General features: G+C 35.7%; 5 protein-coding genes across 5 annotated transcripts; 1 reads left to right on the top strand and 4 right to left on the bottom strand.

Moving 5' to 3' along the window:
* The first annotated feature begins 21,252 nt into the window (after positions 1 to 21,252).
* Positions 21,253 to 40,992, top strand: LOC132287202 (uncharacterized). The gene is made up of 8 exons (XM_059789736.1): positions 21,253 to 21,395; positions 22,641 to 22,937; positions 27,478 to 27,549; positions 28,379 to 28,446; positions 36,595 to 36,751; positions 38,383 to 38,466; positions 38,582 to 38,671; positions 40,474 to 40,992. Exons 2-8 carry the CDS (start codon positions 22,662 to 22,664, stop codon positions 40,675 to 40,677), a joined length of 951 nt encoding a protein of 316 aa, XP_059645719.1. The 5' UTR covers positions 21,253 to 21,395; positions 22,641 to 22,661; the 3' UTR covers positions 40,678 to 40,992.
* Positions 30,632 to 32,395, bottom strand: LOC132287201 (uncharacterized). Its single transcript, XM_059789735.1, has 3 exons — positions 31,591 to 32,395; positions 31,354 to 31,472; positions 30,632 to 31,254 (listed from the first exon to the last, which is right to left on the bottom strand). Exons 1-3 carry the CDS (start codon positions 32,393 to 32,395, stop codon positions 30,799 to 30,801), a joined length of 1,380 nt encoding a protein of 459 aa, XP_059645718.1. The 3' UTR covers positions 30,632 to 30,798.
* Positions 40,993 to 45,103: 4,111 nt separating the features above from the next.
* On the bottom strand, positions 45,104 to 47,802 carry LOC132284902 (probable arabinosyltransferase ARAD1). The gene is made up of 2 exons (XM_059787046.1): positions 46,345 to 47,802; positions 45,104 to 45,921 (listed from the first exon to the last, which is right to left on the bottom strand). Exons 1-2 carry the CDS (start codon positions 47,350 to 47,352, stop codon positions 45,400 to 45,402), a joined length of 1,530 nt encoding a protein of 509 aa, XP_059643029.1. The 5' UTR covers positions 47,353 to 47,802; the 3' UTR covers positions 45,104 to 45,399.
* A 12,272-nt stretch (positions 47,803 to 60,074) lies between these two features.
* LOC132286170 (probable serine/threonine-protein kinase PBL3) lies at positions 60,075 to 72,519 on the bottom strand. The gene is made up of 6 exons (XM_059788442.1): positions 71,579 to 72,519; positions 64,097 to 64,437; positions 63,880 to 64,015; positions 63,518 to 63,654; positions 63,172 to 63,295; positions 60,075 to 60,642 (listed from the first exon to the last, which is right to left on the bottom strand). The coding sequence occupies exons 1-6, from the start codon at positions 71,718 to 71,720 to the stop codon at positions 60,188 to 60,190; spliced, it is 1,335 nt and encodes a 444-aa protein (XP_059644425.1). The 5' UTR covers positions 71,721 to 72,519; the 3' UTR covers positions 60,075 to 60,187.
* A 7,723-nt stretch (positions 72,520 to 80,242) lies between these two features.
* Positions 80,243 to 81,199, bottom strand: LOC132286124 (transcription factor PRE6-like). Its single transcript, XM_059788388.1, has 2 exons — positions 81,071 to 81,199; positions 80,243 to 80,509 (listed from the first exon to the last, which is right to left on the bottom strand). The coding sequence occupies exons 1-2, from the start codon at positions 81,197 to 81,199 to the stop codon at positions 80,354 to 80,356; spliced, it is 285 nt and encodes a 94-aa protein (XP_059644371.1). The 3' UTR covers positions 80,243 to 80,353.
* Positions 81,200 to 144,179: the final 62,980 nt, after the last annotated feature.

Genomic DNA, 144,179 nt, shown 5'->3' on the forward strand with positions numbered 1-144,179 from the left:
ACACACAATAAAACACAATAAACTCCTACGTAAAACATCGTTCCTCCTAGCAAAGAAAATCTCTTTTAGAAATCAACTTTACCCGATTGGTTCACAATCTCCTTTCTACAGTTTCGGAGGTAATCACCCAACCCCAAAACATAGCTCAAAACCAACTCCATTTGCCTCAGTAAATGCCAAAGGCTTAACCTTCATCCTCCTTATACACAGGATACAAACCGTCTAATGTAGCTGTATAAAGCAACTTAGATCGTCAAAACCTAATCGCCATACTCCCTGAAACGTGCTATATAATCTTTGCTTCGTTCTGAGAAGAACTTCATCCGATTCCCAAACCCCTGAAGAGTTCCCTATCTACCTCATTTAAAGGTAATACATAAGGTTAACTATCCACCTCAACTCTATGAGTGTCGTTCACTATACTATTAGCGAACAAGATCACTTTCACGTGATCCTTGATTTTCAACATTTAATACCCTCTTTCTTGGGTTTGTTGAAATCTCCTCCAATAGAATCCTCTTTGGACTCCTATTCCTCGGTTGTCTCCTTTATAAGAAAAACTAAACTCGTGTTAGTCCCTTTATACGGGGACCTAAAACACACTCTTATATCCCTCATTGGCTTATACTTCTAAAAGAAGTGCCAACCGGAAATAAACCTTAAATCCCAAATTCTGCTTCTGATAGAGAACTCGATAACGTACTCCTCTACTCCTTCGGTTTGATTTGCTGTCACCGCAGACCCCATCCTCCTTTTAGTGTTAACCATTCCATAATTATGGAATATAATTGACATCAGGAGCTCCTCTTAATGAACCGTAAAAGAGTACAATGAATCCTAATATGGCTCTAAGTTTTTAAGAGACGTAACGCGGAAGACTTCTAACAAAAGACACTCCTAAGGACACTAGAACCTGGAGTGCTCTAATACCAACTGTGATACCCTTCGATTCTAGAGCCACGGGTGATCAAGTCCGAGCACAGATCCGAGGGATACCAGAAAATTAATATGTAAATAAGCAGGAATAAAATAGAAAAAAAAAAAACTGAATTACTAATAAAGAATAATGCGCTGAAAGAAACTAAAATAAAAATGCCCAAACTTTGAATAATAAATTAATATTATTTAAATCCTCCAAATCCGTACAACTCGGGAATTCACCTAGTGGACTCCTAATTCCAAAACTTTAAATAAATTTACAGAATTAAAATCCAAAACCAAAATAGAAAGGAAATCTTATGTAACCGGAAGAGTGAGTGTCTGTATCTGCATCAACACGATCAAACTCTAAGCCTGGTACTCGCGAATAGCTGAAAAATAGAAGTGGGTCAGGCCCACATGCAAGTTCCAATCTATTACAATCCGTACATAAACCCGATACGCAGATACATCCTTAATAGCTCGGTAATTTTTACCATAGTCCATATATATATATACACACTATAGGATGCTCACTAGCCTATAACATAGTTCAGCCTGGGTAGAAGGTGACATATAAAACACGCTTTTCAGCGGTCAAGTACCTAGACCTACCAGGGAACATTAGCTATATCTAACTACTCAACCTTTGCAATATACGCACCCTAACCGTGATCAGGAGACTCAAGCTCGTATCACGGTACCATAAATATATATATAAATTCTTTCCTAATGCAGAAAAATAAAACAAACATCCGTTATGTCGTTCAACTGTTTTAGTTGACAGGACATACATCCATGTAGGATTTAACTATTTTAGTTAATCCATTCCGTATGTATGAAGGGGTAGGACTTAGCTTTTTTATCTAATCCATCCCTGATATGTCACCGTCCCATACCGGTACATATAATACAAATGATCCACAAACGATGCACATTCATTAGAAGATCAAATATATCCAGAAACCAGCATAATAGAAATCAGATATTTTTATACGATCTTATCATGCATCCAATATATGATTAGAATCATAAATCCTCTAAATAAACTGTTAAAGTACTGATAAACAATTTATATTATTCACATCCATACAGTTAATAAACAGCAATTGAAATAGTTCATCAATTAACATCCATAACACGGTATAATGATTGTCAGAAGTAAAACCTGAGCACATTATGCTAGCACTCCCAAACCATCCTTTTCCATACTAGTTCATTACTATAACAAAGGTTAGTAACTAACTTCTCCTTAATCCTTGACGGCGTGTAAATTAGTAACTACATCATATGATGTCTATTTAATCCTCCATCTTTAAACCTGTGCATGATCTTATGACACGCAGAAGTCCAATCTGCACCGTAAATAAAACCTTAATGGTGTTTCATATTACTCCAATTTAAATGGTAAAGCACAATCGGCACGTAACACCTCCTCATCTTCTGACACCATGTGACTTAGGATTTAAAGCTCAAGCTATCTATAACCAGATCCTAGACCAACCTTTCCAGCCTTCATTAAGTTGTATATATAATTGATACACCATTCCACACATAATTCCTTAGCAGTCCGTTTAAGTTCGCTAACATAAACTAGCAAATTAAACTCTTTTCCACAGCATGCCAATACAAAGTTTATGTTTCATGAATCCTCCAAAGATGATTACACTATTATATATTAATTATTTTTAGAGGCTTATAGGTTAATTCTAATTATTTAGAACTCCCCTTCATTTTCCAGAAATTTCCTTTGGCCCCCTTAAGTCAGAAAGTCACTCGAAAACACCCGTAGGTGTTTTCCTTCAAGAGAGGCGGCTCCCCCATCATGGGAGTCGTCTCTAAAGCACCTAGAGCCGGCTCCCCTACATGGAGAGCCAGCTCTCTCTCCTTGGGAGCCGGCTCCCTTCATTAAGGAGCCGGCTCTCTCCCTGAGAGCCTCCTCCCTCCTCCTCTAATCTTCCTCTCTGCTACTGGTGAACTCTAACCTTCAGTTCTGAATTTTTTTAAAGTTTCTTGGTTCAATCAGAGTCTAAACAACCCTAGGAACCCCTCATATTCAAGTGTAAACCAATTGACAAAAAACGAAACCAAACACAACATAGTTTATGCAAGAAACAGGTTTCAGTTTTTTTTAGACACAACAAAATTTACAGTCTGATAATCTGGTATCAAATTTCCGTTTTTAAGTTTCCAGTGTTCAATTATAGTCCAAACCATCCTAGAAACTCCTTGGATTCCTTACGAATTAATTTATAGAAGTTTAAAACCCTAATCAACATAGTTTTATACAAGAACCAATTTTAGTGTTTTAAACCATAAACAAATTCTGATACGTTATGCGTCAACCATTAATTTTAAAAGTTGAATTAGTCCCTGGAGACTAAAAAGAATGCACAGAACACAAGTTTACAGGAAAGAGAGAATGAAACTTGCCTCACGATTCCAATTTGAAACCTTAAGCGTCGTCTCTAAGTTTCAAAATTCTCCAAGTCTGTTTCCCCTCTGCTCTGCTCACAGTTCCCTTCCTCTATTGCTTCTTGGTTCCATCCAGAAGCAACCCCTCTGTTCTTCCTCCAGTCTTCCTCCTTTAGCCTCATAGAAAATCACCCGAGACCCTCTATGTTTCTCTCAAGACCAGTCTAGAGCCTCTGTTTTCCTTCTCATAAATATTACGTGAGTAGGATTGTTCCCAACCCTAGTAGACTTAAAAGAAAAATATATATAGACGTCCCAAACCCTAATCTACGTAACTCTATATTTACCGGGTTTAATTTAAAACTTAATATAAGTCTGCGTCCATACTATATAAAAAAATAAAACCCTAGTCCTATATTATATACAAGACCAAATAAAACAATTAATTTAGACAACTAAATAATTAAAATTAAACCATTACTTTAAAAAAAATACACTATTAAAATTAAACAATTACTTTAAAATAAAACAATTAAACAAGTAATTTAGAATCAAGAACAAATACACAATTAATTTAAAATAAAGAAACAATTAAACAATTACGCAAATGAGCACATAAATCACACAATGAAATAAAAATGCAATAAAATCAATTTTAAATTCCCATTGTATCCTTTTGAAAACTAGGGGTATTACAGTGATGTGTGTTCAACTAGAGCTAATGGTTTAGAGAGAACAACAGGCACTGAGTGAGGCCACTCATAGACATCATCCTTATCTAGGCCTTGTGCAAGAATCACCTCGTGCGCAGATCCTTCACAGAAAAATAAGAGGGGTAAAATTTAATAGTGGTTGCGTTACTTTTACAAAACTTAAAAACAAAGATAACATTTTTTTTTTCATGGAACACAAAGAACATTAAACAAAGCAAAGTTATTAGAAGAGGAAAAAAGATGTGTAGAGCCAATTTGAGTGATACCCAAACCTGTACCATCACCAATAACAATTTCTTCGGGCCTAGTATAATCGGATTGGAGGGAAAAGTTATTGAAATAAGAGATGACATGATGTGAGCACTGGAATAATCCACCATCCAATTTAGAGAGGAGGAACCGACCATGGTGGTGTGATGAGGGGTGGGTGCACAGTTTGGTGACAACGTGCAAGATAACAACGTTTGGTAGAACGACCTTGTTGGTCACAAAATTGGCAAAAACCCCGATAGCCACAACCAGAATTTTGTTGTCCGATGCGACGAGGAGAATTGAAGTTATGCCTATAAGAAGAGGAACCATGTGGAGAGTATATCCTTGTTGGCGAGAAGGATTGAAGATTTGGCCATGATTGGTATAGCCAGACTGGGCAAAAGAGGGGGTGGCGTGAAGAAGAATGACCACGGTTTGATTGGCGTGCATGAGAGGAACGTTAGGCAGGATTAGCCATGAGGATCACATAATCACATGGGTTTCTGAACACTTGAAGCTTTGCTCATACTCAATAAGCTTGTCATGAAGTTCTTTAAATGTGATTGAAGTCTCCCAGCCATGAAGAACAACAATAATTTATTTGAATTCAGGACTTATGCCATTTAAAATGTAGATCACAAGATCATCATCTCTGACGGGTGTATCAATGAGATCCAACTCATCAGAGATAGCTTTGATAGTTTGCAATTAGTCAGAGATTGGTTTGGATTCACAATAAGTGAGGGTGAGATGTTCCTTGAGACTCATAACTCGAGAACGGGCTCGACTGGCATAAAGCTTGGTAAGCTTGTTCCAAGCTTCACGAGACATCTTAACAGAGGCAATGCAATTAATAACTTGTTCAGAGACAGACGTAAGGATAGCGTGCAAGAGGAATTGGTCATGTCGCACCCATGAGGCATAGGCAGGATTTGGAGCATTGTCAACAAGGGAAGAGGGTTGGTAATAGTGCCATTAATACAACTCATAAGGTCATAACCAAGGAGCAAGGAATTGATCGAACTGAGCACGCCATGAAGGATAATTTTGGGGTATGAGTTTGAGAAAGAGCTAGGTTGCATCGTTGATAGTAATGAGACTTGTGGTGGAACTGGTGGTGGTTGGAGTTACTATGATGGAAGAGGAGGAAAGGCTTTCTGAAAATATGGGAGTCACGAAGGAAAAAATATATGGATTTTTCTCATTAGAGCTTTAAGTCTTTGATACCATAAAAGAGTCAACAAAATAGTTCAATGATATGAATAATTGACTCAGTTTTATTCATTAGAAGAATCGCTCAATATATATACGTTACAATCAGCCTTGTAAGGAAGGAACAGTCGATCAATCTAATTACTATCAGCTTTGTATGGAAATGACAATTAATCAATCTATGGAACTAAGGAATTCCAGGATTAGAATCAATCTATGACAATTGAGGAGAATGATTATTGGATCCGGTCTATTTTGAATTTTGATCAGAAGTAATTTGGAAAGGAAGAGATGTAGGTGGCTTGACAGATGACATGACTGGTGCAGCAGATGGAGTAGCTTCAACGCTAACAAAACAGCTTACTTGTCTAGCTTATGGAAGAGACCCAACCTTTGCGAGCAATTTTTTACACTTAGTTTGATAGTCCTTCAAAAATGTATTTATGTTGTAATTAGGTGAGTTGTTTGAAAAATCATAGAACTAATTTGGAACATAACGAGAAAATAACTTTCTAAGTAATGACATCCATCTCTTGTTTCAATAATTAGTACCATAATTAAGCATCACCCTCAATGTAAAAAGATGTTATTGACATGCACTCGACTTCTGACGTCTCATAAAATTGAAGGAACTATTGATATATGCTCGACTTCCAACGTCTCATGAAATAGAAGGAATTGTTGGGTCCTACATAACCAATTGGTTGGATCTTACGTATCATCAAAACATGAAAAAATTCAATTTAACAAAAAGAAAATAGTTTTTAAACTGATTTCTTAAAGCATATTTTTCTAACCAAAGGGTTTCTATTCCTTTAATGTAGTGGATTGATCCATACTTAAGCTTATCCACTAAAAAAATAATAATAATAAAATAAAAAAAATAAAAAAAAATAAACCAGTAGAGCCAGCATGTTGGAACCCGCCATTGCTATTATTCTACACTCAAATTTTTTGATTAGGAGCTTATGAAGTTTTACCACTTAAGTAGATCGATTTGGAGTTGATCAACTCGAGCAGTGACTTTATCAATAATTCAGCCATCTGATTCATCAAGGCTTGTTAGTCGATTGAGAGCAATGCCATAACTTGCTCTAGTTGCTCTACTCGTTGATCCATACCTAAGCTTCGATACCACTTTGATACTGACATGCCTCTCTTGCTCTAGCATATATTCAATTTGGGAATTTATTTATTTATTTATTTATTTTTTTTTCAACTACCTAAAACACAACTGGGGTTACTTTGAGGAACCCAAAGACCTCCAATTTTTACACATTAGTGTAAATATCATGGATCAAATATCTTTCTTTATTATTTTACATTCTTAAATAAAGACTTAGTTAAAATTAAAAAATAATAAAAGACCCCTAATAACATAGAAAGATGAACTGAAAAAATAAAGAAAGACTCTAAAAAAAGACTCCAAGAATGTAAGAGAATGGAAGACTAATTCCATTTGAGATAATACTCTTACACCATACTACCTAATTTTTGCTTTCATTTTGTTATATAATTAACAATAAAGCGACCCAACCTACCAACCCAATCACCCATGACTCCATGATACTACTATTTGTTAAGCATTTTACTCACCCTTATTTGGAATGAGAAATAGGAGGATTTTCAAATTCTACGGGGCTAAGTATCTAAAACACCCCTAAGGTTTACTTTTTGAACAAATAATACCCATCTCTTTTACTTTGGATATATAACTCCCTCAAGAATTTAAAAATGTTGTAAAGAAGGATTTTTTGACTGTTACCGTTAAAAAAAAAATATGTGCTTGGCACATGACTGATTAAATTTAATAAATCTTCAAAATTATCCTTTATTGATTCCCAAAATGCCCTTCTCTTTTGTATATAAATCTCAAAAATAAAGGATATAATAGTAATTTTACATTAACTGAATTTTTATTTTTATTTTATTTTAATTGTAGGAATGTCATTTCAGTATTTTTATTACCATATCAACGGCCAATTGATGGGAGGTCCTTATTTGCCCCTACAATAAATGTTTGGGGGTTTTCAAGACTCATTAGAGGTTGTAAAAGATATGTGCATACTATAAGGGTGTTAAATGCTCGTGAATCAATTTTAGGCTAAATTGTACTCAACACCCCATGTACTTGTACAAAGTTGCAAAATACCCCATTCACTATTTTTGTGACAATAAACACCATCAATTAATCAAAAGTTGCAAATTACCCCCCTGGTGGACAAAAATTGAAAATTTCAATGTTAAAGTGAAAGGGTTAGAGATTAAATTTTTTTTTGTTAAAGTGGTAAGATGCAATGCATATGATACATGCTGAACATAAATACACATATATACATGTAACAAAGACCATCAACTTCTCATTTGTAATATCAATTGTAAAAAGTGAAATGGACTTGTGTCATACGTGTTGAATTGAATCACTTTATGAGGATGCGGCAAGCGGCATGAGCCTGATATGGATCGCGGAAACAATATCGGGTCGAATTATTGAAGTAGGATCCATGCCAAAGCACCCTGGAATGGGCCGAACGTGGGGGGTCCACTGAGGAAAGTCAAGCCCATTCCAAGACCTAGCCCAGAAAGAAGAGAGCTTTCGGATATAAGCCCAATGTAATTGGTTAACTGCAAAAAAGGTCATGGCCTATAAATAGACCATGACGAGTGGAAAGTAAAAGAGAAGGCTAGGGAGAGAGAGAGAGGGAGATGAAACAAAATCTTGTAACTTCAATTGGCGCCGTCTGTGGGAATCGAGGACGAAGATCAATTCGAGCCCGATCAGTACCATATTAGTTCAATCGAGTTTGTGAATACGCAGTGTGACTTCTGGAAGTTGAATCCAGATCAGTGAGATTGTAGTTTGTTCCGAGAGAATTCTTGCTTATTGTGGATTCTGAGGCATTTGCTTTGGAAGGACGCAATTGTGATTTGCTCAGTTGCAGTCAGATCCGACGAGTTTGAAGCTAGAAAAGTTCAGATCTAGCAAACAGCGATCACGATTCGGTAAAGTTAAAAGCCCAGATCTAGTGGAGTTTGCATCGGTAACGCTTAGATCTATTTTGAAGCTCGTAATTCATGCCTTTTCTTCGATCCGGAATCATGATAAGGGGTGACAACTCTAATACGGTAGAGAACGTCCAGCAAGTGAAACTTGATGAGTTGATGAACATGATCGAAGCTCTCCGGAGAGAAAATGCAGATCTAAGGAATGAAATACAGTGTCAAGAAGCTCCAGTAATTCCACGACCACTTCCGGTAGGAGAAGAAGGTGCACGTACCGATGCAGCACATCACGGTGAAGAGGTTGAAAACAATCTAGTAGATCCACACCGCGAGGAAATCCGGCGAGACGGTTTACCGCCAAATCTTCGTCGTATGGATAATCGTGAAGGATCGATTCACATGGATCCACGGTGTGAGCAGATCAGGCGAAACGAAGCAATGACTTTTGATCCATATCAAGAAACGCTCAGCCGAGGTGAAGCAACAGAGTTGATTCGTCAGAAAGCTATGCCTCCATGGCGCAAGGACTTCGTTGAGGATAGATCATTTGATCCGACCTATCGGCCTTCCATGACGACGTTCGACTATCACAGCTTAGAGAGGAGATCAGTAGACCAGAGAGCAGCCGCGGGGTTCTAGAGGGAAAATGAAGCACTCCGTTCAGCAGCTCGAACGGTGGATTCATCGTTCACCGATGAGATTCTGAATGCTCCGAGTCCGAGGAAATTTTCCATGCCCGTTTTCATTCTATTCGACGGAACGACTGATCCGATCAATCATGTGTATCACATCCAGCTGAAAATGGCTCTAAACACTGAGAATGATTCTTTGATGTGCAAGTGCTTCCCTACGAGTCTGGCCGGACCAGCTCTGAATTGGTTCAAGAACCTGCCGAGGGGTTCGGTGGATAGTTTCCGAAGCCTGTGCGATCGGTTCATAAGCCAATACTATAGAAACAAGCGTCCAGCGAAAGATATTTCGAGCTTATTCACAATGAAGCAACACGCTGAAGAGCGTCTCCAGGCTTTCCTAACCAGGTTTAACCTTACCAAGAGCATGGTTATTGAATGTCACCCTTCAACGGCAGTTCAAGCATTCATTCTGGCTATGAATCGTGGCACCCCGTTCCACACAAGCTTGGTGGTCAACACGCCGAGGACTATGGATGAACTTAACGAAAGAGCCGATGGATTTATGCGCTTGGAAGAAGAAGAGGCGGCAAACGCTCGGAAGACATCCGTTATATCCACGGAAGAAAAGACCAAAGCAAAGATCAGGCAAAAACAGGTCCAACCGCAACGCTCCTCGTGGAAATCCGAGAAGAGGCCCAGAGAGGAAGAGCTGATTACTCCATTGAAAGTTACCCTAGCAAGACTGTACCAAGAAAATAAAGATAAGTTCCGACCTCCTTTACCAATCAGACAACCTCTCGAACAGAGGGATCAGTCTAAACACTGTGCATTTCATTCTGATTTTGGCCACCAGACTAACGAATGCAGGAACCTAAGGAGACAGGTAGAGATGCTGATAGCCAGAGGGGAGTTCGCAAGTTATATTCAAGGACCAGCGGTGGAGCAGAACCGGCCAATGGAGCATGTGAAGAAGAATCAGAAGTCGAATTCTCACAACACGCAACCAGTTCGAGTAATTAATGCAATTCACGGTCGGCCAGAACCTGCTGAGGAATCAGATGAATTGCTTCGAACACGCCTTCGTCAGGCATGGATAAAGAAAAGGATAGCTAGTGTAAACACTCTGCACCAGCAGAGCGCATCAACGCAGATAAAGTTTGACGCAGCAGACTTGTTGCGTGTTCAGATCCCTCATGAGGACCCGCTGGTCGTAAGTTTGACAGTGGCCAAATGCTTGGTGCGCAGAGTTCTAATTGACCCTGGAAGTAGTGCGAACATTATGCCAAGAGATACATTCGATCGGCTCGAGATCAAACAGGATCAGCTGAAATCCACCGAGAATCCACTAGTAGGGTTTGATGGGAAGCGAGTGGAGCCCGTCGGCACGGTGGAGGTAGCGGTACATGCTGCCGAGAGGGTTTTGATGGAAACCTTTGTAGTTATTGAAATTCATCCCTCTTACAATCTTCTGATGGGCAGAGGGTGGATCCACAGAGTTCGAGGTGTTCCTTCCACTCTGCATCAGGTAATGAAATGCCTGGCACCAGACAGAACCAAAGTGATTGACATTCATGGAGACCAAGTTGCAGCTAAAGAATGTTATTCTGTAACGCTGAAACATGCAGGAAAGGGGAAAGCTCCCATTCGTTCAGAAAGTCCGAGATAGCAATTACAGGAGCCTCCCTCCAGGCAGAATGGAGAGGAGGAACCAGAGGGCTTGACTGAAGAACCCCAGCTTGATGTGCAGATCGATCAGTTCCGACCGGAACGGATAACCAGAGTAGGGGAACGACTCGTTGAGGAGGAATAGCAGGAATTAGTTGATTTTTTGTCTCAAAACGCAGATGTGTTCGCATGGAGTCACCTGGACATGCCCGGGATCGATCCTTCGGTATCCTGTCATTCCTTGAACGTTAATCCCAATGCAAAATCTGTAAAGCAGAAGCAGCGACGGTTTGCCCCCGAGCGCAACCGAATTATTGCCGAGGAAGTTGATAGGCTGCTTGATGCGGGGTTCGTAAGAGAAGTGCACTACCCCGACTGGCTATCGAATGTGGTCGTTGTGCAAAAGAAAAATGAGAAATAGCGCGTATGCATTGATTTTACCAATTTAAACAAAGCTTGTCTGAAGGATAGCTTCCCGCTGCCAAAGATTGATCAGATGGTGGATGCAACAACTGGATATGAACGCTTGACCTTTTTAGATGCTTATTCGGGTTATAATCAGATCCCCATAGACCCTGCTGATGAAGAAAAAACTTCTTTCGTTACTGAACGCGGGACGTATTGCTACAAAGTTATGCCGTTCGGACTGAAGAACGCTGGGGCAACTTACCAAAGACTTATTAGCAAGATTTTTAAGGAACAAATAGGGAAGACAATGGAGGCTTACATTGATGATATGGTGGTCAAAAGTAAGAAGAAAGCTGATCATGTGCAGCATCTTCGAGGCGTGTTTGATGTTTTGCGGCGATATGAAATGAAGCTTAATCCGACTAAGTGCTCGTTCGGTGTAAGTTCAGGCCAATTCCTAGGGCACGTGGTTAATCTCAGAGGCATCGAGGCAAGCCCTGCCCAAGCGGATGCTCTGACTAAGAATGCCGAGCCGACGACAATCAAAGAGGTGCAAACATTTACGGGACGGATTGCTGCACTGAGCTGTTTCATTTCCAAATTGTCAGATCGATGCAAACCATTTTTTGACACAATCCAGAGCCACGACAGGCAGGTTTGGGGAGATGAACAACGCCTAGCGTTAACTGCTCTGAAAAAATATATGCAGAACCTTCCGGTACTGTCAGCTCCAGAGTCAGGCGAAAAGCTGTTTTTGTATCTCGGAGTATCCAGCATCGTGACAAGTGGCGTTCTGATCCGCTACGCAGAAGGGAAGCAATATCCAGTGTTCTATGTTAGCAAAACAATGACTAAGGCCGAAAGACGTTATTCAAAGGCAGAGCGGGTGATACTCTCACTAGTGCATGCGAAAAAAAGGCTCAGGCATTATTTTGAATCCCATCCTATTATCGTTCTAACCACTTTCCCTATCAGAATAATCCTGCACAAACCAGATCTCTCCGAAAGAATGACGAAGTGGGACATAGAGTTAAGCTCATTTGATATCACATACGAACCTAGAACAGCAGTCAAAGGGCAGGCGGTGGTAGATTTTTTACTCGAATGTGATTCAGAAAACGTGGAGGAGGATCTTTGTAAGTGCTTATGGAAACTCTTCGTTGATGGATCCTCAAATCAGATGGGTGCAGGCATTGGGATCAAACTGCAGACGCCAGAAGGTACAGCCTTAAGCCAAGCGCTTCAGCTTGAATTCGCAGCCACGAACAATGAGGCAGAATATGAAGCGTTGCTGGCAGGAATAAAGCTTGCCAAAGAACTTAAGGTCAGGAATTTGAATGTTTTCAGTGACTCACAGTTAGTCGTTCGGCAGGTGAGGGGTGAGTATGAAACCAAGGATGAAACGATGGAAGCATATCGTTCTGTTGTTATGCGGGAGGCACAGAACTTTGAAAAAATTGAATTCATTCAAATTCCGAGGGAGTATAACGAAGATGCCGACAGGCTAGCATGTAGCGCCTCGGGTTCTGGAGAAACATTGGCAAGGGTGGTTCCAGTGGGAATATTAAACCAGCCATCCATTTTCGAAGAACTTTCGGGCTCGGATCCTTGGCAAGTGAATGTTATTCCATATGAGCTAAGTTGGATTGATTCGATCATAACTTACATTCGAGATGGTACTATGCCTGAACAAAGAAATGAGGCTAGGAAAATCAAAGCGAATGCTGCAAAGTACGCCGTAGTGCATAACCAGTTATATAGAAGATCCTTTTCCGGACCGTACTTAAAGTGCGTTACCCCCACAGAGGCTCGGCAAATATTACGAGCTATTCATGAAGGTGTATGTGGAAACCACTCAGGGGGGAGATCATTAGCACACAAAGCAATGGCTCAAGGGTACTTCTGGCCAAACATGTCGCAAGATTCTGAAGAATTGTACAGAAGGTGCGATAAGTGCCAAAGGTTCGGACCACTGATTCACCAACCGCCTGAAGACTTGCATGTAATGGCCACACCATGGCCTTTCGCACAATGGGGGATGGATGTAGTTGGTCATCTACCAACTGCTAGAGCTTAGAACAAGTATGTGTTACTGGCTACAGACTACTTTACTAAGTGGGTGGAAGCAGAGTCGTACCCGAGCGTTACTCAAACTCATGTGAGACAATTCATTTGGAGTAATATTATTTGCCGGTTTGGTGTTCCGAGGTCAATCGTCATGGATAATGGTACCAACCTTGACAGTAAGCAAGTAAGAGAGCTGTTGGAGGAGTATGGAATTAACCAAAAGCTGGCAGCAGTAAGTCACCCACAGGCCAATGGACAAGCGGAAATTACAAACAGAACAATCTTTACTTGTATCAAGAAGAAACTAGAAGAAAGGAAAGGAAGGTGGTTAGATGAACTGCCGAACGTCCTATGGGCCTACAGAACGACCCCTAGAAGACTGACCGGAGAAAGTCCATTCACCATGGCGTATGGAACCGAGGCAGTTATACCAGTCGAGCACTTAGTTCCGACTGTTCGAAGCATGGCATGGAACCGTGAGCATAATGACAATATGCTAAGGTTTAACCTCGATTTGCTGGAAGAAAAAAGAGACGCGGCAGCGGTGAGACTTGCCTCTTATCAGCAGACGCTTGCGAACAGCCATAACAGGAAAGTAAAGCACAGAGACTTTAGGCCAGGTGACCTGGTTCTGAAAAAGAAGGTGGGGATAGTCAAAAAGATGATGCCACCATGGGAAGGCCCATACAGAATTGCAGAGGCCATAGGAAAAGGCGCATATAGCTTAGAAACCATGGCTGGAAGGCTAGTTAACAAGCCTTGGAATGCTACTTCTCTAAAGAGGTATTATCAATAAAAAGTTGAGATTCAGCATTGAATTTTGTTTATTTTAAATTAAAAACAGTTGAATGTATAAGTTTCTGAGATTTATAAAGATTGCACTCCTCTTTAAAATCCTAAGCAAAGTAAGTGGCAGCTGGCACTATGAGCCGAACGCCAAACACTTGCTAAGAAAAATAAAAGGCCAAGTGGCAAGAGGCATTCCAGCCGAGCGCCAGGCACCTAAGCAAAGTAAGTGGCAGCTGGCACTGTTAGCCGAATGCCAAACACTTGCTAAAATAATAATAATAATAATAAAATAAAAGGCCAAGTGGCAAGAGGCATTCCAGCCGAGCGCCAGGCACCTAAGCAAAGTAAGTGACAGCTGGCACTATGGGCCGAACGCCAAACACTTGCTAAAGAAAATTAGAGGGCCAAGTGGCAAGTGGCATTCTAGCCGAACGCCAGGCACCTGAGCAAAGTAAGTGACAGTTGGCACAATGAGCCAAACGCCAAACACTTGCCAAAAAAAAAAAAAAAGAGTTGACACAAAAAATTTGATCAAGAGTCGGCCATCTCATTAATAAGCTTCAAAAGGTTACAAAAAATGAGGTGTAAAGATGGCACATATGCCAAAGTCAGTACATTTAAAAAAAAAAAAAAAGGGGGGGGGGGGGTTCTAACTAAGAGGCGTTTGCCTCGTCGGCCTCTTGATGATGTTGGGCTACCTCCTCATTTGTTGGTGGTGTCGCCATCCTCACAAGGTGGAGAGTCGAGGTGAATGACAGAATCATTCTGTTGAATCCTACCCTCAACAGCGTTGGAAGAATCATTCTACTGAGGGTTATCTTTAGCAGTAACGGTAGATGGAGTCAAAGTAGACACAGGAAGAATGTCCAAAGTCAGAGCGGCAGGAGGAGTAGGAGTGATCCAAGAAAACGCAATCTCCTGACATTCATCAAATATCCCCTCGGCAGCGGTGGAGTCTGGATCGATATAAACACCAGGAGGGTCAATATCCAGATCCTTATCAACATCATCAGGGGTAGAGCCAGTCTGACCCTCATCCGGGACGCGATCGGCGTAACCCTCTCGAAACCCCTGAGCATATCTGAGGGCTCCAACTCTAGAGAATCGAGCATGCAGAGCTAGCATACCACCATTTACCCTGCTGATGGTATCAAGTAAAGCGTTGCGCTCGTCCAGGGCCCTTTTCTCAAAGGCCATCCGAGCGGATTGCTCGTCATTCAGAAGGCGTAGCAGTTCTTCCTTCTCGGCCCTAAGGGATTCCCGTTCGGTCTGCCAGACACTCTTTTCAAGTTGCAGAGCATTCCTCTCATCCTGAAGAGAGTCAATCTCCCTCCTCAGCGAATCCCTCTCTTTTTCAGTTTTATCAAGTTGAACCATCAACTCGGTCTTCTGAGCAGCTAAGTTATCATTTTCCTTGTTCGCTGCGCTAAGGCTGTCAAAAAGCGCGCAGACCTTGGCATTCACCTGCTCAACTTGCTTTTGCATAGCCATCATCCCGTACAAGGTCTGTAGAGATATACAGGACAACTGGTTAAGCCGAGCAGATGGTTAGAAGAAAATAAGTGGCAAGAGTATGTAAAAATTTATTGACTAAGGGGTAGAAGTTACCTCCATGGCGGACAAGGGGAATTGGCTGAACACCTCCCTCTGAGATAGACCTTTGGCGACCTCGATGTCCTTGGGAGTCCACATACTCCTGTAGTAGGCCATTGCGGTTAGACCATCTTTGAACATGGTCTCGGTCGGTTTCACAGACGATCCGTCTGTTCGGACGAAGCAAGGGCTCCATGGCGCCGCTACTGAAGCGGAGGCATTCCCAGAAGGGGTGGGGGGCCTAGCTTGAGGTCTCGCCAGGGAAATCACATTCGGCCCAGAGGGGTTAACCCTCTGAGACAAGGGAACGTCATCCATGCTGAGAGCACTGTCAGGTTGATGCCTTTTTCCTCTGGCCTTTTCTCGTGCGAAAGCAGCAGTAGAGCCAGTAGGATTGTTGACAGAGGGGACAACGTTCGGGCTGGCAGTCGCCGTGTTAGCGACCGGGTCAGCAGCCATCGCGGATGGATCGGGGGAAGGAGTGGTGTCAGAAAGGGTAGCGGAGGAAGATGCTGAAGCCGGTAAGGAATTTGATGCAGGGGTGATAGCAGGCCTGGGGGCAGTTTTCAGCCTACCGAAGGAAGGGATCTGGAGTTGGCTTATTGTCTTGCCGAGGACTGAGATATCGAGGAGATTATCTGAGGTAAGAAGGTCTGAGCAAGAAGGAACGTTGGTCAGAACGTACCGCTTCAAGTAGTTATCCCTATCCCTGCACACACTGTAGCTCAAGTCATCACAAGGAATGCCTAAGGAATGGCACAAGAAAGAACAAAAATGAGGAATGCAAATCTCGCAAGGACAGTCACTCTTATGGTTTTTATATTTCTTGTAAAAAGAGACAGAGCACTCCCCGAAAGCGCTCGGGATAGGGAAATCCTCCGCAGCTGGAGAGAACCAGGCTCCCCTAACCCCAATAATGTTTTTCCTCCAACCCTTCTCAGATTTGATCTTATCCGTGCAGATAGACCTCTTCTCAATGGGGAAAAAGTGGTAAAACGGTTCGTCAGTTCTGATCTTGCTGACCTTGTAACAGAGGAGGAGATCTACGAGGTCCAGATCCAGACCTCTGTCACGAATCAGGAGTAGCATAACGGATAAAATCCTAAGGAACTTGGGGTTTACTTGTAAAGGGAAAAGATTAAGCTTGTTAAAAATATAGCAAAAGAAAGGATGTAAAGGAAATCTAAGGAGATTGAGGTGGAAGAAGGAAAACAAGGCCTCGCCGGGAAGAAGGCCAGCACCGGTTCTAATATTCACTTCCTGGGGGCAGTTTCTAATTTCTACATCGTCAGGAAGTTGAAGTTTCATGCGAAGAACGTCTAGATCTACTGTCATGGTGAGAGTGGATGAGGATTCCGGGGAGAAGAAAGAAGTCTTCCAAAAGAAAAATGCAAATGAAACTAACCTTAGAGAGTGAAAACGGCAGAGAGTATTGCAAAGCCACTGGAAGGAAGATCTTTCGCAAGAGATTGCCGGAGAGGATTCAAGCAGCAAAAGATGAGATGGAGACGGTAAAGAGGATCGATAGAGAATCAACGGAGCTTATAAAGACGAGATGAGCCCAAGAGCTGAGGAGTCAGGAAAGCGATGTGTTGTCTTTTTGAATCTTGAAGCGTCAACCCATAGATCTAACCGTCCATTCTCCCACACGATCTCCTCGAGCCGTCAGGTCATCATTAGCAGCCTCTAATAATTACCCCCTAATCAATAAGGGGTAATTATGGGGGCAGTTGAGGATGCGGCAAGTGGCATGGGCCGGATATGGATTGCGGAAGCAAGATCGGGTCGAATTATTGAAGTAGGATCCATGCCAAAGCACCCTGTAATGGGCCGAACGTGGGGGGTCCACTGAGGAAGGTCAAGCCCATTGCAAGACCTAGCCTAGAAGGAAGAGAGCTTTCGGATATAAGCCCAATGTAATTGGTTAACTGCAAAAAAGGTCATGGCCTATAAATAGACCATGACGAGTGGAAAGTAAAAGAGAAGGCTAGGGAGAGAGAGAGGGGAAGATGAAACAAAATCTTGTATCTTCACTTTAATTTAGAAGTGATAATTTGTAACCTTTGGTAAATTAAAAATGTTTTTTTGCCACAAAAATAATAAAAGAAATATTTTTCAACTTTTTGATAGCATAAGGAAGATTAGTGCAATTTCACCAAATCCTATAAACCGCAATCATCACCATTAAACTGTTTGTGATTTTGAGTGGGAAGTGGGGACCCAATCATTTTTTTTTCCTTTCTCCTCTGTCGAATTGCCGCTCTTCCAACATTAGCGATACATTCAACTTTATCAGTCATACTCATTCTTTTACTTAGTATAGAGGTTTCTCCAATAATTATATATATATATATTAGTAAAAGCTGTGTAAAAATAAAGTGCACTCAATATAAATAAAAAGATAAATTAAATCATTAAAAAAAGTAAATTTAGAATTGAGAAAAAACAACTTAAATAACTAAATATAAATAAAAAAATTTAATTATTGCTATTATGTTTTGATTATTATAACTTATAAGTTTTTAAAGAATCCAAAATTTACAGTAACTCTTTTACAAAAATAATAAATAAACCTAAAGAGTCCAAAATATAACTTAAGAATAATAATAATAAAAAGAATAGAAACAAATAATAAATAGGAACGTAAATAACTATTTATTTATAATTATTAGTATTACGTTTTGATTGTTATAGGTTTCTAAAGTTTCCAAAATTTATAAAAACTCTTTTGAAAAAGAGTCCAAAAATTATAGAAACTCTTTTGAAAAAAAATTATGTTCTTTTTTTTTTTTTTTTTTTTAATTTGGTAACTTATGTTTTAGTAATGGAAAAGAGTAGTATAACTTTATGTTTGTATTTTAATTGGTAACTTATGATTAACTTATTTTATTATTTATTTATTTTTAATTATTTATTTATAGATAAGAATGATTTGAAATTCTTGACACTCTTTATACTTTTAATAATAGTATAGTATAGATATATAGATAGAGATATCATTAAATAAATAAATAAAGCCTGAGAGTTTAGGTTTGGATTTTTTTTTCCACCAAAAGTAATGAAATAAAAACAAAAGAGTCAATGCATTCGTCGGATTTATTAGAGATCATTCAAAAAATATATGGAATTCAGAACTCTATTTCGATTTTCAGTTCTACCTCTGAATGTGCAAGTCCTTTTTGAAAGTTTGTTTGGGTTGATTTTTTTTAATTTATTTTTCAATAAAGAAAAGTATTGTTAAATAACATATATCACATTTAATTGCTCTGGTTGAAGTTTTTCTTTCAAAATCATATTTTTTATTTCAATCTAACCCCGAAAATAAATGACCAAAGGTGAGGCATTTCAAAAGGTGATGATGCGGCTTTTTGGAATGGGTCCAAAACGACGGTGTGGGTGTTCATTTTTTCGTGTTTAAGTTTTTTTCTTTTAATTTGTCACGATAATAATAATAATAAAAATATCATGAATGCCACAAAATCCCCTGTGATTTATTGTCGGATATATATAATCTCGCGTCTCACGTCAAATTATCGTTAATATTTTTAATGACTTACATTTCAAAAGATTATATTTTGATTTGATAATCGTAATTCATTTTTATACTTTGAATTGATATTTTTAATTGTAAAAGTACTTTTTAGGACAATTGTGGAGTGTGGTTGCTCTTTTTTCTTTTATTTTCTTTCTTCTTTTTTTGAAAAAAAAAAAAAAAAAAACAGAGTACAAAAATAAATTTTTTTTTTTATTATATTTTCAGACATAAATTTCTTCAAATATTTTGAAATTGAGAATTACAATCTTAAAGTTATTTCATTTGAGGTGGAGGACATCTAATGATAGATGTGGGTGGTTTTCGCCATTGGCATTGAAGAAAGATCAAATGATTTATAACTAATAAGAAATGAAAATTTGAGCAGTTGCTTTGATAATTAAGTGATTTAGTGTTTTTTTGTAAATTTTGGAGTTGCAAATTTTGAATCTCTAAGTTCTCTTAAAAATGAGTTAAAATTTTCTTGATTTTCAATACTCTGGTGCAATCCTAAATTAATATATCTATTTATTTTATACTACTCAAAAAATTATGATTTTATTTATACACTCGCTTGCTACTTATAAGCATTTAAACCTTTTAACTTTTAACATATTTTCAAGGCAAAAAATTCTTGTTAAAATCAATTTAAGTATTGCCAATAACCAAATCCTACTAAACAAGAAAAAAAGTCGTATAAACATATTTTTATTATAAAATTTCTTATTCAAAACTATATAATGTTAATTTATTGAAATTTAAAGTATATATTTTCTTCAAAACGCACAATCATATATATATATATATATATATATATATATATATAATCAACAATAAAACAATAATTTATTGAGATTTAAAGCATTCCTTTTGTTCAACCAGTAGAAGTTAGAGGAGACACATTATTTCACACTATTTTTAATTATTTATTTATGTTAGTCAATAATTCTTAATCGCATTCTATTTTGGATGTTATATGTCAAGTTATTTCATTCCAGGATATTCGAACCCGCTATCTTTCACATAAAAATGAAAAAAAATATCACTATACCACGAGTCTTGGGATTATTTATATATTTTATTGACTATAGTAAAGCGATAACAATATTCACACTGTATTTTTACTAAAATATTTAAGTCTTCCAAGTGCATTATAGGAGTTAATTGCTAAAAAAAAAAAAAAAAACAATTTTATTGAGTTTAGCAGGTTTAACATTACCAATGTTGTGACATATGTCTAAATAACCTTGGTACTATTTAGAAGGAAAAATATAATTACAGAGTGAAAGTAATAGAAAGTGGAATAAAAGAAAGAAAAATAAATTATTTATTTCTTTATTTTATGTATTTGATTAGAATGAAAAATCTTTAAGTTGTAGAGAATTTCCATTTAATTATTTGGATAGTTTGAAAGGTAAAAAAAAATATATAAAAAATCATTATCACCTAAATTGTCCTTATTTATCAATTTGTTTTGTATCAATATTTTTTTCTTTTTCTTTTCTAAAATAAAAGAAATATAAAAAAATAAAAGTAAATAAGTTTTTAGGACATTCTCCAATAGAATTTTATTATATTTAAATATATATTTTAAAAAAAATAAATATATGCCTAAATCCAATTTATATAAGAGAGAGATATAAAAGGTGCCGTTGTAAATTCAATGATTAAATATAATTTTTTCAAAAGTATAAAATTTTCTTATGCTTTTTGCAAATACAATTTTTATCATAATTAAGTTGTTATGAAAAACTAATTTTCTTTTAAAAAAAAATTCTTATCATACTATTCAAACATTTTATTTTAAAGTTTTTTTTCCTTCACAAAACTACATTGTCTCGATAACCCAGTCTTCTAATTTAATACTACGTGCCTAACAATGAAAAAAAAAAAAAAAAAAAAAATTCTCACTTACATTGTAAATGATAATAAAAATAAAAAAAAAGTAAAAGGAGCACGTGACTCGTAAACGGAGAAGTTAATGTAAACGGACGTTACCGAGCCTATACACCGAACCTCAAAATCAGACATACCTTATCTCCATGTCTCTATCTATATCTACAATATAGTACTAGATATCGATATATCTATCAATATATATATACACAAACCTCAATTTTGTCGTCAATTTTAAAGAAGACTTCACGACATTTCTGAAGACTCATTCAAGAGCGCGATCAGAGACTGCATTTTCAGGTTCTTTCAATTTGATTTTCATACATGTTATACTTCGAATCTGTTCTTGTAGTACTAGATTTTGCCTTGAAATCTCGTTGTGCTCGTGGATTTCGAAGTTTTCGATATCGTTGATTGAAAATCTAATGGTCAACATTTTGGTCTGAACTGTTTTTCTCATCTCCACCACAAAAGGGATACTTTTTAAGCTCTGGAATTGATTTTGGTGGCTTTTCCCCTGAAAATTTCTGATTCCTATGTTGTTTCGCGTCTGTTTGGTTGCTCAGAAAAAAGCTGAGGAGAAAAAAAAAAAAATTGGCCTGTATTTTTTGTTGTTTCGTTTCGAACTGTAATTCCCCCAATTTTCTTAGCAATTAAAGAAAGTAAACGGAAATCTGGGATATTATAATAGAATATTTAACATCAGCCTTGATAAGATCCCAATTCTTCAATCTGCAAATCAGTGGTACATTAGTTTAGCTGCTAAGAGAAGATAGAGTGAAAAGAAGGAATTAATGGGTACCAAAATCCTTTTTGTTCAGGTTTTTTTTTTTTTTTTTTTTTTTTTTTTTTTTTTTTTAACAAGTGTTCAGTTTTTCTGTTTTATGAGAATTCAAAATCAGAGAACTGTACAAAAATTTGTTTGGTTGACAAAATCCTTTTGGTTCAGTTTTCTTAGAATTGAAAATCAGAAAACTGTATAACAATATGTTTGGTTAGTTTTTGAAACCCAAAGAACTTTAGTTATCTGAAAACAGTTTATGTTTTCTGAATTATTGAGAACTGTTTTTAGATTATTGAACCAAACAGCCCGTAATTATCAGTCTGAGTCTACTATTATTCCGCATAATGTAAGCAACTGTATGTCATCTTCCTTAAACCAAAAGGACCAAAATAATAGAACACACAAGATTTAAAGTTTACATATTTCTTTTGATTGTCAGTTTCTTCAGAAAATAAATGACTGCTTATTTTTTTTATGCCCTTCTTTTTGAATGCGATTAAAGTAAAATTGTCCATCTTGTATGTTATCTTAAAATGATGTTCATGTCCATGAGATTTAAAGTTTACATTCTTTCTTTTGATTGTCAGTTTCTTCAGAAAATAAACGAGTCTACTTATTTTTTTTTTTATCTCTTTCTTTTTGGATGTGATTAAAGTAAAATTGTCCATCTTGTATGTTATCTTAAAATGCTGTTCATGTCCATGAACAGTCGAATCTTTTGGTTTTTAACTGGGTAATGAATGATATTTGCGGTGAACCAGGAACATTTTCCAAGGATAATAATGGCAGACCACCTTGTTTTGTGTGTTGATCGTCTTATCACACCTGAATCATTGCAATCACTGCAAGGGGCTGAGGGCACTGGATCGTCTGGAGTGGGTACTTGCACTCACATGGCTGATCCGTCCACTTCTGGCATTGCCATTAAGGAGGTGAGGGAACGTGATGTAGCTGACGAAGAGGAACCACTAATCGAGTCAGTGGAATGCCGCATTTGCCAGGAGGAAGACAGCATGAGAAACATGGAGATCCCTTGTGCTTGTAGTGGCAGCTTGAAGGTATCTTCTCAACAAGTTTTTTGATGTCAATGTTGTGGGTTCAGTCACTTTTTTTCCTGAAAAGAATTTCTTTTTTTGATAATATATCACTTCTTGTATATATATATATGGACTGTATGTGTATGTATATAAATGTTTTTACGTTCTTAACTTATATAAATTTTGCTTCCATCTGATTTTGTATTTCTTAATTTTCATAGTTGTGCTTTTTGTGAACTTTTTCTTTGGGCATGAGTGACTGTTAGCTCATTTGTGTGAGAAAATGATGTTGGGTCCTTCTCTTTGAGTCATAAGGGGTTTGAATGCATATTCAAATGCTTGTATAATTTTACATTTCCTGTTTGGTATTTTTGGTTTATTGGTCACCTCAGTCTCAGTGATCTCAAGCACACTTCAGCTAAAGAATCATGTGGCAAGGAATCTTTCTTTTGCCTTTGGTTCCTAGGGGAGTCCAGATGATCAGGGCAAGTGGCACCTAAGGTGCATCAAAGAGGAAAACACCAATGGTTGCACCTAAGGTTCACCAAAAACCAATTTCATATTCTTTGCACTTTAAAGATTTGATAATTTATTTATGTAGTGTAATATAGCTTCTTCGTTGTGTTGTATCAATATTCCAGTTAATCATAGTACCTGGATGAACTGTGGGAACATTTAACTTAAGTTGATCAATGAACTCCAACCTAAGGAGGAACAAAATCAGGTTACTGATGTATAGGTTTCGGGGCGGAAGAGAAAAAAGGTTCATTTCTATGGCTTCAGTTGGTTGGATGGAAATAGCAAGAAAGGAAAAGAAATGAGATTTTTTTTAACATTTTAAGATTTTGGAAAGCAGGAAAAGGAAAATTTTGTGGGAAAGTAACTTTCCATAGCCACCAAACTTTCCCATATTTTTTTCTTACAAAAATCACATGAAAATTTTAATTTCTTGAGAAAGTTATGTGAACTTTACAATTATACCTTTTTTATCTCTCTAAAATAAAATGTGTTTGTGCATAACTTATTATGCATGACTTTTGATAAGAATAGTATAATAGTCTATATCTCTCTCTAGATGTTCTACAAAATTATTTATTTAGATTCTTATATTGCTTAATTTTTTTTTTTTTTTTTTTTTTAAATACCAAAAATATTTATCCAATACAAAGTTATTTAGGCCTTATATCATATTTAATAAAAATAAAGACAATTTAGATATACTGTTATATTTTGTTGTAACTTTCATGCTATCCACAGCATGACATGGTAAATTTTCACAACTCTCTTGAAATATTTTCATGCTAACCAACTTCATGTTAGAAAATTGATTTTCCTTTCACTTCACTTTCGCTTTCCATTATTAATTTCCATCTAACCAAACAGACCCTAAATGTTTGTAGCAGAACATACACAGATTGAAATTTTGTAATGGAAGCTTATTAATTTTTTTTTTTCCTAGTTGGGTACTCACACACACATGCCTCCATGGAGGCTCGAACCCCTGACCTCTCTTTGAAAAGTAAGGGCTTGGTACCGCTAGGCCACTGGCCTGTTGGTGTAATGGAAACTTATTCTTGATCCATGGTTTGTAAATAGTTATATTTGACCTTGTAACATATGTTATTTGCACTATGCTGTAAGCTGTTAGGTTTTTTCAAACATTGCACTGTCCACAGCCTTGCACATCTATTAGTATACTTTTTTCTGGATACAAGCACATTTGCATGTATATTCCGAATTATGTGTATGGATATCTATTAGTTATATAAAGCTTCTTTCAAGTACCTCATGAAATGGAGTGAGTCCATGTAAATCTGAGTTCAGGTCCATGTCTTTATTTCTGGATTTGTATCTGAATCTGTGTCGGATCTTATGGACATAATCCATAGCCAACCCATATAATCCATTGATAATCTAAATAAATCCTTTAAAAATAGGACTCGGATTAGATATAGGGTTAAACCCAATCCATTTCATACCTATATATACTTGAATCAGACTTGGGTCCAAGACGGATCTTACAAAGAACATCTATATCCAACTCATTTTGTCTTCGAATTCAAACTTAATAGTACAAGTCTGATAAATGGATTTTGGATCGGTTTGGATCTCAGGTTAAAGTTATACCATATACATTTTATGCCCTACTTTGAGGTCACGAGGACGGAGCCTTGTGGCTTCTAGTGGGGTCAACTGATTCAACTAAAATTTGATAAAATAAAATAGGGGTCAAATCAACATAACAAGAAACTGTGGATATATATATATATATATATATATATATATTTGACTGCTCTGGAACCTTTTTAGGAAAATAAGGATGGGTCAATTTGTAATATTGAAAGCAATGGGCAGATGTCATAGAGATAATAAAGTAGTTTTTTTCTTCTTGTTTTCTTTATTCATTTATTTTGGGCATGGTTAGAGGTTGTAACTTCCCCATCCAAAAACCACGTTGTGCCATGTTGTGAGTGGTAGATAACTTGTTAGAGATAAAAACCTTTTGATATTATTTGATTTTTTCCCCCTTCGATTGTAGGTAGAATATGCACTACTATGAATAATAAAATTTTGGTTGAAAGGGTAGCTGGAAGGAATTAGATGTTTTCTCTGGGAAAAGGAAGGGATATTTGCATCTTTTGGTTATTGAGCAGAGTGAATAGACGAAGCAAGAAAAATGGTATTTCACGAGTTTGCTTTTGTAATCTTAATAAATAGTTTTGCTTGAAGGGTGAAAGTGTAGAGAATAAGTGAGGAACTCTTTTTCTCCTCACAGGAATGTGGTGGCTGTGAATACATCAACTGGAGCATGGCCAAGCTAGAAACTGTTCAGTCTTACTCGTTCATTTTGTTGTACCAGGTCAGGCTTTCAACGAGCTTAAAAACCTGAGCTCGAGCTTGGTTCAACTTGCCTTTGGTGGCAAGCTAATTGGGCTTGGCCCTAATCCCATGGAACATATTATTTTAATATATTTTAATTATATTTTAATACTTTGTTTATCAATAAATGGATATGAAACTTTTTAGAATTACGAAAAACCTATTAGGCATGCCTTCATGAGTCCACTGAGCCGAGTCTACCATTCTTCAAGCTCATTTCATTTAATAAACAACTCATAAAGGCTGTTCAAGCTTGGTTCATTTATTCAATGAACGGGCATGATATGTATCTTTTTAATGAGGCTAGCCTGGATTGTTCATCAGCAGATCAGTTTATTTGCAGTCCTACTATTCTCCTCCCTTCCCTTTTCTGTTATACCAAACAGTGAGAAGGTTATCAATTCTGTCCATCTTCCTTCACCCTTTTTATTTCCTTTCACACTTCTACTATTCTCTTCCCTTTCCTTCCCTTTTCTGTTATACCAAGGTGACTTCCTCCTATCTATATATGAAAAAGCCTTTCACCTTTGGAAGTATTTATGCCGTCTTTTCTGTTATACCAAATAGTGAGAAGGTTATCAATTCCATCCATCTTCCTTCATCCTCTTTATTTCCTTTCACACATCTCCAACCAAGCAAATTATATTATTATTATTATTATTTGGTTTTTATCTACTTACAGGTTGAAAGAAATGGATTGTGTGCCTATTTTATAGAAGATGGATGCAATGATAATATGTCTAAAAAAGATGATTTTTGTAGATATCATAGAATTAATATATATATATATACACACACACACACACACATATATATATTGTTTTGCTGTTGAATTATCTCATGACTTAGCAGTGACTTTAATCTTGATTTACCCTACTACTTTGCTGCTTCTGATTTTGTTGTGGTTTTAATTTCCATTAGTTTAATTATTGGTCTGGAATAGATCATTATTCTTTTTGGAAGTGGCTTAGGTCATATACTCTATTTATTTATTTATTTTATTTTTTATAAGTTTTAGGTCATATACTTTTGACTTGCAGTCATAGAAATTTGGTATCCAGGATGCAGGATATGACAGCTCATTTGATTCGGACTAGCTGATAAGTTTAAACATGATTGTGTTGGTGTATGTATTAATCATGTGCACTAATGTATGCTCAGTTGTGTATATACATTATGAAGAACCACAGAGAGTAAAATGACAATGGCAATGATGGTTAGATATTAACTTCCATGTCCATGACAAGAATAGAGAATGCCACTGTACTTCTGTCCATTTATATTTAAATAACGTATTACTTTTTCTGTAAGTATCCAAATCAATAAGGCAAATGGGGTAGTTTTGACAGGTATCGGACATTATGAATTTCAAAAGAATTGCCCTGTATTTTATTTCTCTATACTGACTACTTTATGTTTGTATGCTGTCCTACCATATGCCATTGTGTATCTCTTTCGTTCCTATGATTAATTAACTTATCACTTATCTAGTCTTAAGGCGTGGGTCAATTCAAAGTATTCTATTTCTGGAGACATGTATTTTTGGGGATTTTTTCTCAATCAACTCTTGCCTTTCCAAACTCATTTTTGGGAGATTATGTGCTGTGTCTTTTCCTTTTTATGTCATTTTGAAATTATCTGCCATTTGTTGAATGAACAGCTGACACTTTATTTTATCCAGTATGCTCATAGGAAATGTGTTCAGCGCTGGTGCAATGAGAAAGGAGATATAACTTGTGAGATCTGTCACCAGGTATGTCTGCTTCTTTGTTTGTGGCCTTTGTTTTCTCTCTCTTTTGAGTAGTCAAACTGAATATATGGTTTCTATACTTATATTTTGATGGGGTATTCTCAGATGAAACTATTCAGTTTGTTTTGTTTCAAGACATAGACATAATAATATACTTCTCTTGATGACTCTAAAGCTAAATTATGGTATGATGGACACTCGCTATAGGTGTTACACATATAAATTATAGTTGGATGATGTCTTGTACTGTGTAAAATAATAAATATCAAATTGTTGTCTCTCTCTCTCTCTTCTTTTGTCTTTTTCTTTTTCTGGCTTTGAGTGGGAGGAGCAGTAAGGATTGGACCCAAAACCAGCTCATCCCTATGAATGCTTTACCACCATGCTTGGACGGTTTTGGTCATACAATTGTAGAAACCATATGATTTGAATACCTTTTATTTTATTTTATTTTATTTTTCTCTCTTGGCCACATAAGGTCATTTAAGTTGATTAGGATTCAGGTTTCTGTTGCATTAACAATTGTAAGATAGTCCACAGCTAGATTATACACACACACACACACACTATTTCTTTGAGTTGTTGTTCAATTTACTTGTTACATATAATGTAAAGACAGTTTGTTTCTTTTAATAGATCAGTTGTCTATGTACACATATATGAGTTTCTCAATTCCAAAATATGTAATACATGTTTCTCGGTCTATGTAACATATTAAATGAGGATGTTTTAGTGCATTTGCTTGTGCCTGTACTTTTATTTTATTGATTATCATAATTGAAATTATCAAAATAGTTTTATTAACTTCTTCCTTAAAATTTCCCTGATGTAGCCTTATCAACCTGGTTATACTGCCCCACCACCTGCCCCTCACTCTGAAGATACTACAATTGATATCAGGCAAGTTTGAACTCATGTTTTTGATTGATAATTGGGTAACTCATGTTCTAGGCTTCTTTCTATCATGTTTTTGATTGATAATTGGGTAAATTACACTGACCTCCCCTGAAAATGGGCTAAAATACAGTGAGCACCACCCCTTAGTTTTTAAATATCACAGTGACCACCCTTGACAGTGTTGTTAATACTGTCCTCCCTGGTCATAACGGCTGTCAGTGGTGATGGATGGAATATGATGATTTCATGGTATTTAAAATTTGAAAATCCAATTTTACCCTTGAATTGTTTAAAGATACGTTAATATCCTTATGCACTTGCATGAAATGACTTGAATACTCGCATTTGCACATTCTAGCTGAACGGAAGTGTCCTTATCTCAATAGATATATTTATTCATATATATTCACACAAGTAGATATATATTGCATACCCACACACATAGGCTTTTACTTTTTAGTTCTCTCTGCAACTCTGAATTATATTTAAGGTGAAATTCTTTAGATATGTATAGCATATAATAATAACTGATGAGCCTTTCTGAAGAAAAAAAAAAATGATCGACGCCAGAGTTCTTTTGACGATGGGATTGGGGTTGATGGTGTTGGCAGCGAGGAGGGTGATGAGGTGGATTTGGAAGAGGGTTGCAACTTCGGAGACTTTAAGGTCGGTGTAGAGTGTAACCAATAGAGCGTTGCAGGCCACATTGGCTAAAATTAAGAAGAAAGTATTATACAAATAGAGTGAGATGGGTATTTGAATCGGCATTTGTTTAGATTTTAGAGTCGTTAGTGGATGTGTGTTTGATGGTTCGTGACACTAGAGATATATGGTAGACAGTGAGAGAGTCCTTGGAAGATCCTGGATCTGTGGGTGGGGATGGGTTACTTTATAGTACCCAATCCAACTTCTAACTTGAAAGATTAATAGATTTGTTTTTTATTTGTTGTTTTAACAGAAAATGTTACATTTTGCCTTTGAGGTAAAGATTGAAATATGGTATATGATCCAAAAAAGCCTATAAAACTACTTAACTACTACCCAGATGAATGGCAACGGTGTGGCTTTAAGTATTCCGGAATAGTACCCATTTGCAATAGAGCTGAAATTGGTAATAAAGAAGAGTACCGATTTGCAAAAACCAAACAGCTACTTCAATTCACAGCAAACCCACTACTTCTAATCAATTTTTCGAACGCTACAGGGACAGATGTGGTTGTAAAGGATCTCCGTGCAACTCCATTAAAGTGTCAGAGAGAGAAAACTGCTGCTAAGGGTGGAATTTGATTATATATTATCTCTCTATATGCAGGGGATTGATGAGAGAGAAAGGGGAGAAGGGTTGTTTTCTGTTTGGAATAGATGAAGAATAAGTTGTAGAGAGAGAGAAGTCTGTGAAGAGGGCAATGTTGTATATTTGCTGGATAAGATTATTTAGTTTAAAAAATACATAAAAGTACATCGACATTTTTTTCATTTTACAAGTTCCATTAACCATGTTACTCTGACATAACTGACAGGGGAGGTCAGTTTTATATTTAAAATCTAGGGGATGCTCACTGTATTTTAGCCTATCTTCAGATGAGGTCAGTGTAATTTACCCTTGATTTTTTTTTTTTGATAAGTGTAATTTACCCTTGATAATTTGATATAACTAATAATAGAACAATAAATTATCTCCAATATTTATTAAACAATTTAAGCTTATAAAAAATAAATAGCTATAATAATATTTCTTAAAACCAATTTGGTTCTTTTGTGAGTAATTAGTTATTTTGTAGTATAATGAATAATTTTATTAAAGATTATATTGCATTATTAGTCTTTAGATAAAAATGTAGTCTGAGATATTACAAGGCATGTAACATAACACATTTATAGAAGAACCTATTATTTTATAGTGGTTATTTGATTATTAACCAAATAAGTGCTCCATCTGTGGTGATTCTCGTTGGCATTTGTTTATTTTTTTTTTCCTGAATCATAGTTGTTAAAGGCTCAAGGCGCACAAAAGCGCAAATGCCTCCTGGAGCCTGAGGCGCAAGGCGCAAGGCGAGGCGCGCGCCCGACTGAAGCAAGGCGCACGTTGGAAAAAAAAAAAAAACAAAACTCACCCAATAAGTATTAAAGATGCAATAGTATATACAAAGATATAAAAGTCAACTAAATGAATTATTTAAGTTAAATATTCAACATAAAGATGCCAAAACTAATTAAATCAAGTACTTGAGTTCAAAACAGTGAATAATCAAACATATTAACATAAAGATGCGAAAGTCAACTAAGGAGAAGTATAAAATAAAACTAAAACAAACATAAACATCATTTCTTCCTAAGAAGACAACACCAATGAATCTAAATATCATCCTCGTCATCAATAAGCATAACATCATTTTGATCGTCACTAAATGATTCATAATTCTCAGGATCCTCTTCTATCTCATCTGAATCATCCTCATCCTCATCCACAAGTCGAACTGAAGAACTTCCTGCTCCCTTTGTTGGTAACCGTGAACTAGAACTAGATTTTGATCTAGTAGACCGTTGCGGCCTGCTAGCCTCTCCAATACCAGCAAAATTAGCAACATCACCCCATGTCAAGGAATCATCTTCATAGACTAGATCATGTTCTGCATCAGAATCATCCATCCTCCCCGTTAACCACTCGTTGCTCTCATCAATGTCATCGAGTAAAATGGGATCAAGAGTATCACGCATATTATATCGACGCTTCAATGCTCTATTATATTTGATGAACACTAAATCATTCAAAGTTGTTTGAGCGAGCCTATTTCTTTTCTTGTTATGAAGCTGCAATAAATTCAACCTTAACTAGTAAGTATAAAAAATTAAAATTTTAACTTTCAACAATTAAATTACAAACCTAGTTAGTAGATAGTATATACTTACATGCTCAAACACGCTCCAATTTCGTTCACAACCAGAAGAACTGCAAGTAAGGCTTAAAACCTTTATAGCAAACTTTTGGAGAAGTTTTGTTGACTTGCCATAAGCTTCCCACCAATTAGCTATTAAAAAAAATTAATAATGATGTTTAGCAACTTTAGCTTCATCTTTCTATCGACTCTATTGTCAAAATAATTTTAACACTTAGCTATACTAACTTAATATACTTTACCACTTTACCTGGTCCTCGTGTATTTCTCTGTCTAATAGCAAAGGGATTACCAAAGAGGCCCTCAGCTTTAGAATATAAGGACAGCTCCTCAGTAATTTTGTCTTGGTCTTTGATATCTGGGATTAACCTTGCAATGCATGCATACAAACCCTTTGCAATCTCTTCATCTTCTTCAATTTTCGGATTTGAATAAAAGTATTCTGGGTTCAAATAATAACCTGCTGCATGCAAAGGGCGATGAAGTTGAACATTCCACCTCTTATCAATTATTTCAAAGATATCCTTGTATTTGTCTTCTACTTCCCCAAATGATTTTGCAATGGCTTCTTTAGCCCTATCCATAGCCGCATAAATGTATCCCATGGGAGGCTTTTTCTCGCCATCAACTAATCTCAAAACCGGAATAAGAGGACCGGAAACCTTAAGGCTAAAGACAATGTTGTTCCAAAAGGAAGGCATCAAAACATAAGAAGCAACTCTTTTACCAGCTTCCTCTTTCGCCCATTTACTACGATTCCATTCTTCTGAAGTAAACATCTTTCTCAAGTTATTCTTTTGCTTGTGAATACTTGATAATGTGATGAAACATGTAGCAAATCGAGTCTTAGCGGGCCTAAGCAACTCCTTTTTAGAAGTAAAGTTCCTCATAATGTTCAACAACTTTGGACGCATATAGATATAACTATTCAACTCCACCGCCCTCTGCATTGTTCTGGAGATGGACGGTATTTTCCCAATGTCTTCTAACATCAAGTCTAAGCAATGAGCAGCACATGGTGTCCAATACAAATGTGGGTGTTCTTTCTCTAACATCCTCCCTATTTGAAACCAAACGGAAAAAAGAAAAAATGATATAAATTATATATTAATCAAAAAAGATTTAAATTATATATGTAAAGAATTTACATACTCTTGAAGTTATAAACATTGAACATTCTTACTGGCAGACTTATTGCTTGATTCACTATCTGTGACGACTTGAACGACATTTGCTACTCCAATGCGGTTCACAAATTTATTAAGTAAGTCAAACATCTTTGCACCATCCTTTGAAAAAGAAGAAGTATCTATCGATTCAATAAACATGGTTCCCCTTGGACTATTTACTAGGAAATTAAGCAATGTTCTCCCTCTCTTGTCTGTCCATCCATCTGCCATTAATGAGCATCCAAATTTTGACCACTCCTCTCTGTGGTCATTCATCAAAGCATTGGTATTATCCAATTCCTTCCTAAGCAAAGGAACTCTCACCTCGTGATAACTAGGTGGTTTCATGCCGGGACCATATTGTCCAATAGCTTCAACAACCTTGGCAAAGCTATCATACTTAACAGCATTGAATGCAATTCCTGCATCATACATCCACCTTGCAAAAGCAGCACACGCTCTTCCTCTCAACTCTTTCTTGCATGCATCATTAATGGTTGTCTGTTTTCCCCCCTCCTTTCTTTTTTGTACCACAATTTCTGGTCTGGGAATGAAATATAAATCAATCGGTCCTTTTTGCTTTTGCATCTTTGAGGAATTGACACTAGCACTGCCACTACCCGCACTAGCTACCCTTTTTCCCCGATTGTTAGCTTCCATAACATCATCCTCATCCTCTCCATCAAGGAAATTAATTTCATCACTAGGTAATAAATTCATTTGCTCTTTTTCTTCCTTTTTCTTACTCATGTACTCTTTGATTTCTTCTCTAACACTAGATGGGCATCTTGTGCATGCACTCACATTTCTATACCCTCCAGCTATGTGTTGCTTAGCCCGATAAATACCTCCTTTTGTAACTTTTGCACAAAAGTTACAAGTGACGGCATTTGTATCTTTCGGATTCTCCAAATGTGAGTAATTCCATGCCGGATCCTTTCTTGAACCATCACTAGGCATCTTTTAAAGTACAAACTACAATCAAATTCAAGATAACAAAATAATAACATGATTAGCATCATGTAATCAGTGTCTACAACAAATCTGACAAAAAAAAAAAAAATTACAGAGCTTCAAAGAATCAAAGGCATATATGGACACTGCATGATAAATTCTATATGAGATTTATCAACTATATGAGATGTAATATATATGCATATATGGACTGCATGATACCATATAGGCATATACCAACTGATATGTATACTACAATTTATTCCAGCAGCACAGAATTGTAAAGTTGTAAACTACAATTTATTCCAGCTCAGAATTGTAAAGTTGTGAACTACAATTTATTCTAGCAGCAGAGAATTGTAAAGTTGTAAACTACAATTTATTCCAGCACAAAATTGTAAAGTTGTAAACTACAATTTATTCCAGCAACTCAGATTATAAAAAAATAAAAAACAAAAATAAAAGAACAGGTTGAAGAGCAGAAGGCTAGAAGCAGAGAGAGCCGAGAAGAAGAATAGAAAGAAAAAAAAAAATTTTTAAAAAAGGTCAGAGAGAGCCGAGAAGAAGAATAGAAAGAAAAAAAAAATTAAAAAAAAAATAAGAAAAAAAAATCAGAGAGAGGGTGAGAGCCGAGAGAAGAAGAATAGAGGGCAAAAAAAAAAAAAAAGCTGAAAAAAAAATAATTAAAAAAAAAAAAAAAAGAAAAAGAAAAGGAAAGGAAAAAAAAAATAAAAAGAGCCGAGAAGAAAAAAAAAAAAAAAAGAAAAAAAAGAAAAAAGAGCCGAGACTCGGCTCAAAGAAAAGAAATAAAATAAAAAAATAAAAAATAAAAAAGCAAGACTCTAGACTTCTAGAGTCTAGGAGAGCCGAGAGAAGAGACGAGAGAAGAGAACTGAAGAAAAGAAGAAGAAGAAAAAAAAAAAGAAAAAAGAAAAAAAAAAAAACAGAGGAGAAGAAGAAGCAAGAAGGAGAGAAGAAGAAGCAAGGAGAAGAACTTACAGGCGCTTTGCAGATCCGGGCTTCGCAGACAGCAGATCCGATCATCCGACGAGCTTCCGGCTTGTACTTCTCTCTCTCTTCTCGGTCTCTTACTCTCTTCTTCCCTTTTCCTTCTGCTTTTTGCTTCCGGCTTTTTTTTTTTTTTTTTGACAACTGATAAAAGCTTAAAGTGACTGTAACATATCTGAGATTCTGAATATATCACGTGGCTCTGTTACAATTCACAAGACTTGCAACCAAAATAATAAAAAAAAAATAAAAAAAAAAAACTTTTCAAACAGGCGCGCCTGTGCCGCGCCTGTAGCCCTGCGCCTAAGCCCCAAAAGCGCACGCCTATTACAAGGCCCTCGCCCTAAGCCTTTCAAGGCGCCAAGGTGGCGCCTCAGGCGCGCACCTTCGGCGCCTTTAACAACTATGTCCTGAATGGTTAATTTCATTAAAAATAAAAAATAATGATACAATAGAAACAGAGGGCATAACCCCTAGAACAGCTCAAAACAAATGATAGAAAATGCCCATTTCCAATAGAAGCCAAAACACCAACACCAAAGACAATGAAACACAGTATCATAAGACCAGTTCAGAAGATAGCAATAAGATCCTGAAAGGAGCACTTCATGGAGTGCATCATGTCCCAAATCACCTCCATTGCAAGAGCATCAGCAGAAGTGTAACAGTCATGGTGAAGAACAGCATTAAGCTGTTAACTACTTGATTGAAAGACATTAAGAACTTCTTAATGCCCTAAAAGTGTCAATTGATCCATTTCTTTTTGTGAAAAATCAATTACGTTATTAAAACAAAGCTTATGAGCTCTACTTTTTGCCATGATTTATAGATCTTATACTTCAAGTACTTACGAATTTGCGCCCTAGCTCAATCATTATGAGAGGGTTAATATATAAAAATGATGAATGGATGCACAGAGGAAAGGTAGGAGAGAAACTTAATCTTTAGCATTATTTTGCAAAAAGTGATGACGACTCAAACTTTTGTTGTCATGCTTGCCAAGTCAATCTTTTACCATTGCACCAAGCAATTAACCTGATACATTATTTGTTATTTTTATTTTAGTTTCTTATATTTCCTTTGTTGGACACTTCATTCCATTCTTGTGTTGGACACTTCATTTCCTCATCAGATTAAGTTTTTAAAGACTGTAGCTCATTCTGCCAATATATTTGTCAAGATCCATTTCTTATCCAATCCAAAATATTTAGCCAATTTGTAGAAGCTTAAATACCTGAAGATAGTTGTAAGAATGAAACTTCAACCTTTCCTTTGTTTATTTAGTTGAGAAATGAAAATTCACGTTTACTTTGTTCATGCACAATTCAAAATTGAAAACTCAAGTTTCCTTTATTTATGTACAATTCAGACAATGTGCACTTTACAATTTGCTTCAACAAAAGTGTTGAACGTCTTCCATCTTCAATCTTCATCTGCTATTTTTACAGTTTATTTAAAAAAAATAATATTACATCAGAAACCTGAAATTTGTTGGAGATCACCATGTCAAGACATCTTTTATACATGCCAAGAATGTGGCATCTCTTTATCCTTACAAAAAGGATAAGAAAACTTTACACGCAACTACTTGGAGTTGTCTATGCAAATCCTTCTCTCCATTATGCTTATCTGGGACCATATAATTTTTAAACTGCAGGCTCTATTGTCTCTTCCTCTCACTTTTTTTTTTTAAAAAAAATAAAATAAAATTTCCCAGTTGTCTTTTTGTCCAGGGCTAAAGAAGTCCTCCTTACTAGGTATTCATTGCGTTCATTACCCATAGATAAATCATATTAGACAGCTTTGTCTCATCTATTCTTTAAATGGTACTACCATCTTTTGCTTATCATTCATCTAAACACTCATTTAATCCACATTCATACTCTACATGCTGTATTGGCAATTCGACATTTTGCACCATTAATGGTTGTTGGTTTTACAATTGTCTTATAAAAGTTGGCCTCATATCCGTTTCTGACAGTTAAGAGTACACTTCAAGGATATTCATTTCCACTGTTACATCTTTATATGGATCCTTATCATGAATTCACTCTGCTAGATTGACATTGCATAATTGTGTTACGTCAATATTGATTCCATTGTTTCTTGGCATTGTCTCACAGTGGAGGTTGGACAATCTCTGGTACTCCTCTGGACTTGCATGATCCTCGACTTTTGGCTATGGCAGCGGCAGAGCGCCGTCTTTTGGAAGCTGAGTATGATGAATATGCTGATACGAATGCCAGTGGAGCTGCATTTTGCCGCTCTGCAGTCCTAATTGTAAGCTGTTGTAATCTTGTCTTGTGTGGATAGTTTTGATTTGCATTATCTGGAAAGATGGATAATAATCGACTTTCTGAACATTAAATTACAGTAAAGCAAAATTATTTAAAAAGGATTGCCAAGTTGAAGCAAAATTATTAAAAAAGAATCGCCAAGTTTTCTGGAACCCCCCAACTTGCCCAACCCAACACCAATCAATGGAACAGACATGTTTCAGACATGGATGGCAATTCAACACAATTTGCTGGTCCTCACCCTACCCCAACCCTAACGGGATGCTTTTGGGGAGTAAATAAATGTAGGAATGAATTCGGGGAAAAAAATTTATTTTGACCAGGTTTTGGGGTGAGTTTGGATTGGGAGAACCCATAGTACTCCGCTTGCAATCTACTTGTTTTTTCTTAAAAATGAAATGACATAATTGCCTTCAAATCACATTTTAGCTCCACAATTTTACAAGAAAATACCCTTACACTTCACTTTTGAGGGATAATTTGTCTTTGTATGTTATAAAAAATTCAAGTGGATTGTCATTATCATCTCTCTGTTGAAAAAATCATATAGTAGTATAAATTATGGTCCACATGGGAATAAAATGAAAAAGAAAGGATTTTATGTTTCTATAAAAGAAGGTGGCCTGTCCAAATCTGTTGGATATCCATGAAATCAGTATTGACTGGCGAGGGAGCACGCCATATGGGAAAAAGAATTAAATAGAAAAATAGAAAAGAAAAGAGGTAGATAGATGCTACTGGATTTTGGAATGATTCCTCTTTGGCTAATGGGTACTGTAACAGGTATTCTTGTAATATGTTTAGTAGGTGTTTTTTTTTTTTTTTTTTTAAATGGTATCTTGAATTTATTCCAAAATAGGTTATAACAAAAAGAAAAATAAAAAAAATTTGTCAAACCACTGGGTCCCATACTCCCACCCCTACCCAGTTTCAGATTTGGGAAGCTGCGGCGCAGTGTTGAGAAAGGGGTCCCCGTGCCAAGTGCCCTTTTGTTATACCTAGCCAGGCATGTTTGGAACTACATAAATTTCTGGCTGGCTACCATCATAAATTTTCTTTGTGAATTTCTCTCATATATCTATCATAAAATGAGGCCCAATGATGCATTTCCTCTCAAAACTAACATTTGGTAGGTGCACATATATGGAACTTCTGTATTCCCATCTCTAGGTGCTTGTTTATGAAACTTCTTAGTATCACTCTTTCATTTATTTGATCTTCCAAGTCCATTTCTTTTTTCTTCTTTAAAACTGGTGTTGCATAAGTTAGTAATATGGAGATGGATGCAGGTTAAAAATCATGGGTCCTTTGACTTAGATGCTATAAGTAGTCATTCCCCCGTTCCTTTAGTGTTTTCACCGTTACATGAATCTTGAGTCATGGTCATGTCTCAAACACCCGCCCACCCCACCAAAAAAACGTATGGTGACTGGTTCCATGTTTTCCCTGAATTTCATCAGTTCCAAAGATCAAGTGCCTGCTACACTGTTGATGACAAAGTCTAGGACACAATAACTGCTTATATATATATATATATTTCTTATTAATTAAATTCTTCAACCCATTAACTTTCCATGTTATATCATTGTGTCTTATTATTTTGTTTATTGGCAGTTAATGGCTCTTCTACTATTGAGGCATGCTCTAACCATCGATAATGGTGATGGAGATGATGATGATGCTTCCACTTTCTTCTCTGTAAGTTGGATTTATATGTCTAATTCTTTGCATGGTTATATGAATGCTTTTATATATTGAATAAGTACATGGTTTTGGTTGCATCTCTTGATTAAACGTTTTGGCGTTTGACCAGCTATTCTTGCTACGGGCTGCTGGTTTTCTTCTTCCATGCTACATTATGGCTTGGGCTATCAGTATATTGCAGCGCCGAAGGCAAAGACAGGTTAGACACTTCTTTCTGGTAGCCATTTTGCTGTTTTTTTTTTTAATTTTTTTCTTTATTTCTTCTTCTGAGAAATATGGTAAAACATTTTTCCATATTACAATGGCGGGTTAATAAAAACTAGTTGGTTGGACATGTCGAATAAACATATCTGTTTTATATGGTAAACTGGTTACATTTATATTTGAACTTGTAATGGGAAGTTGCGATGGAACAGTTGTTGCTTACAAAATTAAGTGAACATGCTGCTGGTATCTTTTGTGGGGGGAGGAGAGTTCATACCACCTGGGCTAATGACAGCGTATTTTGTTTATATATAAATATACATATATAAGGGTTTCTACTATCCTAGTTTTTAAGGTCTGCAGTTAGGTGTATCAGAGAATTGGATCTTTCCCCACCTTTTGTCAGGGTTGTGGTGGTTTATGGTAAGGGGAGAGTCACCTCGTTGTTGTGTAGCCAACAGTCCCCTTTGGACCGAAATATTAAACACAGTTATTTGTGTATATATGTTTAAGCCCATGTTGAGGATTGCTTGTCAAGTATTTTAAAATATTCATTGATTGGACCAATTTGCACATGTTGTAAGATTAACTATTCTTACACCCTTTGGTATTTTTTTTTGGTATCATATTTTGCCATACTTTGGTTAGATGCATTTTATTGTTCTTGTCATGCACTTCAAATATCAATTTGGTTGGATATGGGTTGGTTTCGGGGCCATGAATGCTTTCTCTTTACAAAGCTTTACAATAACCTTGTAATTTAGATTGTGATGTTGATGGAAAAGGTTTAATAATCTTTACTAGTACGATTCTTGGAAATCATGGCAAGCATACATTTCGTTTAACAATTGGCTTGGAAAAAATATGAACCCCTATCAAAGTGTCCAGTCTTTTATTCTCTCATTATTCACGTCATCACAAGTCCATCATCATGCAATGTGAAAAATATATAAGCATAATAAAAAAATAGGAGCGTAGTGGTTTATATAGTGTAATAATTTTACAATATTTGCGTAGTTTTATCTTCTAAATTATGTAACTCTTATAAAAATAAAATAAAATATAAAAAAAAAAAAAATTATTAAATTTCAACATTTGTCATAGGTTTGTAGGTAAAAATTTGTATTTAATATTTATATATAGATGTGTCCGCATGGCGTCAATGTCCTACATTTTTAGGATTCAATGTGTCGGCCTCTTTGTGTCGTATCGTGACCGTGTGTGTGCTACTTAGTTGAGATTTGTAAGAATAAAATTTTTTATGGCAGTTGTAATTTATTGTCTTTTTACACATTGCATATCAGTGTAGGCGTCCATACATTTATTTCTCGTAGTTGTTTATACCATATGTAATGAAGTTCTTAATAGTACCAAAAGCTCTTGTTACATGGACTCTTCAAAAGTAATGAAGTACCCGTATCGGACACGTATCCCTTGGACATGGGTACGGGATATGTGTCCGACACTTTTGATTGGACATGTACTTAAAAAACATATCCTATCATTTAATTACATTATATTATTGCTTTAAAATGAGTTAAATGTCCATATTGAACATTATATTAGATAAAAACACTACTTTACTCTAGAAAATAAAATAAAATAATTAATAAAATGAATATTTAGCCGTATCTGTGTGTCCTTCTGTTTGGAGATTTGACACGTCCGACGCATGGATACATACCCGTATCCGATACCTGTACCTGAGTTTATGTAACATAGTCCAAAAGAATACGGTCTTAGTTTTCAGTATTCTCTTCTTTCTTATTCAATTATTCATTTATTTTGCTGAATCAGGAGGCAGCAGCGTTGGCAGCAACTGAAGTTGCATTTATGCTACAGGCAGGGCAACATAGGGGCTTGCAGTTCACAATAGCACCAGGACCCGCCTTAGTACCAGTACCCGTAGAAGCACCACAACCTTCTGTAGCACCAGCACCAGGACCTGTAGTAGTACCCGTACCTGCAATGACCCCCCATCAGGAGCCACCGCGTCAATAGTATATGGTTTTTCTCTACTCTGGTAAGTGTCGCGATATGTGAACAGAATAAATTACATTTGGATCTTCGAATGTATTGTTAAAACTCATACAACAAGCAATGAGAAAATTGAAAAGCTGTGTAATTGTATGTCAACTTGTATCTTTGCTCGGCCTCGTCTTTGAAAACCCTAGAGGCTCACATTCTCTTTCTTAATTCTCCCATGTTTGTACATAAATGTATTGGAACCATATTATTACTGCTGCAGAAACTTGTGTTTATGTTATTGATTATGATGAGATATGAAAATCACTGACAAGCGACGAGATTTGTGTATTGGTATATCTACCCATTTTTATTATTGACTGCTACGACCTATTATTATTGTTCTTGAGAACTTCAGCTGAAAAAAATAATAAATAAATAAGTCATGAACATTCTGAGCCCTTGTCATGCTGATTTTCTATTTGCAGGTTCATTAGCGTTGGCTTGAATTTGAATATGAATATTGGAGTTTAATTGGATAGAACTGACTTGGGATCTGATTTAAGATCTCAATTCCATTGAGGGTGGATTTGCCTGAGCAGAAGTTGAATAGATTTATGGTTCCAATAATGAGAAAATGTAATTTTATTCAATCATAATTGGAAAAATTATACTTCTTCTCATAATAAATGTCATGTTTTGGAAATCATGACTCACATTTGTTGACTCACGATTCTTACGGATGTCAAAACATAATATGGTTTTCAAAACATGATACTTATTATGGGACGGGGAGTAAAAAAGTGGACTTTGGGAGGTTTAGAGATGGAGTTAAAGTCTACACTTTTCAAATTCATGAACTTTGACCAAATCTGATGTGGACATAAAGGACACTGTTCATTTGCCCAAACTACACTTAGTATTTTCGGGTGCTACTTTTGTACATGTAAGTATTACTTTTTGTACAGAGGTATCATTTATGTGCATATAAGTATCACTTCTGTGATCAAAGGTACCACTCTTATGATTAGAGGTACTACTTTTGTGCACAGATGTATCACTTTTGTTTAGGCAAGTAACACTTTGTAAAGAGGTATCATGTTTGTGCATGTAAGTACCACTTTTGTGCACAAATATACCACTTTTTGTGCAGAACATTTTGATCATTTGGTTTGCACAAAAATAATATCTATGTGCACAAAAATAGTGCCGAGGAAACTAAAGGTAGTTTGGGCAAATAAACAGTATTTTTTTATATCCACATTAAATTTTTATCAAAGTTTATGAATTTGAAAAGTGTTGACTTTGACTCCATTTCTGTGTAATAAAACCTTTCATAGTCCATTTTTTTAAAAAAAAAATAATTTTCCATCATAATTCCATGTACTTGGAATAATTTATTCTAGATCAAACATGGAATTCATTCAGAATTGAATTTATAATTTCAATTTCATGTCTAGGTAGCTATTTGAAATTGGACTTCAAATTATTGCTCAAGAGTTGAGAGAATAATTCAAAATTTGAGGGATATTTGCACAACAAGCTTTTAGCACATTAACAAACATGTATTAAAGAAATGGATACAGATGTATGTATAGCGTAGAATTCTATTTCATAACGGAATCGATATATCGATGAGAATCAAAATTACATGAGATTGACTCTGTCCTTAGGATAGACTGCACAATCTGCAGATATGGAAGAAAAAGCATAAAGGAAACACATTAAGCACAAGAAAAGAGCTTGCAACTCCAAACAAGCATAAAGTGAGAGGTTGGATCTGTTATTATATATATATATTGTTTTTCTTTTTTATTATCATCCCATGCTAAATTACAAGCATAGCAGAGTAGATATTGAAACTCACTCACTCACTTTCTTCTACAAGAATTTGAACTTTTCATCTTTTCAATGACGGACATATTGGAAGATGTGTTAGTGGAAATGTGGGCCGCACTACATGATATCATGGTGATGTCATGTGGTGGAGTCCATGCCTCCACTCATATAACATTCCGTCAACATCCTTCAAATTTAGAGGATGTATCATTTTTTTTATACTACGCGGACAACAAAAAAGGGAACGAGGGAATATTATATACCTAAAATTTTGCTAAAATTATAATAATGGCCTACTAGATTTTTGATAAACACCCAATGCATTATGGTTGTCCACACTAAAATTTTCTTTATTTATATAACAAATCTTAAATTTTATGACGTTAATTTCTCTCCAATTTCAATTCCTAAACACAGATTGTATACTTCCAAACAAAAAAAATATTATGTAATCCAGCAAAGGTTTTGATAACCACCACTGAGATATATGCACAAATAACAAATACTATATGAAAACATTATGCTATGTTTGGAACACTGAATTGGCGCTTTAAATTTGGTATGGGAAGAAATTTAGTACAACGTTTACACTAATATGTTTTAAATTTTAAATTCAAAATACTAATTCGATACCCTCAAACGCAACATTAGAAGCTTTGCAAATAGACATTATGAGTATTGACACTGATGGTCATTGTTTGGTCCAAAGGAGCAATGAAATTGATATATATGTAGGCAACCGATATATAGATTATTGGCCTCCCTGGATGGGTGAGGTAATATGAATCTTCTCAAGATATTTTGGGGCCCTATCTTGCTTTATGCCTTTAATTGTTCTAATCCACAAAGAATATGAAATATACAATCTAAGATCCTCTCCTCCGCACCAAAACAACGTCGTTTTGATACATACGCAACATTTTACATCGAGACGTAACATCCATTATATCAAGAAGCAACACATGTAAAATCATTATATCAAAAACACTACACCGTTGCATCGAGAATGAAACACATGCAACATTCTCGATACAATGGTGTTGCATTCTCGATGTAATACTATTGCGTCTTGCATGTGGTGCGTTCTATTGTGTTCTCAATATAATAGTGTTGCGTGTGGTGCATTCTTGTTCTTGATGTAAGTTGCGTGTGTGTCGAGACGATGTTGTTTTGATGCACACGCAACACTTCACGTTGAGACGCAATGTCTATTACATCAAGATACAACACGCGCAATATCATTACATCAAAAACACAACACCGTTACATCGATAATGAAACACATGCAACATTCTTGATGCAGTAGTGTTGCATTCTCGATGTAATAATGTTGCGTCCTCAATATCATGGTGTTGCGTGTGTTGCATTCTCGATGTTTGTTGTGTGTGCATTAAGACGACGTCGTTTTGATGCACCGGAAAGTACCAGACCTCTCCTTATACTAGACAGGATACATCCAGGTCACAAAGTATATAAACCACATACCTATTTCTCAGGATTTACCCATAAGACTTAAAAAGAGAGCACAATCTCAGACAAACCACTTATTCTCTCATCATTGCTTCAAACAAGAGACCACTATTCCTTTTGTATAGGGTTTCTATATATTCAACCAGATAAGGCCTCTGGCCTGAGAAGCATAGATCTTGCTCTCAGATGGGACAAAAGGCAGTTACTATTTCTAAGAAATTCAAGTTTTCTAAAAGCTGTTGCTGTGAAAAACATTCAAACACATTCGAATACAGCATCTGCGACTTCTACGGTTTTTTATTCTAATCAATCAAATTAAAGAAGAGTTAGAAGAGGATCAGATCCTTTTCACAACAAATGCTGATATGCTGAAGTAATTTCTTCCACTATATATGAACCAGAAAGGCTTTGGTTTATGGCCAAAGGGAAATTTCTTACGGCTAAGATCGATGCAGAGGGAAACTCGAGGATGGTAGGCAATTTCTGCTTCCTCAGCTTTTCCTCAATGTGGATTGATTAGTTTTCTAAAGTATTTATTTTTTCGGTTTGGAACTTTTTTTTGCTTAAAACTTAAATTTAAGAATGGCAGCTAAAGTTCATCTGTGAGCTAGGATCATCCCTATATTGTATAAACTTAAATCCTAATCAAGGGATGAAAATTTTAGGATGCCGATAATGGTTCTCACGCACAAAAAAAAAAAGTTTGTTTTTATATTTTTCTCTTCGAAACATTGACAATTAATTTGTTCTAGCATATTATGATGTAACAAGGAATTACATTTTATTTTCAGCTTTTAACTCTCCTATATGCATTGAGTATATTATATTTTAACTCCTATAAAGACTGAACTCTCTCTCTCTTCACTATATAGACATGTATATACGGATGTATAACTGTATGAATCCACCTCCTCTCACACACATCCGCATTGCATACATAATTCAGAACTAATATTATGAATTCGTAAGTCACATTCGATTGTTCGAACCATGCTCATACTTGTATAATGTTAGGTTCACCGTTATTTTTCCTGTTGGAAAATAATGGAGAAAAGTATATGCCAAACAACTAAGAAAAAGAAAAGTATATGCCAAACTACATTTTGATAAAAAAAAATAATAATAATAATAATAGAAACTATAATTAATCCTGTATGAACTGCACTAAGAACTTTTAATCATAATATGTGTGGAAAAGAAGTAAGAGAAACAAAAGGTTCACAGATCATCAAAAAACTCTGACGGCAAGAAATATATTGATCTTTCAATTGGGTGTTTGTGGAGTCATTGCTTGGTGTAATGTTAAATGCTTGGACTACCGTGTAAGAATGCCGGTTATGAAAATGTTTAAAGGTTAGGATTGTACCTCGGCAATCCTTGGCATCGTCGATTATCTGAGACTAGCTCTACGGAATGACCTCCTTCTTTTCCAAGTGGGTGTTTGTGGATTCAGCTGGTTTTTCCGATAAGCTGTAACCTGTGGTATCTGTTCTTCGTGTGAATTTCAAATTGTTTTGAAGATATTTTACGTGCAATTGCCTCCCAAATCATATCTACAGCATCACCAGGCCGAGATGGATACTGATATTCAAAATGTTGGACTATCTGCTTCAGTCTTTCCCACATTTTGGTCCATTTGTCTTGCCCGATTCCCCTAAGAAGATTCAGTAGGAACCCCTTCTGTAGAGCAGAATAAGCACCGACAAATATGCAGAACTCTGAGTAGTCTAAGACATCTTCGAATGGCAGTTCAATTTCATCGCTTATTATTACAGGAACACAATGGCTAGCAATGGCATCAAAGAGGCGATTTGAAGAGGGAGTGTCTCCAGCAAGATTTAGGCAGAATTTGGAAGAGGCCATCCCTTGTCCAGCTTGGTTGATCCCATTTGCTCGAACGCTTCCAAATGCAAAGTGGACTTCTTTCTCGTCCTTGAGAAGGTAGTATAGTTCTTGACGAATCTGTCCACCCTGAAGATGAACCAAAACATGATAATTAGAATGATTAACATGAAGCATAGATATCATTGGACAAATTTAAAAATTTCCATAAAAGTTTAATTGGATTTTTATTTTTATTTTTTTGTCGGAAACACTTAGTAAAGAAGAAAAAGTACATTGAGCTATTTCCATTGTTTCAATTTAAAAAATTGAACTGTTTGTTTCACAAGAGATTTACGCAAACATCAAATCATTATGAAATGAGCTACTTGATATCAAAGTTACTGTATAATCTCAATTTTGGTGAATCAAATTCAAAAAGATAAACATAAGAATTCCAAAATCAGAGCATCGAAGAAATGAATGTTTCAAAAGGACACATTAGCAACGGCATGTCACATAACAAAAACTTCAATGCTTCATAATAAGAGGCAAAAGGGGAGATACACTTACATCTTTCCTATAAATAGCTCCTTGGAAATATATCAATATAGGACGCCTTTCAAAAGGGGCTGAGTCGCTACTGGCAATGGTCTTAACAATATGCTTGTAAGGCGCAATCACATCCTTTTCAAGGTTTGCTATTTTATGCGGATATCTCCCAAAATCCGAAAGCACAAGCATTGCAGAGCCCAGCTTCCTTCTTGCATTCAACATGCTATTTGGGTGATGAGCTACAATTAAATGATCCTTCCCGCCTAAACGTTTCCATTCATCCCGACCCTCCAAGAAATGTACCAATTTATCCTGCAGCATCCTGTTGACACCACCTTTCTTCCTACGAAGCTTAGAATCCCTATTGTAACTCAGAGATGAGAAGAAGGGAACAAAAATTATATCCGCTTCACTAGAGTTCTGCACTCTGATTGCCTTGCACAGTCTAGTTACACTTGGTGTATTCGATGATAGAAGATCAAGGGTGATCCAGTACTCCACACTGTGCTGTAGATGTAGCCCACCCGGGTAATGAGGAATCCCACTTGGGTTACCGACATCTGGCCAGATTTGATTTCCATTTCCCTTCCAACCCAAAAACCCGAAGTGAAATTCAGGAGGCAAGTCATACATATACACCCTAAGGAGAGCCTCGTTAGGGACACATCCCTTCCTTCTATCTTTTCCTAAGGCACCAAATTTCTTGCTGGAATTGGAAACTTGCCAAGCCACCTCTCGGCTTCTTATAGGCCGCGGAGTATGATTTGGTGAAGCCACAGAGGAGAGGGAAGGGGAAGCCACAGAGGAGAGGGAAGGGGGCTCAATTCGTTCACTTATGACATTGGGTTTGAAGTTAGCTGATGTGGTATTAACAAGAATTAACTTAAAAACTGATCTGGATATGAAAGAATTGTCGCCAAAACGAATAAGGGACAATGAAGAAAGGATCAAAATAGACAATGAAACTATCATTAAGCAGGAGAGAAACTTTGAAGGTAGGATGCTCTTTTCCGACATCAAAGACATCTGAAGAATCTATATAACCTATATTTCTCTCAGAAAATTTATCAAACAGCATATATACTACTCTTGAAGGAAAAAGTATTCAAAGCATTTGGCATTTATTGCTTCAATTCAGTAAATGATCACTGAAAGAAGAGGTTAATTTTCAACTCCTAACCATGAACAAGAACAGTTGGACATCCACAAAATTTTATTTCTAAGGGAAAACCAATTAATCCCCAAAATGAAAGGTGATTTCAATTTTTTGCCTTTAAACCCTGAAGGGTTTTAAAAATATTGGTTGCTTATGATAACATGTTCTCTTAAAAACACCAACAAACAACCTCTGACAATCAAAACCCATCAATTAAAAATAAAAAATTCCCTTTTTAAGAAGACATTAATGAACTGAAGTTTTGCATACTAAAAAATCAACCCAAAGCTTCAGTCCTTGTACATATTCAAAAACCTATATTAATCAACCTGCATACAAAAGAAAAGAAAACACTCATATATCAATTTATACAACTCATATATATAAACCATTTCCTATTGTATCTGCTACTAAGCTTCAAGATTAATTCAGGAGGGTTTTTGAAATTATATATATATATATATATATATATATATATATAACATGAATATATATACACACACACACAAACAGAGACAAAATATCACCTTGAGGGTTTTGAAGATTTGTGAGTTTTGTAAAGTGGGTAGGATGAATAAATGCAAGAAGAGACCTTGTCAGCTAGGTTCTCTGAGATCCCAAAATGCTTTGCTCCTTCTGAGGCTTAAGAGGACTGAATTTGAGGCATGTCTGGTACAGGTGGTCTCTCATCAAACAATATTTTTTACTGTTTCCACAGTTACTAATTTGAAATCTTCTTGGCATTTAAGTATCATTATTATATTACTGTAATTATATATATATATATATATATATATTCGTTGGGCTTGCCACGAAGTGGAGTGTAGATTCAGATTAATTGACTTTCTCGTGTCCAATGGCTTAATTTGTGGAGGGTAATTTACATTTTCCCATACGCATTACAATAAGTCCAAGAAGCAAAATCACAAGTATAGAAAGTCATGCAATAATTATTTTTTAAGGGAAAATCTTTGTTTGTGTTTAAGATACACTATAATTGTGTGTCACACTAACCTTGGCAGTTTACAAGTAGTTGATCTATCAAAGAGTCTGACCCATTCTTGAGTTTGGTGGGCCATATATAGACATTGACCAAAATTTTGGTTGATTTCGAATGCCTATTATTTTGAGAATGTTGAGTTTTTATTATATTTTATTTTATTATTGTTATTGTTATTGTTATTTTCTGTTGAGAATGTTAAGTTAGTTCACACGATTGGTTCAACAGATCATAACAAAGATACTGTGAGATGGTTGGCTCATGCAGAAGGGTGGATGTATCACGTGTAGTGTAGTAGTACCATTTAGTTGTGCTCGTTGCAACCACAATGTGATATTTTCGTTTTATTAAATATTGACAAGTAGAGTGATATGACTCACTGAAATAAAGTATTTTTTATTTATGTGATAAAATATAATTGATCGATGACATAAATAACAAAGTATTAAATGTACAGAGAAATTTTTTTTGCATCGAACATATTTTACTATACAAAAGGTGAAAATAACCTGCTAAAATTGTACATTTTAATTGGTTTGGCATGCCACCCACCCTAAATCTAATCCTTTTTTTTTATTTTTATTTTTATTTTTTATTTTACTTTAGAGGCCCAACTCACTCCGGTGAGAGCATATATCTTTATGTGACGAATATTAATTATAATATCAACTAAAAAAAAAATTTGTGGTACATCACTTTTCATTTCTTTTTTTTTTTGAAAGAATTCTTACAATATTTTCTTGAGAGATTTAAACTTTTTATTTTTCACTTTTCAGGAAAATAAAATATATCACTTGACCATAAGCCTTGATAGTACTTAGATAGTACTTAGATCACTCTTGTGAAAGTCAAGATATATCTTTATTAATCATATACTTGGAATCAGATTCTTTTAATTTAGATATTCCCTTTGTTTCATATTAATTGTTCTTTTTTCTATTTTATGTTGTCTTAAAATACTTGTCCCTATTGAAAAGTGAAAGTAGAATAAATGTAATTTTATCATAATTATCCTGTAAGATTTTAAAAATCTCACAACTTGATAATGTACCTATTTAAACTTGAAATGATATTTTGATAATTTTAAAAGAGAACAATGCATTAAAATCACATCTATGATCTTAAAGTTGGTCTTTTTATTGAAAAAATTCGAAATTCTTGTAGTAGTGGTGCAAGTTAAGACACATGAAGGCATTAAGAGATCAAAAAATCACAATATTCTTAACAAAAGCACCTGAAATGTTGCCAAGTTGGGACAAAAAGAGATCGTCATGCTCACAATTTACTTAAAACTCAAGAATATGAAATATTCATAGAAAATTTAAAATTTTCATTTTGCCCATATATTGAACTAATAAAAGAATAATGAGTATTAGTACAATGTGTACTAATAATACTCCATTCATTCCAAAAATTTTAACCGGTGATAGTATTGTCCAAATGGTAAAAGGTCAGGTTTGTAGAGTTCCCCACCCAATGAATCCGAGGTTTAATTCCCTTCCCCTGCCCCTCTAACTATCACTAACTATATTAAAATAAATAAAAGGCCAGGTAAAAAAAATTCCAAAATTCTTAGCCATCTTTCTATTTTGAAAACTTTCAAAATACATTTCTCATTCAAAAAATGGATGCACTATTTTTAATAATATTTCCAAACTACCCTTTTGACATGAACTTGATTAAAGTAAGTGCACTAATTACAGAGTACTCCTTTGTCTTAAAGCAATAATAAATTTGACAGCAAAGGACTTTTGGCTTAATGATATAACCTCTTCATCTTCAAAGAAGAGGGGAGAGGTGAAAAAAAAAAAAACAATAAATTGACAATTCATTTTTATCAATACAATAAATAAATATTAAAAACTCACTACCATAAAAAGTTATTTTCCTTAAAAAGCTCATGAATTTTGGGACAGAGTGCGACTGTGAGTAGTTATTTAACACATTTGTTAGTATTATTTTTGAAACTGTAAGAAAAAGGACATGTTATTTAGGTAATCTACAATAAAGATAAAGTGTAAAATTATTCCTTTAAAATTCCGTTGTCTAGACTCTAGGCCTCCATTTTTGCCTTTTTTTTTTTTTTTTTTTCCTCATGTCAGCACAGTTTCCTATTTTCTAAGTCTCAGTTCGATTCCAATTGTGCTGATTTTTTAGGGGTCCTTCAGTTTAGTGATTTAGAGTTTATCCCTTCTATTCATGATTTTTAGAAGTTGTTTTCTAGCAGAAGTTGATCCATAATTTTAGGGCAAATTGTATAAAATTCCCTCCACTTTTAATTTTTGACACAATACCTCCCTACGTAAAAATATTTGGCCTAAAACACCATTTGACCATTCAATTGTTGCAACAGACCTAGTTAGCCATCAGAATTATATTATAATTGTGAAGTTTGTGTACATAATTGTGTGTGTGTGTGTGGTGTGTGATTTAAATGAAAAAAAAAAAAGAGAAAAGAAATATAAAATAAAGTGAGACCCACGTCACTTTTTAAGTGATTTGTGAGACCAAAATTGGTCTCTGCTGCTCTCTCTCTCTCCCGACTGCTCTCGGCTTCTCTTTTTTTCTTTTTTCTTTTTTTTTTTCACTTCAACTTCCATTGTTGATTGTTCCTTCATCTTTTATCGGATTGAGGTGCCGTTTGAGGCAAAACGAAGCTTGTAGCGAGCTCTACGCATCCATACTATCAGTTTTCAATTTTGAGTCTTCCTTGGAGCTCGAATTTGGAGGACCTATTCTAGGGATTTCGGCTTGAATTGTGAGGTAGGGACATCTTAAGCCATGGAATCTTGCTCTATAATGAATCATGCTCTTCTATGTGTGTTATAGCATGTTTAATTGTTGTTGATTTTGATTAAAATGATTTAATTGACAACATGCTAGTTATGTAAATGTGTATAACATGGTTGAATGAAAAGTATGTCTATGTGATGGTTGTTTACATTTTTTTTTGAGGTTATTAACATGCTATAATGATGCCATGAGAACATGCTTATTTATTATTGTGCTAAGTTCCCATTTGTCATTATATTGAGATCATGAAATGAGCCTACATCTCATTGGGTTGCATGAAAAATGGAAGTGGTTGTCTTGAAATGAAAATGGGGATTTGGGAATGAATGTTTTGGAAAAAAATTGGTTTTGACAAACCCGGTCGCTGCGGGGTTACCAACGGGCCGAAGGTTAATGTAGCCTAGGGAGGACTAGGGAGAGTACCCTAGCGTGGTTGAGCTATTTGGGCCCCTCGACGGCGCCACGGGGTCACCAAGGGCCTAGGGATAGTAGCCAATCCTCCTCTCGTCGCGGCGGGGTTACCAAAGGGGGTTACATTAACTTTGAACGTGATGGTTTTAAGAAAGAAAACGGGGAGTGACTTTAGCATGCATTGCATCTCACTCCATTTGCATTTGTGTGTGATTGAATTTGACTTGTACTTGTAATTATTTTTCCCCTTCAATGCATGTCCCCAATCTCCCATTGGCCTATGCTTTATTTGGATTCACTAGGACACAAGAATTGTGTCTTAAGTGTCACCTGCTGAGCTATATGCTCACCCCTATATCTATATATATTTTTTTCAGGTCTTGGAAAGGAACTGGTGGATGACAACCCACCTCAAGCTTGAACGGCGTTAGAAGTCCACTTTTGTATCTTTGTATATTCCCCATTATTTTGTAAAACACTATAAGTGCAAAGATGTATAATTATTTTGTGGAACTTTGTCATGTAATATAACTAAAGTATTGATGATGTTTTGGATGGGGATTTGATAGTATGCAACTTGTTGATGAATGGATGGATAATCCTAGTTTGAAGCATTGTCTAGATTTGTTGGTTGTATCATTATCTTTTGTTGCCGTGAATTCGGAATTTGAGCCATGACAGGTTAAAAATGTAATTAAACAGGTTGTGAAAGGCCTATTTTTAGGGGAGGTCATGCCGAATTTTTTTTGTTTAAAAGTATTAGTTTTGAGTCGTTACAAATTTGGTATCAGAGCAAAGGTTCGAAAACCTTTAGGAGGACGGGTAGAGGCCTACTTAAGGTCACATGGAATGTTGTTTCTGTTGCTTACTTGACTACTTGCTACGTGATATTTTACTTAAATGAGCATGCTTAACTGCCTATGTGCTTACTGCTTACTTGTTTATGTTAAAATGTTTCTTGCATAGTCTTGCATGCTAAGTGTTGTACGGTATCAATTCTTGTTGAGTCGTTTACAGTCTTAGTGTCATGTTTCTAAATCGTTTTATCGTTTTATAGCACGATGTCACGGCGTGAGGAACCTAGAGAAGTTGGCCCTAGGCCAACAAGGGGCGATGTTGGTGAGAGCTCTAGCTCCAATCCGGTGGAGCCAGTTGATGAGAACATGCTTCTTAGGGACTTGATTCCCCCAAGAGCTGTTCCCCCAAGAAGAGAGAATGTTGAAACACCCGTACCCGTAGAAGTGGGTGAAGGTTCTGTGGCACTGGAGTTTAATCGTTTGTTGCAAAATGTCGTGAGGGGAACGATTGCTGCTCAGTCGCAGTCGGCACCATAACCTACAGTTCAAGTTGAGGAGACGCCAGCTCAGAAGCGTCTCAAGATCATAAAAGGGTTTTCTCAGTTGATGCCAGTAGTGTTTGAGGGCAGTGCAGATCCAATGGTAGCAGATGACTACTTGGATCAAGTTGAAACCCAACTGACTTCAATGGATGTAACAGAGGATCATCTAAAGATCATCCTAGCTACGTATAAGTTTGCTAAGGATGCTAAGGTTTGGTGGAAGTCAGTCACCAACCAGTACAGGATTGAAGAGATGAGTTGGGATAGGTTCAAGGAGCTGTTTTATGAGAAGTATTTTCCGCTTTCCAAAAGATGGGAGTTACAAGACCAGTTTCATAATTTTATTCAAGGGAACATGTCAGTGGCGGAGTATGAGAACAAGTTCACCTCACTCTCCCGTTTTGCTCCAGAAGTGGTGAGAGATGAAGCTAATAAGACTCAGAAGTTTGTTTCCGGTCTTAATGATCGGATGAGGCCGTTGATCATGGCACAGTTCATTAAGGTTTATTCTGAAGCAGTGGAAAGGGCTTTGATGTTGGAGGTTGATAATAAAGAGAAAGATGCAAGAAGAGAACAATGGAAGCAAAAGAGGGGTGCAGGGCTATCTTCAGAGGGATCTTCTTGGAAGAAGAACAAGGGTGGTTCATCTCAGTTTCAGGGACAACAGTCTACAAGATCTGCTCCTACCACTCCTATGCCAGCTGGATCTGACAGGAGTGCAGTTGTTTGTTATCAGTGTCAGCAGCCTGGGCATTACAAGTCCAGTTGTCCGATGAGATCGTCTTCAGTTTCGTCAACTCCGAAGGCTTGTTATGGGTGTGGCCAGCAGGGTCACTTGATTCGTGATAGTCCAGGCCAGGGAGCAGGCACAGGTAGTGGCAGGGGGTCACGACAGAGGCCGTTTCAGTCGGCTACAGTTCAGTCAGGTTTCAGACCGCCACCACCACAGCCTGCCATGTCTTCACAGGGTTCATGGTCAGTTAGGAGGGATACTCCTACTATGTCAGTGCAGCAGTCAGGTGTTCAGGTTGGCAGTCCTCAGGCACAGGTACCATAGGGACGTGTTTTTGCACTGGCACAGACTGATGCATCTTCTGGACCGTCAGTTCTTCGAGGTATATTTCCAGTGTTTGGTTGTTGGGCCCGTGTTTTGTTTGACTCTGGTGCATCTCATTCTTTCATTTCATCATCATTTGCACTTGCATCGGGGTTGGAAGTTAGTTTCTTGGAACGGGCATTGAGTGTTGATACGCCAGTTGAGGTTTCAGTGTCTTTAAGCCGAATTGTGCGGGAGTGTCCCATTGTGATAGTCGGGCAGACTTTCGTGTTTGACCTTATCCTCCTGGAGATGACTAGCTTTGATGTCATTCTCGGGATGGATTGGTTGGCTTCATTTCATGCCATGATCGACTGTTACAGAGGAAGAGTTACAGTTTGCACTTCCGAGGGAGACTGTTTCTTTTTTGTGGGAGATTGGAGTGATTCCCACATTTCATCGTTTTATGGAGTTCGTGGACGAAGTCATGGTGATTACTTCTTGGCTAGCCTTATAGCCGAAGAAGATGATGTTGGGAAAGAGGATTATCCTGCGGTTGTTTGTGATTTTCTGGACGTATTTCCGGAGGATTTGACAGAGTTGCCTCCACACCGAGGAGTGGAGTTCTCTATTGATTTGATGCCAGGTACAACGCCGATTTCTATGGCACCATATCGAATGCCCCCAGTTGAATTGGAAGAATTGAAGAGGCAGCTTGAAGATTTGAGGATGAAAGGTTTCATCTGACCGAGTGTGTCACTGTGGGGCGCACCGGTCTTATTTGCTAAGAAGAAAAATGGATCTTTGAGGTTGTACATTGATTACCGGAAGTTGAATCGTGCCACCATCAAGAATAAGTATCCTTTGCCAAGGATAGATGATTTATTTGATCAGTTGAGGGGAGCCAGTTGTTTCTCGAAGATTGACTTGAGGTCTGGCTATTATCAGTTACGGGGTTAGGGATGAGGATATCCCGAAGACAGCATTCCGTACACGGTATGGACACTATGAGTTCCTTATTATGCCTTTTGGCTTGACTAATGCGCCAGCGGCATTCATGGACTTGATGAACCGCGTCTTTCACAATTACTTGGACCAGTTTGTGGTAGTTTTCGTGGATGACATTCTTGTGTACTCACGGACTCGGGAAAATCACGAGGTCCATTTGAGTATTGTTTTACAGATTTTGCAGGAGCACCGATTTTATGCCAAATACGAGAAATGTGAGTTTTGGCTACAGGAGGTGAAGTTTTTAGGGCATGTTGTTTCAGAAGGTGGAGTATCAGTTGATCCATCAAAGGTTGAAGCAGTTTTGACTTGGGAGCGACCCAAGAATGTGTTTGAGATCGGCAGTTTTCTTGGTTTAGCGGGTTACTATCGAAGATTTGTGAAGGATTTCTCCCGTTTGGCAGCTCCTATGACCCGTTTGACCCGAAAAGGGGTCAAGTTTGTCTGGAATGAGGCCTGTGATTCATCTTTTCAGGAGTTGAAGACGAGATTGACTACAGTGCCAGTGTTGGTGATACCTGAGCGTGGCTTGGGTTATGTGATCTATTGTGATGCTTCACGTGACGGGTTGGGATGTGTGTTGATGCAAGATCGTAGAGTAGTGGCTTATGGGTCTCGATAGTTGAAGACTCACGAGTACAACTACCCTACTTATGACCTGGAGTTAGCGGCAGTTGTATTTGCCTTGAAGTGTTGGAGACATTACTTGTATGGTGAGAGATTCGAGGTATTTTCAGATCATAAAAGTCTCAAGTACCTTTTTTCCCAAAAGGACTTGAACAACAGACAGAGACGATGGGTTGAGTACTTGGAAGATTACAACTTTGATTTGCAGTATCATCCGGGCAAGGCAAATGTTGTAGCTGATGCCTTAAGCCGAAAATCTCATGGAACTTTGGCCAGTTTAGCTATTCGGAAGTGGAAGATGCTTGAAGATCTGGCAGAGATGGGATTACAGTGTTTTGATGATGATGGTTATAGTGAGTCGACATTCTTATTTAGTCTTGTGGCTCAGCCTACTCTTGTTGTACGAGTGATTGAGTCACAGAGACAGGACCCGGACTTAGATGCCATCCACGCTTTGATCTCTAGTGGTGAGACAGTGAAAGATTGGGCCTTGCATGTAGATGGGGGTCTACGGTTCAGGGGTTTGTTGGTGGTTTCCACAGTTTATCGTGAGGATGTCCTACGGGAGTTTCACACTTCCCGTTTTGCAGTTCATCCAGGTGGTACTAAAATGTATCATAATTTGAGACGTCAGTATTGGTGGAGCGGGATGAAGAATGATGTTGCACAGTTTGTGGTTAGATGCCTTACCGTCAGCAGGTGAAGGCCGAGCATCAGAGGCCAGCAGGTTTGTTGCAACCATTACCTGTAGCGCAATGGAAATGGGAGCATATCGCTATGGATTTTGTGACAGGTTTTCCAAGGTCACGAAGGGGCAATGAGGCCGTATGGGTCATCATTGACAGATTGACCAAGACGGCTCACTTTTTGCCTATTAAGGCAACAGACGATGTAGAGAAGCTTGGTGTATTTTATGTGAAAGAGATTGTAAGGTTACATGGAGTCCCTGTAACCATTGTGTCAGATAGGGATGCTAAGTTCACTTCGAAGTTCTGGGAAGGACTTCAAGCAGCGTTTGGTTCAGCGTTGCATCTTAGTACGGTATTCCATCCACAGACAGACGGTCAGTCAGAGCGTGCTATCCAGATTTTGGAGGATATGCTTCGGGCATGTGTACTTGATTTGGGAGGTAGTTGGGAGGATCACCTTCCACTTATTGAGTTTGCCTACAATAACAGTTATCAGGCGAGCATCCAGATGGCTCCATTTGAGGCGTTGTATGGTAGACCTTGTAGGTCTCCTGTTTGTTGGACTGAGGTAGGCGAGACAGCCGCCTTAGGACCCGACATTGTACTCGAGACTACTGAGAAGATTAAGTTGATAAGACAGAGGTTACTTACAGCTCAGAGCCGACAGAAGAGCTATGCGGATAAGCTGAGACGACCGTTATCCTTTGAGGTGGGAGACCACGTTTTTCTACGGGTTTCTCCACGGAAGGGGTTAATGAGATTTGGGAAGAGTGGCAAGTTATCGCCACGATTTATTGGACCATTCGAGATTTTGGATCGGGTAGGAGAGGTTGCCTACAGACTTGCTTTACCACCACATATGGACAGAGTTCACAATGTCTTTCACGTATCGATGTTACGAAAATACGAGCCGAATCCATCTCACATTTTGAGTTGGGTTGATATGGATATTGATGATGCTATTTCCTACGAGGAAGGACCAGTTCAGATCCTTGACACTCAGCAGAAGGTGTTGAGGAACAAGACAATACCAATGGTGAAAGTCCTTTGGAGACACCACGGAGTCGAGGAGGCTACTTGGGAGCTTGAACAAGAGGTTCGGTCCAAGTATCCAGCGTTGTTTTCTTCCTCAGGTATGTCTTAATTTCGAGGAAGAATTTTTTTTTTAAAGTTGGGGAGAATGTGAAGTCTGTGTACATAATTGTGTGTGTGTGGTGTGTGATTTAAATGAAAAAGAAAAAGAGAAAAGAAATATAAAATAAAGTGGGACCCACATCACTTTTTAAGTGATTTGTGAGACCAAAATTGGTCTCTGCTGCTCTCTCTCTCTCCCGACTGCTCTCGGCTTCTCCTTTTTTCTTTTTTCTTTTCTTTTCACTTCAACTTCCATTGTTGATTGCTCCTTCATCTTTTGCCGGATTGAGGTGCCGTTTGAGGCAAAACGAAGCTTGTAGCGAGCTCTACGCATCCATACTATCAGTTTTCAGTTTTGAGTCTTCCTTGGAGCTCGAATTTGGAGGACCTATTCTAGGGATTTCGGCTTGGATTGTGAGGTAGGGACATCTTAAGCCATGGAATCTTGCTCTATAATGAATCATGCTCCTCTATGTGTGTTATAGCATGTTTAATTGTTGTTGATTTTGATTAAAATGATTTAATTGACAACATGCTAGTTATGTAAATGTGTATAACATGGTTGAATGAAAAGTATGTCTATGTGATAGTTGTTTACATTTTTTTTTTTGAGGTTACTAACATGCTATAATGATGCCATGAGAACATGCTTATTTATTATTGTGCTAAGTTTCCATTTGTCATTATATTGAGATCATGACATGAGCCTACATCTCATTAGGTTGCATGAAAAAGGGAAGTGGTTGTCTTGAAATGAAAATGGGGATTTGGGAATAAATGTTTTGGAAAAAAATTGGTCTTGACAAACCCGGTCGCTGCGGGGTTACCAACGGGCTGGAGGTTAATGTAGCCTAGGGAGGACTAGGGAGAGTACCCTAGCGTGGTTGAGCTATTCGGGCCCCTCAACGGCCCCACGGGGTCACCAAGGGCCTAGGGACGATAGCCAATCCTCCTCTCGTCGCGGCGGGGTTACCAAAGGGGGTTACATTAACTTTGAACGTGATGGTTTTGAGAAAGAAAACGGGGAGTGACTTTAGCATATATTGCATCTCACTCCATTTGCATTTGTGTGTGATTGAATTTGACTTGTACTTGTAATTATTTTTCCCCTTCAATGCATGTCCCCAATCTCTCATTGGCCTATGCTTTATTTGGATTCACTAGGACACAAGAATAGTGTCTTAAGTGTCACTTGCTGAGCTATATGCTCACCCCTATATCTATATATATTTTTTTCAGGTCTTGGAAAGGAATTGGTGGATGACAACCCACCTCAAGCTTGAACAGCGTTAGAAGTCCACTTTTGTATCTTTGTATATTCCCCATTATTTTGTAAAACACTAGAAGTGCAAAGATGTATAATTATTTTGTGGAACTTTGTCATGTAATATAACTAAAGTATTGATGATGTTTTGGATGGGGATTTGATAGTATGCAACTTGTTGATGAATGGATGGATAATCCTAGTTTGAAGCATTGTCTAGATTAGTTGGTTGTATCATTATCTTTTGTTGCCGTGAATTCGGAATTTGAGCCATGACAGGTTAAAAATGCAATTAAACAGGTTGTGAAAGGCCTATTTTTAGGGGAGGTCATGCCGAATTTTTTTTGTTTAAAAAGTATTAGTTTTGAGTCGTTACAATAATAACGAAAATACTTTTTATTAAAAATTTAGATTTGCTTTAAAATGATTTTTATTTTAAATTTTCTTTTTCTTTTTTCTTTTCTATTTTATAAAAATAATATATTTTTTAAAATTATGAATGATTAAAGTGATGATAAAATTATGAAAATATCCCTTAATATAAATTTAAATAAAATTTATAATGACAAACATTTTTTTTTCTTTTAAATGTTCTAAAAATACAAATTCAGGAATTTTTTTTAAAATTAGTGATGCTATGATGACTTAAGATTACGCACTACTAAAGTGATGTTAAATTGCGGTTTCATTTTAATGGTGCTTAGTTTGCAAAATTTTCTTAAATTTCTATTTTTCAAAAATGACAAAAGGAAAAGAAAACCTAAAATAAAAATCATTTTATACAAAACCTAAATTTTTTTAAATTTATATAAAGATGTATTTTTGTTATTATAATATCACTGTAATTGTACTTAATTTTTTAAAATTTCTATTTTCTGAAGAAAAAAAAACAAAAGAAAATTGCTATTTTATAAACACCCCTAGTTTAACATCACTATTACATGCCTTAACTTTAATGTAATTAATAATCTGAACTTGATTATTCAGGAATTTGGTACCAAGTTTCCAATGGTATAACCTCCATCCTCAGAGAGGAGAGGAGGGGAGTGGTTCGAGCCCAAATGTAAACAAAAAGTGTCAAAAAGGTAGGGAAGGGTACAAGCTTGGTTGTGAGAGCAAAAAGTGTATGGAGTGAGAGTGTGTGAGTGTATTTCTTGCCAATGTTTAATAATAATAATAAATAAAAAACCCGTTATTTGGTGAAATGTCTATGCTACCATTCCTATAGGTTGCCGACCACTTATGCATCTATAAGCATGAAAAAAATGATTATGATTAAAATGATCACAACTACATTGATAATAAAAATGATTTACATTTATATGATTAAATTCTAACCCCAGAAATCAGTTCCAAGAAGGGGATTTACATTGAGAATTCATTTGACATGAACACTTACCCCGTTCATCGTCCCTGTGGGGATTTCTTGTTTGCTGGCAAAGGGGAGCCTTGAGGAGTCGAGTTCAAAGACGAAGAGTGGTCATGCTTAAGTGACTTGGAAAGAGGGCTAGGAACCGATTTATTCTCCGAAGGGGAAGGCATGGTCGAGAATTTCGGGGATGGGAGCTTTTCTAGAATAGCTAAGACCTCAGACATTGGTGGCCGACGCTTGGCTTCATAACTTGCACAATGCAATGCAAGAACGATAGCCATGTAAGCGCCTTTCCGAGGATACTGTCCTTCCAGCTTAGTGTCCATGATTCTGAATAATTTGCGCTTATTATCCAACTGAGGTCTCACCCATTCCACCAGCTTCTGCTCTGCACCAACTTTAGATTTATCAACAACTCGGCGCCCTGTAAGCAGCTCCAACAGCACTACTCCAAAGCTATAGACATCACATTTTGCAGTCAACCGACCTGTCCAATGGGAAAAATCATTTTATGGAGGGTATTGTTTCCTATATTTTTTAAGGGGACGTTTTAATGCACCTCAAGCCCCCAAGCCAAATGAAGAAAAAATAAATAAATAATGAGAGTATTCCGTTGGCCTTAAAATCATGATTTAACTTGGAATTATTACACAGCAAAAACCGGAGTTGTTTGCAGCAGCTGAAAGAATCACTAATGATGCTGTTTAAGAATTCTACGCGATAGGGATAGCTGGATAAATTAGAATGACTGTAGTACCAAATACATAATAACAAAAACGGCACTGCCCATTTGATGGTCCAAAGGATGATGCTAATGTAATGGTTAAAAGATTTTAAAGAAGATTGTTAACCTGCAGGCAAGAACAATATAGAGATGACAAAAATATAAAACCCATGGTTACTGATTAAACAAGTTTCTAAAGCTGAGGTTATTCAATCAATACGAGCGAGTGAGGGGGGTCGTCTACAATAAAAATGCTGGCAAATTTTTCATCCAAATGAAGGATAAATTTCTCAAGAATGGCCTTATAGTACTGTGCTTCAAAGATTTAGTGATATCATAGCTGTTATTCATTTATTTCCAGAATGGGGACTGGAGACAACAGCTTAGACCCATCAGACTCGGCTAAGGACTAATTGCCCTCACCACCCCAACCGAAGGGTTTGACAACTTGAAGACTCTTGTAAACAAACCAATTGTGCATTCCTTTTGTGAATATACACCTTTACCACCTTCCTCTCGTCCGGGTCATTTAACCCTCAAACATTCCATGACACAATTTTGAGATTCATGGGCACGCAATGTATCTCCCCCCGCTCTTTCCTCCCTCTCACACTCCTCTCACTCCCCCCTCCGCTCCTGGAATCATACTTCACATAAGAGACAAGATTTTTAAGCTCTCTCCCCCTTCCAAGAAGGGTTCTTCTTTCATTTCACCAACTTCCACTCACTCTCAATGATTGAAGCAAGTCACAGGCTTTCCCATCTTCCCCGGCATAAGAAAGGACCAAAGACTTCACCACCTCCCCAATGTTCCCCATAAACCAATCCCCATTTGCCCCTCCATATACGGAACTATGCCCCTACCTTCCTCTCAAACTTCCCTAAAAGCAGCCAAAGGAGTGTCTACGCCCACCACCCCATTCCACCCCCAAACTGGCATCGTTAGGTGGAGGGAATTGTCATCATAACCTTCAGCCATCTCCTCTCTGTCATTACCTGAAAGTCGCTCACCCTCCACTCACCAGGGCTGTGATAAGAATCTCAAGAGTAGAAGTGAATCCAACAATGGAGTCACCTCTACCCCCCACGTCACCTTCCAAACCTTAGATGCCCATGCTGCAATCTTTTCTACACCACCTACGGCTATGTCGAAACACCAAACCAAACAGGAATGCAGCCCTTCACATCTCCTTCCAATGCTCCAGTCATCCATCCTGAAGGTATTCCTACTGAACTCTCTGAGCCTCGCTGGTGGGGGGCAACCGAGGGACTCTTGCCACCTCCAGGAAGGATCGTCTCTCTCCCTCAAATGCTCTCATTGCAAGCCACCTTTCTTTGCAACCTAACCTTGTGATGATTCCTAAGGTATTATAAGTAAAATTCCAAGATTATCCTTCTTCTCATCCTTCTCTTCTTTTCTACGATTCTCTATCCTCTACAAGTCACGAAGAATCCTTCGCACCACCGGAGATTCAACCCTAACAACCCAAAACCACCACCAAGTTTACTGTCCACATACCGTTCACAGCTCCAAAAGAGCCCTTATTTTATTCACAAAACTATACCTTACCAAATGCTAATCAACATTGACGTTTTTCCTTACCTTAAAAATATTTAGCACCTAAGACCCTAAAGTACTTGACTACTTGCTATCCAGAAAAGTTCAGGAACTAGCACTCTAAAATTCCTACAGCCTATCACCTTTAGAATAAAGCCCATTCCAGGCCCCAGTTCATCCCTGTATCCTACAACCTTTCTTCCACGCTTGACCTTGAACCTATAAGCTTCCCATAACATTAGCCTAACAGAAACCATATAAAGACATCAATATTTTTACAGTTGTCCTAATGTCACTTGATTTTTACAGAAGTGGCAATAGTCCAAAATGAATAAATTTAATGCAAGGCTATCATTATTAGGGCATGATATGCATGCCTATCTTTATCGAGTATGACCATTTGAAGACAATTCAATCAATGACTTGTTTCAACTGCATTAGTCAATTCTCAAGTCCAGCAATCCTACAGATCCCATATAAGTCAAGTGGTATTCTGATAATCATCAAACCTTAGATGGGAAGTTGATCCAAATGCATGATGAAGGATCAAAAAGCATATAATTTTATGATATGATTCCGGAGTTAGACAATAGTGACGGCAACTGGGGCAGTAATATGCAGGAGCTATTCTCTGAATGTATTTAAAAACATCAATAAAACTCCAGCTATTACAAGTTTATATATAAACTGAAATGCAGTAAGCAAAATTAATTTGATCAAGGAAAGAAATAGACCTGTGGTAACATATTCAGGGGCAGCGTACCCATGAGTGCCCACGACTTGAGTAGATACATGAGTATGATCACCTGTAGGGCCTGCTTTTGCCAAGCCAAAGTCCGAAAGTTTTGCATTAAACTCCTGCATATACAAAGAGCGAAGTCAGAGGCTAAACCACAATGATTTTGAGAAATAAGCACATGCCAGAACTGGATTTACTAAATCAACAAAATTTAAGGGTGAAGGAAAAAAATGTCCAACTTTCTGGGAATTATAACCAATTCCCAGTGGACGGATCCTGAAAATCACATTGCGCTGTCTGCTCAGCAGCTAAAGTAGAGCAATTATTTTTATACAGCATACCGAATCTAGCAGGATATTAGAAGCTTTAAAATCACGGTATATGACTTGTGATTCAGAGTCATGCAGAAAAGAGAGGCCACGAGCAGCACCTATGGCAACTTTAATCCTTGTTGCCCAAGGAAGTGGTTGTGCACCTCCTGCAAATAAGACAGTTTCTGAGTTTGTGAATAAAAACGACCACAGTTTCTGAGTTTGTGAATAAAAACGACTCTTTTTGCAAGTTAGAACCAGAAATCTAGTAGTTGGTAGCTTTTTTTCTAATTCCATCAAAGGATTATCAAGTATAGGCACACGAGCATATACTGTATTTCCAAATAAGAGAACAGTGCTTTCAGAAATTTGTTAGAACAAGATTGACATACTTCTAAATAGATGATTCTCCAAGCTGCCTCTAGGCATGAACTCATACACCAACAACCGATTATCACCATCCAAGCAGAACCCAATAAGTTTCACCAGATTTGGATGATGAAGTTGGCCAAGATAATTCACTTCCGACTGCAACAGATAGCTATCAACAAATGATAAAAGCCACAAAATTTAAGAAAGAGACAGAAATGATTCATGAAAGAAACCCACCAACCACTCCTTATGGCCCTGGAAGCCTTGAGGTTTAAGCTTCTTTACAGCCACAACTATTCCAGATCCAGGCTTCGAAGCAGCAAGGGTTTTCTCATCCAACCATCCTTTGAAAACATAGCCAAAACCACCTTCCCCAAGAAGACTGTCCTGACGGAAGTTTCGAGTGGCATCTTTTAGCTCACTAAAAAGGAAGGCTTTCAAATTTGGCGTTGACAAAATTTCACTCTCAGATCTTGCACTTGGCAGGTTCCGAGCTATACCCTTCTCATTTGATGACTGAACTGTCAGACCGGGAGGAGATGAAGCATGACCAATATTATGGGCATATTTCTTGGCTTCTGAAATAGAAAACAAGGTGATGATAGGTGAGAAGAAGAGCATTGACGGCACTACAAAAGCATAATCAATTTAAAGAAATCATGATTCAATGGTAAGCATATGCAGCATGATATCCAACAGGGATATATAAAAACAGGTGTTGACATGAGGGAATAGACTGGCACCCTATGCTCTGATACATTAGAGTACAGATGATTCAATTCAAACCTAAAGGGGGTTGAATGCGTCTAATGGATACTAATTGAATAACAAACTTCTCAAATTTCTGTTTACCCTCGTCAATTTTATAGTTTGTTCAGCTATCCACGTGTCTTGATCACAAACACAAACATAATAAGTAGTAAATTAAAGTAAAGTAGAGACACAAACTTTTATGTGGAAAATCCTAGAAAGGGAAAAATCACGGGACCCTCTGTTCAGGCACGAACAATCCACTATTAAGAAAGATATTACAAAACCAGTTACCAGATTCTACTGCCTAGAATCACCTAGTCACCTCTGATCCAGACACAACACATTTTCCCTCCTTGAACTTTACTGCTGACTGTCAACAAACTTGCTAACCCATAAGTCTGCTTTTCATGATTGTTTAATTAATTCCTTGAAATTAACAAAAACACCCGGTTGGTCAATTATATGATAGTATTTGATATACTTCTTGCTTCGATTCAGTCAGACACAGAATATGGTGCTATAGAAAAAAGCTGTGGATTGGTTTTCAAAACTCTCTAAAAAATATACAAAGTCTAAATAATATAGAAATTATACCCAGGACCAGGGCATGAAATGGAGCAGATCCATACAAATCCATATTTTAATCTTAGAATCCATATCCAAGTCAGGTCAAATATTTAGAGTTTGGTCTCAAAATCCATGTTTGATCCTTTAAATCCCTAGATAATCCAACCCAAAAACGATACACGAATATGATCAGACCTAGGTCAAGCCAAGGCATTCCATTGCCTAGTTTCCAGTTTCCACATAGCCATACACATATATCGATATACTTGTTCTTTAGGACTACGTATATATATGTGTGTGTCTCTCTCTATATATATGAAAATATAATATATATTACAAGCAAGAGAACAATGCTATCTGCGCCTTTGGTGTCTTCAAGCGAAGAACAAAAATTCCTCAAAATAATCTCCATTTGCAGCAGGAAGAAGCCTATCAGTTAGAAGCAAAAGTGAGAGATGCAAAGATTTTTGCAGATGAGAGATGAAAGGAAGAGTCGTGAGAGAGAGTGGGATTTTATGCCACACCTGTAATGAGTTTGCACTACCTTTGACGCTTTCTAATGGATCTTTAGACTTGGCAACACAAAATAGCCGCTTTCAATACAATCCCAATTCTTTTAAGAATGAAGGAAGGAAGGAAGGAGGAGGGGGGATGGGTTGATCAAAAACTTTTTTACTAACCAAATTTCATAAAAAGTAAAAAGACAACAACAACAACAACAAAAAAAAAAAAAAAAAAAAAAAAAAAAAAAAAAAAAAAAAAAAAAAAATACCCTCAATTCAACCAAGAAGTGTAAAAGGAAGTTACCATAAGCCCCTAGCCACAAAATAATGCACCAGACAATGATTAACAATCTACTTGGTTCTCTTAACAGTGAATGCCAATTTGAAAGCATCTTAGTCCTAAGCACCAAACTATTAAAGTTAAAAAGTTCCTCCAAAAGGCTGTCCATGAAAAGAAAGCCAACTTAATGGCACTTTAATATTCGAATACCTTTCCTAACGAAGCAGATTCAAGATATCCAGGAGCAAAATATATCTTTTCATGTTAAATGAATTGAATCATTATAGTATGATACCAATAACCACCATAAATTTTGCCTCTGAAAAATGCTTGACTCAACAATACTGTCCCCACCAATCTTAGTATGGCAACTTTGGCTCCAGAGGAAGCGAGAGTGAAGGACACAACCCTACCTATATCATCAATGTAACTTAGAAGGTTATGAGTAACAATTCTAGCATTGCCCATATTTGCACTCGAAATCAATTTTTAACTAGTTGTGCCATCGTATAAGGAACAAGAACAAAAAAATCAACCATAAAACTAAGCTGAAAGAGGCAAAATTTTGTAAGCACACATTGCCTCACTTTATCCACCAATAGGGCTTGCCTAATATAATCCAGAAGGGGAATCCCTTAAAGCCTTCAACGCCTTCTAGTGAGACTCTATGACCACCTAGCTGTTCGTATGGATGATAACATCAAGGGATGGCCACCTAGTAGCTGAAGATTATTCTTATTGAATCCTTTTGCTCATCCTTCATTGACTTGGCTGATGCTTCTTGTCCAGCAAAGCTTGCATGGAAATCTTTGATCCCCTTTAGGTTGGCATTTTGGTTTAACCAACTACCATTGACAAACTTATTTACAATTAGTTGCAAGAGTGCATTCTTTACTAGAAGAGTAGAGATGAAAATGCAACGAGATATTCATGAATAACTTGTGCTTGCCCCATTTAAAGTTCGCCTCGTTTGTTTATTAAGTGAACAAGCCAAAAGAGAGCTCGGTTCTAGGATCGCTTGTTAATCAAGTAGAGCCTTGAACAATATTTGACTTGATTTGTATAGGCTCGTACACATGTGGTTTGTGTATGCTCATGAACATACAACTCGCATAGGCCATGAACATACATACAATTTTCTTACCTTCGATAGAGAAACTAATAAAAAAATTTAAATATATATATATAAATAGAAATTTTAAAAGATAGTATCTTTCACAAGCTCAAGTGCCAAGCCAAGTCGCGAACAACCTGAGCCAAACTCGAGCTCAGATTTTTCAACTTGGCACAAACCCTAGTTAAGCCACGAACAAATAAGCCAAGCACGAGCAGCTCGAGCTTGCCTCAACTCAATTCATTTGCAACCTTATAGAAGAGTCATTTAGTAGACTCTAAATTAGTTAAGCATCGCAATAATCAAGGTCCTTTTTCACAAAATTTACAATAACATTATTACCATTTAGAGTTGTCATGACATACCAATTCATAACCCCCCCTGTGGTAGCTAAGTTAGCAAAGAGCCATGTGCAAGTCTTCATAGAAAATATATATTTTTAATATATAAAGCCAAAATTGGTAATTGTAAACTGGAATACTATAATTAAAAAGAAGGGTCCTGAATTTTTTTACATTTATACTCATAGATAACAGACTTATCTCCGCTTCTCTTGGCCCCCTTTTCAGTTTCTTTCTAGATGCATGTATTTCCCAATCATCTTAATTTTCTTCATCCATTAATTGGAAAAAAAAAATAATAATAAAATAAAATAAAAACCACAAATTCAAGACTGTGTTGGACAACGAAGCATTTTATGCACCCACTAGATGCCTGTTTTGTCAGCAAATAAAAGCCCAATATTTCTTTAATGGGTGTCCATATGATCATATGAAACAATGTGGTAAATATAAGCATACATAAAGCTTGAGATGCCATCAATAGTCAAACTCATCACAAATTTAAAATTCTGATTACTCTTATCACCCTCACATCAAAAGAGCTCTTCACCTCCAATGAACTGCTATGCATTGATGCATTCTGCAGGAACAAACTAGCTTTAAGTGGTACTTCACTGCTAATGAACTCATCAGTTGATTCTTTAACATCAGTTGGTTCAAATACATTTAAATTCACAGGTGGCTGAGTGGTAAGACCTTGTACTAAAAATCCTTCTTCTACAACTCAAATCTAGACATCCAATTAACTGAAATGCATTTTGGGAAGCATCAGCTAGCCTGTGTATAATCACAATGCATCTAGGGTATTCCTCAGAATCTTCTGCGAATGAACAAATGAGTTATTAAAAGGGATAAAGATTAACAAATATATGATTTTGATGTTAAATTATACAAGGTTGCTCAAAGCACAAATCCTGTCCTTCCTTATCTCCTGCAACAGTCTCACAATCTAGTTTAGAACCTTCAATAGAATTTCAATGAGAAGCCTAAAGGACTGGGGAGTAGGAATCTATGGTAGGAGGTAGGTTAGATCTTTAACTTGTTCTATATCATAGCCTTAGAAATAGCCTCTTTAATTTTAATATTTCACTTAAATCCCAAGGTTCCATTGAAATTCAATTCCTGAATAAGGTTTAAAATCCATGGATGAGGAGACGGCTGATCATCTTCTGTTGCATTGCCCAGTGGCTTGGGAATGTTGGGCCTTGTTGGGTTTGTTCGGGGTTATGCTTAGGTCCTCGAGAGGTTTGATTGAGGCTTGGAGAGGGTATAGTGGGTGCCCAAGCCCGTGACTTTTTGAGGGTTACACCCATGTGTGTTTGGTGGAGCAAATGGAGAGAAAGGGTTAGGAGATCCTTTGATGGAGAGGAGACTCCTATTGGGGTGCTGAAGTTCTCTATTCTTAGCTCTCTTTTCTGTTGGGTTCTTGGGAGAAATTGTAAATCCATGGGGGAGATAGTTGATTTATTGGACTCTTTTGAGAGTTTAGGGGCCCCATTTGGCATTGTGTAGCTTTTGCAGGATGCGTTCCTCATTTGAACGCTTTCTAATACAACCTTACCTATCATAAAATAAATAAACAACTTCATGGATGAATTTTACAAAAGATGATTTGATGTTGCATAAGACCTACAAGAAGAAGAATGCAGTATAGTGGGATCTTAACGCACACTAATAGACTGCAGTTAGTTAGATAAGAATTGGGGTGCATTCTACAACTTGTACGGAGGAATCCCTTAGATATAATACAAATGGATCTTGTTCTTTCTTTGGTTTATATATATGGATGTAGTTGAGTCCTTTTATACTTTTGGTGTAAGGTTTGCCAACAAACCCTTGAGGAATATTTACATTCTCAAGGTCTGAGAGAACATGTCTGACAAACGAATATATGGTGATAACATGAATGAAATAGTACACAATTGCCTATACATATAAACACAAAATAGATTGGCATTATTAGAAATTTTAGTATTTCACTAAATTGAGATAGATCCGATATATGTGTACTCCATGTTTATCATCTCAATAAATTGTATAAATCATTTTAACCAATGAACCAATACAACTAAATTCTCTCTTTGTACTGTCTTTCACATCTTAATGAAGGATGAGAAATCTAGACTATAAAATCATGCAATCGCGGTTGGGGATTTCTTATGCTGAATTTCAATGTAGTCTGTGCGAGAGAGAGATACTCCAGGCGAGCAGCTATATTTCAATGTAGTCTCTACCATATTAATGCATTTAGGGTACCAATATAGCTAGCAGATTAAAGAGATAAGTAAAGATGAATAAGGACCTTAATGATTCAGACCACAAGAAGAGACTGGTTTTTGACATTGTTTGGCGGAGTTATAAGGTAGGTTCAACCCAGTTCCATTATAGCAATTCCTTATACGTCTGATGTTTGAATTAGTTAGATTGAATTTCGAAGAGCACCCTTAAGGCTGTTCTAAACAGCCATGGCATCCATTCTAATCAACTTAACATGGATATTGGACGTAATCCTTGTCTGAGCCTATGAAACTACACAGATATTAAACTTCATTATAAATAGCATATATTAAACTTAAAATAACTATTAGTGAAGAAATTAAAATCAATTAGGACTATAAATTTAAAGTTGAACAAACAAGACTAAATTTGGTCATCAAATATAGGAATGAACAACATGTATATGTATAACTTATCAATCTTTCAAAGAGATATACATATTTTTTGGATTATTTTTAAGCAGGAATGAATGCAGCAATTTTTTCAAAACAAGAAGGGAAAACTTTAGGAGGCAAAATTTTCTATGAAAAGAATTTGGTACTTTCATGGATGCTGAAATCATGTACACCAAAACCACCCTTTTCCAGTTTTTTACTAATGTACTACAACAAATATTTGGCATATATTAATACTGAATTTGCCAATTCAATTTTTTAGAATTATAAATATTCCACTGAGAACAGAGCATAATCCTAGAAGATGAGCACAAACAGTGGGACTTAATTTTGAATAAGCAATCAGTTTAATTGCAGAAAAGTTTGTCATAATTCTTCCAATAAAATTACTACTCATAGATTGACCATCACAATCAAAACTTTCTAAAGAAGTCAGTATATTGATATGTGGCAAGAACAAACACTTTTGATCACATTTAAACATATTAAACTAACCTAATCGCGACAAAACAAATTAAATTACAGAGGTACAAAATCAAGCAGAAAAAGTTCCTAATTATGTAAATGCCGCAAATATAATTCTCCAGTCGTTGACATCACTCGGAAAATGGCAAGAAATGCATCTTCTCAGAATGCACCCTTATATGAAACATTAAAATCCATTAGGAAATGTAAAACCAATAGTACAATTAGAGAAGTCGCTTTCTAGCCCGCCTAAAATTTAATTCAAGCAGTAAAGAACCAAGTCCCTTAGCGAAATCTCATAACATTTAAACATAAAAACCCCAATGTAAGTTCCAAAATCAGAAAAACTCCAACAAGAACAATTAAACTCTGACTCATACTGCCAGCCAAACCCATTAAAAAGCCATTATCTTGCAGATTTATGTTAATTAATGAAGAATCAAATTAATTTCCATCAAAACCCACCAAAAGATTTTAGCTTTATACCTAAGACACAGGTTATAAAACCCAAATTCACAAGCGGCCAAATCCCAACAGAGCCCGCATATAATTTCCAATTTTACACCCAACAGCAATTTGAAAAAAAAAAAAATTAAAAGAAATTAACCCATTTTGCTACAAAATTCAAAAAACAAAAAAATTTAACCCAAAAAAAAAAAAAAAAAAAAATTCAATGACAACAAAACAAAAGTAAGCAACACATTGAGAAACAACCCAAACCCAAAAAAATAATATATATATTCCAATCAAACCCTCAAAAGAAAGATGTGATGATAACAATTTGGAGAAGTTGAAGAAAAAGACCAATGTGCTAAGAAATCCAAAATCAATAGGCCCAAAGAAGCAAAAAGAAAAACAGAAAACACAACGAAAACTACATCAAAAACAAATACCCACAAAATGTCTTCGTTCATACATTCAAATATTCAAAACCCAAAAAGGAATGAAGAAGAGAAAGACATTAATTGCATGCAAAAATAAATAAATAAAATGAAAGAGAAATAAACCCAGAGAAGCACATTACCAGAGGGTCCCTTGAAGTTCAAACCGCTGTAAGCTTTTACAGGGAGCTTGCAGCAGTTGCCCATGGTGGAGAAGATTCTCAAAACTCGTCCAAACACATATTTGAAAATTGGAGCTGTGTACTCTTTGTCTTTGCTTCTCATTCTTATTCTCTCTTCCGTAGTGTTTGGAGAGAGAGAAAAGAAGAGAAGAAGGACATGAGATTTTTGAGCCCCAACAAAATTAATATGCCTATTAAATGATGCAACAGAGAAAGAGATAGAAATGATGAAACGGAGAGCATTTGAGGGAAGTCATGTTAAATAAAACCCAACAAACCGCATTTGTGTTTTGTACGTGCTCTCGTTTGGAATGGAAGGGGCTCTTGCTCATCTGTCAAATCCCAATTACGTTAATACCCCTGGATTACAGACTTTTTTTTTTTTTTTTTACAGTAATTTTTTTTTGTGGGTAATTAAAAATAAAAGAATTGTAAAGTGGAGAGTCAATTTAGCCCGATGTTGTATTGCAATGATGATCATGATCACTCAAACGTGCAAGTAATCGTAATTTTCTAATGCAGTATAATACTCGTTTTGTACTATCGAAGATTTGAATTCGAGTGGTATTGATATTTACGAAGGTAAATTTGTGTAGTTTATAAAATCATTTTATCATTAAATTAAAAATATAATGTTATATAATAGTTGGATTCTCACCTTAATGTTATTTTGTGATTGTTGTATGGATTACAATGTATTGGATGAAAAAAAATAAAAAAAAAATTAAAAAAAAATTAAAAAAAAATAAAAAAATAAATTTATTGAAATATACTCCCAAATGTGCAAGATAGAAGAAGATCTGAATTCTTTGATTTACATGATTAATTAGAATCAAATCCATCGCAATAGTTTAAAATTAAATTGAAATCTAATCAAACTGGTGGAACTATCCAAACTGATCGAGTCGATCTCCATTAGAATTATTTGAATCGGTTAAAAATATAAGTCAATAGTAATTACGTTTTAGATTAAGTAAAAATCTTATTCAATTCAACTTTTATAACCATAATGCCAATTTCTTGTTTGAGAATTATAATCTAATAATGATTATGTTTAGATTATATAAAAATCTCATGCAATTCAACTTTTATAATTATAATAACAATTTCTTGTATGAGATACAAAATCCATTTTTAGTTTTCAAAATCTATAATATAATAGTTATATATTATGAAAAGAAGAAATACAATATTAATTTCATTAACATGTTAAAAAAAGAAAAGAAAAAAAAGGAGATATATATATATATATATATAATACAAGTTTTAATGGTGGTTTTGTTTTGTACTCTCTGATTTGTCACCGTCCAACACATGCACTCTGCAATCTCAGTCTTTAAAGGGGAGGGGGCTCATAAACCGGCCTCGTTGAATTCTGATAATCACGTCACAAACTGATAGGTAACCGTGCACGTAGGTAGGTGGTCGTTGTTCACTAGATGTTGTGGGACCCATGTAGTCAACTTTTCTCCTTGTAGCAAATGCTAAGTCCCACATGAGAGATATTGGATATGCTAACGATGAAATTTCTGTCTTACAAAATTCTTGTTTTTTTTTTTCATTTTTTTATTTAGATAAAGTGCAAAAAAAAAAAAATAATAATAATAAAAAAATACATTCCGAATTTACAAATAATTCTCTTATAATATATTTTAAACATGATAAATATTCTTAGAAAATATGTAAGTAGAATATAGTCAAAAGTCAAAAGGTGTAAGTAGAATTTATCCAAAAATTAAAAAGAACTTCAATCAAAAGCTATTCTTTTACAGGAACACTCAATTTGATACATGATTCAAAAATTTCTGAATTATTCAAAAATAATTTTATCCTAAAGTTTTTAATGATGTGGGATGAGTCCATATGCATACCGCTACAGTTGCATGACTAGGTAGGTCTCGCAAGGCCACCAAATTTTCCCATTAATTAAATAAAGTCTCCAGAAAAATATTTTTTTTAGCATTTTGTTTCGAAAGAAATTATTACATAGTGACTCCACATTCTCCGGTTAGTTGCTTCAGCAACTATAGTATCACTATTGATAAATTATTTGAGGTAGTGTCTCTGAGAAAATAATAATAACTTAAGTTGCATTTGTTTACTCGTGTTGGACTTAATTCTAGTCGTTATTTTAACCAAGTAAAGGTGCGTAACATTGTTACTGAATACTGAAGTAATTGTTGTGGTGGGTTTTTCTTAATTGCAATAAATCATTAGTTCAGTGGATAATTTGTAATTCAATGGAGTTATTCATGAAAGTTTTTTACACTATGCTCGAAGGATTTCTTTTCCTTTTTTTATTATTATCAAATATCAAATTAAGTACTAAGGGTCAGTTTGGTGCAATGGAAGATGGTAAAAAGGGAAGGGAAGGTGATGGAGGGGGATTAAAAATTTGTGTTAGGTAAAAATTGTTGGAAGGAAAGGGAAGGGTTTGAAAGGTTATGTCAAAGCTTCAACAGTGTTTTTCTTATCCTCCCAAAAATGGAAGGAAATGAAAGGAAAGTGAAGACAATAGCTGATGTAGGAGTTGTGATACTAATTTTACCCTCAAGATTACACAAGTTTGGAAAACAATATACATACAAGTTAGTGGTTGCAGAGAGAGTGAGAAACGGCGGGCTGGTGATTGAAGCTTGCGAAAGGCAACCCGAACTGGAACAGCGGCGATGGAAGCTAAAAGATATGGATTTTGATTTTCTGAACAATCTAAAATGAAATACCGATACGGGTTTTGAACTTTTGATTCTTGCAGACAGATAGATAAATTGAAATATATGGGTTTTGAATTTCTGATTCTTGTAGTGCAGAGAGAGAGAAAGAGAGAGTAAGTTCAGAGTTGAGAACGAGAATAGAAATGGAGCCTGGAGGCGAGATTGGGGAGGTTGAAATGATTTGCCCTATTTTTTTTTTTTCTTTTCTTTTCTTGTGGCCTATTGTTACAAGGGGAAACTTGCCCCACATCGGATCCGGATGGGAAGTGACATGGGTATAAATGGGTGGGTATGCAGCACTATCCAACAGTTCGAGCTTTTGGGTAAATGGGCAAGTGCCCACACATTATAGTTGGTATCAGAGCCAGACCCAGTACTTGATCCGGTGCCACGCCAAGCGCTCGGCCCAAAAGGCGTCCGGGTGTGCCACCCCGGGTAGGCAGGGTGGCCCAATAGCAACGAGGGCGTTGCGAGTTCGGGTGAGGGAGAATGTTACAAGGGGAAACTTGTCCCACATCGGATCCGGATGGGAAGTGACATGGGTATAAATGGGTGGGTATGCAGCACTACCCAACAATTAGAGCTTTTGGGTAAATGGGTAAGCGCCCACCCGTTACACCTATCTATAGGAGACTATATATATATATATATATATATATATAAGGGAATGTTTGGTACTGTGGGTTTGAAGGGGGAGGATAATATTAGTTATGAGGGAAAGGGAAGGGAATGGAAGTGAAGGATAATTTTAACCCCCTATCGTGTTTGGTTGGTTAATGAAGGAAAAGAAAGGAAAGTATAATAATCATATTTAGGAAAAGAAATGGAAAGAAAGGAAAGGGAAGTATTTTAATAAATCTACTATTATACCCTTTTATATATATATATATATATATATATATATATATATATAGTATCCTGTACCTGCACAAGAAAAGAAAAGAAAAGAAAAAAAAAAATTAGGGCAAATCATTTCAGCCTCCCCATTCTCTATTATATATACCCTTTTATATTTTAAATATATATATATATATATATATATATATATATATATATATATATATATATATATACATTTTCTCCTACATCAGCAGTTGGGCCACGAGAAAAGAAAAGAAAAGAAAAATTTAGGGCAAATCATTTCAGCCCAATATCGCCTCCATCTCTATTATCGTTCTCAACCCTGAACTTGCCCCCTCTCTCTCTCTCTGCACCACAAGATTCAGAAGTTCAAAACCCAAACCCATATATTTCAGTTTATCTTTCTGCAACAATCAAAAATTCAAAACCCGTATCGGTATATCATTTCAGATTGTTTAGAAAATCAAAACCCATATCTTTCAGTTTCCATCGCCGCTGTTCTAGTTCGGGTTCGCCGTTCGCAAGCTTCAGTCGCTGCCCGCCGTCTCTCCATTCTTTCTGCAACTGCTACCTTGTATGTATATTGTTTTGAGAGTAAAATTGACATCACAAATATTACATCAACCATTGTCTTCCCTTTCCTTCCATTTCCTCCCATTTTTGGGAGGATAAGCAAATCACTATACAAAGTTTATACATAACCCTCCAAACCCTTCCCTCTCATTTCCTTTCCTTCCACCCATTTTACCCAAACACAGTTTTTTAGTAACCCTCTATCACCTTTCCTTCCCTTTCCTTCCATTTCCACTCTACCAAACTGAGCCTAATAGAGATGGAGGCGAGATTGGGGAGGCTGAAATGATTTGCCCTATATTTTTTTTTTTCTTTTCTTGTGGCCATAGGAGACTATATATATATATATATATATATATCTCTCTCTCTCTCTCTCTTAAAGTATAAAAGGGTATAATAGTCAATTTATTAAAATAATTCCCTTTCCTTTCTTTCCATTCCTTTTCCCAAACATGATTATTATCCTTTTCTTTCTTTTCCTTCATTAATCAACCAAACACAATACAAAATTAAAATTATCCTTTCCTTTCCTTTCCTTCATAACTCATATTATCCTTTCCCTTCAAACCCATCCTACCAAACATAGCCTAAGGTCAGCTTCATCTTATGACCATTAGAGTGGTGGCATATAGCCTTTTGTAATAATAATAAAAAAAAACTTAAAACAAAACCAAAAAAAAAAAAAAAAAACTTATTTTTAGTTATTTTTCACTTGTTCCATCAGACAACTTATACATTTTGATTGATTCTTTAAATGTAAGAAAATGTGTTAATATAGAACTTTAAAAATTGAAATTGAAGAGAATTTTAATCATCTTCAATGATTAATGCATTCTTCCAATTTCTTTACTTTTTTTCTCTCTCAAAATCACACATTTTTCTTGTCCTCACTTCTCATTTTCCTCTCAAACTTCAAATCATATGAGCATGAGTTTTTATTTAATTATACAAGGTTAATTAATACATTAAATAGATAAAAGTTCTCGACTATAATTTTTAATTTTTTCCTATGGACTCAAAATCTAACGAACCAAACTTATTCAATATGATGGATTTATTGTACGTTTGATAATTATTGTGAAGTTAGCTTGGTATAGAAATTATTAAAGAGAAAAAATATTCATACAAAACAATTTGTGAAATTTAGAGAAACTAGTGAGCAAAAAGTTCAAGAAAAGAACTTCTTAATCAATGATGCTCGAAAAAATAAAATGGGTGTTTTTAAAATTAATCGGGTCTTGAGTAAATTAATCACGAATAAATAAATAAATAAAAATGGTAGCCTAAATGCCTAATCCTAAAGCCACACAAGAGTCTTCAGTTGTGTGTTTTGGTTACCCAATTTTTTTTTTTTTTTTTTTAAAGTCCTTCAGCTGGAATCTCCATATGGGTTATTGTAATATTTTCCAAACTTCAAATTTATCTATATTTGTTCTTCAATTATTTTGAAGGTTGTATTTGACAAGAAAAAGAGCAGAAAAACACTCATGAGGATAATCTAAATTTGTTCATAAATAAGAGCTTATATATGTAAATTTTTAATTACTACACGAGATTTCTGCATAAATGGAATCATACTATTTTTTTTAGTAAATTGATTTCCTGGTCTTTTATATAATTATACAATTTTTTTTAGTAAATTGCACTATCACCTTCCAAGATTATCCTCTATGACATACAGTCGAACTTAGCAATTTTTTTGCAAAGACACCCCTTGCAGTTAATCCAAAAGGCATTGAAATGTCAAGATTGTCCCTTACTATTCCTATCAGCACTAACTCAATGTGGAAGGAATGATTGATTTCTATTGTTTGTTAGAAGAGAGAAAAAAGGGATGGGAGGATGGTGAAACATTGTTCAGGTCCGATTTAATTCTATAGGTATTTATATGCATAGTAGTGATCTCTTTTTCTTCGGGAAATAAGAAAATTAATTCAAAATTGGTGGTGCGGAAGCATGTAAAAATTAACATATGTGTCATGGTTTGTAATTCTCTTAACTCGTACTCTTTCTTGGTCAATTCTTTCACATGCATACTACATCATTTTGCATCTCTTTATCTCTGTATTTTGACAAATGTATCTGATGCACTAAGAATATATGAACAAGAGATCATTTTGTATATATAATGTGTACATATATATTTATATTTGTGCAATAGTTCGTAATTGGGATCGCAATTACTGGACAGGATGTAACGTAACATAATAAAGAATAATTATTGTGATTGTGTATTTTTTCGACCTTGCATGCAGGGCCCAAACTGCATTGATATATACAACTTTTTACAACAGAATTCAATAAAATTAATTATTATTTTTTTTTTTTGTAATTTTATTGAATTTTTGAATACCATTACACACAAGTAATTACCTATTATTGCAGAATTCTAAGTCGTTAGAAAAATTGAAGAAAAAAATCAAAAATAAATTAGAAAAATATATATGGTCTGTCTACATGTAAAATAAATTTATCTATGTGTGATTTTACTATCAATTTTGATTATGCTTGAAGTATAGCATAATAACTAATTAAAAGGTTTTGTATTGATTAAATAAAAATTAGAATTAATAATAGCTGAAAATAAAGCTTGGTGGAGTGGAGAGTATTTTATTTAAAACATTGTCTGGTCTGTTAACGTTCAATCTCTAATTCAAGGCTTCTTTGGATCGAAGAGGTCCAACTCAATATGCATGAATAACCCTGATCCGAAGTCCCATACAATAGGCCTTCAGCCTTGCTGAGCCGGCCCAACTACAGCCCATTTTGGAGATCCATTATCAGCAAGCCTTTGGTAGCTTATATATATACATATCACTGATAATGTTGATAATGCTGTCAATCCCTTGCATAATTTTAGTCTTGTCAAATATACTCTAATTAAGTAACATTGAGTTACTATGAGCCTTACTTGGTTCAATTTTCAAAAGATGACAATTTTTTAAAAATTATTTTATGAAATAAATTATATTTTTTTAGTTAACTGAAAACTATATGTTTATATTTTCGTAACTCTAGAGTTTTCATAGATTGAAACAAATAGGCCTTCTTACAGATTATTATCTCGAATAGTTTTCAAGCTGTATTTGACGGTATGAAATTGAAGTCTTGAAATTGAAAAAAAATTAAATTTTTTCCAATTCTACGGATTCCAATTCCGCCTAACATAGCCTGAAGAGTATATAAAAATTAATGTATTTTTATATATGAACATTACAAATGCTAGTGGAGAGAAAAGTCAATATTGGTTATCCTGGCCCAATAATGGTGGTTGTTTTGAGTGCGTGAACCAGGAAATGCCCATACTCCAACAAAGACGAAGAGAATTACTCTTCTCATAGTGCTCTGATAATTAGAAGATAGTGTTTGCTTTGACGGAGAGTAATGGAATCTTGGTTAATTAGGCCCTCAAAAAGCTTATAACCTGTTTGGTTGTTAGTTTTTCGAGAGAATGGTTTTTTTGTTGCTAATAATTAAAAATTAAAAAATATAAAACTAACTTGTTTAATTGTTAACTTTTGAAAATATAGTTCTAAAAAGTTTTTGTTTTGTTTTTGTTTTGTCTTTTTTTTTTTTTCTTTTTTTTTTTTTGGTAAAATAGATGAAGGGGACTTCAATATGGGCATACCCGCTTGGGGAGTTGGCCACTCTACCAATTAGGTGTAAGAGCCCGAGTGTTTCACGATCCAATCTAATAACTTAAGCCCCCGTTCACTTCCCTATCCGGATAGGATGTAGGGCAGGACTTTTATAACATTCTTTCTCACCTGAACTCATAACACCCTTATTGAGATCAGATCACCTAACTACCGAGAGCCCTCCGGACTAGGCGCTTGGCGTGATACCGAATCAAAGAATAGGTCTAGTTGTAATACCAATTGTAACGGGTCGAGCGCTTTGCGATCCGATAAAAAAAACTAGCTTAATCTGTTAGGTGGAACTAACATCCAACTCATATATACACGTTCACTTTTCCATCCAGATCTGATACGAGACAAGTCTCTCTTATAACACTAAGCCACCACCTCTTATAACACTAAGCCTCTAGGCAATGCCCTTTTTAAAGTTTTTTTTTTTTTTTTTTTTTTTCCGTTAATTAATGCCCTTTTTAAAGTTTTATGAACCATCTTTTATAATTGGTTGAAAAAAGTTTGTTTTGAAACACTCCATCTCAAGTATCATCCCTCAGTTGCTGGTTAATATGTCTCCTTTAGGAAAGAACTTTTTTAATGGAAATATTACCCATTTCATTCAATTAATTATTTATTAACAATACTATTATATATATATATATGCAAAGTCTCATATAATTCTGTCACATGTCACATGAGTCCATGCTTTGGTAAAACCGATTTGTTCATCATACTTTGACACGCCAATATGTCACAAAATAGGAGTACTTGCTCAAGTAAGTACCCTCTTGTTATTCCTTAACTAAGCAGCCACAGTTTTGCATACATCAAATTTTCTGTGTTACCCAATCTAACTGCAATTACTTTCATAGTCTAGTGACAAAACATTCAAGAGAAAGAGATCGAATTGAAGAACAAAACAAGAAACTACTAATATATGATCAATAATAGGTCATCTATTGCGTCAGTAAACTCCTAATAATGGCTGCTTCGGCGCTGCTGGTGTCCGTGTTTGCCAATAACTCCGACAGTCGCTCGCTCAGGTCATCAACCTCTCTGTGCAAGCTTCTTATGTAGTTGCAAGTGTCTTGTAGAACCTTAGACGCCGAAACCTGTAAATAATTAATCAAAAAATCGAGTCATAAACGCGCACTACAACAAATACAAGATATATTAATATACTCTCACGGACGGACTCAGGAAATTGTGTAAGGAGGACAAAAATGATTTTTTTTTTTTTTTTTTTTTTCAAGAGGGAACATTAAAATTTCATAGATATATAATTCAAGGAAAAATTACTAATATAAAATACTAAAAAAGAAAAAAAAAATTCAGCAAGGGCAATTGCCCCGACTATACACTAGGTCCATGCCTGATAATAGCAGACCTACTTGATGTGAAAAGTTGTAAAAACCACCACTATATTCACTAGCTTTGCACATCAAAAAATTCATTTAAAAAGCATAAGTATGGAATGAATTAATGTTAGAGAGAGGCCTAGCACTTTTCAACTTGAAATTAGAAAAGTTCAATAACAATTTGTGTGAGTGTGTGTGTGTGTGTTTTTTTTTTTTAAGTTAGCTACATAATGAAATTAATTCAAAAAACATATATATTTGATAAATGATTAAATTACCAAGGATGAGAAGTAAAAATGAAGTATTTATATATACCTTGTCGGAGCGCCTACTGCGAAGCTCAGGAAGAAGCTGTTGTAACTGGGAAACGAGTTGGTTGATCTGATCATCAGTGATCCTTGAGGATCCTGGTTGCCTTGAACGCGACGATCTTCGGCTAGACATCTTATATATATATATAAAGCTATGTATTTTTGTCAGAAAATGAGTAAATTAAGAGCAGAAAAGATGAACTTTAAAGAGACAATGGGGATGGAATTTTTTTAGAGAACAAAAGTGAGCTTTCAGCAAAATGAGTGTAGAATTTAGAGGAGGAGTGAGTGTCAGAGAAGTTGTGGAGGATAAGAGATTGAAGAAGACAATTGCATGGGAGAAAGCAGTGGGTTAAGCTTGTATTTAAATAGGGTTTGAGAGAGGAGAGATGTGCGCTTGTTGTTAAGCCAGCGACGAGGGCTTTGTATGTGTCAGTCTCTACACGCAATACCATGTTATTTTATCGTTTCTTAATGCTAATATATATTAAAAATAAAATTATTTAATTAATTAAAAAAAATAAGAATAATAATCTATATATGAAAATAACATTAAATATAGTATTTATAAATGATAAAATTAAAGAAAGTAGACTTGATATAGTCATATTTAATATAAACATGTGATGAATCAGTAAGAAATAACAAATAAGCCTACTAAGATTTATATGAAATTAAGTAATAAAAATTAATTTTAAATTTTCGAACTTAAGGAAAGGGATAGAATTTATCAGCTTGCTTATTTCTTTTCTTTTTTTTGGGTTAAAATTTATCAACTTGCTTAGTTTGTTACTTAAAAAATAATTTTTTATTTTAAAAAAATTAAAAAATATATAAAATTTTGATTTAATTTTTTAAATAAAATAAATTTATTTAAAGGTGACAACAATGATGACGGAAATTACTTAATTTAAAATTTTATTTCTTACAAGAATAGAAATATCTCTCTCTCTCTCACTCCACAATCACTACCAATGTTAGAAAGAAGTGAAACAAGGCATCGTGAAGAGTACAATTGAAGAGTGGGTGGATAGTTGACTAGTCAAACCTCACACAACATGCAATTGCCCCCAACTAGAAAGTACATCACGACGCGTGGTCGATCTAGGGCACAGGCGTTACACCGACCCAGTTCCTCAGGAAAAATAATAATTTCTCTCTACTTTAGATTTGTCTATACGTATCTATACACACATATAATATTATTATTACCCTTCTACAAATGTATATAATAATATTATAATGTTGTGGTCATGTGGTCACTGAACGGTTAAAGTGAACCTTGATAAATGGTAGTCTAGCAAAAATTATCGGATAGTATTCCAACATAGGGTCCGAGTGACCGAGTCAGTTGGCGGTCGAGTTAATTAAAATTTATGCTCAGTATTTTTTTTTTTTTTTCTTTTTAAATATTTTACTAAATATTTATGAGTTTACTTTGTTTATTTGAAGAGTTTTAATTGAACCAGACTACATAATTTAAAATTACTTAAATATTTCTTGTAGTAATGGGTATTAGCAAGTGCCTTGTACTCAGTTCTTGTATTAGACTGAGCAACTACTGTCTGTTTTTTGCTCTGCCAAGAGATGAAAGAGTCAACAAAAAAGAAACAAAAGAATGTGGTGGAAAGACGATACGTGGGATCTCCCAGTTCTGTATAAGCACGGAGAACAAGTGATGACTGAGAGGAGAAATGAAACCAATGAAAGTGCCTTTGAGATAGTGAAGGATGCGAAGAACTGCAACAAAATGAGTACATTTGGGAGTAGCCATGAATTGACTAACCATATTGACGGTATGAGAGATGTCTGGATGAGTGACAGTTAGATAAACCAAACTACCAATCAATAGTCGATACAATGTGTCATTCCAAAGAGATTTGCCATCATGTGGACTGAGTCTTGTGTTGTGCTCAAGTGGTGTATCAACAATCTTGTTGTCAGTTAAGCCAGCTTTCGAAAGAAGGTCATGATGTGTATTTTGCTTGAGTGATAACTATAGTTGTAGTAATCTCAAAACCAAGAAAATAACTAAGTGGTCCAAGATCCTTCATCTCAACTGTTGACTGACAAAAACTATTTAAGTTCATGAATCCTCTATATATCATCCCCTGTGATGATCATATTATCAGCATAAAGTACAACAAGAGTGATGCTATTGATTGTACGTTTAATGAACAAAGCCGAATCATAGGAGCTAGCAGAGTAGCCAAGGCGAGATATATATAGTTAAGCTGAACTTCGCAAACCAAGCTCGAGGAGCGTGCGTGTTTGAAGCCATATAGAGCACGCCTAAGTAGACACACCTTATTGGGAGGATGATGATAACCTGAAGGAAACTGAATGTAAACTTCCTTGAGTTCTATGGTAAAGCCTCAAACAAGGCTTTCGATTGATCCGGGCACTTGGGATTCTCTGGATGAAGACATGGTATCACCGTTGAGAAATACATTCTTAACAACTATCTGAAAAGTTCTTAATGTGGGAAAAATGAGCAAATGTCTCCTCAAAGTTAATACCATACTTCTGTGTGAACTCTCTGGCTATGAGCCGAACCTTGTAGCGCTCAATAGAACCATCTGATCAAGTCTTGATCTTATAAATCCATTTGCATCATACAGTAGACTTTCAAGGAGGCAAGTCAACTAGATCCCAAGTTTTTTTTGGTAAGCACATCTAACTCTTTTTTCATTGTGTGCTGCCACAAATGCTTATAAGATGTCTCATGAAAGGTGTGAGGTTCATGTACGATTGTAAGAGAATGATAGTAATGAAAATCACTAAGATGTGAAGGTGGTGCTCTTAGCCAAGTAGAACGGCGAAGATCTAAAGTAGTTGCATTGTCAAGTACCTCGGATGGGCTAGATGATTGGGACTTGATCGAATGAGGATCGACTGCTCTTGATAATTGTGAAAGTTGGGAATCAAGAAAAAGGTCTTTAAAAAAATGTTAATGGAGTAACATGAAATATATCATCATGGATATTGAATTTGGACAACGTATGAAATATATTGTGTTCCTAGATAACAACATAACGAAATACTTTGAGTAGTTTAAAGACTGAATCATAACACCGATACCTTTCTTATTCAATTCCATACCTAAGAAAGCAACAAAGTTGAGCACGTAGCTGTAATTTAGTGCGCTCATGGGGTTGGAGAAGAACAAAATAAGCACACCCAAAAACTCGATCTAAGGTGGTTGTAGTTAGGTGATTATAGGGTGTTTGATTATGCAAAAGGGGTTATGGTTCACGATTGATGGTGTATACAGTAGTGAGAGTTCTTCCTTCCAAAAAGAGGCAGGAATAGAAGCGGAGAGAGTGAGTAAGCAAACCAAGTCTAAAAAATGTCAAAGTTTGCGTTCATCTTACCAATTCTATTATGATGTGCGTGGGTATGATGTGTGAGAAATAGTGTCATAATGTTTGAGTAATTAAAAACAAAAAACAAAAAAATCATTTTGTTTATTTTACAAAGCATTATGAGAATGGAAAATTTTGATATTTTTGGAAAACTGAGTTAAAAGCATTTTGGTAAAATCACGATATATGTTAAGTAGCTCAGAATGATTTTTCATAAAAAAAAAAATCCATGTGAAATGTGCAAAATCATCAACAAATATGATAAAATATAGTGATTCACTTATTGTGGATACAGGGGAAGGCCCTCTCATACATCAGAGTGAATAAGATCAAAATGAGCGTAATTACAAGATTCACTTAATGAAAAGGTAAGTTAGGTTGTTTGCCTAACTGACATGAAATGTAATCAAAATTCTCAACTTTAACTTGACCTTACAAACCCTTAGAGACTAAGGTTTAGACACGAGGCAAGGAAGCATGACCTAAGCGAGACTGCAATAACTCAAGAGAAGGGGAATTGACCTGTGTAGATGCAGCAGAGACAGTGAGAGTAAGAAGATAAAAATAAGAGAGTTCAAACAATTATCCAATCTTACGCCTTGCTAGTCCCAACAATCTATATTATTTAAGGATCTTATACAACACAACCATTAGAATAAAATGTTATATTTAAGCCTAAATCGGTTAATTGACCAATAGATTAAAGATTGAGTGAAATTTTTGGCACAAGATAGAAATCCAGAATGGTTAATTGAGAATAAGAAATAGTCTTTGTATAACTAATGGTTATGGTGGATCCATCGGTTGTGTGGATGACAGGTGAGTGAGGCGTAGGAGTTTGTAGGAAAAGTGAAGTCGGATGTTATGTGATTATAACTAGCAAAGTCAAAATACCAACATAAATTCTTACCTAATGTGGTAGAAAGCGAAGAGGAAGATGCACCTTGTATTCTAGTTCAAACCTGATTGAGAATTACCTCAAGTTTCGTTACAAAGAATGCAGATGAGGAAGATGAAGACTTGCCAAGAGTGCTAGACACTGGTGCTGGAATTGGTGACTATAGTATCATAATATCAGTGGTAGCCATAATTGGAGTAAATTGAGGAAGTCTAACACGAGTGTGAGCCCTTGAATCCGATAAAAAGTGTAGTAGAAGGAGTGATCAGATATGTGGTGATGCTCATTGTGATGAGAATTGAAGATGTTAACTGATAAGGCATTGGTGAAGGTACAAATCATAATGGTGTAGCTAAATCAGTGGGAGTTTGCAAGCATGTTTTCTTTTTAACAAGCTCATTAAGAAGACATTGAATAAGATGAGTCATCCTGTTTTGTGCTATTTAGATATATTGAATGTAAGAACATACCACAAATTTGGAATTAGTCAAAAAAATTGGGCTAGAATTGTGGTTTCGAATTTTTTTTTTTGTAACTGTTGACATAGTGATAGTGCTGATGTGGACGTTAACATCATAGAATAATTGATATTATGTCATAAATGGGACACCTGTGATGACGTAACTGATATAGAGGAGTGATGTGGTGCTAGGGTGTGTACATAGAACACTAGGCCTTTGAAAATGCACACAAATGTGTGTGTGATGGTCTAATAGCGCGTTTGGTACGAGATGGCAGCTGCATCAAAATATCAAGGTCGTGCATGGGAGCGCTTGCGGTCTTCTTTCAGGTGATTTCGTGGCATTACAATGATCTTCTTTTGTTCTTAATTTATACTAATGTTCTTAGAACAAAATAAGAGACATGACAAAACCTATTTCTATTGCTGAATAGTATATAGGCATGAGGAAACAATAGAAAAAAAAATGAGGTTATTTTCGTAGAGACAAGAAGAAAGAAACCCAAAAAAAAAAAAAAAAAAAAAAAAAAAAAGATTTTAGAGCCAAGCTCTGATACGATGTTGAAAGAGAGAATATATGAATCTGTGTATTGTATTGAAAACCTAACTATGTACACAAAGCACTTACATATAAGTGAAGAATGGAGGTAAGTGGGTATTATACAAGCTAGGGTAGGTGAGTGTAGACAAGCTAATTATATAAATTAAGTAAGTGGGTAAGTGAAGGTGGGTACGGTAACCCTAAATCCTAGGATTATATACAATATAATATTACATTCAGTATTGCATGAACAATACAAAACCCAATACAGAACGTTAACCCTGTTGATATTAATGATCCCTTTAACCAGCTCTCGGCTAATTGTTGTTGAGAATTAAATACTTCTTTCATCATACATGGCGAAAGCATCATCATCACATCAATCACATAAACATGTATGGAGAGAACAATCATACACATCAACACAACTCAACAATTTACATGATTAACCCAAACTAGGATCAAGCTTGCTTCTAGTATGAGAACTTATATATACATATGAAACACAGCCAAATACTTTCAGATGTGAAAGATTTACTTCTTTTTTGCTCCAAGTCTCTTTTGGTAAGCCTCTATCCAAAGGAACAGAAGGTCCTCGATTGATTAAGTAGGCTGCAGTGTTAACTACATCAGCACAAAACATTTTAGGCAATCTAGCATGTATCCTCATACTCCGAGCATGCTCATTCAAGGTTTTGTTCATGCGTTCTGCAACCCCTTTCTGTTGCGGGGTTTTAGGAACAATCTTCTCCATTCTAATCCCATTAATAGCACAGAACTCTTTGAAGCCTCTGTTTTCATACTCACCACCATTATCAGACCTCAAACACTTTACCTTTAAGCCTGTCTCATTCTCCACCATGGCCTTCCACTTCTTGAAAGTATCATATACTTCAGATTTATTTTTTTAAAAAACAAATCCATATATTTCTCGTAGAATCATCAATAAAGGTAACATAATATAATGAGCCGTCAAGAGATGAAACTGGAGAAGGCCCCCACACATCTATATGACCAACTCTAATATCTCTGTCTTAGGTGTCCTGTCAGTCTTTGAAAAACTGACCCTCTTTTGTTTCCCGAAGATACAGTCTTCACACAAACTGATTTCAACTAATTTAATGTAATACCCCTGATTTCAAAAGGATAGTCCTGGTATTTATTAAATTATTTAAATTGCATTTATTTTTTTATTTATTTGTTTTATTTATTTATTTAACTGGCCTTTTGGTTTCTATTTGTATTAATTGTTGACGTGATTATGTGTTAATTGTAATTGTTTTCATTGTGGTGATTTAATGGTCTTTAATTATTTATTTGTTTTAATTGAATTAAGTTATTAAATTTAATTGTTTTTAACGTGACTGTATGGAGGCACACATATAGTTATATTAGGGTTTTATTTACACGGATGTAGCCGACTTAGGGTTAGTTTTGTATTAGAATTAGGGTTGTGTTGAAGCCTATAAATACAGTATTATACATTGGTTTAGGGTTACAAAACAAAACCCTATTCACTGGTACTTATACCATAAGATAGAGAGATACAGAGAGTGGAAACTGGGACGTTATCGGAGAGGTTCAAGGATACACTGGACGGAGTGCTTCTGTGTTGAACCAAGAGCACCTGAGGTGTAGAACAGGAGTCTCAGACGTGGACAGAAGTTTCAAAGACAGTGGTTTAGAGTTTCAAAACCTCTTCTTTCTTTAGTTTTCGTGTTTTGGGTTTGGGTTTGGCCTGTAGGGAGTTTTCTAAATTATTCCAGAGGCTGTGGATGGTTTACACAACTGTTCCAGAGATGTAAAAAAGATTAGGAAGTATGTTAGTATTAGTATTGAAGCATGAAACAACCTACGATTACATAATACACTGGTAGGTGGAAGGTTGAATAATTAACTTAAGTTGCTGACTGTTTTAGCAAATTGGTTTCTTTGCATGATCTTAAATTGGAAATCATGTCTCAGCTATTTTATAGGCATATATTATTTATTCTGGAAAAAAATAAGTATGCTTAAATGGAAATTAATTGATGTTTTAATTATACTGTATATTGCATCAAGTTATGGTATTAATTGGAGGAGTTGTATACGTAGTCCTACTTTATGAATTTGAAGGACTGGAATAAAGTTTTCTGAATCTTATATTGGATGTATATGTTAATCATAAACATATTAGATTGTATGTATGTTTTATGGGGTATGGTTGATGACTATCTATTACTGTGTTGTCAACTGTATTAATTGGAGGATGATATGTACCGGTATGGGACGGTGACATACTAGGTATGGACTAATTCAAATACTAAGTCTTGCCTAATTTGGATTAAGGTACGGATCCATATAGGTTAAGTCCATTACCTACTTGTGTCAGGTCAACAAAATAGTTGGATGACTTAATATGGTTTCAGGATGGATGATTATACATATACTAGACCACTACACAGATGGATGGTATTTTGTATTAGGAGGAGTACGGACTTTATATATTTATTATATGGTATCATGGTATGAGCTTGAGTCTCAAGACCATGGTTAGGGCGCGTATATCGCCTAGGATGGATAACTGGACATAGGTGTTGTTCTCTGGTAGGTTTAGGTACACATGACCACATTATGTGCGATTTGCATGGTATCTCTACTCAGGCTGAGACAGACCTATTGGACTAGCGAGCGTCCTACAGTGTGTACTATATATATACATATGGATTACTCTAGTTATTGTTGAGACTTCCTAGGATGTATCTACATATCGAATTACTGTTTAGATCGTAGTAGAATAGGACTTGCATGTGGGCTTGACCCACTTTCTTATTTTTCAGGTGTTCGTCAATTCCAGGGTTAGAGCTTGGACGTGCAGAGCAGATACAGACATTCATTCCTCCGACTACGTAGGAATCTTTGCTATGTTTACCTTTAGCTTTTATTTCAGATATTTTAGTTTCTTTTGGGATTTTAATAAGTGGTCCACTAAATAGATTCCCGAGTTGTAACTTATGGAGTTTTGGAGCTTGGATTTAACAGATTTCAATAAGTATATTTTAACGATCTCAATTAGTATTCTTCCAGCTTATTATTATTATTTATCTCATTTTGTATTCTGTGTTCGGTTATATATTAATTGTTTGATATTTCCCTCGGGTTTGGACCTCGGCCTGATTAACCCGTGTCTCGGATCCGAGGGGTATCACATTTAATACCCGGCAGTTTTTCTTTCGACAAAAGTACCTTAATCCCTTTCTCACTTATATGACCCAGCCTACAATGCCACATGTTTGAATCTACGCCAGCATCAACAACAACAATGGCGTTCTTAGTGTTTGTTGTCATGTACAAAGTACCTGCCTTACTTCCACGAGCTAAGACCAAAGCTTCCTTGGTGATTTTCCACAAACCACCTACGAAGTTAACAGTGTGCCCATCCCATAGAGATTAAATTTCTCTTCAACCCAGGAACATGCCTCACATTCTGAATCTTCCAAACAACTCCGTTAGGTTGCCTGATCTGAACATAACTTTACCTATAATATTTAAAGGCTTATCATCAGCTAAATAAACCTTTCCGAAATCACCACTGACATAGTTCTCCATGATTTCACGATGTGGGGTAGAATGAAAGGATGCACCTGATTCTAGAACCCAAGACTTAACCAGACTATCTACACTCAGAATTAGAGCATCCATAACCTCTTCTTTGAAGGCGTTTATAGATTCTTATTTTTCTTTCGCTTTTCTTCTTTGGTGCTCGACACTCAAACCTTAAATGACTCTTCTTTCCACAGTTCCAACAGGTTCTAGTTTTTTACTTGCTTTTGTGTTTGGATTTGGATTTACTGCAGTCCGAGTCTGATCTTTCAGAAGTTCTTCCTCTACCCTCAGTACTGAAAATAGATCTAGATGATTCCCCTATTTCCCTTCTGCGAATATCTTCACTGAGAATCAAGTCTCGAACATCTTCTAACTTTAATCTTCTTTTCCCTAAAGAACTACTCACTGCTATAACAGTACCATTCCAGCTTTCTGGTAAAAAAGATAAGAGAATCAGTGCCTTAACCTCATTATCAAATATACCTTGTTAGACGCAGTGGGTTTCTTATACATATTTGAAAGGGCAGTCATTAAACTTGCTGTTGTCATCTCCTTTGCTAAGTTGAAGGCAAGGTCACGCGATAGCGTCAATTGAATGACCTCTAGTGCCTACCGATCAAGAAGAGCCCAATTATCATCCTTTATCTCTTCTGGTTTCTCTCCGGAAGGAAGCTGATACAACTTCTTCTGATATAGATAATCCTCAATCTGTATCTTCTAGAACCCGAAATCTGCATAATTGAACTTGTCGATTATGATCTTTCCTTTTTCTGTACCTATCGCTCCCATGAACCTAATGGTTCTGATACCAGTTGTTGCGAAATCAAACAGAAAACACAATAAATAGATCAAACACATACACAACAAGAACACACAGATTTTACTTGGTTCACCCAAAATTCAGGGCTACGTTCAAGGATTGCAGGGATTTTCACTATGATGATAAAAAATAGCAGCGGATACAAAGAGTTTAGAATAAATAAATATCCTCACACTAGGGCAACATAACAAGTGCGAAAATTACCAAAATACCCTCCAAAAAATTCAGTTTGGGGCAAGCCCCCGAACTCCCACCTTCGAACAGGGGGGCTCTGCCCCCTACAACCCCCCGCCAACTTACCGTGAAGTTGGATCCCCAGAAGCTTAGTGTATAATATCTATCAAGCTTCACACTACCCCATCACTCCACACTGGTGATATGGTGTAATTATAGAATTATATATGTTTAAGATTCATTTCAATTTTTTCTTTACAAATTTTTTTTAATTAAAAATAAAATCTTGTCATTTGATCATTGCTTCGTTAAGTGGTATAGATGATTTTTCTTCTTATCAATGAGTAGGCAAGTATTGTTTTCTTAGGAGTACGGAAGGTGTACCGATCGAAGCTCCTGCTTATACATATATACGATCGATATGAATACAATACTACACATACTAATAGTATGGTCTAGATCCTATCATGTAGGATCTAAGCTATTTGTCTTGAGTATCAAAACAATATCATTTTGATGCACAGGAAGCATAGGATCTCCTTCCGCGATGGAGGAGGTCCTCTTCTAGCAATAGTAATGTAGTAGCAGTAGTACTACAGATCACTAGTCATATATTGAAGATTATAAATATGCTTTTGCTATATATAATCTAATCTAATATGATCTGCAGTATGATGAAAAATCCAAAGATTGAACTATCTTTCTTAATCAACAATATATAATCTAATATGATCTGCAGGATGATGAAAAGAATCCAAAGATTGAACAATCAACTTTATATGATTTTTGATTGTCTTCCTGACATGCTCACCTGGTAATGTATAGGCATACCAATTTGGAATCTTTATTTTGATTTATTTATAAAAATGAGTACAAATTCTAAGTTGGCATATTTTGTTTGTGTTACTATGATCTTTCTCAGACATTAATTTAATTTGTTGATGATCAATTTATGACTTTTTGCAGGCCAATTATATTATAATTAACATGATCTTTAATAAACACGTGCTTGTGATGATGCGTCGAATGATCGGGAGGTTTGGAGATTCAAATGCGCAAATTTTTTGTTTATTAGTTTTCAGATTATATAACAGCTCATATAACCTGAAAGGACATATACTTCATTCACATCAAAATATGAATACGAATATACCGAGAGAAAATATATATATATATGTACTATTAAAAATCTAGTTAACTGGCCCAAAGGAGTGATTTCAAAGGAGCTATATATATTGAATTTTTTTTTTTTTTTCCCCTTTGAATTATGAAAATCATTTTGTAATGTAAATTTCATGTTAGCTACAATACTCGACAAGAAATATAAGTAACAATATGATAAGTGATTTTTGGAGTGTTTTTTTTTCTTTTTCTTCTTCTTCATATTATCATGTCTAGTGTTATGAGGAAATTAATTCTGAAAATTATATATAGGTAGAAGCTTTTTGTTTTATCAAAAGGGCCTAACAGATGATCATCTAAATTTTTCTAAATTTTTTTATTATCAAAAAGAAAAGTTCTCTCCTTATCATTCATTAGTGTCCAATATAACATAACACAAATGGACTTAATAAACATGGTTGAAAAATTGATGACTTGAAAAATTGGCTTAATTAGCTTGAATCGATTCATTTAAAACTACTTTGATGGTATAAATCTTACAACTAGTGTTTGTGAGAACCTTGGAATACCAATCAAAGGCACTACTAATTGAGTTCATGGTAAAATTTTAGCTATGTACGTAGGAAGGATGCGGCTTGGATGGCAAATTTTACTTAATATTGTATGGGTGGCCATTCGTTTTTTTGTGTTGTATTTTAAGACATACAATCTTTTTAAACGAGTGACGCTCTCACGTTTCGAGGGTGAATTTGTACTATGAAGTAACTCCTTCTCCAAATCAAATCGTGAATTCAATCATCAAATTCACAACAATTTCTTCTCATTGAATAATAGACAACTATATGTGATATTTATACATTATGGGTGATAGTGACCAAAATGTAGCTAATATTGAATATAAACGGTTAAAAATGTACAGAATTAAGAATAAATTTACAATGTTAGAAAGAATAACAAATTCTTGCCATGTTATTGTCCGCTTTTTATTAATCAAAATTTTATTTTTTATTTTTTTGGTTAAAGAATTTTGAAGGGTAAATATAATACATATTCAAATCAGTTCTTAAAAGAATATATAGTTTAAAATTGTTACAGTGTGTACAGATAGATATATTTGCAAATAAATTATATAAATACTTTTTAGTTTTCACTTTATATAGTTAAGAAGCTTATTATTTTAAAATTCTTTAAAGTTATCCTCTCATGTCAAAAAATTTAAATAATACCTCTTTAAGAATCTAGAATAAATATATTGATAAGGTTGCATTCTTTTTAAAATAAAAATATATATTATATTTTTTGTACTTTAATTATCAGTAAAATTATATATATATCTAATAACATTGAAGAAATACAATTATTTACAACTCAGACACATTTCTTCTTTTTTTTTGGGTATATACTCAAACACATTTCTTCGTACTTAAGAAATTACATATTTGTTATTCCACAAAATATATAATGGCCTTTAACATATATACATATATTAAAATAATTTTATACGTATACACATATATAATAGCATACAAGTGTAAAAGCACTTTAGAGGCGCTATTGCTCTAACCAAATTTTAACATTTGGAGCTGTTGTGCTCATTTTCTCTCATTCACACTCACTCTTGCTTTCACTCTATGTGACATAAGTCGTATCACAACATGAATATCATGTTATATCATTATAAGGGTGGACAAGATTATTATTTGTGTTAAGGAATTTTGAGATGAATATGGCATAATTATTAAACAAGTAACACCACATGACTCACATAACTTGACATGACCCACATAACTTTTTATTTTATTTTATAATAAATGAGTTAATACTTAACACGATACGAAATAAAACAATACGACAAAATACGTTTAATTAAAATTTCATGTTGTTGGGATAATTTCAAATAGTATCACATCACATTCACCTGACACATTTACTTTAACGAGTCATTTCTGACATGAGCATAACATATTTATCTAACACATTTAGTTGATTAAGTTACAAACAGGTTACTCAGACATAATTAAGTCATACCTAAATCTACTTATTCTCTGAGTCATATATTCTAATGCAGAACTGATTCCGAAACTTAAATGGCCTATTTGGACCATCAGAAGGCCAAATAGGTGGACTTACAAAATTTTCAGGTCAAATTTGACAAGTCTATTTTGACCCAAAAGACCTCTTTATGATTGAAAACGATGAACTCGCAAAACTCAATAGCTTTGCTACTAATTTAAGCTGCTTTTCAGCTGAATTCTACGAGTATTATTTAGGGCTTTGAAATTGTGTATTCCCATTTTTAAAATTATTTATTAAAAGTCTAAACAAATTTGAATTATTATGATTTTTGGTATTCAGTGCTTCTTATGGTTAATTAGATTTCTTATTCTATTTTTTTAAAAAATAATTTTTAGAGAATTTTTTTTTGGGCTTATTTTTATGTTTCTTATGTTGATCCATTAATTAATAATATTACCATATTTCTCTTTACTTTGCAGTATCAAAGTGTTGCTGTTGGCAATTTGTCGAATTAACTAAATCTAGTTTTGCTTGTGTGTGTTTTATTTATTTTATTTGTCAATAATATATGTACGATCGTAGCACAAAGTGTTTATATAGCTTTTGCTGTGTCATACTCCAATCATGTCAACGTGTTGTATCAAGTACTACCACTCCAAGTCAGACGTCTTATATAATCAATCTAGCTATCCAATTAGTCCGACTTTAGTATCATTACCAAGATCTTCTACTAATCCTTCCTTGTCAAACGAATCATGCTGACCACCCGCGAGTTGTGCAACAACTCTGAAGGCGAAGCTAATTATTGATTAAATTAATTAACTATATATATAGAAGGAAACAGAAGTGTTGATCATAATTTTGATGTTAAAATAAAGTATCCTATATATATATATATATATATGAAGGACTAAAATCAACTATAGGATTAATGTTGTGCAGCGTGCATCTCGCGGCACATGATCTTGATCCAATGGACAGCGAGGACTGTGCATGAAATCACGAGGAACCCTTATTTGTTTATTTTCTTCTCTAACTCTTAAAATCAAACTCTGTGAAGAGCAGAGTTGAAGAGGCTCTTCTGACTCCAAGAAAGATATATAGTGATCTTCTTAGCATATGCTTTGGTACTATCTACTCATATTATTTAAAACAAAATGATTATTTTCTGATCATTGCATTGTTTAATCCTCCAACACACAGATATTAATGTAGGATCTATATATAATGTTTTCTCTCTCTTAATGTCGGTGAAGAAGCTATATTCCAAGAAGATACCTCAGAATTGAAAGACCAACCTAGGTAAACAAACTTTTAACCGTCAAAAAAAACTGTTAAAACACCGACCAAACTCAATTTATTATACTCTATGCATGCATTAATAATGCTTTCAGTAATCCAAGGCTGAGGCATACAGTGATGTTCACTCTGACGAAGCACCTGTATATTTTGGGCAGTCGAACAAGTTTCATGTCTGTTAGTTAAAAATGATAAATTATTATATGGTCCTCTAAAACATTAGTTTCGGGCCAATCACAAAATGATACATGAGTAAATGTATCAATTTTATATCATTTTTAATTAACTTTTTATTTATGTATTGTTTCATTGATTCGAAACTGTGTAATAATTTTTTGAAAAAAATAGGTTAAGGAACTTGTATGGGTGAGTATCACTTCACCTAATGAGTTAAATTTTTTGGGTTGAATATTCCTAATCCAACAAGCTAGTACATATAAACTCAAGATCTCTTATGCTATCGAAAAGCAGGTCACGTCTTATCCGGGGAGTGTTGTTGGGCCCCAGCCAAGAGTGTGTGTGTATATATATATATAAATATATAGACGAGAAATTAACCGAAACCAACAACAGAGTCCCTTGATTTCGGCTATTCCCATAGGTGGGTCTCAACCCGGCCTAGAGTATATATATATATATATATGCATATAAAAAATAATTGAAATGAGAAATTAACCAAAACTAACACCGGAGTCCCTTGGTTTCGCCATTCCCATAGGTGGGAGTAGCACCTTGATTCTAAAAATTGTTTTATGAAAATTCAATTTAAAAATGTATAGGTGGGAGTAGCACCTTGATTCTAAAAATTGTTTTATGAAAATTCAATTAAAAAATGTATATTTTTAAAAAACAATTTTTTATGATTTTTTGAAACTATATATATCTTTTTAAAAATATTTAAGAATTATTTTCAAAACACTGAACCAACATGTCTTTAATCTTTGACATTGTTTACAAGGTAAGATCTAAACTTGCATTATTAAACAATACATGCATATTTATTTATTTATGTTTTTACATATGTATATGGATATATATATATACACACACATACATAGGGTGATGATGAGGAATGATGAGCTAGTGGTAGTATACAAGGTTATTCGTTGGAGAATAGCTTGGCCGTTAAAAGGAGTTAGAAAGTGAGGTTTGTAAAATAGGAGTTGACAGAACAGTATTTGCACGTGTAGGTCTTCAATTCAGCATCTTCTCATCTCTCCATGCAAAAAACAATTGTTGGAATAATTAATGTACAACTTTGGGGTTATAAATTAAAACACTGTATTGGATAGATTGATTTCATGAATTGAAGTGCCAAATTAAAATTGTCAAAAGTACATATCATTTATATATATATATATATGAATTGACAATTTTCTAGATGTGGTTGTAGCCACTTGTATAGCGTGTTTATGTGTGTAATTCAATTCGTTTTCTGTGTGTCAAAAGGAAAAAAAAAAATGTTATTATGTGATCGTACACAAATCCACGACCCTAAGGTTCTGCAAAGTTATTTATTTATTTATATTTTAACAAACAAGAAAAATATTAATATTCAACAACACTACACAATCCTAATCAGCTAAAGCTTGCACATTGGAATACAATGCAACACCAAATCAGAATCAATGAAAGACCTAGTTAGTTTAACATTTTTTTTTTTTAAAGAGCAAACGTGTATCAATTCCATAGCACACGCATTAAAAAGAGTGCAGTTCGAAAGCGCGACAATAAAAATTTACCTTTTGAATCCTTATCAACACCACTATACCCTTGAGGGCAGTTAGTTTAACATTAACCTTTCTATAAGTATGGGAATCACATTCGAAGTAAATTTAGTTCAAATCAAAGTAAAAAATTGATTTAAAAAATATAGAGAATTTTGCAAATAAATCAAGTCATTCATAGACTCGATTAACATAATTTGTCACTTATCGAGTTTAATTCAAATTTTTTTTTGAAAAGGTTGAATCTAAATTTATGTTATTGTAATGAATAATTTATCTAAAAGCTCTGAAGATATTGCATATCTTTTGTACCATGAACTCATAATTTTATTTTATATTTTGGTACTTTAATTCAATATTTTGTCCACCTATATTCATTTTTCACATGAACAAATAAATTATCACATATTTAAAGGAACCAATTAGTTCAATCTCAAAATTGAGTACAATCTTTTTCAGAGTTGTCAAACTAACCTCGAAAGTATTATATGGCATTTATACTAAGCTTGGTATGATTCATTTGCAAACACTTGGATGGAATAAAATTTAAATCTGAGATGAATACACACGAAAAACATATATGTTTGTGATTTAGAGGGAAAAAAAAAAAATCATCTAAAGTAGAAGGTCAAGAGTTCAAGTTTATAAAAGTAATGTGAGTGTATGAATATCTTGTTAAATAAATAAATAAATAAATAAAAAACACTAGTATTAAAGACAGACACATCTATATTTTCATTTTCCACATGTAATCTTAAAAAATAAATAAAACGCAATCAAAAGAATTTCCTTAATAGAACTCAAAAGGGATTAAATCAATAGAAGCTAAGTTCAGAAGAATCAGAACTGAAGTATATGAAAATCAGATTTAAAATGTACGTATTGCAAGTTGGAATTATAGTATTGCAAGTTGATGAATTTATGCTTCATAGTCCAAAAGCATTGGCTCTCCTAAATCTGATACTCGACTTTCTACAATTCTTAAACAAACTACTCTTACACGAATGACTCACACGTGGAAACATTCATATTGATCATTGTCACCCAAGATCCTGCCATGCCAATGCATAGAAAATAAAAGTATTTTCTATAATATATATATATATATTATATTTTTTCTCAACTGGATCGATTTTCTATGTGAAAATTGCTTTGGAGTCCAAGACATCTTTTGGTCCCATTTTTAATCATAACTCCTCCTTCTCAGCGATCTCAATGTCAGTATCGTTGGACGATTAGCTTCGCGTGGCTCTCCACTTTCATTTTGTTATACATTTGATTATAACACTTTCGAGGGGAAAAAAAAAAAAAAAAAATTCACGACTTCATCATATGGAAAACTAAAAAAATATAAATTGCTTAATTGAAATTAAGTTAATAAAGTAAAATAAACGTGAATATTTTTAATAAAATAGATGGTTATAAATATAAATATATTCTTGCCTTTATTGAGCGTTCTCGATCATCTCGATGTTTGAACGATTAGCTTGGCCTAGCTCTCTACTTTCACTTTTCCAATAACACTTGATTATAACACATCTAAAAAAAAAACCCAAAACATATAAATTGTTTTACTTCAACCTAAGTTTATAATAAAGTAGAATTAAACATGAATATCTTAAATTAAAATAGGTCGTTATATATAATATTCTTCCCTAAATTGATGATAATTAATTACCTATATATATGTTTCATCTGTCTATCTCATATTTAAAATATCGATATGAGAATGGTAGGCAAGAATATTAATTTAAAGAGGGTAAAATCACATATAATTAACGGCATAGAAAAATAAATAATTGTACTCTAGAACGATATGCATCTTCCATTATCTTTTTGGAGAAAAAAAGAAAGTAGAGGGAGGAAGAGGGATAGAGATGCTTACACCCTAAACTTCAACTGCTAGCAGTCAATAGAAATGACACATGGCAGGTTGAAATGGAACTTGTAGCAACAGATTTGTGTTCCAGTAGCCAATAAGAGCTTGACACATGGTCATGAAGGAGACGGTTCATTTAACAACCCAAACCCAGGACTCGAAACCTTAATCGGGTTATGACCCGACCCAAAACCCCCCAAGGATAAAATGATCTATTTGACCAATACTGTGTACTGCAGACCATAATAATGTTTTAACAGTCAATACAAATAATTTTGGTCTACTTATGGTTAAGAAAATCAACTAATTCCTTAAGCCGGTTGAATTAGGGTTATAGGGGTAAGTTGCTCATTTTGGACCGTGCAATGGGAACACTTGAAATTGAAATAAAATCGTTTAGATCAAAGTTGCTCGTTTTAGGGCTAAGAAGGGCAAAGTTCTTGAAACTTTAGTTTTCCCAGCACCCTTTTCATTCCCGTTCTTTAGTTTGTTGTGCAATATTAAAGATGGAATGATCATTTCAAGAAATTCTTTAAAATATCTATTCCAACAAATTCATTTATCTTCTCAAGTCTGAATTAATGGAATGGCCATTCCATTCTCACTTCAAATTAGAATAAACTTAATTAATAAAAAGAAAAAAGGAAAAAAAAAAAAAAAAATCCCTCCATCCGTGATTGTAATAAACATAATTTTGACTTTTGGTATCCTAGCTTTGGTTCATCAGTACATACAAACGGGTTGAACTACGGGAGCAAATTTTATCCTTCTTGTTTTCTTGTTTTTGTTTCTTTTTCAGTTTCTTATTTAATTTGACAAGCATTTCACATTTTTTTCCTTTGCCCTTTTTGGTTGATATTTTGGAAACTAATGTGAGTCACTGGAAGGAGTATTGTTGAAAAAATTCATTTCATTCTAGATTTTAATATGATTTAACAAAACACTGGAATGATAACAATTATTTCATTTCAACATTTTCTCATTTCATTTTTATTTGCATTTTATTTCCATCCCCCGTGCGCATGGTTGTACCTGGACTATTAAACTTCTTCCATAAAAAACCATGTTAAAAAGCATAATTAAATAAAAAATTATCTGAAATGTTAAAAAGCAAAATCTATGTAAATTTGCATAGTTATTCAAAATCTTTTAAAAATCTATGCACACATAGATTTTTAAACAATATTTAGATCCTTATTAGTGATGATCTACATACTAATAATTGATATGGACCAATAATAAACAGACACATTTTATTTTAACTATCAAATTATAGATAATAATTAAATCACCTTTTATATAAGTAGGAATGTAACTCATTCAATGAAATTATAACATTATTATTACTGGTGAAACTTTTGGACTAGTCAACGTCATTAATTTACTTTTACGAATAGTACAAGATAGATAAAAATAAGTAGTTAAAGTATTCATTGAATCTGATTGGTTTTTATAGGATGGGCCAATCTGTGGAAAGAATTGAGTGCATCAAATTTCCTTGTCTTAACACAATCATGTATTTGTTTGAAACTTTTTGGAAGCCTAATCCATAAAAGCTTTGTAACCCTTGAACCCAGTAATGCAAAAAAAGCCCGACGCCATAAAGCCAGCTTGGTCCCCGACCAATCCTATTGAGCATAGCCCAACCTGGGTCTGATTTTTAGGCCGGTCTGACCCGGTAAATAGGCTGGCCTGATTCTAACCTTTTAAATTTAACTCGGCCCAAAATTTGAAACATAAAAGGATATTTATATATATCTATGTGTGTGTGTATTCTTGACAAATAACACCCATAATATTTTTAGGGACACTTGGCCTTTTTAATCTTTCGATTTGAAACCAGAAAAAAAAATACTATTAGATCACACGCTTTAGAAATATTCATCGTTTATAATTTATTTTACAAATTTTTCCACCCATGACTAAGTTGAAGAATGATAAAAATTTAAAAATTTTGAATTTAAAAATATTTTTTGCCATATCAAAAAATGTCCATAATCTACAAATACTTCCTTTCTCCTCACAATCAATTCACAAGAACTATTTTCCCTTAATCTACAAAATTCTCATTGCATGTCCTAAAATCTATTCGCCTTTTATAATTGGGTAAATTTCGCTTAGCTCACTTGAAGTTTGTCAATATCCTACATAGACCTCCTTTACGTTTCATAATCCCACTTCTCCTCTAAAATTCTAGTTTATGTAACATATGTTCTCTTGTTGTTAGAAACGTGAAAGAGACAAACAAAATATGTCAGCAGTAGAAAATTAATAGAAGGTTAGTTTTGCTCTTTTAATATATGAAATGACTGCAAACATTTCATGCCAAACCCGTAAAATAGCACACTATCATTACCAAGTTAGTCTGCCATCAATAATATGGGAGGTAAGTGAAATTATGTAAAATAGAGGGATATTATATGAGATATTGACAAACCTCAAGGGAGATAAATAGAATTTACACCTTATAATTTAATGTACAATTTTTTTTTTTTTACCCTTAACTTAGTTGAAGAATGATAAAAAATAGGAATTTTATTTTGAATTTATGAGAAATTCTATTCCTCATATGCAAATTTTTTTAGGCTAAATTAATGTGTTGAGAATGATAATTGTGCCGAAAACCGGAGGATGAATCCTTGCCGAAACATCCAGGGTTGGATGCTTTGAAGCAACACGGATGTAATGTGGGCTCAGTGGGGGCATCCGCCTCCGCTGAAATTTTTTGCATTTTACACCTTTAAATTTGTATATTTTTTTTTTGTATTTATACCCATAAAATTTTAATATTACCCCCACTGAATTATGAAAAAAATCCCTTTATATAAATTTGCCTCCCTTCATATGAATTTCTAGATCCGTCCTTGCTCTGAAGTGAAACCCTCATTTTTCATATATTAAAGTATTATTTTCAATATATTCTCTGCAATCAACGACCGGAGGGAAATAATAATTAAAATAGGGTTATTAAATTTTTTTTTTTCTTTTTCGTCCAAGAAAAAAATTGAGAACTCAAAATTCCACGCAAATAGCCTCTATTGACATTATTAGTGCATCAATACGATGCTATGAAGGGCCTAGAGTCAGTAAATGGAGCATCCACAAGTGAAGTGGGTGAGAATCTGATTCAATAATGGAGATTGCTGCAAAAAACCAAGATGTAAATAGTGTGAGAGGGCATAGAGAGTAGCATATTTTTGATGTTTCACACAATTAGAATAGAATCCAAATACATAATTTCCAGGGCATCATTGCCACTGCCCTGTTCCAATTCCTGGATGCATCTTACAAACAAACAACTCCTAGTTCATCGAATCAATCAAAATTCTCTGTACTAACTTTTCTCTCCTGTTCATGCGATGTGAAATTCGATCGTTTTTTACGGTGAGTTTTATTACTGTAATGGTGATATTTATCTATTTTTACTTGTCTATAAAAACGATAAAATTCTTTCTTTAAAATTTTAAAATTCGTAAGGTTATGGTGTTGAAGTTCTTAAAAATGACGAAGTTCACCACTTCAATAATAAAAAAAAAAACCTTAAAATGGTGCTTTATGGTGGTAACATTAGTCATTGAGGGTGGTGACATTTCAAAATAAATGTGGTAAGGTTAAACAATGAGAGACCGCAAAGAAAAAGGTACTGGAGAATGGTCCTGTTGTCTCATGAAGCATCAAGTTTTATGATTGATTTCTTCTATGTTTAAACAATTTATTGGAGAAGGATATATGAGTACCAATTAGGAAAAAAAAAAAGAAGTTGCTAGAAAGGATTCGGGTCCTTTGTAACTTAAATACTTTCTTGACGGGAAATGTATATATATATTTTGTTTTAGTAATGATAATCATCCGAATTTTGTGTAGGGCATGGACCTTCATGGAGTATTGCACCCTGATGGTGAGAGTCCAATAACCAAAAGCATCAATAGTGGCACGAAATGCATATATATATTTTGTATGCGAATTGATAATCATCCGAATTTAAAGAATTCCAAATAGGGGATATGTGAGTGGGGCGTGGAGTACTGCACCCTAGATGGTGAGAGTCCAATAGCCAAAAGCATCACCAGCTTACGTTCTGACTTGGGGCACGCGGAATCCTGTGTGAATCAGTAAGGTCTACCTTATAAGGCTAAATATTCTTAGGTGACCAATAACGAAGTAGTATCACATGATGTCAGGGTAATGACATGTGATGAGGTTCATATCCCACTCAAATAATACTCATCCGACATCCTAAATTCGGAGGATGTATCTATTTTTCATTTTGTATTTATAGTCTTGGGCATATGTCCCTCCAGTAAGGGGTTACCCTGTGGGAGAATTTTAAGATACCAAAGCTCTAAATTAGATGTCACACTATATGCCAAAGGAAGTACAAAATGCTTTTGGTAGTAAAAGTTTAGAGAGAAATGTTGTTCACAAACTCGAACCTTAATGGAGCATTAGAATTTAAAAGAATAAGTACCACCACCTCTAGATTTATGTTATGTAGTGCTTTCCCATCAAAAGATGGGGAATGTGTAATTTTATTATTTATTATGCTGTACTTTTTGGAAGAGAAGAAAAGGAAAGGCATAAAGAAAACCCTAGAAAAAGAAATGTGCCCAACCCCCATAATCTTACTATCTCCTTTTTATGTTTTTTAACACCCCTAATGCTGTTTCAAATCATATTATATTAGCACAAAAATTATATTATATTGTGAAAATTTTATGTTTTTTAACACCCCTAATGCTGTTTCAAATCATATTATATTAGCACAAAAATTATATTATATTATGAAAATTTTATTTATTTATTAAAGTATCAACTATCAAACATCAACGATGAATTCTCTAATCATGATGAATTAGAATGAGCGGTGCAGACATACTTTTCATGATGTGGACGTCACCATATTCTCCTCCGTTTAGGATTGGCACCATTATTTATTTATTTATGGATAAAGTGCAAAAAAAAGTTCATATTATATACATAATGTGAAAATACCTCCCCTAGTGAAAAAACAAAACCCTCATATATTTTTCAAATTGAGGAAATAAGAACAATCTTATTATTTGAAGACTAAAATATCTAAAATGTCCTTATGACAAAATAAAATTAAAAAACACTTATTTCAAATTTTTGGAACTTTTATAAAAAAAATAAAAATTTGGGCTTTCTATAAAATAAAATTTAAGGTATTGGGGTATTTTGGAGTCTTTATAAAAATAATTAGAAATTTTGGGATTTTATAAAAAATTGAAGACGGAAATACCTAACTTCAAAAAAATGGCGATGTTTCTTGCATATTCTGCATGCATTGACTATTTCCATGCGGATTTGAGCACTGTTATCCTAACACACAGGAAAATGTCAAAAGGAGTGAGCACTGTTATCCTAATACCCAGGAAAAGGTGAAAAAGAGTTTGGATTTGGAATGGTTGTATCAAATGCATGATAACTTTGGAGAGCGTTAACAATTACAATAACGCAATGTAACTAATGCACGGTCCGGAGAGTTTTTGCACATTCTGTGTACATAGCATGAGGGTTTTTTCACTTTACCGGTATTTAGTGTAATAGACTGGAATGAAATATTCATTCCGAGTATTCTTTTATTTAGTATGCAATTTAAATTGAAAATGACTATTTCATTAGAATAAAAATTCATTTTCTAACTAAACTTATGAAATGATCATTCCATTCCCAAGTAAATTTTTTTAAATAATCAAGTTCCCAAAAAACACATCATGTTCTAAGTCCAAAAACTACCACTATTACTACCTTCCACCACAACCACCGCCACGTTTCACCACCGCCATCTCCATTGCCTTCCACCGTCATCACCTACACCACTGACGCCTTCCACCATTACTATCACTGCTTCTGCTACCGCCTTCCACTAACACTACTAACACCGTTATGACAAACACCGACAAACCACAGTCACATACTCACAATCAAGAAATGTAGAAAATATAGAGTATGCAACAATTTAAACACAAAGATTTACTTGGTTCATCTTATAACATACATCCATGATGAAGATCGCGCGAAGATATTTCATTTTGCAAAAAAAAAATGGAGATTACAAGTTACCAATTAAGCTCCCAATCCCTCGTGTCTCTCACTTTTATTTTGACTTTTAGTGTTCTTTCTCCCACTAAAAACTCTAACAGCCTTGTATACCGAGTTACAACAAGACTAGAATTTGATGAAATTGCACCCACTTGTTCGGTAAGACAGATTTTCTTAAGGACTTGACTTTTTGATTTGCACTTTTGGGTGCAAAAGTCCTTCAGAAACTTTGCATAGGGCGGCATTTGCTTAATTGCATCAAGGAGAGGTAGATTGATTTTTACTTAAAAACCTTCATCATATCTTGGATTTGCTCTCATTGTTTCCCAAAGTAGGAAGGCTCCTTGAAACGTTAAGGGAATGGAGCTTTTGGTTCATATGGAGTCTCAAGGATATGAATGGATGGATTTGGATTTGAAGAAGACTCATTTAGATTTGGAATTGACAGATCTGAAGTCCTACGAATTTCACCATTTTCTTATTTCTTTTCCTCAACTTTATTATCAATCAGTCTCCCGCTCCTAAGAGTAGTTATGGCCTGCACTTGCTCATGAGTACTTGAAGGATGAGCCTCATCAATCATGTAAGTGTGCCCTTTCAGGTTAGTCAAGGGCTGACTAGGTAATTTTCCTTCCTCTTTACGCTTTATTACATTGGCTAGATGCCCAACTTGAGCTTCTAAGTTGGCTATAGATTGGGAATGAGAATGAAGTAACAGAGTGTTTGCTTGAAGATCACCTGATGTAGCTAACACTTTATGCTTGAATGTAGAACTTCCAGGAGGAGTGGGATTAGATTGATTTTGGAATTGAGGAGGATGGTAGGTAGATGATGGATTGAAAGAATTATTTTAAGGAAGAGGATTTGACTAATTTTGAAATTGTCCCTGAGGTTGTTGGACTAGATTTTCCGGACCTTGATTTCCACATGAGAAATTTGGGTGATTTCTTCATCCCGGGTTATAGGTATTTGAGTATGGATTGTTTCTCGGTCTAATAGAAGCTGCATTGGCATGCTCTTGGAAGACTTCTGGAAATTGTCCAGATGAAGGACAATTACTCACATGGTGTGAGGGACTATAGCATACACATGCTTCGAGTGGTATGGAAGAGTAAGTAGAAGGTATAAGTGTTAGGGTTTCACACACACAATTGGCAAATATAATAGATAAAAAATCACACACAAGCAAAAAACGAGATTTACGTGGTTTGGCAAATTTCCTAGTTCACGGGCAAAGAACGACTAACTTTACTTCAAAAACTTGATTACACATTATTTTTTCTCTCACAATCTCAACTCTCGTTTTCTTTCTACTATTTTATCTCTCATACCCATATCTATTTATAGAGTTCAAACTCAAATCCTTGTTAGACAAGGATTAACTTGCTTACAATGAGTTACCATACCAGTTTTCAACTTTAAAATAGATTTACGACTTATTTCCCAAATGTTATGAAATAAGGATCGAATAGGAATTTATGAGAATAAGACAAAAATAATGATAAGAAAAATAAAATGGCACACTCAAACGAGACAAGGATTTATATGTGGTTCACCCTCACAAATAGAGTTACGTCCATGGGCGATGATGATTCGTATTACTATAAAGAAGAAGATTACAAACTGAAGAACATTTTGGTTCTTCTTCACAATAATCTCTCTTCTCACACCACTCACTCACCAACAAAAAAGACTCACTCAACACTCAAGAAATACTCCAAATAGGATATGGTTTACACAAAGAGAAAAACCCACCCAAATACAAGCATCAAGTGTCACTTGAAGATTACACATAAAAGGATTTTCTCACACACACAAAACCAATATACTCTCTTGATCCGAATATTGTCTTACTCTTGGATGCCTCTCGGATGCTTTTCATCGAATGAGTGCAAGGCTATTTATAGCCAAAAATATACTTGGTGTCTAAGTATATTACAAAGCTTACTTTGGAAGCCAAATAATACTTGTTACCCAAGAATAATTCTTGCTGCCCAAGAATAATTCTTGTTGCCTAAGAATTTTAAAACTTCCTTCGGAAGCTAATTTGGAAGCTTCACCGTCACACTTCTTTAGCCAAAAGATTTTTGCCATGTCATAAATGAATTTTAGACAAATTTCTAACAAATCTCCACCTTGACTAAAATTCTCCACCTTGGAAAAAATTTCGAATGAGCCACAAAACTCCATCCTTGGCAAAATTTCTCCGCCTTAGCAGAAATGATAAGACAACATCATAAAGAGTCTTTTTTCAACACAATATGAGTAATAAAAAATAACGCTATCATCATCTCCAACACAAAACAAATTAATAAAGAATTTTAGTTAAGTTTGAGTCATCCTCAAACTTAACCCTCGGGCTCTCATTTTTCAACCCATTCATACCTTGCGCAGCCACAAGCATACCTCCAGTATTTCTGTCAAACTTTAAACGTTTATCAAAGACACCCTCAGAAGTTTGACATCTCCTTCAGCAACCTTCTCCAACAGCCCAATAACCACCGGTTGGTAATGAAAAGTCATCTTCTCACCCTTGTGGAGAATAGGACGTCCTTGACTTTTCCTCGTATCTCTATTGTGACCAACTATTTGCCTTCCACATATCTTAATGGCACTCAAATGGACTATCTCATTGCCACCAAGATTATTGCAAGTCAATATCACACTTGTCCTCATGGGTCTGCTTCCCTGTAAGGACTGCTGCAATTTTGGTTGTCATCTGAAAACGGATTTCATTCTCCCACCACGTTGTGTAGTCTCCACACAACCCTTTTGAGAACTAAGATCGTAACTCCTCTTTCTAAATCTTCCTTTGCCAAAACCTTGCTGAGTGAGCAGGGCCTGCATCTTAATGCGCCAAAGACTAAAACTAATCTTGCCATCAAATTTCTCAATCTTGTATTTTGTCGACATCTCAAAAAACTCCCCAAAAGCTCTGATACCAGTTTGTTATGAAATAAAGATCGAATAGGAATTTATGAGAATAAGAGAAAAATAATGACAGAAAAATAAAATGGCAGACTCAAATGAGACAATGATTTATACGTGGTTCACCCTTACAAATAGGGTTATGTCTACGGGCGATGATGATTCATATCACTATAAAAAAGAAGATTACAAACTGAAGAACGTTTTGGTTCTTCCTCACAATAATCTCTCTTCTCACACCACTCACTCACCAACAAAGAAGACCCAACACTCAAGAAATATCCCAAATAGTATATTGTTTACACAAATAGAAAAACCTACCCAAATACAAGCTTCAAGTGTCACTTGAAGATTACACACACAAAAGGATTTTCTCACACATACAAAACAAATATACTCTCTTGATCCGAATATTGTCTTATTCTTGGATGTCTCTCAGATGCTTTTCATCGAATAAGTGCAAGGCTATTTATAGTAAAAAATATACTTGGTGTCCAAGTATATTACAAAGCTTCCTTTGGAAGCCAAATATTACTTATTGCCCAAGAATTTTAAAGCTTCCTTTGGAAGCTAATTTGGAAGCTTCACCATCACACTTCTTTAACCAAAAGATTTTTGTCATGTCATAAATGAAATTTAGACAAATTTCTAACACCAAATCTTTAGCTTTTTCCCCAAGGCTTCTGGCTTTCAAAACCAATTAGGAAACTGTTCCTTGCAACTTCCAATAACTCACTGTCCAAGTTGAACCGGTATAGCCCCATTTGAACCGGTTCAACTTTGGTAGTAGCCAAAGCTAGAAAACTACACACGCATGTTGAACTGGTTTAAGTGGGGTTGAACAAGTTCAACTTTGGCAGTAGCCAAAGATAAGCCAAAATCCGCAACTTTAAACACCCAATTCTTCACGTAATCAACATGTGATCAAAATATATCTTCACGTACGTGCTACACATCGAACAAGGATCTCTTCATAGCTCCACCTTAACTAAAGATTTCTCCAGCTCAAATAAAGCACTATGATGAAATTGAGAAACATTCTAACAATCTCCCCCTCTTCTCAAATTCATCATTCTTCTTCTTGTCGTTCTTCGCCGCACCACTATACTCATCTATTCTTAGCAAATTCCAAGTTCAAATAATTAGACTTGGAATATACTTTCGCATCACCAAATTGAACTCTTTTTTGCTTTTGAGATAAAGACTGGTGCTCTTGCAATTGTCAAGACTTCTTTCTTCTCTTGTTGTTCTTGATTATTTATTTTAGTGGATCTCGAAACAGGCTTCCATTTCGTCTTTACAATTGCTCCACCTACCATAGTATTTCCCAACAGAATATAGAGATTGTTGACATTTCTTCCCAAAAGCATGACATGTGGCCCTCTTTTAATCTTCATCAGTCCATTTTTCACTTCACACCCGTAACCTTTTAAACCAATGCTCCCACAGAGATCATATTTCTTTTAACACTTGGAATATGGCATACATTCATTAAAGTTCTTACCAAACCATTCATTGTTTTGATTTTAATTGTTCCAGTTTCCCATAATATCGCAAGAGGCATTATTTCTCATAAATATCTTACCACCTACAGGTTTGTAGGTAGCAAACCATTCTTTATGAGGACACACATGAAAGGAACAAGCAGAATCAAGTATCCATTCCTTAGCTTTTCTTTTATTATCAATGATTGATAATGCTTCATCATTATCACTCTCTTCTTTCATATCTTCAGACACATTCTTTCTTTCTGGACAATATAACTGAATCTGCCCCTTTCTTCCTCACTTGTAGACACAAGGTTTCTTGAAGCTCAAAATCTCTTCTTCTCTTGAGTAATAAGAACTTGAGCCTGAGCATCACGACTCTCTTCATCATTCACTTTTTATTATTGAATAAAGCATTCTTAACTTATTCCATCGAGATTGTGTCTCTCCCATAAAGTAAAGTATTGAATAAATGTTTTTGGGTAGAGTGTACTGATGTTAACAAAATATATTTTTTTTCTTAGTTGGTACTCACACACACATGCCTCCACTGAGGCTTGAACCCTTGACCTCCCTTTGGTAAATAGGAGCTTAATACCGCTAGGCCATTGACCCATTAGTGTTAACAAAATAATTGTTTTATCCTCATCAATTAATTTTACATCAATGTTAGATAAATCACAAATAATTTTGTTGAACTCACAAAAATGTTCTTAAAGGCTTACCTTATATTTTCTCTTGAAGAATACAACTCTTGCTTTAAAACTAACCTGTTGGTGAGATTTTTTTCCATATACAGATTCTCTAACTTCTTTCACATGTCCGATGCTGACTCTTTTTTTATCACATCATACACAATATTATCTACCAATGTTAATCGAATTGCACAGATTGACTTTAAATTGATCTTCGCCCAATCTGCATCTTTCTGGTTGCTTACCCAAAACATCTTCTAGACCATGCTGAATCAGTAAATCCCACATCCAGACTTGCCAAAAATTGAAGTTCTTTCTTCCATCAAACTTTTCGACCACGTACTTTCCATCTGTAATAGTTGCCGCTATGGCTTTAATACCAGTTGTTAGGGTTTCACACACAATTGACAAATATAACAGATAAAAAATCACACACAGATAAAAAACGAGATTTATGTGGTTTGACAAATTGCCTAGTCCACGGGCGAAGAACGGCTAACTTTACTTCAAAAACTTGATTACACACTATTTTCTATCTCACAATCTCAACTCTTTTTTTCTCTGTACAATTTTCTCTCTTATACCCATATTTATTTATAGAGCTCAAACTCAAATCCTTGTTGGACAAGGATTAACTTGCCTACAATGAGTTACTATATCAGTCTCCAACTCTAAAATAAATGTACAACTTTTTTCCCAAATCTTTCGCTTTTTCCCCCAGGCTTCTGTCTTCCAAAACCAATTAGGAAACTGTTTCTCACAGCTTTTAATAACTCACTGTCCAAGTTGAACCGGTACAACTTCATTTGAACTGGTTCAACTTTGGCAGTAGCTAAAGCCGGAAAATTACACGCGCATGTTGAACCGGTTCAAGTGGGGTTAAATCAGTTCAACTTTGGCAGTAGCCAAAGATAAGCCAAAATCTGCAACTTTGAACACCCCAATTCTTCACGTAATCAACACGTGATCAAAATATGTCTTCACGTACGTGCCCCACCTCAAATAAGGATCTCTTCATAACTCCACCTTAACTAAAGATTTCTCCACCTCAAATAAAACACTATGATGAAATTGAGAAACACTCTAACAATAAGAACACACCTACCCAATCGTAATTAGTGTGTGATCGATCGTAAGTCCATTGCGATTGATCCTAAGCAGGTAGCGATTGATCTTTTTAATGGCAGAACCCTGGACATCTTGGCATAGCTACTCGAGTGATTTAGATCGATCGTAGTGGAGCTGTGATCGATCCTAATTTTAAACTCTTGGAATATTACTTTTGTGGTCAAAACGATTGATTGTAGGTGAGCTGCGATCGATCCTAAAGTGTAGAATTCTGACTTTTGCCCTATTGAGACTTGAAATCAATCTTGAACACACTGGCATCCTATTTGAAGCTTATAAACATCACCATTAGCTCAAAGTAAGCATATTAACCCTGTTTGAAGGTGAATAACTATAAATAACCGAAACCAATTAAGTATGTAATGCAAATTATACTAAGAAAGCATCACCAATGTACTAAAATATGTAATCTTAAGGGTTAAAATGTGCAACATTCAACACTTATTAGAATTTGAATCTTTGTAAGACAAAACTAGGTCAAAAAATAATCCAATCAAAACCGGGCAAAGTCTTGCCATAGCATAAGTTTTTGTAATCTAAATACAAATCTAGAGTAGAATCCAAAAGAATAAGGAATATGAATTTTCTAAAAAGCCCAATATTAAGTTTAAAAATGAGTCCTACATAATTCTAAATTTCATTTGGTCCATATTTGTGATTTTGTGTAATCAATTCATAAAAGTGAAATCCAAGAAATTAAAAGGTTCACATTGGAACAACACTACCCTAAATTTAGTTAGTAAATTCGCGTATGATACGCGAATTAAAGGCGTACGTACAAATTTTAGAAAAATACTCTCGTTTGCCGATCAAAGTTGAAAGATACGGTAAAATACGCGTTTTTTTTTTTTTTTTTCTTTTCTTTTTCCCATCATCCCGTATGTAACGCGTTTATTCGTTTATTCGTTTTGGTTGCCCTGTTTAATTTGTGTTTATACTTTAGGGTAACCTAATTGTTTTTATTTTTATTTTTATTTCGTCCATGTTTCTAATAACGTATTTTTCTCAAACACACCTTCTTAACTCAAACTGCCGTCTTTTGTTTGGTATAACCCTTTTCTTTCACACCATCAAAATAATACTATTTGTTATGCAATTTCGGGAAAGACTGTGACCACTCAATTATTCTACTATCACTCTATTTTTGTTTTAATCTCTTATTATTGTCAATCCAATGCTTGATCGTTAATCAAAGTAATGAAACACATATATATACCTTGTGGAACACTAGAATTTTGAAGAATCACAGATTTTTATTGATGTTTGTAGACATTTATATTTTTTGTTTTGTTTTGAAATCTTTTAAATTTTGTTAGTAACTTTATTATTATTATTATTATTATTTTGGAAGTTTGTAAATCACCACATTCACTCGAATATAAAGATATTTTCACAAGTATCACACCATATACTTATGCATTTATTATTAATATATAGGCTATTAAGGAAAGATGGGAAAAAAAGGGACGTATTTTGGGATCATGTTGAACAAAACTCTAACTATCATGAGGTATTTCAGTAGTCAAATCACATTTATCTGGGGTAAAAGGTAGAGATATTGAAATTTGTTCAAAAGTACACTAAGAGGTTCAAACAGTTGCATTTTATTTTTAATTTAGGCAACATAGTTGATTAATTGAATTTAAAAAAAAAAATCATTAATTTTGTGATGAATTGATCATGTTATCGACTGATTAATTATATTTAGATAGTTTATTTCTGTTATAATTATTGTAATATTGTTAATTGTAATATATTTATTTTATTATTTGTTAAATATTCTTAATTGTCCTTATAAATATATAATATATAAAAAAATAATAAGACATGTATAGCTAAATTTTTGGTCCCGAATTTTTAGTGCATATAACGTATTATAAACGTACGCATTTATATTCGTATTTTTATGTTTTTGTTTTTTTTAAACAAATTTTTTAAACGTATTTTTAAAAAAATATCAAATTATACTTATATATTTTTATATTTATATTTAAAAAATATCACATTATACTTGTACACTTTTGCATTCGTATTTCGTCCGTATCATATTTTACTAACTATGACCCTAACAATAATGAGTGAGCTGAGTCACACCTAAAGCAAAAATGGTGGTGTGCCTTCCTTCTTGGAACTCGTAAAATGAAGGACCCTACTAGGGCTTTAAATGTGCACTACCACAATTTCCTAAAGGATTACAAGTAGCTGGCCATGGTTTCATGTCATGCCATTACTAATTATGTGTCAGGTAAGAGATGGAATTTAGATCCCAAACTGGCGAGACATCCATGTGAGACCTTCACTGTATAGCTGTGTAAATAGATAGAGATAGAGAGAGAAGCTATTATATTAATATTCTTTTCTCTCTCTCTTTTTTTTTTAATGCTTTTCTTTCTCTTCTTTTTGTTATTCTGCTATCTTTTCCATCAGATTAATGCAGCATAGTCATTGTATATCATTATCAATGGAAAAGCGCATGTGATGCCAATTACAGGCTTATACTTCAAAATTTCAAATCAATTGATTCCATGGTTATGTTGAAATTTATTATGGTGAAGGAAAAATAATTTTTTGAATTTGAAAAAATTATTAGATGATTTTGAGTCATTGGCGCTCATATATTAAATAAAATGAACATACAAAAATATTATAATATATTATAAAAAAAAGATTCCAAACATTAGTTTTAATTAAGCTAGACTAATCCACTTTACAAATGATGCAGACCATCTGATAATATCTCATTCGAACAAGGACATAGAGGGGCCACTCATCCATGTCTATTCTCTTCCGTTGCACCAATGAGTCTAACAAAAGGATGTTTATTTTATGTACATGTGTAATCCTAAGTTACTAATTGTATGGTAGAAAATAATTTTCCTAATTACAAAAAATAAAAAATAAAAAAATTGGCTACAGTGCAGGGTTGGGGTGGGGACTCGTATTGGGGATTTGAAGGGTGAGGGTGAGAACCTTTTCGACGGACATGACAGATATGGGAGGCTTCTTCTTAGGTGAGAACTTAGACCAAGGACACTCTGTTTCATACTCATCCCTATCCTCTTGTCATTTCTTCTCTCTCTCTCATGATGGTGCTAAATGCTAACCATAATAAAGATGATATTACACTTTATGTCTAACTTACTAATCTTTTATCATGTTCACCTTTCTAAAAGAGGAAGAATAAATTGAACCTGTCATTAGTTGTACCCATTTTTTCATTTTAAATTTTTTTTTCTTATGACAAAAAACCATTACCTACGTACTCATGTGGTACTTAAACTCTCAACCTTTTCCTTTGACAATCTTTAATTTATAAAGCACTAAAAAAATATGTCTTTTTAAGGAGACCCCATTTTGATATATGTTTTTGGGTATTAGTATATCATTAAATCCCATTAAGTTTTCTATTAGGGTTGGTTCCTCTTCAATGAATTTTTTTTTTTTTAATTATCCTAGTAAAAAAATTCTACAGAGTGTAATCACAAAACTCTTAAGTTTTCTACTTGGGCTGGTTCCTCTGCATGATCTCCTCTTTCTTTGTCAAAAAATTGGAAGTCCCTTTTACATGTCATCGAATCATGCATACATAACAAGCATTTATATATATATATATATATATTGTGAAAAGAGTCTTATCTCCAAAGATTCAATAAGAGAGAGGAAACAAATGTATAGAATGTGAGTTGTGCAGCGGAATAAATTGTGAAAAGTTTTAAGTTTTTTATTTAGAGAGGATTTAATCAAGTGTTTTTCTATTTAATTAACTTAGCAACTAATTAAACAATAACATGCAAATAAAAGCAAGTAAAGTAAATAAAGTTTAAGAAATGACATCAAGATTTTTAGCGAGGAAATCCTGATTGGTAGAAGGAACCAATCGTTGTGGGAAAAATCTCGTGGACTATGCAGTCCAGAGCAAGACGATTCACTATGTTTGAAACAAAGTATAATGAACTTTGCCTCAGGCTCACACCCTATCGTTCTACCAAAAATCAATTGCTGACAATCCTTGGCTTTGGGATGTCCCGTCCAAAAGCTCTAGACCTCAGGCTTACTCTTGATCTCTATAGAAAGATTGCTGGTAAATTAAACAATACTCCACGAATGCTTTGACCCTTTCAAAGTGTGATCGCTTCACCCATTTTTTTTCAAGATTTGAATTTGATGTAGAAGAAATAGATCTGCTTTCTCTGATCGTTGTATATGCAATATTCAATAGACTTTGAACACAATCAGGATTAGAACAACACTATAAATTCACTCATGTGTATATAGTGTGTATGCTCTTAAAAATCTCACCAAAAGGCTTTTAATGAAATCAGAATTTTAATGCAAAAAGCCACACAAACCTAGATGAGAAAATTTGTTTACATAGACTTTCAAAAACCTAGATATGCTTGGAAAAGAAGTTAAATTCGTGCATAGGTATTTTGGAAAGAAGTCTATACAAAATAGGAAGTTTAAACAAAACAGGAAACAAAGTTACCAAAATCGGCTGAAGACCTTGAACTGGTTTAGAATCCTTGAACCAGTTTAAGTTGGCCAATGAATTAAAACATTCGAAGCATTTATCTTGAATCAGTTCAGCTGCATGGAATCGGTTCAAGTTGGCCAAACTTGAACTTGAAGGTTAACAATTAGAAATTTTTTCACGTACTCGCTTTCATACACCACGTCAGCTGCGCAAGTTAGGGTCATTTTGCCACATCAGCATTTAGGGTCATTTTGCCACTTCAGCATTCAGAGACATTTTGCCACATTACCCTGGCATGTCATCATTTGGGCCCACTTTTAGCCACGTCAGTAGCCCAATCAACTACCACATCAGTATTGGGACCCAGTTTACCACGTCAGTAGTCCACATTAGCTACCATGTCACCCTGCCACATCATTTGGCAAGTCAACTGCCACGTCAGCCCTAGTCTTCGCTCATCAAACCATGTCATCACAGGGACCTCCCTTGCCACATCAACAGTTCCAGAATTTTTTTTCGAAGACACCTATCCAACCCAGTTTTTTGCTGTGATTCCAAATTTGCAGTCCATTTTTGCATTTGAGATTTATAAATGGCACAAAATGGGATGATTCCTCTTATTCAAGTTGTTTCGAAAGAGCTTGACTAAAGGAAGACATACTTGCAGACTTCCACAAGTTTTGTCACATTATCTTTTGCTGCATATACAGTGGCTTTAATTTCAGTCGAATTTCTCTCATCCACTATGATCACTTTCTTTACTACACCTTTTGTATGATTCGAGGGCATTCTTTTCAGGAATGTCGAACTCGTGCTAGACTAACTTCATCTACTCTGATTATGGATACCTCTCACATTGTGTCACTACAATCACGAGCTCCAACTCCAATACCAACGTCTAGCACTCCTAGTAAGTCTTCATTTTTCTCATTTACATTATTTGCAACTGACCTTGAGGCGATTATCAATCAGGTTTTGAGTTGAATACAAGGTGTATCTTCCTCTTCTATTTTTACCACACCAGGTAAGAATACATGTTGGTATTTTGATTCTGTTTGTTGTAATCACATGACATCTGATTCCACTATTCTTACCATTCAAACTCCTGCACCTCACTCACCCTGTCATTCATACAGCCGATGGATCCACCATGAACAATAGTCATACAGGGACTGTTTCTCATTCCCAATTATTTATTCTTAATGTGTTTTTTGTACCAAACTTTCTCTTAGTCTTGTATCAGTTGGTGAGTTAGGCTTCAATATAACATTTTCTTATAATGGTTGTGTTGTACAGGATCCTCAAACTGGACAGATTATTAGGATCGGGTGTAAGGTTAGTTGATTGTTTGAACTCTCATCTTTTTATCTGCCTACTCCCACCATGCCTACTCCTACCATCTTCGCTGCATCTACATAGGTTAATTCCTCTTCTTTTAAATTATGGCACTCCCGCTTAGGTCATACTTCCTTACCTTGTGTCAAAACTTTAGTCTCTAAAGTCTTGTTAGGTCAATTATGGCACAATGATGCTTTTCACGAGCTAGCATACCAAACACATTGAGATCGATTGCCATTTTATTCGTTATCATCTTCTTCAGAAGACCTTACAATTGCAGTCCATTACTTCTCATGATCATATAGATAGCAGATGTCTTCACCAAATCGCTTCCGTCAAACTGCTTCAAGATGACTTCATATAACCCATCTTGAGTTTGATGGGGGCTGTTAGATTATATTGTCTATTGTATATTAGGGTTAGGGTTAGCTATCTTAACCTACTCTCATTACCATATATAGCATTACCTTATATGGTAATGGCTTGCTCTCCACACATGATCTCTCCTATATAAACCCATATGTACTCTTGTATTATAAACATCTCACATTAATACAATATTTGTTTCATCTCTTTCTTTCTCTCTCTCCCTCTTTTATATTAAACATTCTCAATAATCAAATCTCAACCCTACATTTCGCCTAATGCCCCTAGCATAATTGCTATTCTTCACTACTCCGTTTGTTTCGATATAAAATATTTTCTTTTTTCAAGTAAAATATTTTCTTACATTTTTATTTTCCGTTCTTTTGCAAATGTCTAGGTCAAGGTTGAGGTTGAGTCCATCGGGTGGAGTATGTAAAATAGCTTGCCGAATATTGATGAATAAAATTTTTTTTGTTAAGTTTTAATATTTTTTTTTCTTCGTAAATATTTTATGACAACCAAACACCAGAAAATAAAAAAAATATTTTTTGAAAAATATTTTACCCTCAAGCAAGCGAGCTTAAGTAAATACTGTTTTGTGTCTATCCAAGTTTAACTAATTGATGTACTTATAATGAGTTTTGATTTTGACCAAATAAAATACAAGCCTTTTTATATATATATAATTCAAAACATTTGACTAGAACAAACTCCTAAGCGAAAGAAATCTCATTTTTCCTTGTAGTTTAATACTATGAGTTTCATATTCTAAAACTTTCTGGAGAATGTATATATTTTTATTATTATTATTTTTTTTTTACAATCAACTACAAATCACACATATCATTTAAATTCAGGTGTTTTTGCATCTTGAGATAATTTAACTCACTTATTTGATGAAAAAGTAAATTACCCCAACCACATGCAAATCACACATATCATTTAAGCCTAATTATTTTTGTGACTTATGAGAATCAGGGGTGGAGGGCCTAGGGGGGCACATGCTACCCTTGGTTGGCCCTGCCATATATATTTATAAGAAATTTTATAGAAATCCCCCCCCCCCCCTAAAATTTTAATTTCTAAAAATATTTGACAATTTTCTTTCTTTTTTCCTTTACTCTTCAAATTATTTTGATTCACATTCCTCTTCAAATTACTTGTTTCCTAATATTTTTTTCCTTTCAAAATTCTTACTTTTTATTGTTCTTTTGTTTTTTCTTTATTCTTCTTCTAAACATTTTTCTTTTTGCACTCATGTATAAGGTATGTAATTTAACCTTTTTTTCTTTTTTCATTTTTTCCCTCTTCTTTTTATATAATTTTATTACTATAATTTTATGAACTCAATGTGTGTGTTTTATATTTTTGAATTTTTCTTTTCTGTAATTTTGTGAATAATGACATTCTTTTTGAATATTAGTTAATGCATTGTTATTGGACTTTTATTTTTTGGATTAGTGTCTTGATACACTGTTAGTTTCAATATGTTTCTTTTGAAATTGATTTATGCTTAGCCACTATTTTTATTAAGACTATGGTGCATCATTAAATTGACTTAGGCTAATTAAATTAAGGAAAAAGCATAGGATATTTGATATTATTTTTTATTTTTTTTATTTTTTTGAGTACACTATGCCCCTCCTGAAATGAAATCCTAGCTCCGCCCTAATAAGAATCAAACTCATTATTTGATGAAGAAGTAAACCTCCAAAACAATAAATAAATAAATAAATAAAAATTCAAGAGAAAGATAAGGACTTGAAAAGGATAAATAATATTAAAGTTTTTTTGTTTCCTTTGAATTCATTGGGAAATGTTTCTGCGATACACAAACTCAATATAATTTCAAAGAGTTAATAAGTTTGCTAATTTATTAGCAACCCGATTACAATGACCCCCCACCCAATACTACTCTAAACTTCTATGATATTGAAGAAGAGTCTGAATATAATGAATAACAACTATCAAGGTTGGCACTGAGATTCTCAAAATTTTGAGAGGTCTTAAGCAAACTTTCAAATGCGAGGCCCTTTATACATAAGGTTTTACATATACAAAAAATTTATAAGAGTGTAGAATTTTCATTAAAATGAGACGATAAGTAAATAAAATATATTAGTGTTGAAAACACACAAAACAAAACATGATTTTAGTGCTTTATAAAAAGCAAGATCCAGTTTATATAAAAAATAAAATATATTAGTGTTGAAAACACACAAAACAAAACATGATTTTAGTGGTTCATAAAAAGCAAGATCCAGTTTATATAAAAAATTTAAAAGGAAATATTAAACACAACTTAGTCAGAAAAATCATATCAAAGTAAATGTAATCGTCTTACATTTTAACTGCAAAATTATCAATTAAAGTGCTCCAATCAGGTTTTTCAAACATATTTTTTTCAATAGACATCATAGCCAATCCATTCAATCTCTCTTGTGACATCATCGACCGTATATAAGATTTTATCAACTTGAACTTTGAAAAGGTTCTCTCAATAGATGCAATTGTAACTAGGATAGTCAATAATACTCTATTTGCAATCCAAACATTTGGAAAATAATAAACTGACCTTTTTATAAAATCCAATACTTCAATTGCTTTTTTTTGTTCCTCTTGGTAAATCATCTCTTAAGACTTGTGTGGGGGCAAAAAATGCACACCAACCGAAGTATGACACTTGTACAAATGAAGTGCTAATCATAAACAATGTGTGTCTAGGTTTGAAGCCCAAGTTATGAATTACAAGTTTGGGCCCCCCCCAGGGAATGGGCCATTCTGCCCCGTAGCGTCGGTTTAACCCAAACGGGTGAGCCGAACAAGCTATTGGGCTCAAAAGGAAACCTTCTCATAATAAAAGAAGGATTTAGTAAGATAAAGAAAGAGATAGAAAAGTAAAGAAATACTTAGACAAGGGATTGAAGTCTGAGAATGACTCAATTAAGGTTGTCCTGTATATAAAAAAGGGCTTAAGATTCTCAATGAAAGAGGGACAAAAAAATGCAAAGGCCCCCAATGAAAAGAGATTCAATTCTCCTTATCAGAACTACGTTCCAACCTAATTCCCAATAAAAGGGATATGTATGTAACCTAAGTAATATTAGGTTCAGTTCCTAATCTAAAGATCTGTTGGAGTTGCTCGGCACAATCAACCGGATTTGATACCAATTGTTGTGGCGAAAATGCAAAAAATAATGTTGTTCAAGGAATAAACAAGCAATTACGAAGAATAAAAAAAAATCACACGCAAGAACACAAGATATACATGGTTCACCCAAATCTTAGGGCTACGTTCATGGAGCACACCAAACAAATTTACTATGAAGAAGATGAAAAATTACAATAGAGAATTCTCTCCCAATCTCTCTCAATTGCTCTCTCTTGTATTGACACAAATTAATCAACCACACAACACGTATGATGATCCTCTCTTTTTTCTTCTTTCTATTTTTTTACCCCACCCTAAGATCTTATTAGAGTTGATATATACAACCCTAAATCATTTGTCCTATAAGAAATTACCTTTTGTAGAATCCAAAATTAATAAGGAAGTTAAAATAGATTAGGAAACTGAATTTTCCCTAAAATTCAGCAGTCTTGAAGTTTCCATATAATTAAATCTTCCTAAAAATCTTTTACCTAATCAGACTCTATAAAACCACAACAATCTCCCACTTGGAGGCTGGAGCACTTGTAAACTCATTCCATCTTCTTCTCATGTATGTCCCATGCATGTCGGTGCATTTCTCTCTGTCCTCAAGCTAGAAGACTAACTGAAGCTGCGCATAACTTCAGTTTCTCCATGGTCACTGTCTTGGTCAATATGTCAGCCGGATTCTTGGTGCCAAGTATTTTCTCAAGTGTCAATACCCCATCTTCTAACAAAGATCTAATGAAGTGATACTGAAGTCCTATATGCTTGGTCCTTGAATGAACTACTTAATTATTTGCCAGATGTTTTGCACTCTAATTATCACTGTGCAAAACATTATTCACCTGTTCGAATCCCAACTCTGTTAACAAACCTTGTAACCAAATCATCTCCTTGTGTGCTTCTATCATCGCCATATACTCTGTCTCTGTATTAGATAAAGCTACAATCCTCTATATTTGCGAAACCTAACTAACTGCAGTTGCACCCACCATGAACACATACCCGATAATACTTCTTATGTGGTCCACCTCACCAGCAAAGTCTGAATCTACATAACTATGTAGGTTCACTTCACCCCTTCTGAAGCATATGCATCTGTCTGTGGTACCCCGCATATATATCTTAATATCCACTTCACTGCTTCCCAGTGTAGCTTGCCCGGATCCTTTATGAACCTGTTTACTGCTCCCACTATATATGCAATGTCTAGTCTTATGCATACCATGGCATACATCAAACTTCCAATGGCTGAGGCATATGGAATTTTAGCCATGATGTTTTTTTTATCCTCTGTCTTTGGACACTAATCTTGAGATAATCGGAAGTGATTAGCTAAGGGAGTAGTCATCGCCTTAGCACTATTCATGTTAAACCTCTTCAGAACTCGTTTAACATACTCAGCCTGAGACAACTACAAAATACCTTCTGCTTATCTCTACTAATCCTCATCCCAAGAATTAGTTTACTGCACTAAGATCCTTTATCTCGAATTCACTAGACAACTGCTTCTTCAATTTGCTGATTTCTTCAAAATCCGGACTAGCAACTAACATGTCATCAACATAAAGTAGAAGGATAATGAAACTTGACATGAACCTCTTGAAGTAGCAGCAATGGTCAGCATTGCACTTGTTGTAGCCATGTTACTTCATAAAACCATCAAACTTCTTGTTCCACAGTCTTGGGGCTTGCTTCAAACCATGCAAGCTTTTTCTCAACTTGCACACTAGTTTCTCGTTCCCTTTGACTGAGAAACCATTCGGTTGTTACATGTAAATCTCCTCATCTAGGTCACCATGGAGGAAAACAGTTTTGACATGTCACGACCTGAAAATTCTAATAAAATCCTCAGTTGATTTTAAATCTCAAATATGTCAATATACACCAGGATTATAAAATCAAATACCCTTTATTGATAGAAAAATCCAACTTCCTCAAATAAATACAAAATTCTCCAAATAATTAAAATAAATCCTCAACACAAACTATTCCATCTAAGCCCGAAACTAGCAATCCACGTTCATCCTCGGTACCTAAAACTGGAAGGGGCTGAAAGGGGGGAAAGAAAAACCATAACAAGAATTTCAAGGAGGTTTCTTGAAAATTAGTTCACAAACTGTAAATATGGTTTTGAACAAAAATACATATATGCAATTTGAGCAAAATAACAGTCACAAAATATTTGAGATAAAATCACTCATAGTAATTCAAGGTAGAAAGAACCCTACACTGAAAAATAAATCAACACTGGAACATTTAGGCATCAAACTTCCGGCCCTCTATGAACTCTCGGACCTCACTGTCCATCTCAGCTCTCACTCTTTGTTGGCAGCCACACCCCACCACACAAAACAAATATCTCCAACAAATATATATAAGCAACAAAATAAAACCAAAGCCATTAAATATCTTAATTGGGTAAATCTCCAATCATAATTAAATAATTAATTATGGCAACTAAAAATATAGTGAAATAAATTAAAATCCTAAAAATTTGGGTTGTCACATTCTCCACCACTTAAAAAGAATTTCGTCCTGAAATTTGGAGCCAATAGTCTTCGCATACCCGAAAACATCAAAAATCGCAAAACACAATCCAAAAATCCTTGCCCCAGGTGAAGTGAGATACCGTGACATGAAAAACGTTATGGTAGCTGACAGTGCTAGTTACCCGCCCACATACTCCGTAACCGTTTGTGGCAGATAGTCGATGTCGTCACCCGCCCACAAAAAAAAAAAAGACCAATAATAAACCAGGTAACATGCCTAATCACAATTATTGACCATCCTAGTAGCTGCCAGTGAACGACACCTGTCCACACACACCTGATTATGAGTGGTAGCTAGCCGGTACTAAACACTTGCCCACTCACACCCGTTTAGTTACATCATCACTACACTCACACTTTTGGCTGGGTACAGACTCTGATACCATTCTTGTATCGACTAGAAAATTCTAATAAAATCTTCAATTGATTTTAAATCTCAAATACGTCAATATACACCAGGATCATAAAAGCAAATACCCTTTATTGATACAAAAATCCAATTTCCTCAAATGAATACAAAATTCTCCAAATAATTAAAAAAATCCTCAACACCAACTTTTCTACCTAAGCCTGAAACTAGCAGTCCACGTTAATCATCGATACTTGAAACTGGAAGGGGGTGAGATGGGGGAAGTCCCAGTAGGAAAAACTATAACAAGAATTTCAAGGAGGTTTCATGAAAATTAGTTCACAAACTACAAATATGCTTTTGATTGAAAATACATATATGCAATTTAAGCAAAATAACAGTCACAAAATATTTGAGATAAAATAACCCAAAGCAATTCAAGGTATAAGGAACCCTACACTGAAAAATAAATCATCACCGGAACATCTGGGCATCAAACTTCCGGGTCTCTATGAACTTTTAGACCTCACTGTCCATCTCGGCTCTCACTTTTTGTTGGCTGCCACACCCCAGCACACAAAACAAATATCTCTAACAAATATATATATGCAACAAAATAAAATCAAACCCATTAAATATCTCAATTGGGTAAATCTCCAATCATAATTAAATAATTAATTATGGTAACTAAAAATATAATGAAATAAATTAAAATCCGAAAAATCCGGGTTGTCACATGACATCTAACTGCTCCAGGTGCAACCCCTCTGCTGCAACAGTGCTAAGAACTGGGTGAATGGTACTTAGTTTCACAACCAGAGAAAAAATGTCTGTGTATTCAATACCTTGCTTTTGCTGAAAGCCTTTGACCACCAATCTCGCCTTGTATCTCTCAGAACCATCGTATTCCTCTTTTACCCTGTACACCCATTTGTTGTGAAGAGTTTTCTTCCCCATGGGTAACTTGGTTAGTTTCCATGTTTTGTTGGAGATAAGGGACTTTATTTCATCTTCCATTGCAAGCTCCTACTTGCTAGCATCTTCAACCTAACATGCTTCATCGTAGCATTCAGGCTCACCATCATCTGTGAGTAACATATAATCCAAATATTTCCAATTCGGTACATGAGGTTATGTGGACCTTTTGGGTGCAAGCTTAGGAGTTGGAATCCGCGGTGAACTATGCTCTGTGAGTTCTGGCCAAGAACCCTCATCTGTCTACTCTGGTTCAATGCTCTTTAGATCATCATCCAACTCAATAAACTCAATCTTATTCTATACAGGACTAGTTAATTATGCTGCATCTCTATCCTTGTACATCACCTCCTCATTGAAAACCACATCTCTACTTCTGATGATTTTCTTGTTTAGATTATCCAAAAGTCGATAACCAAACTCATCTCCGCCATACCCAACGAAGATGCATTTTAGTGACTTCAGGTCGAGCTTTCCCCTAGCATGGTCATTAATATGCGCATATGCAATACAACCAAAAACTTTCAAGCATGAAAGATTGACCTCTTTGCCACTCCATACCTCTTCTGGTATACGATGCTCTAAAGGCACCGATGGTCCACGATTAATTGGTATGATGCTGTATTAACTGTTTTTGCCCAAAGCTGTTTGGGTAGACCCGAATATATGTGCATGCTCCTGGCTTTCTGTGTTAATATTCGTTCATCCGTTCTACCACCCCATTCTGCTGTGGGGTTCCTTGCATAGTCCTTTCTAATCTGATCCCATTATTAAAATAGAACTTCTTGAACCCGGTGACTTCAAACTCACCACCATTGTCTGACCTTATCCCCTTGATCTTCAAACTTGTCTTATTCTCCACCATGGCCTTTCATTTCTTGAACACATCAAATACCTCAGATTTGTGCTTCAAAAAATAAACCCATACCTTTCTCGTGTAGTCATAGATGAAAGTCATGAAGTAGGATTTTACGCTAATAGATGAGACAGTGGTTGGCCCTAGACATCTGTGTGAACTAGCTTAAGTTTCTCCTTTCTGAGATCCTTGCCACTCTTCTTGAAACTGACCCTCTTCTGCTTGCCCATCACGCAACTCTCATAAAAGTCAATATCAATTGCTCGTATGCCTGGTAGTTTCCCCTTTGAGTGCATAATCTTGAGCCCCCTTTCACTCATGTGACCTAGTCTCTGGTGCTAAAAGTTGTGATCTTCTCTATTTTCTACAACTACTATAGACCTACAAGCACTGTTAGTTGTGTAGAGAGTGCCAGATTTCTTACCATGTGCAATGGTCATTGCGCCTCTGGAAACTTTCCCGAGTCTCTATTGAAGGTTGTAACAAAACCTTCCTTTGACAATTATCCCACCGAAATCAGATTCTTCCTTATGTCAGGGATGTGTCTCACATCCTTCAACTTCCAAGCTGACCCATTTAACTTGATTTGCACTTCACCATTGCCAACGACGCTGCAAGGCTGATCATTACCAAAATACACCTTGCCAAGGTTACCCGGTGCATAGCTACTAAATAGCTCTTTGCTTGAGGTAACATGAAACAATGCACCGGAATCTAAAACCCATGACTCCGCCTTACTCTCGAAAGAGCATATCAATGTATCATCTGATTCTTTTAAGACAACGTTTGCTTCAGTTTTTCTTTTGGTTCCCTTATTTGAAAGTCTACAATTAACATAGTGATGTCCCTTATTTCTACAATTCCAACACTCAATATCCCTTAGATCTATGGAATTCCTAAAATTTTGAAACTGTGTCATTCCATTCTTAACTTGGATCTAATTCCAAAGGCTCTAATACCAGTTGTTGGAGTTGCTTTGCATAATCAACCGGATTTGATACCAATTGTTATGGCGGAAACGCAAAAAACAAGCAATCACGAAGAATAAAAAAAAAAATCACACACAAGAACACAAGATTTACATGGTTGACCCAAATCTTAGGGCTACATCCATGGAGCACACTGAACAAATTCACTATGAAGAAGATGAAGAATTACAATGGAGAATTCTCTCTTAATCTCTCTCAATTACTCTATCTTGTATTGGCACAAATTAATCAATCACACAATACGTATGATGTTCCTTTCTTTTTTCTTCTCTCTATTTTTTTACCACACCCTAAGATTTGATTAGAGTTCATATATGTAGCTCCAAATAATTTATCCTACAAGAAATTAACTTTTGTAGAATCCAAAACCAATAAAGAAGTTAAAACAGATCAGGAAACTGAATTTTTCCTAAAATTCAGCAGTCTTAAGGTTTTCATATAACTAAATCTTCCTAAAAATCTTTCACCTAATCAGACTCCACAAAACCACAACAAGATCATCAAATTCGTCTCTGAGCAATTCCTAATACCGTCTTGAATGTTAATTTTCTAAAATTCTCTGAGTTGAATTCAATTGGGTGTTCGTGGATAGAAGTTTTCGGTTCGAGCTCTTGAGTTCGTCTCGAGATTTTATGCACCTATAACTTGTAACTTTGAAAATAATTTTGTCACATTAATATCATAAATCATGTCATGTTTTAGGAGATCTTTAAGGTTATTTGGGAGAATGTGATAGTTTATTACACCAATGAGTTAAAAATTTGGTTGTTTGGACTGGGCTTAATGGAGCTTGCCATGCATGCACATGAGCCCAAAAATAATATAATAATATAAGAATAAATTATACGGACTTCCCTTATGGTTTGTCATAATTACAAGGACCTCCCCAATTGTTTAAGAAATTATACGGACCTCCTCTCCTAGTGATGAATCGTCAAATGGACTAACAGTCCTGTCTAATTTACTGAAATGCCCTCAAATTGATATGAAAAATGACTAAATTACCCATATATTATTTATTGGACTTGAAATATACTCTCTTTCTACCATATGTTATGCCAGTTGGAATAGTCACTGGATCTTTCATAATACCCATTTTGTAAAATAATTTTGATTTTAAAAAAGAACATAAATTTTTTAGAGAGAGAGAGACAACATAAACCATCATTTTGATACCCATTTTGTAAAATCATTTTGGTTTTTTTAACAAATTTCTAGAGAAAGATACCCTTTTGTAAAATCATTTTGATTTTTCAAAAGAACACAAATTTCGAAAGAGAGACAACACTAACCATCATTTTGATACCCATTTTGTAAAATCATTTTTTTTTAACAAATTTCTAGTGAGACATACCAATTTTGCCAAATCAATTTGATTTTAAAATATGCATATATATATATATATGTGTGTTGATAAAGAAAGAGAGGTCTAGAGAAGGAGAGACAACACAAACCATCTTTTAAAAGCATCATGCACAGAGGTACTTCACATTCAAATCCATCGATCTTTCGCAATTCATCTTTTAACATATGGAATTACTCATCAAGCTTCGATGATTTTCGTGAAAAATCATCGATCACCAAATATTCTTTGAGAAATTCATAAATGGTTTTGGGGATGACTTGAACCGATCTCAAATTCAAGTTCAGCTTCGGCAAATTAGATCCCATTTTTGCAGGCTTTCTCACTCTAACTCTAGTTGTCGCTCTCCCTCTATCTCTAAATGTGTGTGTATGTGTGTGGGTTGTTCTCTTATTCTATATATATAAACAATGATGTTTATAAAAAAGAGGAAAAATAGAAGCATAATAGAAAGTAGAAGATGTGATTCAGAAGATGGAGATTCTTTCCTTTGACTTGATTGTATATATAAATAAGTATGTGTGTGTGTGTGTGTGTGTATATATATATATATATATAATTTAACCAAAGGTAATATGGGAATTTTAATTTATTCATTGCATGACATCAGCAAAATTCGTCATTGACTCGCGTTGACTGTTACGGAAGGGAAGAATGTATAGGTTAGTTTTATTTTCAATGGAGGTCCAAGTAATTTCTGAAAATATAGGGGATGTCCCTATAATTATGGAAAATCATAAGGGAGGTCCATGTAATTTACCCATAATATAATAATAAAATAAACCAGTTTCCAGATTAATTGGTTACTGGTGTTACATGGGACTATTGGAAATAATGACATTTCAGACATATATTACTATATTACTATATTTGCACAATGGTCCTAAATTTGAGTTCGCCTAGGCCCAGAGCTGGCCCTGACAGCCATAACAACATTGTCCCTTAACACCACAGATTAGGTGAGGGTTGAGATTTGATAAATTGTTCTTCATAATTTATATATGTTCCCTTACATTTTTAATGGAAATACTTCTAAAGATGCAAAGAATTAACTCTCTCTATTTTGACAGAGTCTCATTACATTTTCAATTAATTAATCCCCCCTACATTCTCTCCTTCCTGCCTATTTATAGGCATTTACAAGTGCTATTAGAATGCTATAAGTGATTCCCTAAGTTGGGTCCCTCGACCTCAGGCTTCATTCCTTACGGGCCTAGCTCTTCTCGGAAGATCCCATGCATTCGGCCCATTTTGCAATGTCATCGTGTGGGTTGAATCCAGTTTCTCGGCCCGATCCTCTTTTCGTGGGTCATATCCGCCCATGTCACTTCCGGTATCCTCAACTGCCCCCATAATTACTCCCTAATTAATTAGGGGGTAATTATTAGAGGCTGCTAATCATGGCTTGACGGCTCGAGAAGATCTCATGGAAGAATGGACAGTTGGATTTGGAAGTCGGTGTTTCGAGATTCAAAAAACTCCTCGCTTTCCTGACTCTTCGGCCTTCAGGCCCACCTTGTCTTTATAAGCCTCAGAGATGTTCCATTAATCCTCTTTACCGTCTCTATCTTTCTTTACTGTTAGTCGAATCTTCATCTGTCTCTTTTGAGTTAAATCTCCTCCGACGAACTTTTGCAAAAGCTTCTTTTTCCGGTGATCTTGCAGTGCTTTTCGTGGTGTTCAATATTTCGAGGTTAGTTTTGCTTTTTTCTCCTCCTCTAGGGATTTACTGTTCTTTCTCAGAATCTTTGTTCATTTTCACCATGACTATAGACTTGGGTGTTCTTCGTATGAGACTTAACCTTCCTGATGACATTCAAATTAGGGCTTGCCCCAAAGATGTAGATATTAGGACTGGTGCTGGCCTTCTTCCCGGTGAGGTCTTGTTTTCCAATCTTCAATTAAATCTCATTAGGTTCCCTTTGCATCCCTTCTTTAGCTACGATTTTAATAAACTGAAACTTTCCCCTTTGTAAGTAAACCCAAATTTTCTTAGGGTTCTATCTGTTATGTTGCTTCTGAATCGTGACAAAGGTTTAGATCTTGACCTCATAGATCTTCTCCTCTGTTACAAGGTTAGCAAAATCCGAACTGATGAACAGTTTTACCATTTCTACCCAATTGAGAAGAGGTCCATATGCAAAGATAAAATCAAATCTAAGAAGGGTTGGAGGAAAAATATAATTGGGATTAGGGGAGCCTGGTTTTCTCCAACCTCAAAGGACTTCCCTATCTCGAGCGCTTTTGGCGAGTGCTCTGTTTCTTCGTATAAAAAATAAAAAACCCATAAGAGTGATTGTCCTTGCGAGATTTGCGTTCCTCACTTTTATACTTTTTTATGCCGTTCTTTAGGCATTCCTTGTGATGATATGAGCTATGGTGTTTGCAGGGATAGGGATAACTATTTGAAGAAGTACGTTCTGAACGACATTCCCTCTTGCTCAAACCTCCTTACCTCAAACAACCTTCTTACTCTCTCAGCCCTTGGTAAGACAATGAGTCAACTCCAGATCCCTTCCTTTGGCAGGAAGAAAGCTGCCCCTATGACCGTTGTTGCCTTTGCGGCAACTTCTTCCCCAGCTTCAGCATCTTCTTCTGCCACTATTTCTGATACCATTCTTTCCATCAATCTAATCGTGACAATTACCGACCCGGTCTCCAACGTTCCACCTGTCAATCCGAACGTGACCCCTTCTATCAGCAACCTTCCCAGCTCTGCTACTGTTGCTGCTCGGGAAAAGGCAAGAGGAAAAAGACCTCAACCTACCAGTGCTCTTAGAATTGATGACATCCCTTTGTTACAAAGGGTTAGGCCCTCTGGGCTAAGTGTGTCCATGCCCCCTTTGACTAGGCCTCCTGCTCTCTCTGGGCCTATCTCTGTTAATGCCTCTGCCTCTGTATCGACACTATGGAACCCTCACTTTATTCGAACGGACGAATCGTCTGTAAAGCCGGACGAGACCATGTTTAAGGATGGTCAGACCGCTATGGCATACTACAGGAGCATGTGGACTCCTAAAGATATTGAGGTAGCCAAGCGTCTGTCTCAGAAAGAAGTGTTCAGCCGGTTCCCCTTGTCTGCCATGGAGGTAACTTTTGCCCCTCAGTCAATAAATCTTTACATAGTCTTTACATTTGATTTCTTCTGACCATCTGCTTGGCTTAATCAGTTATCATGTATATCTCTACAGACCCTGTATGGTATGATGGCCATGCAGAAATAAGTTGAGCTGGTAAATGCTAAGGTTCGTAGGCTCTCTGACAACCTTGGTGCAGCTAACAAGGAGAACAATGCTTTAGCTACTCAGAATGCCGAGCTGATGGTTCAACTCAACAAAGTTGAGAAAGAGAGGGATGCTCTGAAAAAGGAAACTGACTCCCTTCAGGATGAAAGGGATGCTCTTTAAATTGAGAAAAGTGTTTGGCAGACCGAGCACGAGTCGCTCAGGATGAAAAAGGAGAACTTCAGCGCCTTCTGGCTGATGAGCAATCCGCTCGGATGGCCTTCAAGAAGAGAGCTCTGGATAAGTGTGATGCTCTGCTCAGCACCATCGGTAAGGTAAATGGTGGTATGCGGGCTCTTCATGCTCGGTTTTCCAGGGTTGGGGCTCTCAGGTATGCTTAGGGATTCCGAGAGGGTTGTACTGATCGTGTTCCAACTGAAGGTCAGGCCGGCTCTACCCCAGATGAGGTAGATAAGGAGCTAGAGATTGACCCCCCAGGAGTTTATGCTGACCCAGTTTTCACCCCTGCTGAGGACATATTTGGCGAATGCCAGGAGATTGCCTCTTCTAGGATCACTCATACTCTCTCTGATGCTCAACCTCTGGATGTCACCCCTCTGTCCATTGTGGTTCCATCTGCTAGCACTACCGAGGGGGGAGTCTCTCAAAATAAGGCAATCATTCATCTTGACTCTCCTCAGCGTGAGGATAAGACTGACAATGATGGTGAGGGGACAGCTCAGTGGAACCAAGGAAAAAACGGAACTGATGCAACTAGTTAGGGCCTCTCTGTTGTCTCCATCTCTGCTCCTTTGTACTGATGTCAACTATGCACCTCATTTTTGTACTTCAAAGCTTCATCATTAATGGAATGACTGATTTTTGTTTGAACTTCGTCCAAACTTTTAATATGTTCTTGTTAATTTTACCTGTGTTTTATTGGCAATAATCAACATTATTTGTATTTTTTGGCCTTTGCTTGTAGTGCCACTTGCCACTTACTTTGCTGAGTGGTTGGTGCTCGGCTATAATGCCATCTGCCACTTTCACTCATTATTTTGGCAAATTTTTGGCGTTCGACTCTTAGTGCCAGGTGCCACTTTCTTTACTGAGTGGTTGGCGCTCGGCTATAATGCCACTTACCACTTTCACTCTTTATTTTTGGCAAGTTTTTGGCGTTCGGCTCATGGTGCCTGCTGCCACTTACTTGACCAAGTGATTGACGCTTGGCTAGAATACCACTTACCACTTTCACTCTTTATTTTTGGTAATTTTTAGGCGTTCATGGTGCCTGCTACCACTTACTTGACTGAGTGATTGGCGCTCGGCTAGAATGCCACTTGCCACTTTCACTCATTATTTTGGCAAGTTTTTGGCGTTCGGCTCATGGTGCCAGCTGCCATTTACTTTGCTGAGTGGTTGGCGCTCGGCTAGAATGCCACTTACCACTTCCACTCATTATTTTGGCTAGTTTTTGGCGTTCGGCTTATGGTGCCAGCTGCCACTTACTTTGCTGAGTGGTTGGCGCTCGGCTAGAATGCCATTTGCCACTTCTACTCATTATTTTGGCAAGTTTTTGGCGTTCGACTAATGGTGCCAGCTGCCACTTACTTTGCTGAGTGGTTGGCTCTCGGCTAGAATGCCACTTGCCACTTCCACTCATTATTTTGGCAAGTTTTTGGTGTTCGGCTCATAGTGCCAGCTGCCACTTACTTTGCTGAGTGGTTGGCGCTTTGCTAGAATGCCACTTGCCACTTCCACTCATTATTTTGGCAAGTTTTTAGCGTTCGGCTCATGGTGCCAGCTGTCACTTACTTTGCTAAGTGGTTGGCGCTCGGCTAGAATGCCACTTGCCACTTTCACTCATTATTTTAGCAAGTTTTTGGCGTTCAGCTCTTAGTACCAGGTGCCACTTACTTTATTATTATTATTTTTTTTTACTTAGTCAATCCTTTTAAAAGAAGACAATATCTTTATAGACTTTAGAATTTTGTACATTCGTACGTACACAATTGAAAATGGATGAAACCAAAATTGAAATTCAACTTTCTATTGATAATACCTCTTTAGAGATGTAGCATTCCATATCTTGCTAACCAGCCTTCCAGCTATGGTTTCTAAGGTATATGCCCCCTTCCCTATTACTTCTGCAATTCTATATGGGCCTTCCCATGGTGGCATCATCTTTTTGACTATTCCCACCTTCATTTTCAGAACCAGATCACCAGGGGCGAAGTTTCTATGCTTCATTCTTTTGTTGTGACTATTCACCGATGTCTGCTGGTAGGATGTGAGCTTTATTACTGCAGCATCCTTTTTCTCTTCTAACATATTAAGGTTGAACCTTAGCATACTGTCATTCTGACTTTGACTCCATGCTAGGCTTCTGATAGTCGGTACCAAGTGCTCAACCGGTATAACTGCCTCAGAACCATATGCCATTGCGAATGGACTTTCCCCTGTCGGCCGTCTCGGGGTCGTTCTGTAAGCCCATAAGACATTCGGGAGTTCATCTAACCATTTTCCCTTCTTTTCCTTAAGCTTTTTCTTGATGCAAGCGAAGATTGTTCTATTCGTGATCTCAGCCTGACCATTTGCCTGCGGATGGCTAACTGCTGCCAACTTCTGGTTGATTCCATATTCTTCTAGCAATTCTTTTACTTGCTTGCTGTCAAGATTAGTTCCATTGTCCATGACGATCAACCTTGGAACACCGAAGCGGCAAATAATATTACTTCATATAAAGCGCCTCACATGTGTTTGGGTTACACTTGGATATGGTTCTGCCTCAACCCACTTAGTAAAGTAGTCTGTTGCCAGCAGAACGTACTTGTTCTGAGCTCTTGCAGTTGGTAGAGGACCAACCACATCCATCCCCCACTATGCGAAAGGCCATGGTGTGGCCATTAAGTGCAAGTTTTCAAGTGGTTGAATCAGAGGTCCGAACCTTTGGCACTTGTTGCATCTTCTGAAAAATTCTTCATCATCTCTTGACATGTTCGGCCAAAAGTACCCCTGTGTTATTGCTTTGTGCGCTAAAGACCTCCCCCCTGAATGATTGCCACATATTCCTTCATGGATAGTCCCCAATATCTGCCGAGCTTCTGTAGGAGTGACACATTTCAAGTATGGTCCAGAAAAAGATCTCCTGTATAACTGGTTATGCACTATGGCATACTTTGCAGCATTTGATTTGACTTTTCTAGCTTCATTTCTTTGCTTAGGCAAAATGCCATCCCGAATTTAGGTTACAATCGGATCAATCCAACTTGGCTCATATGGGATAACATTCACCTGCCAAGGATCTGAGCTCGAGGGTTCTTCGAAAATGGATGGCTGGTTCAACACACCTACTGGAATTACCCTTGCTAATGTCTTTCTAGAACCCGGGGCACTACATGCTAGCCGATCGACATCTTCGTTATGCTCTCTCGGTACTTGGATGAATTCAATGTTGTTGAAGTCTCCGGCCTCTCGTATGACAGTAGAATGGTATGCTTCCATCATTACATCCTTGGTTTCGTATTCGCCATTTACTTGCCAAATAATCAACTGCGAGTCACTAAAAACAGTCAAATTCCTGACCTTCAGCTCTTTGGCTAACTTGAGTTTAGCCAACAGTGCCTCGTACTCTGCTTCATTGTTAGTGGCTCGGAACTCAAGTCGGAGTGCTTGACTTAGGGACGTGCCTTCTGGTGTCTGTAGTTTGACCCCAATCCCTGCCCTCATCTGATTTGAGGATCCATCAACAAAGAGTTTCCACAAGCGACGTCGAAGTTCTTCCTCCACGTCTTCTGAATCACATTCTAGTAGGAAATCAGCCACTGCTTGCCCTTTGATTGCTGTTCTGGGTTCATATGCTATGTCATATGAGCTTAATTCTATGGCCCACTTCGTCATCCTCCCCGAGAGTTCTGGCTTGTGTAGGATTATTCTTATAGGAAAAGTGGTTAGAACGATGATGGGATGGGATTCAAAATAATACCTGAGCTTTCTTTTCGCATGTACTAGCGAGAGTATCACTTGCTCGGCCATTGAATATCGTCGTTCTGCCTCAGTCATTGTTTTGCTAACATAGAACACAGGATATTGCTTTCCCTCTTTATAACGGATCAGAACGCCACTTGTCGCGATACTGGATACCTCGAGGTATAAAAATAGCTTTTCTCCTGGTTCAGGGGCTGACAGGACCGGAGGGTTCTGCATGTATTCTTTCAAACTAGTTAGTGCTTGCCCTTGTTCATCCCCCCAGGCCTGTCTCCCATGGCTTCGAATGGTATCAAAGAACGGCTTGTAGCGATCTGACAACTTAGAAATAAAACGGCTCAATGCAGCTATTTGGCCTGTAAAGGCTTGTACTTCTTTAATTGTCTTTGGTTCAGCATTCTTGGTCAGAGCCTCTTCTTGGACTAGGCTGGGTTCTATCCCTCTATGGTTAACCACATGCCCCAGGAATTGACCAGAGCTCACGCCGAATGCACATTTGGTTGGATTAGGCCTCATTCCATATCTTCTGAACACATCAAATACATCCTGAAGATGTTTCAGATGGTCAACTTTCTTCTTACTTTTCACCACCATATCGTCAATATAGGCCTCTACAGTTCTTCCCATTTGATCTTTGAAAATCTTGCTGATCAGCCTTTGATAAGTTGCCCCAGCATTCTTTAGTCCGAACGGCATAACTTTGTAGCAATAAGTCCCTCGTTCGGTAACAAAAGAAGTTTTCTCTTCGTCAGCTGGGTCCATTAGGATTTGATTATATCCTGAATAAGCATCCAAAAAAGTTAAACGCTTGTATCCAGTAGTGGCATCCACCATTTGATCAATCTTTGGTAACGGGAAGCTGTCCTTAGGGCAGGCTTTGTTCAAATTGGTGAAATTAATACACACTCACCATTTTCCATTCTTCTTCTGCTCAACAACAACATAAGAGAGCCATTCTGGGTATTGCACTTCTCTAATGAACCCTACATCAAGCAATCTATCAACCTCCTCAGCTATGATCTGATTGCGTTTTGGAGCGAACCTTCTCTGCTTTTGCCTTACAGGTTTGACGTTCGAATTGACGTTAAGAGAATGACAAGATACAGAAGGATTGATTCCAGGCATGTCTAGGTGGCTTCATGCGAATAAATCGGCGTTCTGAGACAAGAAATCAACTAACTCTTATTTTTCCCCCTCAGCAAGTCTTACCCTCCTCTGGTTGTTCGTTCTGGTCGAAATTGATCTACCTGTACATCAACTAGGGACTCTTCGGTCAAGTCCACTGGCTCATCCTCCCCATTCTGCTTGGGTGGAGGTTCTTGTAATTGCTATCTCGGGCTTGCCGAACGGATGGGTTTTTTCCCTTTTCCAGCATATTTTAGCGTTACTGAATAACATTCCTTAGCTGCAACCTGGTCCCCATGAATGTCAATCACCTTGGTTCCGTCTGGCCCCAGGAATCTCATTACTTAATGCAGAGTGGAAGGAACACCTTGAACTCTGTGGATCCACCCTCTGCCCATCAGAAGGTTGTAAGATGGATGGATCTCGACAACCACAAAGCTCTCCATTAGAACGCTTTCTGCAGCATGCACTGCTACTTCCACCACTCCAACGGGTTCCACTCGCTTTCCATCAAACCTGAGCAAGGGATTGCAAGTGGGCTTGAGCTTATCGGGCTTTATATCAAGCTTATCGAACGTGTCCCTCGGCATAACATTCGCACTACTTCCAGGATCAATCAGAACTTTTCATGCCAAGCATTCGGCCACTGTCAAACTAACGACTAACGGGTCCTCATGAGTGACCTAAACATGCAACAGATCAGTTTCGTCAAACTTTATTTATGTTGATGCGCTCTGTTGATGCAGAGTGTTTACACTGCCTATCCTCCTCTTCATTTGCGCCTGGAAGAGCCGTGTTCGAAGCAGTTCATTTGACTTTTCACGTTCAGGCCGGCCATGAATTGCATTGATTATTCGAACTGGTTGTGAGTTGTGGGAGTTTGGCTTCTGATTCCTCTTCACTTGCTCCGTCGGTCGGCTCTGCTCTACCGCTGGGCCTTGAAAAAAACTTGGGAACTCTTCTCTGGCTATCAACATCTCCACCTGCCTCCTTAAGTTCCTGCATTCGTTAGTCTGATGGCCAAAGTTAGAATGGAAAACGCAATGCTTAGACTGATCTCTCTGTTCCAAGGGTTGTCTGATAGGTAAAGGAGGTCGGAACTTATCTTTATTTTCTTGGTACAGCCTTGCTAGAGTGACTTTCAATGGAGTGACCAATTCCTCTTCCCTGGGCCTCTTTCTGCTTTCCAAGGGATCTGCCACTGCGATGGAGCTGGTTTTTGCCTGATCTTGGCTTTGAACTTTTCCTCCGTTGAGATAATTGACGTTTTCTTTGCATTAGCTGCCTCTTCCTCTTCCAAACAAACAAATCCATCAGCTCTTTCATTCAGCTCATCTATGGTCTGTGGCGTGTTCACCACCAGACTTGTGTGGAATGGAGTTCCATGAATTATGGCCAGCTTGAATGCCTGAACCGCCGTGGACAGATTGTACTCGATCACCATGCTCTTGGTTAAATTGAATCTGGTAAGAAATGCTGGAGGCGTTCATCTTCATGCTGCCTCATCGTGAACAGACTGGAGACATCTTTTGCCTGGCACTTATTCCTATAGTACTGGCTGATGGACCGATCGCAAAGGCTTCAGAAACTATCAATCGAGCCCCTGGGTAAGTTTTTGAACCAATTAAGCGCTGGTCCAGCTAAGCTTGTTGGAAAACATTTGCACATTAAGAAATCGTTCTCCGTGTTCAGAGCCATCTTCAATTGGATATGATATACATGATCGATCGGATCAGTCGTTCCGTCAAACAGGATGAAAACTGGCATAGAGAATTTCCTTGGACTCAGAGCATTCAAAATTTCATCGGTAAACGGCGAGTTAACCGTCTGAGCTGCTGAACGTAGGGCCTCATTCTCTCTATGGAACTTTGTAGCAGCTCTCTGATCCGTAGATCTCCTTTCTAAGCTTCGGTAGTCTAACTTTGCCATTGAAGGTCGATAAAGCGAATCGGATGATCTTTCCTCCATGTATTCCTTCTGCCAGATCGATGTAGTTTTGTGATGTCCAAACTCTATAGCTTCTTCTCGGTTGAACCTCTCCTGATACGAATTAAAAGTCATTGCCTCGTTTTGCCTGATCTGCTCATGCCGTGGATCTAAGCGAATTGAGCCTTCTCGATCATCAAAACGATGAGGATTTGGCGGTAAATCATCTGGCCTAACCTCCTCGTGACGAGGATTTGTCAGATTGTTCTCTTCCTCTTCACCTTGACGCGCAACAACAGGATGCATAACCTCTTCACCCGCCGGAAGCGGTTGCAGAATCACTGAAGCTTCTTGGCACTGCATTTTAGCTTTCAACTCTGTATTCTGTTTCTTGAGAACTTCGATCATGTTCATCAACTCATCAAGCTTTATCTGCTGGACATTCTCCACCAGATTGGAGCTCTCGCCTCCTATCATGATTCTGGAGCGAAGCAAAGGCATGAATCACAAGATCTTAATCAGATCTGAGCTTTACTGATGCAAATCTCGTCAGATTTGGACTCAAATTCACCGAATCGCAATCACAGTTTGCTAGATCTGAGCTTTTCTAGCTTCTAACTCACCGGATCTAGCTGCGATCTAGCAAATCTCAGCTGCGTAATTCCAACGTAAACACGTTAAAACCAACAGTAATCAAGAATTCATTCAGAAAAAACTACAATATCTCTGATCTAGATTCAATTTCTAGAAATTTTGCTTCGTCTTCATGGATCAGTTTGAATTAACATGATATCGATCAAGCATGAATGAATGTTCTTCATCGTTTCCCACAAATGGCGCCAATTGAAGATGCAAAGAATTAACTCTCTCTATTTTGACAGAGTCTCATTACATTTTCAATTAATTAATCCCCCCTACATTCTCTCCTTCCTGCTTATTTATAGGCATTTACAAGTGCTATTAGAATGCTAAAGTGATTCCCTAAGTTGGGTCCCTCGACCTCAGGCTTCATTCCTTACGGGCCTAGCTCTTCTCGGAAGATCCCATGCATTTAGCCCATTCCGCAACGTCATCATGTGGGCTGAATCCAGTTTCTCGGCCCGATCCTCTTTTCATGGGTCATATCCGGCCCATGTCACTTCCGGTATCCTCAACTTCATAAGAACTTATAACATATTTATTTCATTTCCATTACAATTTCCATCATTAATTCTCTCCTTTTTTATTCCGCTGTAATCTAATAAAAATAATTTATTTTGTTATTCATCATTATTTCCCTCTTGCTTCTAATAACCAAACAGAGGTAAATTTAAAACGTACTTGACCTAATTTTTTCTAGATGTCCAATTAATTCGATTAATAAGATTTTTAGTAATGGGAAACTCATTAGGGAATGCAATAATTCTTACATCTCTTTTGTCCCTAAATGCCGAAATCCATCCACATTGAATGACTATAAACTAATTTTCATGTTGCGATGTGATCTACAAATACATTGCCAATTTTGTAGCTAAGAAGATTCAACCCACATTGTAACATGTCATAGAACCTACTCAAACAACTTTTGTAAATGGAAGGATAATTACTGACTTAGTCCTTCTGGCAAAAGAACTACTAAGAGGATACCACAAAACTCCAGCTCTCCAAGGTTTGTAATCAAAATAAATATCAAGAAGGCCTTGGAATTTATTTCTAAGGTTTTATCACTGATTCAATGGTTTTACTTGGCTATCGCCAAGAATTCATTGGTTAGGTTTATGAATGTGTCACCTTACTGATAATTGTTAAATATTGCATATTTGAGCCCTTAATGACGGAGACGAAGGCCGTTCCTTACACGCCAAAATTGATGTAGTGAATGTGGGATTTAAGAAAAGCCTTTTTGGTCAAATTTAAATTTATAAAAAACCACTACCAACACTACTACTAACGTAGCAAGAGTGAGTAAGGATCGTCCCAAGGGATTATACGTGTTGGAAATTAACTTCGACTCTAGTGTATCACAAGATTGCAAAGAGCGAGATTGGTTTGATTAAACTAAGGTGCAATGAAATTAAAATGCAAGTAAAGTAAACTAGTTAGAGATAGGGATTTAAGAAATATGAAGAGAGGACTTAGAGTGTTGGAATCACTATTAAGCTCATGTAATTAACCACTTGCTTTCCATTAATGGGGAATACATTGTTGTGAACAAAATGCGACTACCAATTGCAATATTAAGCATGGACCATCTAATTTAAGTATGAATTGTCTTACCTAAACTAATTGTAGCACAACCCATCTAGTTTAAGTATGATCCATATAGGTAGCAACAATTGTAGCACACATCAATCTAGAGAATCATGGAATTTGCAATAATAACCCATGGAATATCTAAGCAATCATAGATTGTCTACCTACCTACAAGCATGAATTTAATTGTAGAACAACCCATCAAGCATAAGTATAAACCATCACTAAATCCTTAATTAATCACACATAGACATGCAACCAACATAGAGAATCTAATGTAGAGATCAATTCCCAAATAATCACACATAAGACAATATGTAATCAAATAGAGAATCAATAGAAAGAATTAATCCATATGAATCATGTAAGAAATAATTCCTAATTTAATCACACATAGACAAGTAAACAAAGTAGAGAATTAATAGGAAGAATTAAACCATAGAAATCATAGAAATATACCAAGATTCATGAAATTCACAAGGCTAGAACACTAATCACAACAATATATATAAATCCCCAAAAATAGAAATACAAGGGTTTAGATTACATAAGACTTAGGGCTCATCCAAGCCGTGTAGATTTAGCCAATCATGGAGGAGGTAGATGTGATCATGAAATCAAGCTCCAAATATGGTTCCATCTTCTTCTTCCTCTTCTTCTTCTTCTTCTTTGAAGCTCTAGAGATAGAGAGAGAGAGTGTGTGGTCTAGAGATGGATCTTGAGATGTGCCTCCACTTCCCCCTTTTCCTCTAACCCTAATCTCTAACTTTGCTAGAGAGAGAAATAAAAAATACAATGTAAAAAATAAAATGATAAAAAGCTCCTTTACAAATGGGTCTCTTCCCTTTATATAGAAGGTCTTTTTCTTAGTCACTAAGTCAGGAATATAGCCCCAAAAATATCTAATCCCGTACTATGTGGTTGGTCGACTTTTGGGCGCACATGGGAATAAGACAATTCGCTGCCAGCAATGTTCGATTGATCAGAGAAAAAGTTGGATCGATCAGAGAAGTTGGATCGATCAAAGAAAAAGTTGGATCGATCAGACTTGGCAGCTTTTCAGGATCAGCCTCTTTTTGCTCCAAATCAGCCTCCTTTTGCTCCGAATCCTCTCCAAGACTTAGTTTGACTCCAAAAAGGCCTTAAGAAACCATTTTTAGCCCATTTTAACATTATTGACCTGAAATAGACAAAAACACAAATAAGTACTAAAACGGGTAAATAAGATAGATAAATGTCCTAGAACACTCAAGCTTAAAGGGTTTAAAAGTGTATTTTTCAGTGCTCATCACACCCCCAAACTTAAATATTGCTTGTCCCTAGCAATAAACTATGAAGTAAAGAAATTAAATGAATAACTAAACAACTATAACTAGAAAACAATAAATGGATAACGCCACTTTCGTAGGGAACACGATTGCATTTAGCATATGCAACAAGCCTTTTAAACCCCTAGGTTACCCCTAGTGGACGAATGAAGTCTCGTGAGGGTTTCCAGAAATTATACCCACAAATATTAAGTTCATTCTTTCAAAAGAGGCACCAATATTGCAAACAAGCATTGGGAGAAAACTACCTCAAGTATGCAATTTTTCAACCCTTTCCAAGCAATCTCCTAAAATCTCAACATCAAGCAAGCAAATATGGTCCTCCACACATCAAGAAAATGATCATGCAAATCAAAACAACTCTAGAATCCTTTTGAGTGGACCGGCATCAAATATGTTGCTATCTTAGCCAACTAAAGAATTAATCACATCCTTACCCTCAAACTAGCACACAAATCTAGTACCGATCTTCAAAATAAAAAGTGAACATTTTATTAAAGCTTTTTTGTTCTAGGTGCGCTTATTCTTTTCACTCATTTTTAAAATTTTTTTTTTTTATTGAGGATCAAAGATGGAAGTATGGTGCAATGTGTTGATCTCTTAAGCTTTCTAGTGATTCATGAGATCGAGCGTTAGGTCAATGACTCCCAAACCAGACGGCTTTAGGGCACTAGGTGTTCAAACACCCCTACGGACTTACAAGCTCATATCAACTAGGCTACAAATCAAGACAACCTCCATATAATCATTTCCCACTTCTCACATTTTGGGAGAAGTCCTCACTTTTTTTTCTTTTTTTCTTTTTTTTTTTTTTTTTTTTGATAATTGAATAAACAAGTTCAATTATTAACCTAGAGTTTTGGCCCTCCACATTTCAGCGCGAGAAGTTCTGTGCTTGATGAGGCTAGAATCTCGGCTACTTAGTAAAAAGGGGTTGTTATCCACCTTTATCAAGAATGAAAGCTTTCAATACACTACTAGCTCAATTCGGATATAATCAATTCAATAATTAACAAAGCATGTACCCCACAAATGAATGCTAGTGTGCGCCTGTGCTAGTGTAGAATCCTAGAATGAATCTCAAAACAATCACAAAATCAGGATGATGTGGACCACAAATGCAGGCAAGATATCAATCTTTCGAAAAATTTACTCCTAATTGGCATCCACAAGGCATACAAGGAGTATTGGACTCTCAAGTCAAGCAATTTTTAAATTTTAAGCAATATAGTCCTCAAAAGATCAAAATCATAGCTAACATGGATCTCCAATCTCAATAATGCATTTAAAGTTCAACTTTAAGTAGAATATAATAAAGACACCTTACCCCCAAACTTAAACTGCACATTGTCCTCAATGTGCAATGAGAACAATGGAAAAGATGGAAAGAGTATACCGTGGTGGCGAAAGTATGAAGCCCGGCAATGATCCAATATGAAAAGGGTCTCCCCCAAACTTGGAATCAACAACCTATTTGAATAACCACACTAGCAAACTCACATCAAATATCAAATGGGATAAGAATAATCAAATCGTGCATTCTAAGACAATATAGTACAATATGAAAGAGAGATATGAGATCAAGCCCTAGCTAAAGCATAAAGTGTACATGACTACACATAAGGGCACAATGGTGAAAAATTTTATATTTTTCTTTTTATGAAAGCAAGTATATACAAAATGCAAGAAAAACAAAGAATAAAATGCATGAACAAAATGCAAAAGTAAAAATAAAGAAAACAAAATGCAATGAAAGAATATACACAATGCAAGAAATGAAAAACGATATGTACAATGCAAGCATATACAAAATTTTCTTACTTTTTCTTTTTCATTTATATATATATATATATATATATATATATATATATATATATTTTATTTATTTATTTTTTTAATGAAAGAATGTACAATGAAACAAAATGTGAGAAAAATAAAGAAATAAAAATGCAAATAAACATGAGCTATACAAAAGATAAAAGACACAATGTGTCATGTGGGTGCTAAGTTTAACGTCTCTAGCAAGACGGAATGCTACATTGAAAAACCGTCTTTTTGTGTTTTTTTTTTTTTTTTTCAATTATTTTCTATAGACAAACAAATATGTATACAAACAAAAATAAAAAGGCAAGTAAATAAAAATGCAAGAAGTAAAAATGCAAAGAAAGAATTTTTTTTTTTTTTTTTTTTTGAAATTAAAATTAAAAAATTAAGAAAAATTAAAAATTAAAGTTAAACAAAATATTTTTGGATTTTTTTTTAATGAAAAATAAAAATAAAATAAACTAAATAAAATAAAAGAAATATTTTTGGGATTTTTGAAATATAAACAAAAATAAAAATAAAAGTAAAAGTAAAAATAAATTTTCAAAACCTCCAGACATGTTTGATCGATCTGACAAAATGGTCGATCGATCTGACAAAATGCTAAATCGATTTGACAGAGAGATGAAAATATGAAGGTTTTTGGGTTCAAAAATTTTCTAAGTGTTAGAACTTAAGATCGATCCAATGATGAAGTTGGATCGATCGAATAACTTCAAATCGATCAAGCAATATTTTCGATCGATCGAACATGTGAAAACATGCTCAAATGGAGATCCCAAGAGCTGACATTTTTGGATTGAAAGAAGGCTCAAAATTTTTCTAAGTGTCAAAACTCAAGATCGATCGAATTTTGAAATTGGA

Source organism: Cornus florida, unplaced genomic scaffold (assembly GCF_030987335.1).
Source record: "Cornus florida cultivar Cherokee Brave unplaced genomic scaffold, ASM3098733v1 CherokeeBrave_3.0.0_Hap2_Chr11, whole genome shotgun sequence".
In the NCBI taxonomy this organism is placed as follows: domain Eukaryota; kingdom Viridiplantae; phylum Streptophyta; class Magnoliopsida; order Cornales; family Cornaceae; genus Cornus; species Cornus florida.

Excerpts from the sequence above, each read along its gene's own strand:
- LOC132287202 (XM_059789736.1), top strand. The coding sequence starts at position 22,662 with ATGGCAGACCACCTTGTTTTGTGTGTTGATCGTCTTATCACACCTGAA. Across the intron at positions 28,447-36,594 it reads GATACTACAATTGATATCAG|TGGAGGTTGGACAATCTCTG; the intron begins GCAAGTTTGAAC and ends ATTGTCTCACAG. Across the intron at positions 36,752-38,382 it reads GCCGCTCTGCAGTCCTAATT|TTAATGGCTCTTCTACTATT; the intron begins GTAAGCTGTTGT and ends GTTTATTGGCAG.
- LOC132287201 (XM_059789735.1), bottom strand. The coding sequence starts at position 32,395 with ATGTTAGAGAAAGAACACCCACATTTGTATTGGACACCATGTGCTGCT. Across the intron at positions 31,473-31,590 it reads GAGAAATACACGAGGACCAG|CTAATTGGTGGGAAGCTTAT; the intron begins GTAAAGTGGTAA and ends TTTTTTTAATAG. Across the intron at positions 31,255-31,353 it reads ATTGGAGCGTGTTTGAGCAT|CTTCATAACAAGAAAAGAAA; the intron begins GTAAGTATATAC and ends AATTTATTGCAG.
- LOC132284902 (XM_059787046.1), bottom strand. The coding sequence starts at position 47,352 with ATGTCTTTGATGTCGGAAAAGAGCATCCTACCTTCAAAGTTTCTCTCC. Across the intron at positions 45,922-46,344 it reads GAGCTATTTATAGGAAAGAT|GGTGGACAGATTCGTCAAGA; the intron begins GTAAGTGTATCT and ends GTTCATCTTCAG.
- LOC132286170 (XM_059788442.1), bottom strand. The coding sequence starts at position 71,720 with ATGAGAAGCAAAGACAAAGAGTACACAGCTCCAATTTTCAAATATGTG. Across the intron at positions 64,438-71,578 it reads GAACTTCAAGGGACCCTCTG|AAGCCAAGAAATATGCCCAT; the intron begins GTAATGTGCTTC and ends TTTCTATTTCAG. Across the intron at positions 63,655-63,879 it reads GGAGAATCATCTATTTAGAA|GAGGTGCACAACCACTTCCT; the intron begins GTATGTCAATCT and ends TCTTATTTGCAG.
- LOC132286124 (XM_059788388.1), bottom strand. The coding sequence starts at position 81,199 with ATGTCTAGCCGAAGATCGTCGCGTTCAAGGCAACCAGGATCCTCAAGG. Across the intron at positions 80,510-81,070 it reads GCAGTAGGCGCTCCGACAAG|GTTTCGGCGTCTAAGGTTCT; the intron begins GTATATATAAAT and ends AATTATTTACAG.